At 40.7% G+C, this 144179-nt stretch overlaps 1 non-coding gene across 1 annotated transcript; it reads right to left on the bottom strand.

The window, feature by feature from the left end:
• Positions 1-105020: 105020 nt before the first annotated feature.
• On the bottom strand, positions 105021-105093 carry TRNAA-AGC (transfer RNA alanine (anticodon AGC)). Its single transcript has one exon. It is a non-coding gene; the product is annotated as a tRNA-Ala (tRNA).
• Positions 105094-144179: the final 39086 nt, after the last annotated feature.

The raw sequence follows: 144179 nt of genomic DNA, 5'->3' as shown, positions 1-144179 counted from the left end.
GGGTTGAGCGGGGTTTTTTGAGGCATCGTGGGGTGGTGTGGATGGAGCGGGGTTTTTCGAGGCGGGGTGCGGGGGGGAATGCCCCGCGTCGTGGGGGGGTGAGGTGACGTGGGTGGGTTGAGCGGGGTTTTTTGAGGCGTGGTGGGGTGGTGTGGGTGGAGTGGGGTTTTTTGAGGTGGGGTGCCGGGGGGGGTGAGGTGGGGTGGGGGGGTGTGCCGTGTCGTGGGGGGGGTGAGGTGAGGTGGGGTGGGTTGAGCGGGGTTTTTTGAGGCGTGGTGGGGTGGTGTGGATGGAGCGGGGTTTTTTGAGGTGGGGTGCGGGGGGGATGCGCCGTGTCGTAGGGGGTGAGGTGTGGTGGGGGGGTGTGCCGTGTCGTGAGAGGGAGGGGAGGTGAGGTGGGGTTTGTTGAGCGGGGTTTTTCGAGGTGTGGTGGGGTGGTGTGGATGGAGTGGGGTTTTCGAGGTGGGGTGCGGGGGGGGGGTGCGCCTTGTCATGGGGGGGGTGTGCCGTGTCGTGGGGGGGGTGAGGTGAGGTGGGGTGGGTTGAGCGGGGTTTTTCGAGGTGTGGTGGGGTGCTGTGGATGGAGCGGGGTTTTTCGAGGTGGGGTGCGGGGGGGATGCGCCGTGTCGTGGGGGGGTGAGACGGGGTGGGGGGGAGTGTGCCGTGTCATGGGGGGGTGAGGTGAGGTGGGGTGGGGTGGGTTGAGCGGGGTTTTTTGAGGCGTGGTGGGGTAGTGTGGATGGAGCGGGGTTTTTTGAGGTGGGGTGTGGGGGGGATGCGCCGTGTCGTGGGGGTGAGGTGGGGTGGGGGGAGGGGGTGTGCCATGTCGTGGGGGGGGTGAGGTGAGGTGGGGTGGGTTAAGCGGGGTTTTTTGAGGCATGGTGGGGTGGTGTGGATGGAGCGGGGTTTTTCGAGGTGGGGTGCGGGGGGGGGGGGGTGTGCTGTGTCGGGGGGCGGGGGTGAGGTGGGGTGGTGGGAGGGTGTACCGTGTTGGGAGGGAGGTGAGGTGAGATGGGGTGGGTTGAGCGGGGTTTTTTGAGGTGTGGTGGGGTGGTCTGGATGGAGCGGGGTTTTTCGAGGTGGGGTGTGGGGGGGATGCATCGTGTCATGGGGATGTGAGGTGGGGTGGGGAGGGGTGTGCCATGTCATGGGGGAGGGGGTGAGGTGAGGTGGGGTGGGTTGAGCGGGGTTTTTTGAGGTGTGGTGGGGTGGTGTGGATGGAGCGGGGTTTTTCGAGGTGGGATGTGGGGGGGATGCGCCGTGTCGTGGGGGGGTGAGGTGGGGTGGAGGGGGGGTGTGCCATGTCATGGGGGAGGGGGTGAGGTGAGGTGGGGTGGGTTGAGCGGGGTTTTTTGAGGTGTGGTGGGTTGGTGTGGATGGATCGAGGTTTTTCGAGGTGGGGTGCGGGGGGATGCACCGTGTCGGGGGGGTGAGGTGGGGTGGGGGGTGTGCCGTGTCGTGGGGGCGGGGGGTGAGGTGAGGTGGGGTGGGTTGAGCGGGGTTTTTTGAGGTGAGGTGGGGGTTTGGATGGAGCAGGGGTTTGAGGTGGGGTAGGGGGGATGTGCCACGTCGTGGGGGGTGAGGTGGGGTGGGGGGGACTGTGTCGTGTCGGGGCGGGGGGTGTGCCGTGTCGTGGGGGGGTGAGGTTGGGTGGAGCGGGGTTTTCTTAGGAGGGGGGAAGGTGCATCATGTCGTGGGGGAGGGGGGTGAGGTGGGGTGGGGGGGGTGGGGTTTTCTTAGTGGGGGGAAGGTGCGCCATGTTGTGGGGTGGCGAGGTGAGGTGAGGTGGGGTGGGGTGGGGTGGGGTGGGGTGGGGTGAGGTGAGGTGGGGAGGGGGGGGGATTTAGGGTGGAGTGGGGGTTTTTTTTTTGGGGGGGTGAGGTGGGGTGGGTTGAGCGGGGTTTTTTGAGGTGAGGTGAGTTGGGGTGAGGTGGGGTGGGGTGGGGGGGTTTTTGAGAGGTGGGGGGGGGGGGGGGAAGGGGGGTTTTGCGCCATGTCGTTGGGGGGGGGGTGCGGGGGGTTGGGTGGGAGCAGGGTTTTCTTAGGGAGGGAAGGTGCGCCGTGTTGTGGGGGGGTGAGGTGAGGTGAGGTGGGGTGGGGTGGGGTGGGGTGAGGTGAGATGGGGAGGGGGGGGGTTTAGGGTGGAGTGGGTTTTTTTTTTGGGGTGAGGTGGGCTGGGTTGAGCGGGGTTTTTTGAGGTGAGGTGAGGTGGGGTGGGGTGGGGGGGTTTGTGCCATGTCGTTGGGGGGGGAGGGGGGGGATTGTGCCATGTCGTGGGGGGAGGGGGGGTGTGGGGGGTTGGGTGGGAGCGGGGTTTTCTTAGGGAGGGAAGGTGTGCCGTGTTGTGGGGGGGTGAGGTGAGGTGAGGTGAGGTGGGGTGGGGTGGGGTGGGGTAGGGTGGGGTTTGGCGGTGTGAGGTGAGGTGAGGTGAGGTAGGGGTGGGTGGGTGGAGTGGAGTGGGGTGGGGTGGGGGGGGGGGTTTTATGGGGTTTCCATGTCTTGGGGGGGGAGGGTGGAGTGGGTTTTTTTTTTTTTTGGGAGGACGGACTTGGGTAGAGTGGGGGGGTTTATTTTGGGGGGGTGGGGGGTTGGGTGGAGCGGGGTTTTCTTAGGGGGGAAGGTGCCCCATGTCGTGGGGAGGTGAGGCGAGGTGGGTGGGGTGGGGTGAGGTGAGGTGGGGAAGGGTTAGGGGTTTTTTGAGAGGTGGGGGGGATGAGGGTGTGCCGTATCGTGTGGGGGTGAGGTGGGTTGAGCGGGGTTTTTTGAGGTGAGTGGGGTGGGATGGATGGAGCGAGGTTTTTTGAGGGGGTTGCCATGTCGTGGGGGGGAGAGAGGACTTGGTTGGAGCGGGGTTTTTTTTGGGGGAGGGGGCGGAGACTTCGGTGGAGTGGTTTTTTTTTTTTTTTTTGGGGTTGGTTGGTGCCATGTCATGTCATGGTGGGAGGGGGTTGGGTGCCATGACATAACATGACCCCCCTTCCAAACAGAGCATGGTACGACACGATGGGACCCTCCCCCCCATGACACGACACGACATGACGCGCCGCGCCCCCCTCCCCCTCCCCGACATAACATGAAATCCCCCCCTCCCATGACACGACACGACATGACGCGCCGCGCCCCCCTCCCCCTCCCCAACATAACATGACATCCCCGCCCCCATGACACGACGTGATGCGACGTGCCCCCCTCCCCCTCCCCAACATAACATGACATCCCCCCCCCTCCCCCAATGACACGACACGACGTGACGCACCTCCCTCCCTCTCCACACATAATTTCCCTGATATCGAGTCTCGCATTAAATCAATTATGTAATCTGACATGAGAAGACGCCTCAATGTTCCTAGCCAACAAGAAGCAAAGACGAGTCGTAAATAATATTACGATGGCTTGACCATATAATTTTTCTGGCATTATATTTGATTTGGCATTTCCAATTCCATATAATGTGTCAAAGATCACATTGATTTCATAACCGCAAGAAAAATCACAAAAGCCTTAATTGGTAGACGAAGAATGCGCAAGAACAAGCATGATATTGAATAAGTTAAGTATCAAAGAGTATGACATGACTTTATAAACTAGATAAGTCATGAGGTAACTTGGCTAGCCAAAAATCACTAGAGGAAGTTTTTTAGAAGAAAAAAAATATGTTTTTGAAAAAATAGGTCAAAATTCATAACTTTTTTATGCCTAGAGGGAGAGAAAGCATAAAATAATCATCCCCATACCACCATCCAACAAGTAGACAATCAAAATGCATTTTTTATAAAGCTCAATTGGCTCTTGACAAGTAGCCAAAAGAATCATTAGCTACATGCTCCCCCTCATGCCTATAAATACACTCCCTCTCCTTAACAAAGAAAGTAAGAAGGAAGACCTCCTGATGATGGAAAATTTTCTCTACTTCTCTTATCCATTGAAGCTTTGAGCTTGAAAGAGGAAAATACCCCTCCTTCTACCTCATTTTCATTTTCTCTACCCCCTGTTACGCTTTGGTCCCATGTAGCCATATCACCAAGCAAAATTTATCTAAATAACAACCAACTCTCCCTGAACTACCACATCAATTTTGCTGAACATCCATGGCTCCACGAGGTTGCAGAAATTCAAAAAATCCATTTGAAGCAAGAGAAGCAAGGAGCACTGCTAATGGAGAAAACAATAGAGTAGGAATTGGCAAAACCCCTATTATAGCAAACCTAAGAGAGGTAACATCTCATCGGTTTGGAAAAAATTAATGGTTTATAAGCTTATCACTATATTTGGCTTTAAATGATTATAAATGCATTCCAAAGATAATGCATATGAACTGTCTCTTAGGAAAATAACCTAAGTAATATAATAATTAGCTATTCAATGAAAAGACTCCTTCACTTGGAAAACGATTATATGCCTAGCATTAAGAAAATATCATAATTATGGTTTATTTCGTGATATTTATTGTTATTTTATTAATGATGCATGTGATTATAATAACAAAAAGGTAGACATTATTAGGGAAGGGAATATTTTATAATTTTTTTCCTAAAAGTGTTTATCTCTATTTCATTTTGCCAATGATAAATAGATATATAAAAATTTTATAATAATTTATCCAAAATTATTTAGATAATATCATGAAATAATCAATGCATTAAATCAACAAAAAATTATATAAAAAATATATACTAGATATGCATAAATTAGGTGCATAATACTACAATTTGATATCTAAAAGATGAAATAAAATTTACACTTTTTATTTTTTCATTGCCTGGAATAAGTTTTCAGAAAAACAATTAGCATTGCACTTAGGACATAGCTAAAAGAAAATTGATCTTTCTAGATAACGTTGAAAGTTCAGTAAATGGCTAGACATTATTGATTAAACCATGGAATATGAGTAGAATAAAATAATAATTATCTTCTTATTAAAAACACAAGCAATGTTAATATTAATGATAATATTAGCAAGAGCATCAATATCATGAGTTGACCCACATATAAATCAGCAAGAAAACCTAACCTAAAATATCGAGAATGTTGAAGCAAAAACAACTATGAACTATTCAACAACCCTGAAACTATCAGTATTAAGAAATTAAATAAATATCAAAAGTTTGTAGGACTTTTTAAACATTAATAAGAATTTATTGATACAAATCCTAAAGTCTAAATAGACTTGCAAAAGCATTTGAAATCTTGCTAAGTGTCAAGTTAGAGCAGGGCATCGCAAGAATTGCCTGCCATAGGTATAAATACCCATATTATGTTTTAGGATGGGAATACCAAAATTTTCATAAGGATAAAATAGACTTCATATTCACAAAATAAATTGTCAATCCTGAAAAAGAGTTACAAGTAGGAAGCAAATCCCTAAGAATAAGGCGGGACCTTAAAAGAGAAACCCTAGATTTGGGTGGGACTACTTTCTATGCTAAAAACACTTGTGTAACATGCCCACCTATTAGTTGTCCAAGCACATTTTAGCAGTCCATCAAGAAATGAATCTAAGCATCGCTGCCCCGGCACTCCCACGGAATGTTACGGGGTTTGTCACCTAGGGTTTCTCATGTCTCCTAGGATCGACCTGAAAACTAGATTCCTGGTGGTCAAGGTCTCTTGACAGCATTTTAGCATCAGGTTCTTGACATTCTACTTTACGCAAAGATACCCAAGTCGAAGCTGACCCATACCGCACTTGGTTCAAAGAGAATGGGAAATGGGAGGGATGCGCTGCTCAACCTCTTTGCCCGTAGGGCATAGTCCCATTCCGGTCCCCTAAAATGGTAAGAAATCAGGGTTCTAACCTAACAAGACCTAAAGGTCAAACGTCGGTAAATCCTTGTGAGAAGCCTCCCAGTTCTCTGGGACTACCCTACCATAGGACGGACCCATCAAGGGTTCCACCCACCCGCTTCCCTCAATAGACATTCTTTAGTTATCTAATTAGGTCATATCACATTTATGTGTGACATTTAAAAATCAACTTCCTTAATTAAGCCTTTTAAGAAACAGGGTTCATTCACGTAATTCACGACACATACACGAATACAGAGCAAGCAATCCTTTTGACAAACAAGTTCCTTAACTTATTTTCTAGTTAATCTTCGACTCCTGCCAATACTGGAGAAATTATGTATCCCTTCTGTCCAACAAAAGTACCCTATCCAAATCACATGGCGCCATAATTTCCCATCCTTTATCTAGAATAGGATCTTTCAATGCCATAGATCTTGGGCTCACGGTAGTCTTCAACTCCAATCCGGCCTCAGCAAGGGGTGTCCAAAGCTCCACGTGACCCCAAGTGACCTAGGACTGAGACCACAACTTCTGTGGTTGGACTTTTCACCACTCGACCTTCGGCCAATGAATTGAGCAGTGCCTTCTTGGGTTGAAGCGCGATGTGACCTTGGAGATGATCCACCTGCAAAAAATATCCTTCCTTTATTAATCCAATTAGGAATCAAGCACAATCAAGGCAATCAGCTTGAAAGCATCTACCAAGAAAACATTCCTTTATTTCCCATGGAAACTTGTCATCACTGACCCCCCTGCCATTCATTTATCATCAAATGTAAGCACTTGGAATAATCATCCAAGTCACATCCCAACAATCAGTTTAATGCAAAAGCATTTAGGATGTTATTTGATCAATGAACAAAAACAATGGTATCATTTTCCAAACATTGCACGCATAGTCGCGATAACCTTTCCATTGCGTATTTTCTCTCCCCCTTGGAATCAAATACCAATTTTGTGTAGAATTTACTTAACACTCCCTTCTTTCGGCTAAGGCATATGTTACGGTTTCAAATACTATCAAGACATAAGTTCTATTAATCACTTACATTGATCGATAACCCATCCTTCTTCCCAACAAGTACAAAAGCATTGGTCTTTCCCTTGACTCGGGCTTTCCTAACCCCTTGAGCTCTCTACTTGCCTTTGAGGCACAAAGTTGTTGTTTGTATCTAGCCCAATCCCCAAATTTGGATTGATAAACATAGTGGTTATCAGACGGATCCCAAGGCATCTTAGTCTTTAATCCTTATGATCATCATTTGTACTAGCTAAGCACAACATCAAGATTCCTAATCTATCAACATGAGCTATTAATGAGAGCTTGGGCAAAGGTCTAGAGCTTTGGAAATGATTCTCTTCTAGATTAAGTTGCTTGCCATGCAATCCATCAGGCATGCAAGTTGCAACATATACCTTCGAAGTGAAGAAAAACGCACCTACAATTGCGAGGATGGGAAGTTGACAATGCTTGAAGCCTTCTATGCTATTTATGAATTAATCGCATAGCATCTAAATACAATTTACTTCTCTAGATACTCGCATTTGGGAAATTCAATCCTTCAAATACTTGCAATGTAGTTTATCCTTTTTAATGTCCTATTCTCGTGTGGCATAATACCGGAATCAAAGAAAGCATTCATCCATTTGAAAATATGTTACTTACAACTAGTACCACAGTTGGATAAGCGGTGATGCACATGTCGAGGCTTTTGTTGTGGGATTGCCATCCGCGTGTGACATTTTCCACTTGGGGGCCATTCTTGATCTTCATCTCCCCTGGATGCGAATCGCACAGGACTTCCACATCTTTTCCTTGATTAGCAGGGGCCAATTGGGGAGATAATTGAGCTTGCGAGTGGAGGATAATGTTGCAAGATAGGGTATAAATTCGTGGCCAATGGGGGAAGAAAGGATGTGTGTTACACCCTCTAAGGAGGGTAAAAGAATGAGATCCTTTAGAGAGTCTCTCTCTCCCTCTTCTTCTTCTTCTTCTTCTTCTTCTCTCTCTCTCCCTCTCTCTCTCTCTCCTCTTCTTCTTCTTCTTCTCTCTCTCTCTCTCTCTCTCTCTCTCTCTCTCTCTCAGCCCATTACGTGGTCTCCTTGTGATGGGGAAGAGAGGAAGAAGGGGTCCCCCCAATTGCAGATCGGGGCAGGGGGTATTTATAGTGGAAAGAGGGGGTAATTATTGGGGGGAGTTGTGTGGGGAGGAGGTGGAGTGGTACCACCACCCATCCCTTTTGCATGGTGGACTGGTCAAGAGGGGGGGTAGTAGGCCAGTGGCCTCCCTCCTCCCTCCTCCATCATCATCATCATCATCACCTACTTCTCCCACCTCGTCGTCATCACCGTGTTCTCCCTCTTTGACATCTCGCTATCTCCCTGTTGATGCCACTTCCTCTTCCTATCGACAATGACATGGGGTGGTGATTAAAAAAAACCGATTATTCTTTAAGGTTGGGGGGGTTCTATAGGCCGTGGTGGAACGTTACAACTTGCTACTGTTTCTTTTTTATTTGTGTATGCATTGATGGTTGCACAAGAAATATTGATTGTTCTTACAATAGTTAGATCTGATTTTAAATATATAATCAAGATAATAAGATGAAAGATTGTGCTATGTCTCCCCCACGGCTAGATGCGGAACCCTACTCCAAGGGGAATTGTTTTGTACTGTCACGAGGAGCTTTGGACAGGCCCTGATGGCGAGAGGTCACTCGGTGAGGAATCCGTTAGGCATCAGGAGGAGGCAGAAGTGCTAGGTGGGCTCTGGTTGTATATCTCTTGATTACTCCTAGGAACTTCATGACCCTCACACGAATCAAAATGGGATCTTGGAGTCCCCAATACTAGTGAAGGGATGAAAATCTTGGAGGGTTTCTTTTCTTCTGTGCAAAAAGAAGGGATTTTTTGGTGAATGAAGGTTTATCTTCTGCATAGGCAGAAGGAGAAAATCATTGCAAATAACTTTGAAAAATATGTTTTGCCAAAAGACTGTTTTCTCTATCTTTGTGTTGTGCCCTAAAAATTACGCGAAGGAACTTATGATAGCAGGTTAATTAACGAAGCTACTTTCATATGTCATAACTTAATGTGATAGGTAATTAGAAAACTAAATAAAACCATTTGTGGGAAGTGAGTGGGTGAGATCCGTAACGGATCCTTCCTACGGATGGGTGGTCCTGGTAACCTGGAAGCTTTTCTCAAGAGATTAAACAAAACGTTAATTAGGAAAAATTAGGTAGAGTTGAGTGTTGACTTACCTAGGGTTAGGTCTTAAAACCTTGATTAGTAAGTAATTATCTTAGGGAAAAGGTACGGCAACTATGCCATAACTCTATTAAGGTTCCCTGAATCCTAACCAATTATTGGAAAAAAGAGTTGTACTTCATGAACCAAGGGTAACTATGATTGCTCTAGTCCAATAAGAAGCCCTTGTGGGACACCTCTAATAGAGCTAGTTGATGCATCGAGACCTCATTTGTCAAATTAGGACCCTGACCTTGAAGGTTGATCCTCATGGGGACGGTCGGTACCTTCCATTACGGGGCCTCTAGGAAACCTAGACGATAGATAGACCCCATGCATTCTCGCAAGTGCCGGGTGAAGCCATCTAGGATAGTTCCCTAATGAACTAGTAAAACATGTTGCCATGGAATTTTGGCATATTTTTTCAAAAATGTTATGAATTTTGTCCTTTTTTTTCAAAAACAATGTTATGAAATTTGGCCTATTTTTTCAAAAAGTTTTTTTTCTTCAAAACGACTTCATCTAGTAGTTTTTGGCCAAGTTACCTCATGACTTATCTAGTTTATAAAGTCATGTCATACTCTTTGATACTTAACTTACTGAATATCATGCTCGTTCTTGCCCGTTCTTTGTCTACTGATTAAGGCTTTTGCGATTTGTCTTGTAGTTATGAAATCAATGCGATCTTTGATGCATTAAATGGAATCGAGAATGCCAAATCAAATACAATGTCAAAAAATTTATATGATCAAGCCATCGTAATATTATTTATGAGGCGTCTTTGCTTTTTGTTGGCTAGGAACATTGAGGCGTCTTCTCGTATCAGATTGGAGAATTGATTTAATGTGAGACTTGATATCAAGAAAATTACGTGTGATCACTTATGTGATAGCGCCACGAGTAATTTTTAAATTTCCTCAAACTTGAATTCATTTCTTGATATGAAGCGCTATGGCAAGAATATTACATCCTCTCCTCCTTAGAGGAATCAAAATGTCCTCATCTATAAAAAAATTGGGGAAACTCTTTTTCTAGAGCTGTCTCTTTTATCCAGGTGGCATCCTCCTCAAGATCATCTTTCCATTGGATAAGATACTCTCTAATGGTTCTATTTCTTAGAGGTTTCTCTTTTACATCTAGAATCTTATTAGGCGGTTGAAGTTCAAGGGCTCCTTGACTAGGCATTACAATTTGCTGGTCATCAAGAATATGATCTTGATTTGCCACATAAGCTTTCAAAAGACTAATGTAAAATACATTGTGAACTTTCACATGATTAGGAAGTTGTAGTTTGTAGGCATTAGCTCCTAAGAATTTGAGAACCTTGTATGATCAACAATACCTTCGACTCACTTTTTGAACTTTCCTAATGACAGAGAACTCTTCTTTGGGCATACACAAATAAAAACCATGTCTCCCTCTTGGAAGATATGCTCTTGCCATCCTAGATCAACATAAGCTTTTTGGCGGTCTTTGGCAGCTTGGATGTCTTGTGTCTAATAGTTTTGACCTAATCATCCATGTATTCTAGAATTTTCTTAGAAGCCTCAACCTTTAGGGTTGGGTTAGATAAATTCAGTGGCATCAAACAATCTTGCCCATATAATACTTGAAATGGAGTCATTTGAATACTCTAGTGATATGACGCATTGTAGGAAAATTCTACTAAGGGTAAATATTGTATCCACCTTATCAGTTCTTTGGAACACTAAGCTCTCAATATATCTTCAATGACCTAATTAACCCACTTTGTTTGATCATCAGTTTGGGGATGGTAAGTTGTGCTAAAGCAAAGTTGGGTTCCAATTATTTCAAATAGGCTTCTCCAGAAATGTGACGTAAATAGAGTCGTGATCAATAAACGATCCGTTTAGGCAATCCATGAAGCCTAAAAATTTCTTTCACAAATAGTCGTGCAATATCTGAAGCTTTGTAGTTGGTCTTGACTAGAATAAGATGAGTGACCTTTATCAACATATCCAGAATCACCATGATTGAATTATACTATCCTTGAATGGAAGGTAAGCCAACTACAAAATCCATACTGATGAACTCCCATTTCATCCATGGAATTTCAAGTGGTTGGAGCTTGCCTGGCATTTTGACACGCTCTACTTTCACCTCCTTGCAATCAGTAACATATCTGAGTACATCATGCTTTAGTCTTTCCCAGTAGTAACTTTTCCTAATTGCATTAAGAGTTTTTGCATAGCCATGGTGTCTTGAGAACAAGGAGTCATGGGCTTCCCATAATATCTTCTTTTTCAGCACTTGACTAAGAGAAAAATAGAGCCTTGTCCTGAAATAGACAAGTCCATAATCCACAATGAAATTTTGGTATTTGAATCTGAGCTTAGGATCAGTGTCCTTAACTAGGATTTCTCTAAGCATTGGTTGATACTTAAGATCCTTGTCTACCTCTTCTTTGGCTAGCTCAATGGCTGGATTGCTAGGCATCGATATCATGGTAGCTAAAATCCCTCCTTTAGATGGCTCTTCCATGAGAAGTGCATTCAAAAAAGATTTACGACTCTCTTTTCTAGGTCTGAACTTGATTTCAAAATCAAATTCTTGCAAGACTTCAATCCACTGATGTTGCCTCATGTTGAGGTCTGGTTGAGTATAGATCCATTTGAGACTTTTGTGGTCAGTGAGACCAAAGTAAACTTGCTTCCAAGTAGATAGTGTTGCCACAATTTAAGAGTATGGATCACAGCTAACAGCTCAAGATCATGGGTGGCGTGACTCCTCTCATGGATTTTTAGCTTCCTTGAGGAATAGGTTATCAGATGACCTTGCTGCATAAGCACAAAACCTAGTGCAAAGAGAACTTGCATTTGTTACGACCTCAAACTCTGACTTGGGTCAGGTAGCCTTAAAATGGGTGTTGTTACCAAACTTTTCTTGAGCTTCTCAAAACTAGCTTGCTCAATGGACGTCCACACAATACCAGTTTGCTTTTTCAGCAAATCAGTGAGAGGTGCAGCTATTAGGGAATAACTTAACTATCGTTCGTGGTTGCCACTCTTGAACATCTCTAATTTTGGCTAGGTCTATAGAGATTCCTTTAGCAGATACTATGAATCCGAGATAATCCATCTATATTTTGGAAAAGGCACACTTCTTTTTCTTTGCATAGAGCTTGTGTGTCCTCATTGTGTCCTGCACAATACGCAATATTTAAAGCAACATGCATACTTAGTAGTTTTTGGTGAAGGGCTATGCTTGATAGAAGGGGACTCATTATGATGATACTTTTGCATATACTTCACATATGACTAGAATGTACACTAGTTAGACATGACAATTTCTTTCATTAATGGTAACTCTTAACCTGTGAAGCTTATTGCCTTGCACTTTACAGATATCATGTACTATTACTTGATAATTCTCTCATTTTTCTATTTATGAAACAAATATATAACATTGTTATGTAGCAAACAAAAGGGAATTCTTGAAGAGACCTTTTTAATGCATGTAAGTCCACAGCAACTTCTATAAAGCATTGTTTACATCTTGCTATTTATGGCCGAGTTCATCCAAGTTATGAATCCCTTATCAAGTTTCCACAAATTTTTGGAGGTCATTGCTACATCTATTACATTGGGCTAGATGTGCAATTTTGGGGAGGTCATTGCTACATTAATTACATTGGGCTAGATGTGCAATTTATAGTATCACATGTGAGAAAGTTGCACATAAACCAAATGTAAAGGATTGGCTAGCTATAAAGCATAAGAAATGTGATAGAAATAGGATTATGCTCTGTTGTTCTAGCCATGTGATGCACATCCATAAGTACATGACATCATGATTCTAACTTGGCTTTTTGTTATAACACTAGAGTGTCCCTTCTCAAGTTTTATATGACAGCTTTCCTTAATCCTATGTACTATAAATGAGTATGATTACATTGAGATTGAATGCAAGAGGTCATTTTGTACTTACATAAATTTAACTCAAAGAGGAGTTAGACAAACCAAGGATACTTAATCCCCTTTTTGAAGTCAATGTACAATTTATTATCAAATTTCTAGAGAATGTTTCAAACAATGTGGAGGAGTGAATGACATCAATTCTAAAGATATACCAAACCTTTTTTTTGTTTGGAGTAATGAATGACAACGATATTGAAGATATACTAGATGTTTTTTATTTTTTCCCTTGTAGTAAATAGGTTTAGGACATCTCAACCAACCTAAGGATCAAGAGATGGGGCTTGGGTCACACTAGGAATTCCTAAAATGTAAGGGTCCCAACTCCTAGATTGATCAACTTAGATCATAGTATGCATATTGCATTTGTATTGCTCCTTTAGGAGTTAGGCTAGCTAGTTAGCTAGAGCTCTTAGTAGTATTTGGCTTATAGGGGGGCCAACCTCCATCCTTGGCACTTTGGTTTAAAAGTATAGTTAGCTAGTGCACTTTAGTCTCTTACAACTTGTGTCATGGCATGGATTTTGGTCTTTTAGTTGTGACTAGCTCTAATGAGAACCTTATTTTTCACTTTGACTATGTTTCTTGATTAGTTGAGGTTTTAACGGTCGATGCCACAATTAATGGAAAAGTCCTCTACTCAACCAAATTATTTGTTGTTATGAGGGGTATGATTAAATTTGTATTTTCTTGTTGTAGGGTTTTACATGTTTTAGAGCATTGCATTATTGCATAGTATGACTAGTACCTCATGCAATTAGATAAGATTTTTTATTGCTTTGTTAGAGTCGTATTAGTATTGGATGCCATGTTTCTTTTGTGTAGCCTCTTTGTTAAAAAAAAAGGCTATAGTATTTACCACTAGGTGATAATAAGTTGGATGGAAATATCAAGATAGGACCCTTTTGAAATTGCCTCTAGAAGGACCACATAGTCATTCCTAATTATCCATATGCGAAGATCCAAATGCAATAGGGAGGCTCAAGGCAGCTGGAATTAGTGGAAGCATTAATGGATTTTGAGCAATATTTGAAACCATATCAATAGTTTATACAATCTTAGAGATCACTAGCAAGATGATTGATCTAGAGATCACTGGCAAGATGATTGATCTACTATGGCCATTCCAAGTTAATTGGGTATTGAATTTTTGACAATATGATAGAATGTGGTAAAATGAGAGAAACAACATCAATCATCACTCTTTTGCTGTTATGTACAACACAATTAAGCTGCTATGGACAACATGAAGTTTCTTTAGTCTTCCATCATTAATAGGTATGTGAAATAAAGTTCTAGATCCCTTATTTCCTTTAGAAAAATGCCCCAAATTAACCTCATGGTAGATTGGGGATTTGTTCAGGCCAACCAGAGGATAGTATCCAACATGGAGATAGACAATGATGCATACATTGAATGCATGTTTATCAATTGTATGATGTTTTTGTGGTTATTCACTAGGGGAAGGGGAAGTTGAGATATTATTCTGAATGTGTTTGCAAGATCATTCTCAACAAGAAATTCTTGATAAGTCCAACTAAACCATTATTGACTACTTGTCAATCACAACCATAGTTACTGATTGCTATGTCTGGATCTATAGTATCACAGTAGTGAAAAGTTGATGCAAGCTATAATCTACCTCAAAAACAGCATGCTTGGATTAATAGTGAGGAAGACGGCATTGAGTAGACATTATGAACCTTATAGTTGCAATAGGTCATTTCAACCTTAAGAGAGTACAACTTATCATTCCAAGGATTTAAGGCCTACATGTTGCTTGAAAATAAGAGGAATAAATACTTGGGGCAAAAGATTAGTATGTGATTGTAGCCCACCTTGATCTCAAACTAAAAAACCTATCTCCACAAGACAACGGTGCTACATTTTGCATCTACATTATATGTAGTTCCTTCCAAGCATCGCTACCCTTCTCTCACCTACATTTTTGGTGTACCAAACATGTTGGCGCTACCTTCTCACACTTTTCCTATTGCTAGGTTTTCCATCTTTTGGATGTGTTGGTAATGCATTTTTCCTACTTAGGACTTATTGGTATTGCAGTTTCCTTGTTTGGGACTTGCTCATGCTGCAATTTCTATATGGGCACTACTATTACTGCGTTGTCCCTATTTGGGCACTAGTAGTGCTATGTTTTATAGGTTTTGCAGTGCTAAATCTTGCATTTTTAGTGGTATTTGACCTACATACGAAGGGGAACATTTCCTTTGGCCACCATGAAGTTTTTCGATTTTTGATGGATTCCATTCCATCTTCAAGTGTCATGTGTTTGTGACACTTTTCAACATCCAAGAACTTTCTCACATTGAGAGGCATCTGCATATGCAGGGTATGCTACCATGGCAAGTCATCAAGTTTTTTTGGCTTCATGAAGTAGACATGGACCATGGTGGACCTTTCTACATTATGGATGTCCAATTGGTTTTTCTAATAGCTTAGACATTTGGCCTCCCAGTAAAACCACAAACTAGGATTAGGAGCACTCATTTATTTGGCCTCCTAGTAAAACCACAAACTAGGATTAGGAGCACTCATTTATTTGGCATTAACAACCTACCAAAAGGTGGAGAAGCTAACAACAACTCTAATGTGGCAATGCCTCCCTCATCTCTACTCTTATAGCATGTGCTCAAAAAGAGTAATTGAAATTTGACTTTCTATAACATCCATTTGGACTATTGTAGCAACATTGGCATGTTAATACTATTAATGGAGGACCGGATTGTATGTTTGATAGCTAGCAACCATGTAACAAAAGCTAACATGGGTTGCTATCTTGATTTTAAGTTTCTTTATAGCTTGCCTATATTATTTGGAGTAGGTTCAATAAATGGGAAATAGGTCAAGCAAGCATAGAGCTTGTAATGGATGCTAAAGGATGGACAATGTCTATGAGCTTGTTATTGCAATTATATTGAGTGATGATAAGCCTAGTTTTGGAGGCTACCATCTAGCGGCGGCCCCTAGAAAGACCAAGAAATTTTTTAGGTCACTAGTAGGTAACCTAGACAAGTGAGCTAACATGCCACCTTCCTTGGGTAAACCTCTACCTTTGCATATGTGTGGATGTAGCTACTAGCATTTTGTTAACTTCTCTTGCTATCACTTCTGATGATACTTGTTTTTCTCTACTCTTGCAAGTGTAAAGCTTATCTTAAGGAGCAAGAAGCTCATAGAATTCAAGTAGCTACAATTTAGCTAAAGGCCCATAAGAAGCTAAGGGTGATGTGCTATCAAACTTTTTCTTCAAGGCATTAGCGGTTAAAGCATTTAACACAACCAAAGAAATTCGGCAACTATTCACAAGCATTTGGCTAAGATAATTGGTATGTGACCTAATCTAGTAGTCTACATGATTTTTCAACATATATAGAGCTCTAGAAAGCCCTTCAGGAATTTGTGGGTGAGATTGAACATGATTTTTCAAACATTGCTTCAGGGTTTGTAGGTGGAGAGATCAATGCTCGCCTCATTAAGCTAATTGTAAGTCGGCAAAAAGGTTGGAGCTATCACATTGGTGCCTCCTTACAATGTTAATAGTGCCATACAAACTCATGGATTAAAATTGTTGCTCTAAGGATCAAGTACCTCCTCCTAAAGTCCTATGAATGGGCACAAAATCAAAGATAGCACTAACCTTGGTTATGACAGTAGATTGGGCCCTAGAAAATAGTTAGCTAATCACTTTTGTCAATGTAGATCCCCTTCTTACCTTATGTATGAATGGTTTTTACAAATTGAAATCATTGAAGGCTTAAATAATGATGCTTTTATCTCTAATGAGGATAGTCTAATTTTATATAAATGCTTATAAAATTTTTAAAAATGTGTTCTAATCATAAGGCCAAAGCATGGTAGTACAAAAATATAACATGCATAAATTTCTCTTAAACCTTAGGTGCAAACATGTTGGACTTCATTATACAATATGACCATCCTTAGTGTATGGAACAAACAAGTAAAAGCCTTAAATAGGCAATGGTCACTTGTGACTACATGTGAAAGATGAAGTGGTAAAAAGAATAAAAGATGAAGAGAAAGAATAAATTTATTTTGGTTAAAGATTGATTGTGATTACAAAGTGGGAGAAGAGGCTATCTGAGTTGAGCCCGTAGGGATCCATCAGCATGAAGGATTTGGTTACAACTATTGCTATAAGGGTTGCATGCCATGTGGGCAAAAACAAATATTTCCACCATGTAATCTACAATGGGATGTTGTAATGCACTTGAAGAAGTGAGGAATTGATTATTGTTGCAAGGTGAACTAGATTCAGAAGTAGGTGTCATATACTAAGGGTGTAACACACATGAACAGTTGAGGAATCAACTGTTGCAAGGTGAATCAAGGGATCTTATGTCTAGGCCAAGGTACATAAGATTCTCTCTCAAGCACCTTAGTAGTGGCTTTATTGTCCATTGCTTGGGTATCCATGGTCATATTTGAGTGTCATTGTTGTATGTACTATAATGAGTCATTAACATATATTGTACCAAATCACCCATGATCTGAGAGAGACTTATGACCAACTTATATTTATTGTGGTTACACTATTTGTCCTAGCTTTTTGTATTGTCCAACCTACATTTATGAGGTGCATTATTTCTAGCTAACTTGTTCATACTTGGAGCCTATGTTTAGGTAGTCTCTCTCTCCTCCTAATTATTCAATCATCATTAGAATACTTTATAACTTCAAGTTCATTAGCATTATTTCTAGCTAACTAGTTCATACTTGGAGCCTATGTTTAGGTAGTCTCTCTCTCCTCCTGATTATTCAATCATCATTAGCATACTTTATAACTTCAAGTATTGTTGAGAGAGGGAGTTAGTGCCCACAACTAGTGACTCAATTTTAGTTTTGTATTATGTCTTGTCTTGGTATAGGGATTCCATTTCTTGAGCATCTATCTTTTGATTTATTTTGTAATGTTCTTTATTTGTAGTGTTTCTCTTCTTTCTTGTGTTTGTGCAATTTATTACAACATATTCTCATGCTTCCATTACTGCACCCTATTCTCACACAAGGCCCTTGAGGAAACAAGAGTAGTGTTGTTCAAGTAGTAATAGAAGTTAATAGTGTAGAAAAGTGTAACTCAATAGCAAGAACAATTCTTGTTGTAGTAGCCATGCTAGTAAAAATTGCAGCAAGAAGTACTAAGAGTGTCAATTACATATATAAAGGAGTATCAATATGTCTACAAGTTTGAGCAAGTGATATCAAGAGATTTAGCAACAACAACAAGTTTGTTGATAAGAGAAATAGTAGGCATACTAACTACATTGGGAAAGGCAAAGCAACTCTTTTTTATTTTCTCTTATGTTCTCTTTAAATCTCTATTGGCTTTTGGATTTCTCAAAGTACATATATTGATTGAAGGCTTTCTTTATCTCTTTCTTCAAGTTGAAAGAGGTAATAATCATGTCAGCCTATCAGTAAACAATAATGGTAAATGCTCTCACCATTCACGTGTTCAATGAGGATCAAGTCATCTATATGCTAGACTAAAATGATTATTTTATTAACATTGAAATGTGAATTTATTTGGTATCTATTTGTATGTTGGAAAACTCAATAAGATATTGAAACCCATAGCATTTTTTATCAAAGAAACAAAAAGTCTAATCTATGTATATGGTAGTTTTTGAATTGTTGTACTGAGATCCTTATAGATAGGGAATCCTTCATAGAATTTCTACAATTTTTTAAGCAGCAAATGATAATGCATTTTGGCTTGCTAATGATGTTTTAGAAGAGGTTATATATGCATTTTTTGACCTTTTATATCAGATTTCATAATAGTCTTATATGTAGCCAAAACCTTTTTGAAACATCTTTAATCTTTGAAATTGTAAGAGCATGCCACTTCTAGAATTGGAATATGATATTTTCAAACTTGAATTTGATGTGTTTTTTCATATTCTAGAGCACCTCAATGGCTAGGCTTAAATCCAACTTTGGGGCTACTACAATTTATATAATAAGCTATACTAGAGTTAGAGCTTTATATAAAAATTACAAGAGAAATGCCTTCAAGCTAGAAGGCTTTCTACTCATGATAGCAAATGTAGATGACTATGTAGACTTGTTGATCTAAAGTGCCACCAATCCTTAAGCTTGGTAGAATGGTTAGACTTGTCCATCAGCATAGGAGTACGTTATCCTTGACTCTATTGTTAGGTCAAGGGATAGTTGAATTGGTAAAAAATCTAACATGGCTACCATTAGGCTACTTCTATGAATCTATTAGTAGGAAGATCCTTGGTTTTCTCTTATGGTGTTGGTTTAGAGTCTTCTAGAGGCAAAATGATTCTCCCATGTTCTACACTTTCAAATTTGGGCCCAAAAAATATTCTCCCATAAGATTGTAGGATGGAACTATGGATTTTGCAAAATTGCCCAAGTATATGTACTTAAAACTCATGACTTGGTCCTTAATTTTTACCCTGATTGGATGAAAAGCTTCAAACATTCAAGCATTTTCCTTTATATGTAATAAATCTTAATAGAAATGCTCTACAATAGAAAATATAGATCAATATGACACTATATTTGATGAATATATTACCTATGGACCTTTGTTAGCAACAAGGTTGAGCTTTGATAATTTTGTATTTTGTGATTTACCTTGCTTTATTCATATTGTTTTCTTTCCATTAATATGATTGAACTTTCATTCTATGCTTTCTCTATCTTGATTATTGAGAAAATTCTATTGTTATTAGTCTAAAAATAACACTTATTAAGTTTTATATCTTTATGAGTTTCAGTGGAAATATTTGCTAAGCTGATTATAAGATTTCTTTTATTTGGAGAAAAAATCACGTCACTTTCTAAAGTCTAAGCTAGGACTATAGCCACATATTCTATAACATAAATTGTATATAGGTCCTTAAAGGGATCCTTGGTGACCTTCCTGCATGAGTACACCTATTGAAGTCTTCAAGATAGGGCCGTAAGATATCTTTATGATATCTTTCGGTCCTATCATTGCCTCTCTTAAAGGAAAAAAGTTTTTAAGAGGACCGAAAGATATCTTGCATTATCCTATTGAAGGTTCAAGAGCATTGGTTAATCCTTAATCATAATTGTCATAATGGTCATATATTGTGTTAAAAGTAGTCTTTGGATGTCTTGTTCCTTAATCCTTATCTATTAGTAACCTAATTGGTGATCAATTTTGGAGAAGACCTTTGCTCCCTAAATTTGGTCAAGTAGCTCATCTATCCTTGGAATTGGATAGTTATTCTTGATTCTCACATAGTTCAACCCATGGTAGTCAATGCAAAGGCAGAGGGTTCTGTCCTTCTTCTTTTGAAATAAAACTAGGGCTCCCATGGTTAGTCACTCCACTTGATGTATCCCTGATCCAAGAGTTTCTTGAGTTGCTATTTTAAGTCAATGGCTTCTAGGATAGATATTTCGTGTGGTTACTTTGCAAGTGGAGTGGCTCCTAATGCTAGCTTAATCTCATGATCAACTTCCCTTCCTGGTAGAAGACCAGTCATCTCTTCTAGGCTTTAGCTAGGATTTCTCTTTCTCGACTTCCTTATCCTGCTCAATCTTATTAAGTTTTATTAAATAGACAGCATCCCTTTTCTTGATCCCTTCACAATCCAAGATGCTTTTGCCAATTGGATTTTAGGTATTCTTACTTCTCCTTGAGTAGTTAGTTGTTCTCCTTTTCGATCCTTGAATGTGATTTGGCCCCTCTATAATGGATATAAGCATCATTAGGGATTAATTAGTCCATTCCTAGCAAGCACTCATACGCTTCCAAGTTCATAACTATGAACCCCATGTTGGAGACCCAAGAGGTTGAATTCCACTTTGCAAGTTTGTTGAGTAGAAAGAACAAGAGTGGATGTTGAAAGGTAGAGCCTAAGTGGAAGCACACAAGCAGAAGAAAGAGCAAATAAAGAGCTATGGAAGATGGAGCAAGAGAGCAATAAAGATAGACACTGTATGTGGGAACTCCAATAATCACAATGTGTGACTGACCTTCCCTCATTCAAATGTCACTGAAAGAATAAAGAATGAAGTGATAGTGATAGGTGCTCGCCACCTACAATGTACAAGTGTGCAAGTACTATCACTGTAATGACTACACGAGCGGTTGGGCACATACACCTTACCCCCAATGACCTCCCATGTAAAGGAAAATGTGCCCCTATTAAGAAGAGAACAAAAAACAATTGAAAAAGGCAATTGTACATAAAGTATAATAGGATTAGGAAAGATGTTATCTCATCCAACGCCCATCAGGTTCTTAAGGAAGGAAAAATACTCTCTTGAGAGACGGAAAAATACTCTATTGAGAGACTTCTAGTGAGTAGATCTACAAGTTTTTGGTCGATTGAGATCTGAGAAGCTCAATGGACTTGTTCTCAATGACCTCTAGGATAAAGTGGTAACATATCTCAATGTGCATTGTCTTCATATGAAAGGCCAAATTCTTTCCAACGGGTTTCCAACTGAATAACACTCATAGAATCCGAATGCAATGTAGGGACCACATCAGTAATACCAAGGTCTGCTACCAGGAGGCCTAGCTAGAGATCCTCCTTGCAAGCCTCAGTAACTATGGCATAATCTGCCTTTATTGAATAGGGCCGTGCATTTCTTTACCTGGATATCGAAGGAACATCACCTCTAGCAAAGGTAAAGACATAGCCAGAGGTGGACTTCCTACTATCTACATAACTTGCATAATTGAAGTTAGTGTACCCTACAACTCCTATATCATGTCCATCATAACATATACACATATATGTACTACTCTTAAGCTACCTCCTAATACTTCTCACGGCATCCCAATGAGGCCTACTAGGTATATAGCTATAGAGTGTACCACAACTCCCACTACAAATGCTATGATAGGGTGACTGGGCTATCATGGCATACATCAACCCACTACCCTAAATGACACCTATAAGAAATCATCTATATAACATGCATTCAAAGGGTATTAATAAATACCCTTTTTTTACATGCTATAAGATCATAAAATAACCCCTTTTACTTTACTCAACTTATGGTATTCTTTAAAATTATAATTAAAAAACCATTTTGAAAATATAATCCTATAAATTTTACTAAGTAAAATATCCTTTTATTTGAACTCATGTGGTATCTTACATGTTCTATAAGCTAGACTCCCCGAGCCTACTAGAGATGCATAAGGGATCTTGGCCATTTTAGCCTTCTACTCATCAAATTGCATACAATCATCCCTGACTAACCTTCAAATGAGAAGGTAAAGAACCAATACACTTAACATCATGTGTATGAAATAGCTCAAGGACCTTCTAGATATACTCCTTCTACAACAAGTAAAGGAGCCCCTTAGAGCAATCATGCATGATGTGCATCCTAAGAATATGCAAGGCCTCTATCCCACGTCCTTCATCTCAAAGCTCTTCTTGAGTTGACCTTTCAAGGAATGCATCTCATCATGAGCACTCCCAACAATTACCATATCATTCACATAGAGTATCAAAATCATAAGGATGACATCAATACCAAAAATATCCAATGCCAAGTCATTACCCAATCTAGCAGATCCTGTCATGTTATGATAGAAGTGGAACCACTCTTGATGAGGGGTGACATGAAATGAAGCCCCTGAATCAGGCAACCAATAATGAGCAAGGGTAGATAAGGCATTAGTCAACTGTGAAACATCAAGAGAAGAAGCTGCGAGAATGTAGTCATCATCAGAATCAATATGTACGATATTAATCTCTTTAATCTTGACATTGGACTTGCTAGGGACAATGCACTGATTATCATTCTTTTCCTGCACTTTATCCTTTCTCTTTTTCTTGTGCTTGTTATCATGCATTTTATGGCACTATGGGCCAATATGACCCTAGCCACAATAGTGACAAGTCAATGCAGACTTACATCCATGGGACTTACTACAAGATTGTCCACATTATTGGGAACGAGACTAAATCTCTCCCATTGTGGTCATTACTACTCCTACCATTATGACCTTTGACTCTCAAAGTATGAGAGGTATGAGAAGCATCTATATTCTTTTCTATTCAAATGAGCACCCTCTACATCTTACAATTTCAATTCATTAGAAGGCATATTTACATATATATCAATACAAAATGTGTCCCATGACTCAGGTAATTTAACCAGCAAGGACAAGGGAGAAAGATTGTCCTTGAATTCAATTCCTTGTGAAGACAACTGGTTGAAAATTCCTAATATGCTAGCTATCTCCTTAGGTATGCCTCTTCATCAGTAGACACTATTGGCATCATCAACAAGATGAAGCCAATGTTCATCAATAAATTTTTAGTGATGTGAGCTTTCATCTTAACTAGATGGGGATGTAAATATGGGTTTTTGCCCTATATCTATCACAATACATTGTGAGATAGAGGGGGGGGATCAAGCGTAACTAGTTTTTCCTTCAATCAACTCTGAGAGGTGAGGATTGAGGGACATTACGCCACTGGTGCCAAGTACGTTTCTATTTTTCTATGCACACACATGGGAGAGGCCTCTGCCACCATCACCACATGACATATCACTCTGCTCTATGCATTGCACTGCAAGGTTTCATGGCCTGCCTTCTCGCACTTATGCCAGATGGATTAGGACACACTGATGCACCATCAACTGTATACGATAGCATATTCTATATGCACCTTTCCCCTTGTCGATTTATTGACCGGGTGTGAGATATGGATTCTCTTCCTTCCTCTCTAAGTGATGTGAGCTGCAAGACGAGAGACCAATCCATCATTCTTACATGAGTGCCTTTTGAGCTAAGTGCTATATTCTTTGATATCGACAACTTTATGGGTCTTCATCAACAATGCTACCTCCTTGGGTGCTATTTCATGGTCCTTGCCATGTTAGATGCATGCTATGATGAGCTGTGGTACCTCCTACACAGATGACTCCAACACCTAGCATACTGAGACGATGGTCTACCTTGACCATCTGAATAGGCCAAGTGTTTCTAACTCTACCTCTTGCATATACCTTCCTCTCCTGTGACACAAGGCATGGAACAAGATACCAATCTATCATTCTTACATGAGTGCTTGTTGAGCTAAGTCATGATATCGACAACTTAATGGGTCGTCATCACCAACGCTACCTCCTTGGGTGTTGTTGCATGGTCCTTGCCATGTTGGATGCTTATTGTGGTGAGCTGTGGTACCTCCTACATAGATGACTCCGACACTTAGCATGTTAACGATGGTCCACCTTGACCATTTGAACAGGCCAAGTGTTCCTAACTCTACCTCTTGCATATATATATATATATATATATATATATATATATATATGTCATGTCTTAAGTATAGAAATGCAAGGGTTTGGTTCATGGTCAAGTGCTAGGCCCCCAGTGATTAGACAAATTGGTTCGATAAGGTTTTAAGTGTGGGGACGCATCCCTATGTGTTTCGTATGCATACACTCATGAACATGCTCCTATATGATCTTTAAACTATGTAATGTATTCTTTATGCCTTGTTGGGATCCCTTCCCCACCCAACTATCCCATTCCACTCTGTAGGTGGGGTCTTTCCTTGCCCATTTTGCCCTTTCCCTTGTTTTGCTATGTTTCCATATGAATGCATCCCACATTCACCGCAATTGAAATCTAACCTTCCAATCCTATTTGTCCCTTTGTACCTGATGCTTTTCCCTTTTACGACCCTCTATTCTAAGCAAAGGTTCCTTAGTATATTAATTTTGGAAGAATTTTCTATGAATTGGATATGTTTCCATGTGAACATGCCTTTTTCATATCCAAACTCCAATTTGACCTTATTGCTTTGATCCTCCCCTTCTCTTGCACATTTTTCCTTTTTACTACATGCCATTTTGATGTACAGATTGGTTGTTATTCATTTTTGCATGTTTGCAGGTATTTTCTTACGTGTTATTTCCTATTTTTCCATGTGAATATACTTTTTTCTCGTTAGAATGGTGTGCTGCTTGGATAGCCTTGAGCCACCATCACACCATGCATTTTTTATTTTTCCTTTCGTTTGTTCCAGCATATGGATTTTGTGTTATTAATTCCTAATTGTGTTTTCATATGCATTTTTAGAGTTTTCTCCATGTGAACATGTTGTCTTGTCATTAGAACTGCATTCTGACCTGATAGCCCTATCAAACATCTCTCCTCACATTTTCGTTTTTGTTTCACTCTCTTTTGCATGTCGGATCTTTTTGAATTAATTTCTATTCCGTTTTTCGTGTGTGTTTTTGCCATATTTCTATGTGACCACCTTTGTTTCTCATCAAACTTATGTTTTGATTTGATAGCCATGTGCATCTTGTCAAATGGGACATTTTCCTTTTTACTACACTCTATTTTGATAACTTTATTTTTTGTTAAATTTTTAAATCACATTTGTTGGTGTATTTTTACCATTTTTCCATGTAAACGCACGTTTCTCATGCTTGACATATTGTTTCTATTGTCCATCCTATTCCTTTTTGTAACGTGTCCACTTGTTCTCTCGCCTCGCAGGTTACGTCTTAGCAACCCATCGGGAAGAGAGTCCAGAAAGCGCCGCCCAGCACTCCCAAGGAATGACACGGGGTTTGCGATCTAGGTCTTCCCGAGTCTGCCACGAACGAAAGCATTCCGGCCGTTCCCACTTAGGACCGACCTGAATTAGGGTTTTCCTAGTGGTCAAATTCCTAGAACAGCAGCTAGCGTCAAACCCTAGGCGAACTACTTTACGCATAAACGGCAAGGTCAAAGTGGATTCATGCTGCAATTGGTTCAAGGAGAATGGAAAACGAGAGGGATGTGAGCTTGACCTCTCTGCCCATAAGGCATAGTCCCATTCTGTTCCCCTAAAACAACACAAATCGGACTCTAGCTTCCTAGATTCTAAGTCATCGTTACCTTGCTGTCAACTTCTTTCGAGAAAAGTTCCTAGCCAACCGGGACCACCCATCCGTAGGACGGACCCATGACCACATCCATCGCACTTTCCTTAGGGTTGCTTTAGTTGTCTAATTATCTACCACATTTAGTTTGATACGCAAAAACAACTTCCTTAATTAGCCAATTATTCACCGATTCCTTCACGTAATCTTAGCACTGACATAGAAAAACAATGTTAAGCAAGTTCCTTTTCAACAATTCATCGTATTTATCTTTGGAATACATCATATAATCCAGCCCGTAGCCTAATCCATAATCCACCCGAAGGAAATCCATAATCCACCCGAAGGCAATCCAACAATCCTCAGGGATTACTGATCTAAGTTTCCGCCCGTAGACTAGTATGCGGGCCTAGAGATCCAATCTCGAGTCATGTCGGCCTCTTGTGTAGAACCCGGAGGCAAGGGATTTACAGCCAGAGCCCCCCTTAGCACCCAAGCGTCCTTCTACTCCAAGTAGCACCCATGGAGAGACCTCTTGCGGCGGGCTCAGTCCATGTACCCAGCGTGGCTAACAACCCCCTTGGGTAGGGTTAGGCAGACAATCGGGGATAACTGACGCTGCCTCTCCCTCTAGGCCTTCAACCTGAAGCATTAATTATTTTTTCATCTTTAGTTCTTTGAGCAAAGTAATACAAACAATGCTCCTAAACTATACAAACACATTCAATCCAGTGGTCGTTTGTTTGGCCAACTGCTAAGGTATATTCCTTATCTCCGAATGCATCCAGCATTCGATCCGGTATCAATTGCGACTTGGAAAGATCCCAAGGGTTTCATTTCTTGTTTACCCTTTTATCCTTGGGCTAGGTTCATACCCTGTTAACCCAAATTAACCAACACCTTAGGTTCCTTAAATTCAGACAGTAAATCCTAGCAACTTTGTCGCTCTAACTTGATTTGTCAATTTCTTGCTAGGAAATTCATAGTTACCCTGACTTGGTAAACCGGTCCAAAGAAGGGTGATCTAGCAGGATGTCTACTCATCCTCTCACAAATTAGACTTGCACTAGAACCTGCCAACCTTGTTCCAAGGAGTGGCAAATCTATCTTGTGATTTAAACACAAAGCCATGCGACGTTGCAACTTGTTGCACAAGTGTCGCACCTAACTTGTGGGATCATTTCTCCCATCAAACTGCGTTTCTTGGTCAAGAAATACACTTGATCAAGATGTAGGGTTTGGGATGTCCTCTTGACTCAACCCAACGCTAATCTTACTAGGCCGATAAAGTTTGGCCCTAGGGTTTCTAAACTCAATCGGAAGTCTAGTATTAGGTCATTTGATCCTTAGGGTAAAACCCTAGATTGTTATTGTATGGGCGACTAACTAACCCTAACATTCTGCGAATGTGGGTAGGACCTTTGGATTTGAAAGTCTTGACTTGGCATCCCAAGTGAGATACTAGGCATAATTTTTAGCATACTAAACTCTACCTAGCGCATTGAGGTAATCACCGTTTGAGTTACACCATTGCAAAGCGAATTACCTATTCGAACTAATTGTCTTGACAAGAAGGGATCTTTCCTTAAGATGCTAATACTTTTTCCCTAAAAAGATGTAAATAATCCCAAAATGCAACATTCCATGTGAGTATGCGAATCATAGACTTTACCTTCTTTGCTACTATAAGGCTTGCAATAACCATTTCTTTTCCTTGCCTAAATCATAGTGATTGACGATTTAGACTAACTCGTATAGAAACCTACGTTGAGAACTATTCCTATAAACCCTTTGTCCAATGCATTGAATTCATGATTTAACATGAAATGCATCTTTTCTAAAACATATTCGATAGAAGAAGTTCATGAATATCACGAGACCATTAATGATTTTTAATTTGTCCTTCGATACTTAACGAACCTAGGATGCAATTAACATCGCATGCAATATGCATGGTACATAAATCCCTTCCATGTAATGCAATTACTTGGACAACATTTTTATGGGCGTCGATGATTATTTCCTACGAATCACATCTAGGGAATCATTACCTAAATGCATTAAGTGCTTGTTCTTTCTTGCGAGGAAGACAAGGATGCATTTAAACAATTTCATCTTTTTAATCTATGCAATATGCATTTAGGATTGCAGCTTTGGAAATGCAAGCAAAGTGCAACATGTAACTAAAACTCGTAAGACGAATGAATAATTGCATTCATAACTTCCTCATGAAATTTAAACGTGCCTAATGCATTCCTTTTATGCGGAATTAAACTTCTAAGAACCTGGGCATAAGGACTCGTAGGGATGTCCACGCGTGTGCTCGGGATAGAAACTCCCGTGTGAGTGCCTTTCGCCATTTTCTTGGGAGCCATTGACGAGTTGAATTCTGGTTCAACAACTCCTCTTTGACTCTTTCGTGTATCGAATCCCTTTTTGCCCTGGATCTTCTATTCTGCGCGGGACACGGCCCTTACAGAATGTGATTTTAGGCTAACCCACAATGGTGAGGTGAATAAGGCTTATAGAAGCCTTGTTTTAGAAGCTTCTAAAGAAGCTTCTTTACTTTTGAGGTATAGGGATGACGCGAGAGGAGGAAACGATTGGGAAGGGGGAAAGATGACGATGAATATGATGATTATGAAGGCGATGATGATGGCGATGGAGTGAGCGACAGTAGTGCAGCTGTAGGTGGACTGCGTGGCAGAATGGTGATGGCCTGGGCAGCACGGCACGGCAGCAGTAGTAGTCGTCCTCCCTTCTCTCTCCTCATGCCTCCCTCCCATGCTCCAAGGGGGAGTTTATATAGGCTAAGGGGGGGAAGAGATAGCCACCCCCGTGGCATACTTTGCGTGCCTTCTCTCTCCCCCATGCTCTCCACCTCACAAGGAGTTCTCACACTCCCTCTCACACTCCTCTCCCCTTCCATGCATCGGATGAGGGGGGAGGGGTTTATTATTAAAAATATTTGCACTAAAGTTATCCATTAACCCCTTTTTCCCGTGAAGGGGGTTCCCGTGCGGCTTGCGGGTTTTAGCCTCTGCCTTATTTGCACAACACGGTTGGGGTTTATTAATGCGCACGTGGGATAAGCATTTAACTACCAACTTTTTACGATGTGGGAGATTACTTTGGGGTGCCTTATTGGGAGGTGTGCAGGGTTTAAGGTCAACTTAATATTTCGAGCGGAAATATTACATTCTCTCCCCCTTAGAGGAATCTCGAGATATCCTCATCTCGAGAAGAACTGGGGTTATTGTTGGTTGAGAGTACTTTCATCCATCTAAGTGGCATCCTCTTTGGGATAATCTTTCCACTGGATGAGGTATTCTCTCAAGGTTCTGGATCTCAAATGCCTCTCCCTAACATCTAAGATCCTGTCAGGCCATAGCTCAAGGACTCCTTGGCTAGGCATTATAACTTGTTGATCATCAAGCACGTGATTAGGGTTAGGTACATACTTCTTCAGTAGACTGATATGGAATACATTATGAACCTTTAGGTTCTTAGGGAGTTGAAGTCTGTAAGCATTAGGCCCTAGGCACTTGAGGATCTTGTAGGGTCCACAATACCTTCGACTTAGCTTTTTGCATTCACCCAAGGATAAGGAACTCTTCTTTGGGCGTATGCGAATGAAGACCATGTCTACTTTAGCGAAGGATCTATCTTGACGTTTTAGGTCTGCATAAGCCTTTTGTCTATCCTTGGCGGCTTGGATGTCTTGTCTTATTGACTTGATTTGGTCATACATATCTTCCAGCATCTGCTTTGAAGCTTCATTGGATCCAAAAAGTTTAAAGGACTTCGACAATCGCGCCCGTACAATGCTTGAAAAGGGGTCATCTGAATGCTTTGTTGGTAAGAAGCATTGTAGGCAAACTCAACCAACGGCAAATATTGGATCCACTTTTTGGGTTCACGGCAGTAGTGTGCCCTTAGCATATCCTCAATGACTTGGTTGACTCGCTTCGTTTGACCATCGGTTTGGGGATGGTAAGCTGTACTGAAACAGAGTTGAGTCTCAATGGCTTCGAAGATAGCCCTCTAGAAATGTGATATGAAGAGAGAGTCATGATCACTAATGATTCTGTTGGGTAACCCATGTAGTTTGAATATCTCCTTGATAAATAACCTTGCAATGTCTGAGGCTTTATAGTTTGTCTTAATAGGGATAAGATGTGCAACCTTGGTTAGCATATCAACTACAACCATAATGGAGTTGTAACGTCCTTGAACCTTTCGGCCTTAATGCGTTGACAAGACAAACACTCAGTGACATATTTGAGAATGTCACCTTTAAGCCTCTCCTAATAATAGCTCTTTCTGACTGCATTGAGGGTGTTGGCATAGCCAGGATGTCCTGAAAAAGAGGAGTCATGAGCTTCCCAAAGTTTCTTCTGCTTGAGAGACTAGCTTGCTGGTATACAAAATCTCGTTATATAGTAGACAAGTCCACCATTGATAGTTCTAGATACTTTACCTGTAGCTTCGGATCTTGATCCTTGATGGGGATCTCCCTTAGCAACTTCTGATAGGTTTTGGATCATGGCATGCCTCTTCTCTAGCTAGCTCAAGAATTGGGTTGTTTGGCATGGATACCTTTGTGGCTAGAGATCTGGCCATTGAAGGATCTTACAAAATTAGAGAATTTAGAAAAGCCTTGCGACGACTGAGTGCATCGGCAACTACATTCTCCTTTCCAGGCCAGCGTTTGATTTCAAAATCATATTCTTCCAGCACTTCAATCCATCGATGTTGCCTCATGTTGAGCTCATTTTGGGTAAAGATCCATTTGAGACTTTTATGATCCATCACTAGGGGAAACTTGTTACCCAACAAGTAGTGTCTCCAAAGCTCCAGATTGTGAGTAGCATAATTTCTCTCATGGCTCTTCAGTTTCCTCAAAGAGTATGCTACAGGATGACCTTCTTGCATAAGCACACATCCTAAGGCAAGTGCGCTAGCATCAGTTATTACTTCAAACTCTTTACTAAGGTCTGGAAGTTTCAAGATGGGTGCTGATACCAAGCTTTGCTTTAGTTTGTCAAAGCTAGATTGTTCAGCAGTTGACCATACAATTGATGTTTGCTTCTTTAGTAGATCAGTCAATGGCGCTGCAATTAAAGCATAGTATTTGATAAAGATCCTATACCATCCTATCAATCCAAGAAAATTGCATATTTCTTTGACAGCGTGTGTTGGTGTTGGCCACTCCAGAACGTCTCTAACCTTGGCTGGGTCTACTAAGATTCCTTCCACTGATACAATGAATCCCAGATATTCAATCTGTCGCTTGAAGAATGCACACTTCTTATTTTGGGCGTAAAGCTTGTGTGCCCTCATTGTTTCAAGAACAATGAGAAGTTGGGGTTCATGATCTTCTTCTTGTTTGGAGTAGACTAAGGTATCATAAAATAAGACGAGTACGAAGTCATTAAGATATGGGCTAAAGATATCCTGCATTAGCTTGTTGAAGGTAGCAGGTGCATTTGTTAGCCCGAATGACATGACTAGGAACTCAAAGTGTCCATATCTTGTGCTGAATGCTGTCTTTGGGATATCTTCTTCCTTGATCCTTATCTGATAATATCCAGACCTGAGATCAATCTTGGAGAAGATCTTCGCACCTTAAAGACGGTCAAGAAGTTTATCTATCCTTGGAATGGGATATTTGTTCTTAATGGTTGATTGATTCAACCCTCTGTAGTCAATACATAGCCAAAGCGTTCCATCCTTCTTCTTTTGGAACAACACTAGAGCTTCCCATGGTGAACTGCTAAGATGGATGTAGCCTTGGTCTAACAGTTGCTTGAGTTGCTCCTTCAGCTCAATCGCTTCTAGGATGGACATTCTATATGGTCTCTTTGCAATTGGCGCAGCTCCTAGCACTAGCTTGATTTCATGATCAACTTCCCTTTGAGGCAGAAGTTTTGTCAGGTCTTCAGGAAATACGTCTGCGTACTCCTTTAGACATGAAGGTTCTTCACTAGACTCCTGATTCTGATCTAGCTTATTTAGCTTAATCAAATAGACAGGTAGCCCCTTTCTAACTCCCTTTATTATCCGAGATGCTTTGGCCAATTGAATTTTAGGCTTCCCAGTCTCTCTTTGAGTTGTGACCAATTCCCCTTCAAAATTTCGAAAGGAAACTTGGCCCTTTCCACAGTGAATGTGGGCATCATTAGATTTAAGCCAAGCCATTCCAAGCAAACACTCATGGATACCTAGATTCATAACCTTGAATCTGACCGAAGTTAACTTTCCTCCCAATAGGAATTCCACCTTAGCAGTTTGCCTGGTATAAGTGACTTCACGACCATTTGCTAATTCCACAAGCAAGGTGGGTGCATCTTTTATGGCTATTCCTAATCTTTTTGCACAAACTGGTGAAATAAAGGAATGTGTACTGCCACAATCAATCAAGGTTCTGAAGCCTTTACCTTGATAATCCGATGGGGTTTGAATCATCGAGAATTGGCGATTCGGGCCTTTCTTGTAAAGAGCGGCATGGACTGTTGCCCTCTCAAAGTCTGCTTCCATGGTCAGGTCTTCTTCATCGCACACCTCCCTACTCACAACATTGGCGGTTCTTCCTCTAGCCCTGGCGGTGGCTCCTTGGCCACGGACGGTTCCTTGGGATGGCCCTTATCGTTGTCCTTCATTAAGCTTGGGACATTGCCTTTTGAAATGACCAGGCTCGTTGCAATGGAAACAACGGAGATTGCAGCCATTACCTTGGGTAGGAATGAAATTATTGACATTGTTGGTTCTAGCTTTCTTCCTTTATCCCTGATTTTGGCCTTGTACTCTCTTTGCCTGGGACCTATACACTCCTTTGTTCTGATTCTTGTAAGACCAAGTCTTGTTATTTCTTGGCCTTGTCTGCACCTCCTGTATTATGGGTACAGCTCGAATGAGTGCATCCTGAAGATCTGTTGGTCGCATTGACTCGAGGTGAGTGTTTATAGGTGGGTTTAATCTAGCACAAAACCTCAACACCTGTTGTGTCATATCCATTTGTGGCGCATACTTCAAAAGAGAGACGAACTTTGAATAGTAGGCATCAAGAGATAGACCAAGCTGTTTCAGCTCATAGAACTTGTTCATCTTCTGCATGTGATAGGCAGGTGGTAGATATCTTCCTCCATAGCTCTTTTAAGCTTTTCCCAAGTAATTAACCCTTCCGAGATCCCTTGGTCTCTGCACCATTGCTTCCACCAAAGTCTTGCTTCACCGGTAAGTTTCAACTTGGTGACCATTGCTTGGTTGGCGGGTGCAGTACCTGCTGCTTCAAAGTAATCCTCCATGGATTCAATTCAGATCTCGACATCAGTTTGGACGGGTCCTTCCCTTGTCGTCAAATTCTGGTGGCTTGATTTGCTTGAGAAGAAACTTCTTCTCCTGAATCACGGCCATACTTGGCGTAGGGGTCGGACTAGGAATCTGCACTTGAGGTTGTGCCAGGGCATTGATATTCTTAACGTTAAGACTTGCTAAACGTTTTCTCACATCACATTACATACCCAGTTCAACTTTCAGCCAAGTGACCTAATCACTTAACTTCTTTATCAATACCCACAATCAAGACAATCATTGATAATTAAAAAAAGTCTATTTCATTCATATGGACGTAGCCCTTTCGAGTATAATTATTTTTGGGAAGATGGAACAAGCTGATACATTAATTCGGGGAAAATAAGATTGTGTTACATTGAGCTACGGGAAGTGAGTAATAGTATGGATTGGGGTCATGGATTTTCAAGAATCAATAGGTTATTGGAAGATTAGGGTATCCTTTCCTTTGATACTCGTTCTTCTCATAACATCCCAACACCTTGATTCTGTCGACAGGGATTATTCGAGTCACTTCCTCACACACATACATGTTCTGCTTGACCCTTTGACTGCCGACATGTAGGGTTGCATTTGTGTGAGCTTCAACAAAGATGAACAGCTTCACGATCTTTAAGTCTTCCAACCACTTGATTCTCTTTAAGTTGGTTCGAAGGTACACAAATCGGTGGGCAGCTATGTAATAGATTCCTGAATCACCCATCCATCCCCATTCCACATACATCGGTGAAGGATTGTAGATGCGGTCTAGGATATTCATCATATTGATCCTCCATCGATAATCCGAAGCACGCATCGCAGTCATAAACATAACTTGGAACACCAAGAGTTTATTCCATGCTTCGTGACTCTGCAAGTTAGCATTGATAAATAAGTAAGGAAATGTTCTTAATAGCAACATTTGCTCTTCTTCTCCTCATTAAGTTTTCTTGTAAATATTAGTTCCTCGTTGGTTTGCTCTGATACCAACTCTAATGTGCCCACCTGTTCTCTCGTAGGATACGTCTTAGTAGCCCATCGGGAAGAGAGTCCAGAAAGTGCCGCCCGGCACTCCCATGGAATGTCATGGGGTTTGCGATCTAGGTCTTCCCAAGTCTGCCACAAAGCGGAAGCATTCTGGTCGTTCCCACTTAGGACCGACCTGAATCAGGGTTTTCCTGGTGGTCAAATTCCTAGAACGGTAGCTAGTGTCGAACCCTAGACAAACTACTTTACGCAGAAACGTCAGGGTCGAAGCGGATTCATGCTGCACTTGGTTCAAGGAGAATAGGAAATGAGAGGGATGTGAGCTCGACCTCTTTGCCCATAAGGCATAGTCCCATTCCGTTCCCCTAAAACAGCACAAATCGGACTCTAGCTTCCTAGATTCTAAGTCATCGTTACCTTGCTGTCAACTTCTTTCGAGAAAATTTCTCGGCCAACCAGGACCACCCATCCGTAGGACGGACCCATGGCCACATCCACCACACTTTCCTCAGGGTTTCCTTAGTTGTCTAATTATCTACCACATTTAGTTTGACACACAAAAATAGCTTCCTTAATTAGCCTATTATTAACCGATTCCTTCACATAATCTTAGCATTGACATAGAAAAACAATGTCAAGCAAGTCCCTTTTCAACAATTGATCATGTTTATCTTTGGAATACATCATATAATCCAACCCGTGGCCTAATCCATAATCCACCCGAAGGCAATCCAAAAATCCTCAGGGATTACTAATCCAAGTTTTTGCCCGTAGACTAGTATGCGGGCCTCGAGATCCAATCCCGAGTCACGTCGGCCTCTTGTGCAGGACCGGAAGGCAAGGGATTTACGGCCAGAGCCCCCCCTGGCACCCAAGCGTCCTCGTGCTCCAAGTAGCACCCACGGAGAGCTCTCACAAGGTTGGCAGGTTCTAGTGCAAGTCTAATTTGCGAGAGGATGAGTAGACATCCTGCTACATCACCCTTCTTTGGACTGGTTTACCAAGTTAGGGTAACTATGAATTGCCTAGCAAGAAATTGACAAATCAAGTTAGAGCGACAAAGTCGCCAAGATTTACTGTCTTAATTTGAGGAACCTAAGGTGTTGGTTAATTTGGGTTAACAGGGTATGACCCTAACCCAAGGATAAAAGGGTAAACAAGAAACGGGATCTTGCCAATTTGCAATTGATCCCGGATCGAATGCTGGATGCATTCGGAGATAAGGATTATACCTTAGCAGTTGGCCAAACAAACGACCACTGGATTGATTGTGTTTATACAGTTTAGGAGCACTGCTTGTATTGCTTTGCTCAAAGAACTAAAGATGAAAAAATAATTAATGCTTCAAGTTGAAGGCCTAGAGGGAGAGGCAACATCAGTTACCCCCGACTGTCTACCTGACCCTATCCAAGGGGGTTGTTAGCCGCACCGGGTACATTGGTCAAGAAATACACTTGATCAAGATGTAGGGTTTGGGATGTCCTCTTGACTCAACCCAACCCTAATCTTACTAGGCCAATAACGTTTGGCCCTAGGGTTTCTAAACTCAATCGAAAGTCTAGTATTAGGTCATTCAATCCTTAGGGTAAAACCCTAGATCGTTATTATATGGGCAACTAACTAACCCTAACATTCTGTGAATGTGGGTAGGACCTTTGGGTTTGAAAGTCTTGACTTGGCATCCCAAGTGCGATACTAGGCATAATTTTTAGCGTACTAAACTCTACCTAGCGCATTGAGGTAATCATCGTTTGAGTTACACCAATGCAAAGCGAATTACCTATTCGAACTAATTGTCTTGACAAGAAGGGATATTTCCTTAAGATGCTAATACTTTTTCCCTAAAAAGATGTAAACAATCCCAAAATGCGACATTCCATGTGAGTATGCGAATCATAGACTTTACCTTCTTTGCTACTATAAGGCTTGCAATAACCATTTCTTTTCCTTGCCTAAATCATAGTGATTGATGATTTAGACTAACTCGTATAGAAACCTACGTTGAGAACTATTCCTATAAACCCTTTGTCCAATGCATTGAATTCATGATTTAACATGAAATGCATCTTTTCTAAAACATCTTTGATAGACAAAGTTCATGAATATCACAAGACCATTAATGATTTTAATTTGTCCTTCGATACTTAACGAACCTAGGATGCAATTAACATCGCATGCAATATGCATGGTACATAAATCCCTTCCATGTAATGCAATTACTTGGACAACATTTTTATGGACATCGACGATTATTTCCTATGAATCACATCTAGGAATCATTGCCTAAATGCATTAAGTGCTTGTTCTTTCTTGTGAGGAGGACAAGGATGCATTTAAACAATTTCATCTTTTTAATCTATGCAATATGCGTTTAGGATTGCAGCTTTGGAAATGCAAGCAAAGTGCAACATGCAACTAAAACTCATAAGACGAATGAATAATTGCATTCATAACTTCCTCATGAAATTTAAACGTGCCTAATGCATTCTTTTTACGTGGAATTAAACCTCTAAGAACCTGGGCATGAGGACTCGTAGGGTTGTCCACGCGTGTGCTTGAGGTAGAAACTCACGCGTGAGCACCTCTTGCCATTTTCTTGGGAGCCATTGATGAGTCGAATTCTGGTTCAGCAACTCCTCTTTGACTCTTTCGCATATCAAATCCCTTTCTGCCCTGGATCTTCTATTCTGTGTGGGACACGGCCCTTATAGAATGTGATTTTAGGCTAACCCGCAATGGTGAGGTGAACAAGGCTTATAGAAGCCTTGTTTTAGAAGCTTTTGAACAAGCTTCTTTACTTCTGAGGTACAGGGATGACGTGAGAGGAGGAAATGATTGGGAAGGGGGAAAGATGACGATGAAGATGATGAGTATGAAGGCGATGATGATGGCGATGGAGTGGGCAACAGCAGCGCGGTTGTAGGCAGACTGCGTGGCGGAATGGCGATGGCCTGGGCAGCACATTATGGCAGCAGCAGCAGTCTTCCTCCCTTCTCTCTCCTCGTGCCTCCCTCCCACGCTCCAGGGGGGAGTTTATATAGGCTAAGGGGGGGAAGAGATAGCCACTCCCATGGCATACTTTGCATGCCTTCTCTCTCCCCCATGCTCTCCACCTCACAAGGAGTTCTCACGCTCCCTCTCACACTCCTCTCCCCTGCCATGCATCGGCTGAGGGGGGAGGGGTTTATTATTAAATGAATTTGCACTAAAGTTATCCATTAACCCCTTTTTCTCGTGAAGGGTGTTCCCTGCAGCTTGCGGGTTTTAGCCTTGGCCTTATTTGCACAACACGGTTCGGGTTTATTAACGCCTGCACGGGATAAGCATTTAACTGCCAAATTTTTACAATGTGGGAGATTACTCTAGGGTGCCTTATTGCGCGGGGTGTGCGGGGTTTAAGGTCAACTTAATATTTCGAGCGAAAATATTACACTTTTATCATCTTGCCCTTTTTTAATTTTTGTTGCACCTCAATCCGATGCATGGATATTTTCAAATTACTTTTTGCATGAATTTTTTGTCTCACTAGCTATCCGCTTGGTTTTTGCCTCAACATGTGTCTCGTCTGTTTCGACAACTTGCGGCTGACCCACCGTACTCCTCCCCTTCCATTCATTCCCAACACTGCAAAATTTTTTACCCCACCCCATGCTTGTGTGTGGGATGGGTGGTTTCAAATTCTTCATTTATTTATTTAAAAAAACAACAACTACCCTCCCCCCCATTCATGTCCCCTCTCCCCTCTCCCCTCTCTCTTCTTCTTCTTCTTCTTCTTCTTCTCTCTCCTCCCTCAATAAGAAGAGATGCATAACATTGAGATGGACCTAGGCTAGGGAGATTCCACTCAAGAAGAGTGCTTGCATTTTGGAAGCATCCAACAACTTCCCAATTGTGATGCAAGCCTCTCGGGTGCCTCTTATAAAGTTAGACTTCCCTTTTTGAAAGCAATTTTCTTAGAAGGATAAGTGATCTAATAGTTGAAGATAAGCTCTTGTTGACAAAAGTAAATGTTAGATAGAATGATTAATAGTACGATTTACTTGAATAACAACTTAGTTCTAAATTACGTGATAAAACGTGTAGAGGACTATAAACCCTTGAAGGAACTTAGAAAGCCCTAGAATGGCAAATGCATATAGAGGCTACCTAGATCTAAATATGCATGAAAACTTATGGATGAACAATCTCTATGTATTGAAAGGTTTTATGTTGAATTCTTAAATAATTGTACTTCTTAAAGGGAATATGTTATGAGTTGTATTTTTCCTTGAGGAACCATAGAAAATGAAAATTTTTTGGCTCTATTTGAATGATGTTAAGAATCTATAAAGAGCACTCCCTTTGTGGTGTCACCACATTTGAGTCCTTCCAACTTTGGGATATTACCACCAGCGTTGTCATCTTGTTGTATTTGCCTCTTTTATTGTTCAAACCCAATGCTTGTTCCACTAATTTAGGCATGAGTTCAATTATCTTTTCATGGTATTCCTACTTATCTCCATTTTTTCTATGGATTTGCATTCAAAAACCCTTTCTTTTTGCTTGATAACCATAGATCATGGCTTCACAAGGTGTGAAGCCAATAGGGTGGGGCATATGCTTTGATGAGGGTAGCTAACCCACAATTGGCTATCATTTCTCATAATGCTTGATGATGGTGTTATTGCTTTGGAAAAAGAATAATTTCCTAGGAAAAGATAGATTGGGTGCCTTGTTTGTACATTTTGAAAAAGAGATATAGTGCCCTCATGGGCGGAACTCTGGTTATGTGTTACACCTCCCTCAAGGCTAATCATGGGAGCCCTTCACCAATGGGCTAGTTTATCTGCATTGGATGCTAGGACAAGCCCCTAGATGTGAGACATCTCTATGTAGGGATGACATTAGACTAGGAGGAAACAAGGGTGCTAAGGGGCTCTGGCCATAAATTCCTTGGATCTACCTAGGATTGGCATTAACCGGTACAAGCCTAGGATGGTCTTCTTGGAAGGCACGGATACTAGTTAAGGGTGGATTGATGGGTCATGTGCCATGAGGGTTAGACACAACTATCGAGGTTCTTTGAACATGAATCATGGTTAAGGGATAGAATTCTTATCTAGGGTTGCACCTTGGAGAAGGTGCAAGATAAATACATTGTTTAGTAACTACTTTCAAAATATTATTTTACATTGTCTTTGCATTTATGACAATAAATTAGGTGAAGGAACCATTGTTCAATGGTTAATTAAGGAAGCTGACTTGGATTTCCAATACAAATGTGTTAGGTTAATTAAATAACTAAAACAAACCATCCAAGAAAGTGGGAGGGCGAAAACCCCCATGGGTCTCATGAATGGGTGGTCTCAGTAAGCCAAGAGTTGTTCTTCAAGGCATTAGAATTAAGATAATTGAGGAAAGAGTTGAACAAAGACCTTCCCTAATAATTTTAGATCTCAACTTTGTGTGGTTTTAGGGATTCAGAGTGAAACTATGACTTATGGGAAAAGGGGTTGATGTTCTATACTCCAATGTGGTGCCCTTCTTGACTCCAAGCAATGGGAGTATTCAAACATATCGGTGGCTAGCACCTTCTTGTGACACAAACAAAGGGAGCACCCCCTAGCATATCACTCTGACCCCACTACAACTCTCCTACACCCTAGGGATTAGCCCTAGGATGCACTGTTTCAACATAAAGCACATACGCCACGTGGTCCTCTCTTTTGATAAAAGGGATAATATAATCCTTACCACATCACCAAATGCAATGATAACACTAGACCTACAGCTTAGAGAATCTCACACTCAACGTGGGCCAATCGTTTGAAATCAAGTGCCATGCATCCAAGAGCTAATTCTCTTGATACCAAGTATGAAAATGTGAATGCAAGGTGAATGACACATGTGCTCAATGAAGTAAACTCATAATCAACTAGTGTGGATGCACACAAACAACCCTTTCATGATTTCACTTTAGCGCTGTTAAGGCAGCATCGGAACAACCCATGATGTTGTCCTTTTCAATACTTAAATGGGTAGATTAGATCACAACTCACTCCCATAATCTGCTTCCACTATTCTATTGTTCACATCAAAGTAACGACATAACTTGACCTCTTTGTGTAGGCGACGATTTATGGGGAGAGGGTCTATGAAGAAATAGAAGGTGGCTATGATCAAGTTATGTCATTACTTTGATGCTTCATAGACCCTCTCCCCATAAATTGTCACCTACATGAAGAGGTCACCATTTTTCTCCATGTGCACAGCTGAAAACAGCTCCCCCCCTTCCAAATTGAAAAATTTTGGGCTCTTGAGCCCCCAAAGGGCATGATCCTTTAATTTCTAAGGCTCTTTTACATATACTGGATCCTTTGTCGGCGGTCTTTGGCTACTCTTGCATCTGATGTCTAATTTCAACTCCGAAATTTTTTTCCTAATCGTCTTGGAGTCTCACACTGCCTAAAACTCATTCCACTTCATTCTAGCACCTGGAAAGATTATGAAAAATTTGAGACTACTGCAAAGTTCGTCTTCAAAAGTGATTTGAAATTCTATCTTCCACGATAGCTTTAAATTGTCAACCGTCGCTTCTAACATGCTTCTAGTTCTACCTCAAATTGACAAATTTTGGTACATTTTTTGCATTTCTCACGTCGTAAAATCTACTTTCATTGTCGACCACCATAGGATAGAGCAACTCAGCTCATCGAATCCATGAACTGATCTACACATTAGAAACCATAAAGAGCATCAAGCTACTACAAAGAAAATACACAACAAAACACAAACATAGCTCTCACCCTACCCCCTAACAAATCAAGACATGAAGATCCACAAGGGATAGGCCAAGCATAGTTTGACAAAGATCAAGAGCTAGTACCTAACCAACTGCTCCAACACAAACTAGCTAAAAAGAACTATCAAAGGAGGCATCCTAAGTGGTGGTCTGACATATCTACCTAACCTAGGATAACTTGACCAAAAACTCCTACTAGACAAGGGCTTCTCTAGCCTAGTCTTTCATTTTTAGATACTTCATTTGTCACCTTTTTTTACTTTAGGAATTGATACTCATGCATGTAAAAAGGAGAGAATTGAGAGTATTGTGACTCAAGGAGAATAGGGCATCGGTCTTAGGTCATGTCTTGGTATCCAAGAACCTGACAAGCTCTCACAAGGTGACACTAAATCATTTTCTTATGCTTGCTTTTATTTTCTCTCCGACCATCCTTATTTATTTTTTGGCTAAATATCACCCTAAAGAAGTCAAGGCATCAGGACTCATCCCCAGGAACCTACCAACCCTTCGCAAGGCAATGATCATCTACTCTTAGTATTTTCCTTTCTTTTCTTTTATTTTTCCAAGGGTTAGAGTTCCTTTTTACACACCTTTGTATTTATATAGGGTTTTTCAAATATATTCATTGTTTCTTCTCTTTATTTTATTTGGCAGGCTTCTCTATCTGTCTCACAACTAACAAAAGCTCCTAGAAACAATTGTGTAGCCAGCTAGCAAGATAGGGCCACTAAGGACCACTCTTAAAACAGATCTTAGAGTACCCAACAATGCCAACACTGGAGGTGGACAACTACTCAGACCTACCTAGGATGTACTAAACCAAACCCTAGGACTTCATGCCTTGAATGTTGGTCCCCAAAAGAGGAAAATTCCCCCCCCCCCTCCCACACACACACACACATAGCACAAAGGGAAAGAACTCATAAAGGAAGGACATCACTTGGACTTGACCATAAGAAGCTTTGGTGCATCAAGAGACTTGCTCCAGGTACTCCATCAAATCTGTTTAGTACAACACTAAGACAAGAAACCATTAACTACACTCACACCAAACAAATACATGGACCTCTTGACCTTATGAAATCAACCAGTGCACTGCAAAATAATCGACCCTCTTGGCCTAATGAAATAAAGCATTTTACTATGAAAGAAATAGTCCTCTTAGTAGTCATGGGCTAATAAGATCAAGCAATTCTAATAACCCCTTAGGACCACAATTGAGAAAGATATCCTTGACAAAGGCATAATTTTCCAACAAATCCTCAAAGTGGTTCCATTGACAAGGAACCAGTTGACAAGTCACTATCTCAAAAATCTAAAATATATCCAAGGCTATATGATGATACATCTGCAAGATGGGATCTCTTACACTATAAGTCCCATTCAATTGATTGATCACTAGTTGTGAGTTATCTTTCACCAATAAATGGCAAATACCACCACGTCGGGCTATATTCAACCCCATGATTAAGGCATCATATTCTACCATGTTATTAGTAAAAGTAAATAAACTCCCATTTTCATAATGACTCTATGTCGGGGGTCTTTAATAACCATACCAACACTCATATGCTTAGCGGGCTCTCAGAAAGCTCTGTCAAAATATAAAGTATAGACCCATGCTTCATTGATAGCCCATGCCATACCAATCAGTCTAATCGTACTTATGATAGTCAAAATTGAGTTGAGAGAGAGGATGTATAGCACATACATGTAATATTTCCCCTCTTCCCCCCTCGAATGTATTTCCCGCCCCCCTTTAATTAACGAAAAAAATTTAAGAAAAAAAAGAATAAACGCCCCCACGCCACCAGCTAGCGGATGGAGGGGGGGCCGCCACGTGAGGACGAGTAGGCATGGGGGAGCTCCAAGTGGTAGACGCAAGGGGGTTTTTGTGTGATGACATGCGTGGGTGTGGGGGAGCTCCAGCTAGCGGACGGAGAGGGCGAGCTGCTGTGGACGACGACACATCACTAGTCCCTCTCTCCCCATCAACCACAGTTGAGTGGTGGCAGCCCAACGATTGCCTAGAAAGAGATAGGGGCAGATAGGGGGGACCTCCATACCATGCTATCCTCTCCCCCCCCCCCCCCCCCAATACACTATAGGGGATTGGGGGATCGTGACTCTTCCATGCTATATGACTAGAGAGAGAAAGGGAGAGAGTAAGAGGAGAGAGAGAGAGAGAGAGAGAGAATGAGAGAGTAAGAGAAGAGAGAGAGAGAGGGAGTGAGGGAAAGAGAGAGTAAGAGAAAAGATAGAGAGAAAGGGAAAATTTTCCCCTTTGAAGATTTCCAGGCTTACCCTTCCTTTTTCCCCCCCTCTAAGAGAAACCCCATAGTCAATTTCCTTGCACAAGGAATTAACTCTCTTGAAGCCTGGGTGCGTAGTTGCGAAGAAAAAGCCGAAATTATACGATGCCTCCCAAGTGAAGTAAGGTCCAATCGAGCATGAATCTTGCTTCAGCTAATGGAGCTGCAGGTCAAGGAACCACGTCACTTGGTAACTAGGTGTGCCCCATAAATCCTACTTTGATGGGAACTCTTAAAAATGTAGATCGACTTCATTGGGAAGGGAGAAGTATTCTGGTAAAAATCTATGTTAACTAACCACCAATTAGGTTGCATTATTCAATCATGATGGAAATTGTGTTTTATTGCACTCTAGCACGTTTAGAACGAACAACTTGTGCAAATGATTTTGCATTTGCACACACTGAAATCAAGGACTTTATTGTTTGTGCTCATAGTGCATTAGATTTATGCTCTAGCATTGGAATGTTTGAGGGGTAAAAGAAACTAAAAAATGGGTTATCGTGACGATTAAGCATATTCATCATTAAGCGGAAATCATACTTTTGCATCGTGAAATTTGTGAAAGTGGAAAGGTAGGAGTAAAGGCTTGAATCAAGTACATGAGGATCGTGAGTTGCTACGGTAACAGTTAAGTATATTTAGGTCATTGCAATACTAAGCCGGGTATTAGGCTCCTATAACCCTTTAGAGGGAAGTAGCTCGCATTTTCATTAGGCATGATAACTTCATGACCCCCACTCAAAAGAAAAATACAAGTCTCTATTTATGTTTTGCATATGTGCATAGAAATGAATTCCCAAGAGCAAAAGCCCCACATTGCATCATTGTCTTAGGAAAGACACGCATCTAGATTGCGTGGCATCATGGAAAGTTTCAGTTGCATTGCTAGGGATTCATCATAAAGATAGTTGTAAGACGTGCATATGAAATGCTAAAATTGCTCAAGGTTGTTCAATAAAATGAACCCTATATATGTAAGGATAGGGCTTTACTTGACTTATTTAGGGTTTAAAAGTAAGCGAGCCAAACTACTAGGAGGACTTGAGACAAGTAAAACACTCAGTGGTCTCTATCCTACATCTGGCCTCAATAAAGCTAAAACAACCTTGATGATATCACCCTTAACCATGACACAACTTGATGCTAATACAAGAAAATTCGGGTGCCGTTTTTCCAAGACTAGAACCCTGGACTAAAGGCTAGCAAGCTAGGATAGCTACCATTCGAGAACTATCGGATAATTGCATAATTTCTCGCTCCTATCACATAGGAGCAGGGTCAGAAAGAAGGTATTCCCTATCCCCTAGAGGATATTGGAAAATTCTGCCAAGTCAAGAAGGACAAATGCTAAGCGTCAAAGATTAGAACCCCACCTTAGCAGATGTCCAGAGCACTCACCTGCACCATTGTTTGTGCTTGTAAGCTTAGGAACACCTATTGTAAGAGATTGTATAACCCCAAACTCATAAAAGAAATGGGATTAATGAATAAGGTTAAACTTTTGGAGGGCACGCCAAACCACCCTCAGATGGCCACCAACCCTAGCCAAGGGGGTTTTGAATAGCCATGATGGGAACATGGACCAAACCCGCCATGAGAGGCCTCTCCATGGGTTGGTTTAAACATGGGAGGGCGCTTGAATGCCAAGGGGGGCTCTTGCTATAAATTCGCTACTTTTGGGTCCTACTCAAATGATCTGCTGCGTGACATGAGATAGATTCTCGAGGGCCCCTATTGCTAGTGCAAGGACGGATTCTTGGAGGAAATAAGGTGCATCCTCATGGATTGCGGATATTGTCCCTTTTGAGCAAGACTTGTATCTCAGCTAAAAATGCTAATATTAAGTTTACTTCCAAGGGACCTATCTGAAATTGTTTTCGTATCAGTGCCATAAGATTGTCTGAACGAACCCTATTCCCCAAAAGGCTTAATTAAGGAAGCTGCTTTTAAATGTTGCACATAAATGTGATAGGGCTAATTAGATAACTAAAGTACACCTATTGAGGGAAGCGGGTGGGTAGAACCCACAACGGGTCTATCCTATGGATGGGTGATCCCAGAGAACTAAGAGGCTTCTCACAAGATTTTACCATCGTTCGCAGCGCGGGTTAGTACCCGATTCATACCATTTTAGGGGACCGGAATGGAATTATACCCTACGGGCAGAGAGGTGGAACGACGTGTCCCTCTCATTTCTCAATCTCCTCGAACCAAGTGGGGTATGGATCTGCTTCGGATTGGGTAACTATGTGTAAGGTAGAATGTCTAGGACCCGATGCAAGAATGTTGTCAAGAGACCTTGATCACTAGGGACTCAAGTTTTAGGTCGATCTTAGTGGGTTCAGCCGCGAGCGTTCCGTTGCGAGAGGTGGACTTGAGAAACCCTAGGCGACAAACCCTATGACATTCCATGGGAATGCCGGGTGGCAATTCTTAGATTCACTTCTTGATGGACTGCCAAAACGTGCTTGGATAGCCAATAGGCGAGCACGTCATAGTACAATCCTTCCTTCCTCACTAAACTCAATAGGGATGCTGATGAGAATCCTATGACAATGGTTACAGTAGACCTTAACATCCCACATAAAAGATCCATCTTGCCACTTAGTAATATGATAATCCTTACTCCACTAGACCACCCAACCTTGGTGGTAACATTGCTCTAAATATGGGCGTTCAAGATAAGGAATGATTCTAGCCATCTGATTGTCTTGGCACCTACTACAAGTTTAAGATGGATCTTGGAAGAGACCTACAAAGGTACCAAGTCTAATGTCTATCCCTATATATAATAGAGATTCAACTTATTAAAGTTTACTTTATTTTTAAACTCTACCCCCTACAAATATACTAAAAGGGTTGTAGAGCCATTCTTTCCTGTACAAACAATCTCATAAGGGCTATCCCATTTGGGTTCTAACTTGCCAAGAAATAACTCGTGAGTGTATCATAATACAACACCAACTGACCCTTCACAAATTTATATCTTTTAGCATGAAGGTCACAAAGCGCTTTCATCATCTTCTTCCCTACCTCTTGATGTAACAAAGCATGCAATCGAATCTCATCAAGATATGCTAGGGAAGTCAACCTTTCCTATAATGCTTCCTCTTCACCCAAAGAATGGTTCAATACAAACCTCACAATGAGTAACTCAATTTCCAAGGGTAAGACACACTCCTCCCCATATACGAACTTAAATGGGGTGTGGCATATTGCTCTCTTGAACATCATATTCTAAGCCCAAACAACCACATGAAGTTTCTTGTCCTAGTCTCGCTTACCATCAAATATAGTCTTGGATAGAATCCCCAGTAGCTGCTTGTTGGTACTCTCTACTTGTCCATTCTCTTGGCAATTATATGGGGTTGTTTTATTATGTTTTATTTTCAAATCTTTGGTCAAGGCTTCTATGACCTCATTCAAAAAGTGTGTCCCATGGTCGGACATCAATTCCTTAGGCGGACAAAAACATCAAACAATTTGTTTCATAATGAAACTAGTTGTTTTCTTGGCATTGTTCTTCATCATAACTCAAGCTTTAAACCATTTTGTAAATTAGTATATCACCACAATGATATTATGCTTTCATATAGTAAATGAAGGATGCACATGTCCATCAATGCCCCACTTCTCAAAGGGCAAAGTCACAAGAATAAGATTAAGTGGTCACTTACGATTTTCCCTAGCATCGTGTCTCTGGCAAATATCACAATGCTTAACATATGAAAAAGCATCTTGGAAAACTGTTGGCCACCAATAGCCAATACATAAAGCTTTCTTGGTGATGAGCCATCCAACAAAATGACCTACACATGCTAAATCATGACATTCCTCTAGAATAAGGGTACTGCATCAGGCACCACACAACAATAATGAATCTCATCCACAAATTTCCTATGTAAAACACATGCTATTATTGAAAAGTTATATGCTTGTGACTTAATTTTTCTCTTCTCATATTTAAAAAGAGTTTTCGTCAGGTTTCTTGTTGATAAATGATGTGTGATAGGCGCATACCATGATGGGATAGAGGCTTCATCTCTTTTTAGGGTTGGTGGCAATACCAATTATACTCAAAATAGGACCCAATAGCAAACCATAAGGCACCCTGAATATACCCTTCTGAGGATTCAATGCTTTACAATACTCAAAATATCGCTCAAAACCTATGCGCATAACAATCAATTATCTATGACGGATCATGGTAGCTACCCCCAAATCATCTATGAAAACCTTCAACTCTTCAAGGGAAATATCTGCAAATGTCTTGTTAGCCGGCTTTGCCAAGACTCATGATCTATGGCCATCTGATTATAACCTGTGAAATAGTCCATGAAAGAGTATATCTCTTCCCTACCAATTGATCTAAAATCTGATCGATAAAGGGCAAAGAATAATAGTTCTTCATCGTCTACTTGTTTAGTTCATTAAAATCAACACATTGGTAGATTTTCTTTCTAATTACTATTAGTGAGCACCATTTTGTATGTTCAATGGGGAAGATCGAACTAGCCTTCCTTAAATGCCTCAATTTCTCAAAAAAAGACTCTCTCAGCTCAAAAGACATATGTCTAACCTTCTGCCTCACTACCTTACTACCTTCTTTCAATGGGATTGTATGCATGGCAACATAAGGGGTAATCCCTTTTAGTTTGTCATAACTCCATGCAAATATATCCCTAAACTCCAGTCAAAGTGCCACATAATCTACACACCCATCCGCAAATAACATAGTGCTCAGTTTAATAGGGTGAGGATCATTGGGAGTCCCGAGATCTAGCTCTACCACATCTACATCATGAATCATGTCCTTTGCCTCTATTGGTGTTAACCTCAACACAAGAAAAAGTGAAAAAAGTGAAAAATTACAAGTTGAGAGCTAAAAGAGGTGGCCCAAAAGGAAATCAGACCTGGAAGAGCCAAAAGCACAGGCATGGTCACAAGAAGTCCAAGGCGTAGCCATTGGAGCCCAAAAAGTGCTTAAAAAGAGAAGGCCCACCTTTGAATGTAAAGGCACAGCCAAAATCCTTGTAAAAGAGCACCAAGCTCCCTCTTGTGCAAATTATAAGGGTAGACAAGCAGTAGAAAGGAAGTTAGGAAGCTAGGAGGACAATATAAAAGAGGGCCTAGGCCATGGCATGACCGACCATGTAAAAAATTGGATGACTACCCAAAAGGGATATAAGGGTTTTGTATATAAACTCAAAAAGTGAATGAGAAGCTCATTCTTTGGTGTGTGGCAAAAGCTCTTCTTCTTCTTCTTCTTCTTCTTCTTACCTTCTTGCTTGTGCTTGAGTGTGGAAGTGTGAGTGAGTGTGTGAGGGTAAGGGACCGGGGTGGAGAAGCTCTGCTCCTCTCCTCTCCTCTCCTCTCCTCTCTTCTCTCGTGTGGCTATGGAGGATGGAGCTTGAAGGAGAGGGATTGAGGTTGCTTGAGCTTGCATCATGAATCGTGGAGCTATCGTTGTGCATACGAGGGAGGAAGGTACTCAATCAGGCATCGAGGTAAGCTCACTACACTCCTAGAGAGGGATAGCATGTCGGCTATATGAGAGGTAGCCATTAGTGCTTATCTTGAACACTTGAAAGAATAAGTGATTCATGGGCCTTGACGATTGATTGTGAGCTCCCAACATTTTGGTTCCATTGCCAAGACCAACAAATTTAATCCTTGAGTGCTTGCACGCTTCGAATCAAGCATTGAAGTAGGGTTTCACTCTCGAATCGGTGCTTGATATAGGTACGAGATTTAGGCACTTTGATCTTCGAAACAAGTAAGTGTTTGGATTTTTTTAATGAGTAGACAAGTAGATTACTTCAACCCAAGGATTACTTTGTGATTTTTGGTTGCATTTAGGTAGATTAGGACCAAGAACTTGCAAGGAAACAATAGGGTTTTGCTGCTATGAAACAGGTAAAACAAGGAGAAAAAAAGGAAAAAATTTTGAGTTTTGGGGTTTAATGCATGCAAGACATGGAGTTGGAAGGTTAAAGATGACTACACATGACCCAAAAATCCCATAGATCATTTTTGCATTTCACTGTGAGAGAGTGCTTGTGAGAGAGAGAGAGAGAGAGAGAGAGAGAGAGAGAGAGAGAGAGAGAGAGAGAGAGAGAGAGAGAGAGAGAGAGAGAGAGAGAGAGAGAGAGAGAGAGAGAGAGAGAGAGAGAGAGAGAGAGAGAGAGAGAGAGAGAGAGAGAGAGAGAGAGAGAGAGAGAGAGAGAGAGAGAGATGCATGTACAAATGAATCGAGTGTGTTGATTTTAAGTTTATCTTCCAATTCAGGTACCTCCAGGCCCTCCTTGTGCTCTATTTGCTTGTTTTAGAAGGTTACAGGTTATGCAATAAACCCTAGGGACCCTTAGGATTGATTGCGCCAGCATCTGCGCTTGCACCTGCCGCAATTGGACCACCCTGTCAATGTCTGACTCCTAGAGGTGAAATAATCGGACAGTCCAATTGGTTAGTTAGACCAAGCCCAACCGGTAGACCACCGTCCCACCAGACCTCCTTTCGATCTGACCATCCAATCAAATTGTTAGAACAACTTTTTGTCCAAGTGGACACCCCATTTGGACCACCTTTTAGTCCAATTGGGCAACCCCCAATCGGACCAAACTTAGGAATCATACTACCTTGGTCTGATCAAACTGCCATCCAATCACGGACGCACCCAATCGAACTCGGACCGTCCGACCCCCAGAGTCATTGGACTACCCAAAATTGGATCGTCCGATTCTAAGAATCAGACCAATAGGGCAGAACATAAAAACAATGACAAATCACCCAATCTTTGATCCAATCGCGAACACACCCAATCGAACTCGGACCGTCTGACTCCCAGAGTCGTTGGACTACCCAAAATTGGATCGTCTGATTCTAGGAATCAAACCAATAGGGTCGAACATAAAAACAATGACAAATCACCCAATCTCTGACCAGAACCAGCTAGTTAGACCCCAAAACCCACCCTAGGCAAACAACCCAACTTAATGAAGCCAAGAACACTAGAAATTGTGACCTACAGCCTAGCGTCAACCTCTAGTAGCCTAGTTGAGAGTCCAATCCCGCTTAGAGCCAAAACTAACTCATAGACCCCAATTCCACCATGTTTTACTAGAGAAGAGCAGTAAAGACCCTAGACAATTCTTAGGAATATCCAAAGAATGCACTTAGAGCCACATTAGGCTGTGAACAAAAAGGGGAATAGCATGAGCTACATTTTCCATTCTGCATTTAGACCCCACGTTGATTTTATCTCTGGGAGAGTACTAAAAAGCCGAAAGCTGATTTCTCATAGTGTACGAAAAAGAGCACCACACACACTAAGTAAACTTAAATTGAGGAGTATTTGTAAATAACAAAGAACTCACTCAAACTTAAGAAACTGAACAAACCCATCGGTTGGAGAAGACCCTAAAACTTAGATCGGTAATCGAGAACCCCAAGTGGTAGGACTAAGAGGAAGACACGACATAGGAGCTAGACAAATCAAAGGTCTAACATCATTGCAAGTGTGAATCTACCCAATTTAATCAACCTCATCACCGACACCCTTGTGCAACAAGAGACCGTATATATGGCAGAGACCAACACGAACCGCAGGCACAACAAAGAGCTCAATCTAGGGGATTTCCAAATGAAATCCAACAAATAATGAGCAAGTATGACTTGCAAACCTGGATGGACCACCACGATAGGTCATCCAAGAATATCATATCGGACATCAAAGAGGAGAGGAAACTAGTGCGAGAAGCTTTGCAAGTCATAGTGGCATACAATCAGGAACAATAAGCTAGAAGCTTACAACAGAATGTAGAAATGTGAGAGATCCAAAGAGTGTTAGCCTTAGCAACCAGAAATTGAACATGACCATAGAGGGTGAGAGGGCGCTAGAAGGATACCTTAGTGAGGTCCTCATGGAGTGACTATTAGATAACACATCCGCAGAGCAAAGCGCAATAGCACTAGCAACCTCATTGCTTGCAGGGCTAGGAGTCAGCCAGGGCTCCAAGAGACAATCAAAAATCCATGTTGTTGCTAAGCAGCTAGACAGATATGAGCCAAATGACAATCCATATAGCTTCTTAGAGCAATTCAAGCAGGTTTGCAAGGCCAATGGCCTCACTGATATCATTCAGTGCTCACAAGCTTTCGATTCGTGCCTAGGTGAGTGGTGGCTTTTTGCATCTGGAAGGTGCTTAAAATTTGCCAAAAAATCCAAATTTCAAGGGAAAAATAAACTCCGTCGAAGGCAGCATAGGCAATTAGGTCGATTTTAAGCAACAAGCAACCAGGGTTCCAAAATTGCTTTAAAGACCCATCGAGTGATGGTTGGGAAATTTTCATAATTTCTCAAGATGTCAGATGAGACTTCTAGAAACGCCCGGCAGTGGGGACTTTGAGACGAGTGTGCAGAAATCTTCGGTTTGCAAAATGGGTGTCGGACGCGAGAGAGGCCAGGAAATTAGTGTGAAGACCACTTTTATAGATGCAAAAAGGGTGTGACCCTTGGGGGCTCCCCTTAGGGCCCCCCAAATTTTTTTTTTGGGGGGGGGGGGGGGGGGGGGACTTTTTTTTTATGCATGATGTGGACAAAGACGTCCTCATGATGCACGAAGGGAAAATGAGGGAGAGGGAGAGGGAGACTCAACATGGCACCTCAATATACATGATATATCTAATCTTCCCATCATTCTCCTCCATCTCCTCACTTTTGATCGCCACCTTTGGCCCATGAAATGGCTGCCCCAATCAGAAGATCAAAAACCATTCTTTCTCTCTTCTCCCTTTCTCTCCTACAAGAGGCAATTCATGTGGAAGAAGCTTGATTGGTGAATGCTTATCCGGCGGCGTACCAGATTGCTTCTAAATTGAGTGGGGCTATAGATGGAAGATTGGAGAAGGGCTGATCACCAATGTTGGATTGTTTTGATGTCCCAAATCAAATTTTAAAAACCCACAACAAAAAAAACCGATAACTCTCTTTTATGAAGGAAAATGGCTCTTTTTTTGAGATTTGATTAGTCAAATGGTGTTCATATTGGTTAAAAATTGGTAGACATGTTGTTTGTTGCTTGTTTGAGGCTTCTGTGAAAAAAAATCAAAAATCATAATGCCATAATATTGAAAATAATTCTTGAAAGACCAAGAAATACGCATTTTATAAAGGAGAACGAGATTTTGCTTGTTTTGGGTGAGATAAAAAGATGCATATGGGATGAAATGTGGGGAATGAGTAATTCTCGGTTGTAATATTTAGAAAAATTAGTAAATACTCTATTTTCTTGATAAATAAATAGGAAAAATAGCAAAAAATGGAAAAATAGGTTTTTTGTGACAAAGAAATAAGAAAAAATATGATTAATGCATGTGCATGTTTGGCAAGGTTGAGGCATGAGGTATAGCCTCAGCTCACCCTTGTTTGTATGTTTTAGTGTATTTTTATTGCTTTATACATCGAAAATGACAAAAAACAAAAACCCTACACTTATGCAACGATGCAACACATAAACGATAGGGGGGAAAAGAGTTGTGGAAGCATTTAATTGCTGAGAATGAAGTAAAGGTTGATATTTTGGTTGTGCACATCATATAGGGCAATTAATCGTTTAAGTTTTAAAGGGCTAGTAGTACGAGGTAACTCGGTGCTAATCTCTAGCAATGCAGCAACAAGTAGATTGAAAATCATTGAAGGGCTGATTTTACACTCCACTTTACTGATTTGGTTTAAAATAAAATGTTTGTGCACAATAGGCATTCACTTTTGCATTTTTCATGCCACATGGCATAAAATCCTGGATGCATAGCACCTGTATGCCAAATATTGACCAATGTTGAGAGTGTGAGGAATTCCTTTGCTATAGGTTAGACGAGTGGTTTCTTGGGATAAGTTCAGTGAGGAAATATCAACTTCTAGATCATTCGATAAATCAAAGAGTGGACTATGTATCGTGTGTCTTATATGTTAAGGCATCGCATCTTGGGGCCAAACCCCTTGATGTAGGAGAGCTATAGTGAGGCCACGGTGTTTCAATCGAAGGGTTGCCTCTTGTGTATGTGATACAAGGTATTAGACTTTAGTGTAGTGTGAGACTTAGACACTCCTGGCCATGAGGCCGTGCAGGGTGCCTTGTGTGTCTTAGAGGTCCGACTAGTACTAGAGAGCCATTGTCGGGCCCATTTTAGATCCTAACACTAGTCGATAAGGGTATAGGACCTAGTACATAAGCTTAGACGGAGTAGAGCAGAAAAATTTCAACCACTTCAAGGATCTCTTTATCAAGAGATTCTCTAAGGTAGGGCACTTAGACAACCTCATAGTCCGTCGACTAATGAACTTCAATCAAATGGACAAAGAGGACATAAGGGACTACGTTACCCACGTACAGAGTCTCTTTAAGAGAATCCCATCTAATGAATGACCCAATGAACAAGCAGTCTCCATGGTGTTCATCAATGGGATCTTCAATGAAGAGCTTTACAATGCCTTAGCGAGTATCTCTAGCTTATAGAGATACATCCTAGCTAGGGTTTTCAATGAAGCCATAAGGGTGGATGAACAGCTCAAGGGGAGGAGCTTCGGGAGCTTAACTCAAGATAGTGCTAGTTCTAAATGCTCGAAGGGAGCTGCGACATCTAGTGACCAAGTAGCCCCTAGCACCCAAGACAAGGGGAAGAGTGTAGACCAAAGCCAAGAGCTGATTGAGATGAAGATGGAGATAGTAAGGCTACAAGAAATGGTGAGGAGACCAATGCATCCACACATCCAATGTGTGCATTGTGGTGGCAACCACCTCCAACTGAGTCACTGAAGGACCCTAGGTCCTGACCATGCACCAATTGTAGTAGATTTGGTCACGATGCCATGCATTGCAGACTACCGAGACAATTCCCATACTCGCAACCCTACAACTAGCCTTACCTAGGGAATAGGCCTTCGAATTTCTTAAGGAGGGGAGCCCCATTGGCTCTCCCTAATGACACTAAGCCAAGCCATTCTTAGGATGGAGATAAATCCCATAGGCATACCCTGGCCACCTAGACCTTTCATAACCCATCCATCGAGCGACACTCCAATCCACTATGTGGAGGAGCCGAATGAGGATGAGCCCTATGTGAACCCTTATGTCTCATATGACAAAGAGGGCAATACAATCCTCATGGATTATGGAACAATACCATTGATGGAACTAGGTAGAGGTAGAGGCAAAGGCTTAGAGGAGCAGACCCAAGAACCGATTTCTTATTGGATTTGCAGTCACTTAGGGCATATCTCCTCACCCTACCCCAAACGGGAGCAATCTAATCGAGAAAAGGCCGATCTTAGGCACCCAAAATGTGGAATTGCTTACTTGTTTGCCATATGCCTTAGACAGAAGCCACCCTATAGTCCGGTGAATGAACCATCAATACCATTGGGGTTGTTTGGAGTTGAGACATTTGATGAAGAGGACATAGCTATCCTGTTACATGTCATGACTTGTGCACAGATGAAGCAAGCTGGTATATCACTACCCAGACCCACCAATCTACACGTAGCCTCCTTGATAGGGAAAAAGAAATGTAAGCAAAGGAAGAAGAGAATGGAGGACAAGGCCATGCTTAAAACAGAGAGTGCTATGACACTACCCACAGGAAAGAAAGTCACCGATGCAAAGGCAGTGACATCCACTCCAAAGACAATAGAGAAGGGGAGTACCCCAACCCAAAACGCCAACTTGAAGCCATAGAGAAGGTCAAGGAGTGGATGAAAGAGGCCCAAGAATACTTGAAAGATGATGAGCCCATCCTAGAGGATGAAATCGATGAGTTCTCTAACGTGAGCACACTTGTTTCACCTACAAGGGTAAAATCGAGAGAGGTATCAACACCACAAGCAGTATTGTAGAGATAGAGCTTAGACACTATGGGCCAACAAACTAGCCATGGCCAATGGCCAAGGAGTGCTGAATTAGGATAGAGACATGCAGCTAATGACCTCCTCACTACATTAGTGACAACCCCTATGACTTTGCCTTTGGGAGATCTGCTTAGGCAGCACCCAACATTGTGGCAAGGGTTGAAGTAGTGGATTGAAGAACCAATGGAGCAAGGGGCAGCTGACCTACATGATCATGATGTGGTTACTCAGATACCTAGTCTAACGCTGCACTTAGTGCCCAAGTTGTTACACATGAATGCTTTTTGGGAGGGCATAGAGATGCATGCAATCGTACTGGAGCCCCAAGAGGAATACCAAGGAAAAGGGAATTCTACTGCAATCTTGTAACATCAACAAGCTTTTATTTCATTATTTTGATGATCAAAACAAAGAAAACAGGAATTCTTCACACAACATCATAGTAGATATCTCCCATGTATTTGATAGAATCAACCATAATCTTCAACATCTTCATAGAATCCTTCAATAGAACAAAGAATATAAAATAATACACCATCTTTGAATGCAAATCAATCACATAATATTCATCTTCAATGTCTTCATAGTTTTCTCTCTCAATCTCTTATATACAATTACACTGTTTTGATAGAATTGGCTATCTCTGACTCTCTCTCTCTCTCTATCAATAGTACATCATCTCCTCACTACATTACCCTCATAATAACAAAGTGTCTCTTCATACCTCACTACTATCACTGTCACTCAATCTTCTCTTCAGTCTTCAGCAGCTACTTCTTCCATTTGTTTTAGCTCTTTTGAACTTAGATTCATCCTTTCCAAAAGTTAAAAAACTTTCCCAAAGTCACACATACATTCTACATAACACTTATAGAAGATCTACAGAACAATACAGTACAGTACCAGAGCAGATATAGAACAGTTACAAAGCAGAGACAGAGGCTCTACAGAAGGTTTACAGAGGGTTACAGAAGGTCATAAGTGAATATCAAATCCTCATAACTCATACTAAAACCATTCCAAACTATCAAAAACTATTCAATAAACTTCCAAAACATTTCAATCTTCATTAATCATCAATCCATGCTTCATACAGAAGAAAATCAAAACAAAACAAAAGCTATATAGAAGGTATACATAACCAATCAGAACCTATCAGAACATCACAGAGCTTCATATCTCTACAAAAATCATCATGAACTTCTAAAACATAATCAATATCATCCAAAATACTCTTAAACACTTCCATTATCAACCATACATCACTCTAAATCCATCAAAAATCAATCATTCAGACCTCAAAAAAACAACAAAAATCAATCAAAAATTCAGTCTTTTTCCACTCTCAACATATCCCCACACTTAGAAAGGAAGAGTCCTCGCGACCTAAGGAAAAGAAGAATATAAGTTCACTAAAGAGCTCAATTTTATCTTCTGTAGGATCTTCAACAATCTCTCCAAACCACAACCCCAACTTATTACCTGTATTTCTAAAAAAACTACTAAATGAAAACTTCGTTATTCATTAACTCATCTGATAAACAATTAAAAGCCATAACAAATTTGTAGAGGATATAAGAGGTTTTTCTTCAGCTTTCCACCATAGGCATTCCATCCACCATCAATAGTTTGAAAAGAGCTCTCGAACAAATTATTCAACCAGCATGAACTCATCACATACAATTATTACAACATGCACACAAAACACTAACACAACCATCTGAATGACACCTCCAAAAAGAGATATATATCATTAAGAATCATCCAAAATACATTGCAAAGGCATCAATGAAGGTGATCCCTTTTGAAGGCTTGGTGGTTTCAAAAATGATCCATGGAGAAGGACTCATCCACAAATGTCTTTGGAGGATTTTGAAAGAATTGCAGGCAACACATCCTTTCTAGCAAAACAAGATATCTGCTAGGTAGACATAGGACATGAAAATAGAGGACATCCAACTGTTGGGAATCAATGTTCACATTGATATTTATACAAAGCTTTGGAATGGCCTTTTGATCATTATGGGAATGCCTGTGCATTTATGCTGGATACCAAGCAAAATAACCTGTCAATCTCACTAAAGGATCTAGAGATTGTGAATATTGGTGAGAAAAATGGAGGTAATTCTAGTATGGTTGACTAGCAGTAGTCCAGTCCCATGGAATTAAAGGCTAGTTAATTTGTGGTCTCGTGGGAGAATTAGTCGAGCTCCATCCTCTTCTTCTCAGAATCTGCTGATCAAATCCTTCGTATTCACTAACCAACTGAGGGGGTTGAGAAATAGAAGTGGTAGGAGATGGAAGTGGAATAAGTAAAAGAGGATGAACAGATGGGTAGGCAAAATCATAAAAGGAGGAATAGGCTAAAGACAGAGTGGCTGAAAATTTAAGTGAATCAGTTAGGAAATGTGTCAATTGATAAACAGGAAAAGTAGAAGGTATATGGATAGATGGAGAAGGGCATGGCGGAGAAGGGGAAAAACTTGATCTTCGATGAAATAACAATAGCTAAATATAGGAATTTGAGAAAAACCCTGAGGTTGAAAAAGAAGAGGTAAGATAGCTGCTGAGTTGGTTTGATAAAGGGAAAGATAAGTATCATAGCGATGGGCCATTTTTTGGTAGTACAATAGGCTAGGAACAGAGGGACCTAAAACAGATCGTCTCTAATAGGCATCAAAAAAGGATGAATCAAATGGATGGTTCTTGGAAAGATAAGCTAGGAGATCCACCCTCAATTGATTAGTACTTTGCACATAGGTAGAAGCTGTAGTTTGACATTGATTCAAGACCACAGAATCAATCATTGAATGCCATGAATTGTCAGGGCAAGTAGCCACTTTTGAAGAATAACACTGGAACATTTCATCTATTCTCAACTCCAAATAGTTGACATACAAAACAACTTGCAAAACCACATCCCCCACATACCAGGCCAAATCTACATAATCTGAAATCAACAGATCATCTCGTAGATACATGTAAGACAACAACATGGTATCCGTTGTCACAGAATCTTCAAAACCATACGGACCACTTCTGTCAACAAATCAAATGACCAAGCCCCACTCCAACCATCCTTTGGAAGAGAAAGATCCATCGTTGAAAGCTTCATATAGAAGGCCAACTTCTACAACTGATAGTGGACAAAGAAAGAATGGTCTGAAGGAACATACTCCCAAAAATGCTCAAATTTAGACCATAACAAATCCATCCTAGACAAAGAAAGAATGGTTCGGATGAACATACTCCTGAAAATGCTCAAATGTAGACCATAACAAATCTGTCCTGGATTGCAATATTTCCACTTTATCTTGAAACAATGGACACAATGTGGCCTGACTCTGGAGAATTGCCAAGTCCTGCTTAGAGATAGAAGGAATCATAGGAACATTGGGGCTTGGAGGAATGGACCGTGACTGTGCCAGTTGGTCTTGCGACTGCTTAATCTGGGAAGCTTGTGATTCCAATGTATTATGAGCAGTCTGTAAAGCTGACAATTTTGCATCTAAGAGAGTCTGAAACTCTTGAGCTTCTTTGGATATTCTCTCTTTCTCCTCTGAGACTCTAGTGACCTCTGACTGAGCTTTTGCTATAACTGAATCTTCAAAGAAGATATTTCTTCTCTCTGGGTCTCAATCATTTGGGTCTATTGCTCCATCTGCTTAAACAAATCAGCAAGAGTATCTTTAGCAGAGGCTAACTCTGTGGTTGCCTTATGCAACTCGTCTTTGGACTGCATCAGTTCTTCATAGAAAGAAGCATACAGTTGTTGAACACAAGCTGTCACTGAAAGTTCAATTGAACTCTGGATGTCATTACAAAGGAATGGAATAGCATCTCCTGATACTAAACTATTCAGTGAAGGGACTGATATTTCCAAAGAGCCCTCTCTATGTGCCTTGAATAAATTATTTCATGTAAGGTAGACAGGGAGGTCATTGCCAGATGTAGCACGAACTGTGACTGAAGGAATGACTGAGGGAGTTTTATCTGCCACACGCTTCAAGCGCTTCTGTTGAATAAACAACGGAGGAGGGGAATCAAGATCCTCTATGTCAATAGGTTTTGACTCCTCTGAAGGTGGAGGGGGAGGAACTGGATCAGATGGAGGAGGTGGTAGCACACCCTTCTTAAGGCCCGAGCATGTCAAGAAAGCATATAAGTAGGAACCATAAGTGACATTTGTGACATTCCCTCTGGTCACTTTAACAAAATGTTAGTTCATCTTCGTAAGCATGTAAGTACTCCAATCAATGGCCACCCCTTTTAACACCATCCTCGAAGCTGTGAAGAGTTCTTTGGACAAATAATGAGATGGTGTTTTGGTAGGCATAAACCTGTCTTGAAGGAACTGGCAGACTAACTTCCAAAGAGGACTAGTGATCATGGAAAAAGATACTCCTGAAGTGTTTATCACTTTCTTGACATCCAGAATCTCTTTGGTCTACTTCTGTAACAGCTTGATAATCTCATCATTGGAGAATAATTGACTGGTTGTAACAAAGGGTTCTCCTTTGTAGGGAAGAGAAAAAGCCTTCCCTAACCCTCGGGGTGTCAATACCATGGAAGCACCATGAACCAAGCCCGACTTCTTACTGCATGATGCAAGAAACTCATCACACAGGGATGGATCATCTGGAACCATTGGGAATGAAACAGCCACGAAAGTCGCAAGTCCTACTTTCGCTATAGGCTCAAAAACCAGTAGGGAAAAATAATCCCTACTGATCAATGAGACATACTAGATAGGAGGAGGAGCGTGAGGCGCCATTCAGATGGAAAACACACACCACAACACAGACAATCACAAAGAATGCCTGCAAAACAACCAAAATAGCTATTAAAAAGAAATCAATCAAAAGAAGGACTCACACAAACGTAACTAACCAATTTACCACCCCAAACAACCCACATCCTAGAAAAAATTTGGCATGACCTCTACACATATACGACCAAAAACTTCATGCAATGCAACAAACAGGCACCCAAAACCCCGTATCAGGCAAGAAAGAAAAAAAAACTTCAAACCCCACCTGTAATCATAGCACATAAGCAAACTATAATACCATAAAAATCTAATCAGGACCTAACTATAACTTTGACCAACAATTTTAGCTCTAAGAGGACTTTACGTGCCCATCTCACGAAGCGTGTTTATTAAAAAGGGGAAAAAAAGTGCAGTGAGGGAAAATGGTTTGAATGAAGGGTTCATTTTAAGAAATTATTAACAATGGTGACATTTTATTAAGTTATAAACCTTAATAAGAAAACGGCGGTTCCTTCTTAAAATTTTAATTACAAATTTTTAGGGTGAAGCAATGCTTTAACGAAACCCAGACTGTGATTTCCAGACTAGGATCTCTAAATGCAAATTCATTAATTAAAAATTAATGGTGATATGGAGCACTTTTTTGCCAGTGCGTGCTTTTTTGTGATAGCTAGTTCATTCTTATTAAAAATTAAGGTGCCTCTGAAGCACACGTAGCACGTGCAAAGTGAATGATTGTTGATTTTTAATTATTAGAAACCATGTGTTAAGCGCGAGTGCGCATGAAAAAGTGGGTGAATATAGTTCATTTTAGCAATTAATTGTGGTTAAGGAATAATAAAAATGAATAAATCTCAAAAATAAATACCTGGTAGGGGTGTGTATGCAATAGACTGAAGGCGCATTGAGTAGTCCCTAAATGCAAGAAATCCAATCAAAAAAACAAACCCCACTCACTAGAAAAAATAAAGCACCTTAGTGTTTTTGTGTTATTTTGATTTTTATTTTTAATTTATTTTAATTTTTTTTTAATTTGTATTTTAGGTGTGTTTGTATTTTATATGTTATGTGTGTGTTTTTTTCTCTTTTTTTTTTTTTTAATGATTAAAACGAGATATAGGACACATGAATATGTTGTGAAGTGTAAGGGTGGAATTTCAGCAATCCAACAAGTATCAACAATGTGTTGTAATTTATCCATGATTTTTCAGATGATTTTTGGAATTTAAAATGAAGGGGTGGGAAAGGGGGCTTGGGAAGGGGTAACGGGGGTTAGTGGGGTAAGGGCTAGGGGGACTGTGGTTAGGGGAGGTAGGGTTAGAACCACTGTGGTTAGGCTAGGGTAACTGAGGGGTAGAAGAACCATGGTTAGGGGGAGGTAAAGTTAGTAGGGGGGTAGGTAAATCTGGAGGGGATGGCTAAAAATAGGGGGGGTCAAAAAGTAGTGGGGGGGCTAATGTGGTGGGGGTGGGGTAAAATTGGAAGGGGGGTAGGGGGGTAAAATTGGAGGGGGCGGGGCAAAATTGGAGGGGGGTAGTTTGGTGGGGGGGCTAAAATTGGAGGGGGGGTAATTTTAGTGGGGGGATCAAAGGAGGGGTGGCCGAGCAGGTAGGGTGGGGTGCCCGAGGAGACGGACGGGCGGGGTGCCCATAAGGAGGACAGGCGACCGTGCAGGGGGTGGGGAGGCGGTTGGAGGACGGGCGGGTGGCAGGGGAGTGGGGAGGCAGGGTGGAGAGAGAGGATGGTGAAGGGAGGCGGGGTGGCAAGGGAGGAGGGAAGGAAGGAGAAGGTGGGTGGGGCGCGGGGGCGGCGAAGGAGCAGGAGGATGGGAAGGACAAGGTGGGCGGGTAGGAAGGGAAGGAGGGAGGAGTAGGAGGATGGGAAGGAGAAGGCGGGCGGATCATGGCGATGACAGCAGTAGCAACAGGAGGGATAAGGGGCGTACACGTGGGCATAGGAGGGATGGGGGGCGCTTGCAAGAAAGGACGATAGCTCTGACGGCAAATCAGATAAATTTTTTTTCTTTCTTTTCTTTTTTGTTTTAAAAATAAAAATAAAAATTAGTGAAAATAGTATTAATTTCATTTGTGGTGTTTCGTTTATTATTATTATTATTATTATTAAATTATAAAGGTTTGTTTTTTGTTTTTGTCTTTGTTTTTTTTGTTAAAAATTTAATTGGTGAAATTGTGTTGGTTATGGTTGTGGTGTTTTTTAAAAAAATAATTTTAATGTGGGTTGTTTTGTTTTTATGTGTATCTGTTTGCTTAGGTTTTTTCTAAATGGTTTTTTTTTTTGTTTTTTTGTGTTTTTATTATGTGTGTAATTTTATTTATTTTTTATTTTTTTTAAAAGATAAATTTGGTATGGATATGAAAAAGGAGCACACCCCCGTCCCACGCGCACGCGCGAGGCGGGAATAAAAAATTTTGCATCAGTGGGATCAGACGGGGCAAGGGCGGCGACGCGTGAGCCACAGACGCCACGGGGGCATCCCAAGGCACGTAAAACCAAAAACAAGCGCGTTCACGTGCGACACGAGAAACGCGGCTACATGGCAAAAATGAAGAAAATTAATAAAACCCAAACCATTCGTCGGATCGAAAAAGCGTAAAAATGAAAATTATGCCAAGAGACGAGGGAAAATGATGGAAAAATGCAACACCGGGTCCGGGGGAAAATCAGGGTGTTCACATGGAAAAAACGCAAGAAACAATCCCGAAAACACATACGTGTATTAATATCGGAAAATCCACACGTCGGAACGAAGTGCGGAAAAAAGGAAAAATGTGCAGAATAATGTGTTCAACAACCCTATCATGGAAAACCACAGTTTCGATTGATATAGGATGCGTTCACATGAGAAAACCCCCAAAAATAGACCCAAAAATGGACTCGAAAATTAATACGGGAAAAACCGTGCACCCGAATAGAAGACAATAAAAAGGAAAAATGTTTGAAAGAAAAGGATTCATAGGGTTGGTGCATCAAAACTCAGTTTGGGGGAAATTGGGAGGGGTTCATATGGGCAAAAAAAAAAAAACACACCCAAAAACACTCGAAAAAATTAATAACTAAAAATCTGGTAGTCGAAAGAGGCGGAGGAAAAAAAACTGGCGAAAATATTGTCAGGACACGAGTGTCAAGTTAAACTGGAGTTCCGGTGAAAATAGGGCAAGTTCACATGGAAAATTGTAAAAAATAGGCACGAAAAAGGCCCGAAAACCCGCAAAAATTAATAACGGATAAACCGTGCATCGGAATGACACAAAGTAAGAAGAAAAAATGACAGGGGGAATGGGTAAGGCAGGTTTGGTGCATCATATCATTGTTTCGAAGCAATAAAGACGCGTTCACATGGGAAACTGTCCAATATACGGGAATTGCTTCAAAAATTAATAACTTTAGAACCGTCTGTCGGAACAAGGGTTGGTGAAAAGGAAAAATGGGCAGTCCAAAGGGACAAATAGGATTGTAAGGTTGGATGTGATTCTCAGTGAACGTAGAGTGCATTTACATGGAAAAATCGCAAAACAAAGAATAAAGGCAAACGGACAAGGAACAACCCTGAGGACAGGGTGAAATGGAACAGAGGAGGGAGGAAGGGACCCCAGCATGGTAAAATGACATCATGGCATAGATGCATGATCATAGCAAGGTATATGCATGGAGGTATGCAACATAGACGTGCAGGGATGCGTCCCCACACTTAAAACCTTAGCAGGAAGGGTAAACCAAACATCAAGGACCTAGTACCACACATCAGACCAACCACAAACGTCCCCACACTTAAGACATGACTGTCACTGAGAAACATAAGGTGTAGGGTTAGAAAAACTTGGCCCATATTGTCGAGGAGGAATGTCGACTATCAAGGTTGCGTCTTGTATCATTGTTGGCTGCAGGAGGTACCAAGGTGTCTTCACAACACACGTCCATCGTGGCAGGGAGCACGCGGCAGCACCCAGGGAGGTAGCTGGTTGAAGGAATCGCAAGAAATTCGTCAATAACAAGGGATATTGCGCTCAACTCACGATCACTCAAATGGAATGAAAGAGCAGTCACTCGCCCCATTACTAACATCACTCGAGGTAACAATGATGAAAACCCAGAGCTCACACCCGGTTTAAAAATCGATAAGGGAATGGTGCAGAGAGAGTATGCTAGGGTGCACAATTGATGGTGCATCAGTGCGTCCAACCCGTCTTGTATAGGTGCAAGGAGGAAGGCCAAAGAGCCTTGCAGTACAGTGTACAGAATAGAGTGATGTGTCTTGTAATGATGACAGAGACCCATCCTATGGGTGTAGAGGGAAACAGGAACGTACTTGACTCCAATGGTCATAACGTCCCTCAATCCTCACCTCTCGATAATTGATTGAAGAAACAGCAATCACACTCAACCCACCCTCTGTCTCACACTCTATTAAAAGATATAGAGGGCAGCCCATTCTTGAGACCCATTGATGTAATTCTCATCGTCACTTGTGCAGAGGTTGTATGCCTTGTGTGCAATTGATGGTGCAACTGTGCATCCCATCTTGTGCCGGCATACAATGCAAGAAGGAAGGCCATGGAGCCTTATGGTGCAGTGCACAGGAACAAATCATGCGTTGTGTATTGAGAGGCCCATCCCATGCGTGCAACACTCTGTTCATACATCTCACCTCTCATTTAATTTGAAGGAAAAGACTGGTCACTCACCCCACCCTCTGTCTCTGATAGATACAAAGGGCAGCCCATACTCACGTCTCCATCCTATTAGGATGAAAGCTCGCATCACTCAAGGGGTTGGTGATGAAGATCATGTCGATTGTTATTGTCATCAGGATCTTGAAGACAAGGCGTACCCAGGGAGGTAGCCAACAAGTCTCTTACTTCAATGATTTGTAAGAAAATTCATCTGTTAAGAAGGGCAGACGGACTGATATTGTAGAGACAGTGCACCAAGGGAGGTGGCTTCAAATTACTTGCTGAAAAGGTTAGTTGCTGATGAGTTAGCTATCCTGAACTACAAGGTGTTACCACCTTTTCCACACTCAATTTCCCACCCAAGGGTGTTTCCACCTTTTCTTGGAATGAGGCCTGTTATAATAGGGAATTTCTTTCTTTTCTCCAATAACAGTTTGTTTGTTTTCTTCTTCTTCTTTTTTGTTTTTATTTTTTTTTTCTTTTTTTCTGTTTTTCTTTTTTTTTTCTTTTCGTTAAGAAAGAAAATGGTAGAAATACCATGTGTCAGGACCAACCTCGCCACCGTTGTTGGATCAGAAGAGAAGATAACAAAGTCGAGTTGAGATGTATTTGTGAGGGGCTAGTAGAACGAGACCGCCTCATGAGGAGAATCATAAGAGCTATCAGAAGCACGACGAGAAGAGCAATGCGACGCCCAAAAGGGAAAGGGTAGGTCGACTGTGATTGTCATGATCCCCAGGGAGGGAAATACTTTTTCAGACGATAGCCATTGATCAAGAAAGGATCATCAGAGGCATCAACGATCTGTACTTGAACAGAGCCGTTAGGATTGATAGCAAGTACCTTGTATGGGCCCATCCACTATTGTTGAAGCTTGCCAGGAAACTTACCAAATCTCAAATCATAGGCCAGGACAAGATCACCTTCTTTGAACTCCTTGTGATTGATGAAACTGTCATGATAGGCCTTGCGTCGCATTTGAGTGGTTTCCATGCACTGTAGGGCCATCCGTCGTATCTCATCCAAGAATTCCAAGTGCAGGAGACGGCGTTGCAGTAACTCATCATCTCCCAAGCATTCTTTAACTGCTACTCGCAAAGAGGGAAATTCCAATTCAATAGGGAAGATGGCTTCTGTACCATACACTAGCTGGAAAGGGGTCTGTCCTGTAGCTGCCTTATGGGAGGTTCTGTATGCCCAGAGGGCCTTTGTAAGTCAATCGTCCCAATCGCGATGATGTGTGGCAATCGTTCTTGTCAGAATTGAGCAAAGGATGCGATTGGTGACTTCAACTTGGCCCTTAGCTCTGGGGTAATAGGGAGTGGACTTGCGATGGCGGATCTTATACAATTTCGTCAGCTCCTCCATGATTTCGTTAAGGAAATGAGTACCTCTGTCACTTACCAGCTCAAGGGGACTGCCAAAACGGGTGATAATATTCTCGTACATGAACAGGGCTACATTGTTACCATCATCCCATTTCAGAGCTTTAGCTTCACACCACTTTATGACATAATCCATACATACTAAGATGTATATGTTCTGCTTCCGTCTGGTAGATGGATCAATGGGACCCACAAAATCAATCCCCCACTTCTTGAACGACTTTAGGGGAAGAATGGGTTGCAGTGGCATGGCACTTGTTTTGGTGGGTTTTCCCATTTGTTGACAAGCATCACATCTCTTACAGTAATCATATGCATCCTTGTGGAGGATTCACCACCAGTATCCTACTAACAGAGACTTCCTGGCTGTTGCTTCTCCTACGAAGTGTCCACCACATGGTTCATCACGGCATGCTTTCGATACTGTGCCGATTCCATCTCCTGCAACACATCTTCGCAATACTTCATCTTTGCCTCTCTTGTACAGTGCACCGCCTCTAGCAAAGTGTAGGGGGCTGATTCTAACAGAAGCTTCTTCTTCTCACGGCTTGAGATGCTGGGAGGATACTGTTGAGTTGCCAGGAGGTTGGCTATGTCTGCATACCAGGGAGTAACTATTTCAACTAGAAACAAGGAAGCATTAGGAAGATCTGGATCATCTTGTTCCTCTTCTTCTGTTTGAGGAATTCGTGATAGATGATCAGCTAGGACATGGGAACGGCCAGACTTAGTGACCACTTCAAAATCGAACTCTTGGAATAGGAGCAACCATCTCATCAATCGTCCTTTAACATATGCTTTGTTCATCAGGAAGAAGAGGGCTTCATGATCCACATAGAACTTGAAATGTATTGACAATAAATTGTGTCGAAACTTCTCCAGTGCAAAAACCATTGCCAAGCACTCAAGCTCTGTCACTGTGTAGTTCCATTCCCTATCAGTGACCTTTCGGCTTGTATAATATATTGGTTGATCTAATTTAGAAGGGCCCTTTTGACATAGGGCAGCACCTAGCCCTTCAACTGATGCATCTGTGTGCACATGAAACTCCTTCATCCAATCAGGAGGCTGTAAGATAGGTGCTTGGATAAGGCACTATTTTAGGGTATTAAAGGCTTCTTCACAGTCATCAATCCAAAGGAAATCCGCATCTTTCCTAAGGAGCTTGTGCAAAGGGGCCGCCTTGGTTGCAAAATGTGCAATAAATCTTCTGTAGTATCCTACATGGCCAAGAAATCCTCTCAATTGCTTGAGGTTTGTTGCTGCTGTTAAGGCGGCAATCTTTTCAATCTTCACCGTGTTTGTTGCAATCCTTTGTGCACAGACAATATGGCCCAAAAGAACTCCCGAGGAGATGCCAAAGACACATTTGTCGAGGTTGAGAGAAATCCCATACTCTCGGCATCTATCAAAACATTACTCTAGGTGTCCTGAGTGCTCATGGATCAAACTATAGACACAAAAGTCATCAAGATACACCTCAATGAAATCATGCAAATGATTCTGGAAAGCAACCATCATTACTCATTGGAAGGTGGCAGGAGCATTACAGAGCCCAAATGGCATCACTCTATAGGCATAGGTCCCCCATTCTGTGGTGAAGGTTGTTTTGGATTGGTCCTCTTCTGCGATTTGGACTTGGTTATATCTGTTGAATCCATCCAAGAGGGAATACAGCTCATGGCGTGCCCACTGTGTCCAACAGTTGGTCTGTAAAAGGGATAGGAAAATTATCCTTCTTTGTCTTCGAGTTGAGCTTCCGAAATTCGATACATATTCGAATTTTTCTGTTCTTCTTGGGTACTACCACAATGGGCGAAACCCATTCACTGTTAGCCACAGGATAAATGAACTCGGCTTCAAGAAGTTTCAATAATTCAGCCTTCACCAGAGTAGAGTAATTAGGATTTATACGCCTTTGTCTTTGCCTTACATGTTTGGCATCAGGCTCTAGGTCAATGTGATGCTGGTATACTGTGGGATCAATCCCCTTTAGATCTTTATATGACCAAGAAAACACATCTAAGTTCTCCTTTAATAAGTCTCGTAGGACCACTAGTTCTTCTTCTGAAAGATTGAGACCCACTTTCAGGTGACATTCGGTACCGTCAATATCCAAGAACGTTAGTTGCCTTTCACCTTCCATTTCGCAGATAAATGTCCCATGGATGGCTTCCGGATAAAGGTCTGACTCTTTCAAGAGAGTAGTATCCTCGTCTGATGTTCCACTAGAACCAGTGTCCTCCTTCTGAATAGATGACTCGTTTGTTTGTTGAGGTTGCTGAAAGGGTATCAGAGCTTTGTTTGCTTCTGTGTGAGGGGTAATTTCTTCTAGACTTAGGTATTCATCTTCAGAGGATGCGTCTAGGAATGCAACATAGCACGGACCTTCTAGAGGCTATGACTTTGAGGGCTTTGGCTTCTGTTGACAAGGAGCATCGTCATCATCTTTTCTCCAGAATGAATGGTCAGGGCGACAGGAGCCATTGGTGACCTTAATTTTTATGATTTTAATCCATTGCTTATATAGATTCTGCATACTTTGTGGTCCATTAGCCAACCCAAATGGAACCATAGTCATTCCATCCAACACCCTGAAATCTTCGGCCTCTGAGGTCTCTGTGGGGATGTCAGCAAGATCATCCTCTATCAGAGGAAATTCTTCATCTACACTTTCATAACCTGCTTCGTTCTCTTCCTCATCATTTTCATCCTCTTCCTCTGGAGGCTCTGTCTCTGCTTCTATAGAGGCTCTGTAGGAGAAGAACAAATCTTGTGCCTCTACATCTGCTTTTGCTTCTACTTCTGTCTCTGTTTCTGCTCTGTCTCTATTTTGCATCTACTCTGTCTCTGTATCTTACTGCTCTGTATCTGTTCTGTCTCTGTTCTGTCTCTGCGGCGACTGTCATGTAACAGGGAGAAGTGTACATCCATGCTTCTATTTCACTGTCAGAGGTGATTTCAGAAGTCAATTCAAGTTGAGGCAGGAGGTATTCTCCCATGGACAAGGACTTTGCTTCCCTTGGCAGTTGGCTTACAGTGCCCACTGTTAGAGACTGCGCCTCTGTTTTCTTGGGAAAGATCTGTTTAACAGCCTCTTTGTCTCCTGATGTACCATTTGGTACCTTGTTGGAGGAGTTAGTTATGACTTCGATGGATGTGGATCCATTACCTTTTTGCGATCCATATAGCTTCAACACCACTTTGTTGGGTCCTCTGCTTAGGGTTAGGGTTCCTTTGAACTGGTCTGTCCTAGCTCTTGCTTCAAAAATCCAAGGTCTTCCCAACAATAGAGGATATGAGGTCCCATAAGAATTTGGTTTGACCACCAAATATGTCAGTCAATAATCTTTTCCTGCAAGGGCTATTTTTACATATGGGAGGATCTCCAACGGTTTAATTCTGCTTTGATATGCCAATCTGATAAGCCACTGTGTAGGTTGAATTCCTTGCAAACCTAAGTCCTTCATTGTCACATCCGTCATTATGTTTACTAATGAGCCTCCATCAATCAATGCATCTGAGATGAAGCATCCTTCTATCCATACACTAATCTCTGGGGTTCCAAGATCTAGGAAGGCGTTGGCCACATCTACTTCCTTTACAAGCGTCGCGGTCTTATTGGTCTTGGTCGCTGTTGAAGGAGCAATCCTTAGTCCACATTTTCTTGTCAAGATGCTTTTGAATTTCTTTCGGCAGCTAGGAGACAGCATCAGCAACTGTCGGAATGTTAAGTTAGGTTTAAAAGTGTCTAAGTCTTTGACCAAGTCATAATCTTTGATAGGATCCACAAGCTTCTCCAACTGGCTCGGGAATGGGGCTACACCCATTTTCATATTTTCTTTTTCTTCTAGTAATTGCAGCATCAGCACTTCCTCTATTTCTAGAAGTGCGTATGTATCATCTATCTCCTAGACCTTTGGTCCTGTCTCTGGGACTGTCTCTATGACTCTCTATAGCACTACAATGCTCTGTACTGCATTGTTATGTCCTGTACTGCTATGTCCCTCTGTTGGCAGGTTGAACTTCATAGTCTTGGCAGGAGAATCATTCTCTTCTTGGACAACTAGTTCCTTCTTCTTGGTGCGCGTGACAGCGGCAACTTCCAACTCTACCAAATTGGAGGCAGGTTCTTGTACCTTCTGTTGGCTATCAGTGGCATTGGCCTTTACAGGGGCTGGGCTTGCATAGTCCTTTGCACTGTGGCCTTCTTCTTTGCATTGGCTGCATAAGGGCTTGTAATCCTCAGATCGTCTAGGGTTTGGATAATTTGGGGAGATATGACCCTTTTCTCCACACCTATAACATTCCACCTCTGATCTCTGACCATCGCCAGACTGTCGTCCCCAGACTGTCGTCCTCTATAGCTTTGAGAGGGAAACCTCCTTAGACCAAAATTAGGACCAAATTCTCTAGGCTTTGGTCCAATATCCTATATTGTCATTTTGGATTCCAGCAAGTTGAATCGTGCATTTTCATCCCTCTGTCTTCGTTCATGCATCTCTTTCAGAGAGCAAATATCCTCTGTATGGTTCTTCCGCAAACAGTAGGAACAAAAGGCTCCAGGAATGGTTGGTTTTCAGGTACATTCAGTGGCTAAATATCCCGCTTGATGACACTTTCCGCATCATGTATTAGAGTGCATCACATCTCTCCCAACTCCCGTAGGGGTGGATATATTGGCGGTATTCACCTTCAGCGTCTGTAGCTACTCTGTAATCACATCCATAAGCTCTTTCTTGATGCTTGCAACTGAGTTGAATAAGTAGTCCTTTAGATTTTCACCTCCTGAAGTACTTGTAGTAGGGTTTTGGGAAGCTTCTGTAATTATTGCATACACTGGTTGGGTTGATTCAGAAGGTCCTCTGTTCTGATTCTGATTCAGAGCTCCTGTTTTGGGGTTGTTGATTCCACTTGGTAGGGTTCCACTGTTGTTGAGTCACCATTGGAGGAACTGTTTGAGGCCACTGTTGTTGTGGTTGAACCATCATTTGAGGCACTGTCGTCTGTGGTGACCATAGTGGATTAGGTTCATTATACTATGGCATTGTTTGCATCTGGGGATAGGGGTAGGGAGCTGTCCCTAGGACTGCATTTGGTGGGTATACCATTCTTGGCATGGGAGGAGGTAAGACTCCTCTTCCTGGAGTCATTGACAGCCTTGCTTCAACTTCATCATACAATCTTGCACCTTCCACTGCAGCTTGTAGATTGACTAGTCTTCTCAATTCCACAAACTTGCGAACTTCTGGTTGTAGGCCTCTAAGAAACGATCCTTTCTGGATACCTTCGTCCAAATGATGGTTAGTCCATCTCTTCAGGATGGATTCCATTTGCGAGACATAAGCTTCTACTCTTTCTCTAGAGGACTGACTTAGGTTCATAAACTCTCTCGCATCCGCTCTTCAAACCCTTCACACCTGAATTTAGTAAGGAAGGCCAACTTTAGGTCATCCCATGTACCAAAAGTTCCTGCTGCTTGTCTCTCATACCACTAAAAGGCTGCGCCCTTGAAAGTGGCGGGGAATATTGTTAACCAATGCTCAGGGGTTCTCGCATTGTTAGCCACACATGCTACCATGAATTTTGCTACATGAAGATCAGGGTCTTCATTGTACTCTCCCTTAAAAACTGGCAATGGGACTACATTTGCTGGCATGTCATCAATATTTCTAGGATGAATCTGACTAGGAAGGGGAGCTTGAGTCGCCATGGGGACTTCTATAAAGAGTGTTTTTAGGGGATCAAAGGAGGCTTCTATTGTGAGCTCGTTCTCAGCTTTGATTTTTTCCTTCTCCCTTCTCATGTACCTCTGGACCGTTCTAATACTTGCCTCTTGATTGCGTCATTCATCTGGGGGTTGGCTCCAACCAGTTGGTCTATACTCAACAAGATAGTATCAGAGAGGGCTTCAATCTCTAGGGGATTCTCTGGCCAACATCTCTGAATTCGGCTTTCAAACCACTACAGAGGGGGAGATATTCCGTTCTGAAAGTATCAAAACTCATTCTTCTTAGGATCGTTGTTGTGCCATTATAATAATGCCAGCTTTTGAGGGTTTCAACAGTGTATGTTGTGAAAAACACTCTGTCTACCAACTTCCAGTGGGTTGCTAATTGGACAAATAGAAGATTGTCAGTGCGCCAAACATCCCATGTATCTTGCTGTTGAGCATCCACGAAAAAATTCCAACTCTTTTCCTTCTTGTTTTCGTGAACCTCCACGGACCAGGACTCCTGAAGCTTCTTCACAATCTCCCACTTGATGATGTCTGGAAACTTCTCAATGAATGCCAAAACTTCCATGGATGGTCATCCTCTCTATTTCTGCTCTTCAGTTTGTTTCCCAAACAATTTGCTACCAAGATGCAAGTTTCTGTTGCTTCAACAGGGAGAGGAAACAATCCACCACATAGAGCATGCATCATGATGGTGATATGTTTCTGCCATTGTGGGATGAACTTCTTGTGGAAAGTGGCTTTGATAATGAGAATCTCCAACTCTTCAGTGGAAGAAGAAACTTTACAAGCATCCATTGAATTCTTCTCTTCTTGGCAATGCCATTTCCTTCATTTTCAGCCTCTTCTGATGCTTGTTGATGGCAAGTTTCCCCAGCTGCGCACCAAAAACATGGAGCCCCAAGAGGAACACCAAGGAAAAGGGAATTCTACTGCAAGAAAATCTATCTTGTAACATCAACAAGCTTTTATTTCATTCTTTTGATGATGAAAATAAAGAAAACAACAATTCTTCACGCAGTATCATAGTAGATATCTCCCACGAATTTGATAGAATCAACCATAATCTTCAACATCTTCATAGAATCCTTCAATAGAACAAAGACTATAAAATAATACACCATCTTTGAATGGAAATCAATCACATAGTATTCATCTTCAATGTCTTCATAGTTTTCTCTCTCAATCTCTCATACATAGTTACACTGTTTTGATAGAATTGGCTATCTCTGACTCTCTCTCCCTCTCTATATCAATAGTACATCATCTCCTCACTACAATACCCTCATAATGACTCTTAATAATCCTTCTTAGGTCTTGGATATACCTCCCAAGAGGTATGTCTAAAGTGAAGAGGCACCAGAGCCACTACAGTGTCTCTTTATAGCTCACTACTGTCACTGTCACTCAGTCTTCCGCAGCTGCTTCTTCCATTTTTTTTAGCTCTTTTGAACTTAGATTCATCCTTTCCAAAAGTTAGAAAACTTTCCCAAAGTCACACACATTCTACAGAACACTTATTACAGGAGATCTACAAAATAGAACAATACAATGCCAGAGCAGATACAGAGCAGTTAAAGAGTTGAGACAGAGGCTCTACAGAAGGTTTACAGAGGGTTACAGAAGGTCATCAGAGAACATCAAATCCTCATAACTCATACTAAAACCATTCCAAACTATCAAAAACTATTCAATAAACTTCCAAAAGATTTCAATCTTCATCAATCATCAATCAATGCTTCATACAGAAGAAGATCAGAACAAAATAGAAGCTATACAGAAGGTATATAGAACCAATCAAAACCTCAATAGAACTTATCAAAACATCACAGAGCTTCATATCTCCACTAAAAATCATCATGAACTTCCAAAACATAATCAATATCATCCAAAACACTCTCAAACACTTCCATTATCAACCATACATCACTCTAAATCCATAAAAAATCAATCATTCGGACCTCAAAAACAACAAAAATCAGTCAAAACTTCAGTCTTTTTCCACTCTCAACACGTACCGGTCCTAGTATTAGGAGATGCCACACGAAAATGGATGGTGGACACAGGGATAGGAGTTAGTGTGCTTAGCCATGTAGTACTCCAATCTTGGGGTAACCCACCTATCGAGAATGCTAGGTTTAACGTTACACTAGCCAATGGAATGAAGGTTAGGCCATTCGAAGTGTTGAAGAACTGGCCATTGAAGATCACATGTGTCTAGTTTTTTGTGAACTTCATTGTTATGAAGGGAGTGGACTATGGCATCTTGCTAGGCTGATCCTAGATGAGGAATTAGTGAATCATAGAGGACTAGGGAAATGGTTCAATCTTCTTAGGTAATCGAATGGAAGCAGTGAGAGTGGAGATGGTGGACACTTGGAAAACCACTTCAATTGCCTTGGACGCCATCTCTACCATGCTAAAGGGCAATGCACAAGCAAGGAACTCTTACGGGCCACTCACCAAGTATATCGCTTGTCCTGAGGATGAGTGATATTGGATGCATGTGCAAGCAATGATCGATGTGCCATTCTCGAATAATGAGGAGTACAAGCAAGCCACTAAGGCAATTGGTAAACCTAGTGACACACCCTTAGTATCAATTTGCATGATGGTTAGAAGCTCACAGAGATGACCCACCCCTATTATATTCCACGTAACAAACAACAAGCAAGAACTCCTTGAGATCTTAGAACATCTAATGAATAAGTTAACCAACAACCCTACCGCTAACTTGAAACCTCTCAAGGATCTCATGAACAAACCTAAGTGGAAGTGGACCAAGGTGCATGATCTCAACTTGATGTACCATTGGGCCCTAGTCATCGATGAGAAAGAAATGGAGCGTTGAGACTTAGGAGATGATAAGAAGTTAGATGAGAACAGTTCAAACGATGATTATGAAGAGACTGTTGTTCTGAATGAAGAAAGTAAAGAGGGGGACATTAAAGAGGAGAATGGCAAGGTAGATCTTAGAACCCCAGATGGAGAGGGCATAGGTTTCTTCAATGGGACCCACATTAGGAAGTATTACCCTCCCACGCATCCATTACATGAGCCTTCCTTGCCAAATCCCCCTATGAAAGTGCGAGTCGCCACATTAACAGAAATTGAGGAAGAAGATGAGGAGGCAATGGCACCCATGTATCTGCGCTACCCAATAACAGACACATACCTTCGACACATTGATTGACGAGGAAGTTGATTTCAATATCTTAACTCATGATCATTGGACACAAATTGGCCGCCCAAAACTACAACCCACCAACATCAAACTCAACCCATTTGGGGTTTGATCATATGCACTTTTAGGAAAGTGCAAAGTTGCAATCTCTATCAAGTCTGAAAGTACACCAATGATCTTTTATGTATTGCCGAATGTGAAGGATGCACATACGAAATCATTGTTAGGATGTACATTTAAGAAGCATGCACATTTAAGAATGTGAAGGATGTACATTTAAGAAGCATATTCATCTAGCCATCGACAATGTACATATAATCACGACTTTCAAGCAAGAGTAGCGCAACTCCATCAAAGTTTGCCAAGCCATCGGTAAAGAAACCCACCATAAAGCCTAAGGAGGGGGATCATGATGACTTGTCACAACCCGCCAAACCTCAATGCCAGGAAACCATAGAAATCTAAGCTAAGGCCCATGAACCATTGCTCAAATGGGTGCCTAAGCACAAAGGCCCACCTGTTAGAAGCAGGCACACATGACCTTGCAATGCTAGAAACTCACACCCAAGAGCTAAGAGGATCCAAAATAGATGACACAGATGAAGAAGAACGATCAAGCTATGATGGGTTTCCAAAACCTTGTTGCAAGCACAGGGCTATTACAAGGGCAATGCATGGATATGGGTGCCTAAAGCCAAAACTATCAAGGGCACTACTCAAGTGCCACCCTCAAACCCATCTATGCAAGATCAAACAATAGTTAAGAAAGCAAGGCCTAAGAAACCCTCATACCCAAGCCTACAGAGCCCAGAGCTACTAATCCCATAGAGCCTAAGATCACTAAGCCGTCGACACTACAATAAGTCCATAAACCAAAACTGCAGCTGACTCCCATTGACTCGACCATCCCCAAGGAACCTAGTGATCCAGCTACTTCTCAATCTAAGTGTAGCACATCCTCTAAGCCGCAAGCCCAACCCATGGTCCCTAAGGATGCCATTACTCCTAAGAACCCACCTGAGGATCGACCACTAGAAGCTCCCTTGTCTAGCTCAAATTGAACCTACCTGCCAGCAAGTCTTAAGCCATCCTACAAACGATGATCGATCCTCACATTGGCTAAATACCTAACTAAAGACACAGGAGATGACCTAGTATTGAGAGTGGAAAAAGACTGAATTTTTGACTGATTTTTGTTGTTTTTGATGTCTGAATGATTGATTTTTGATGGATTTAGAGTGATGTATGGTTTTTAATGGAAGTCTTTGAGAGTTTTTTTTATGATATTGATTATGTTTTGGAAGCTCATGATGGTTTTTAGTGGAGATATGAAGCTTTGTGATGATCTGATAGGTTCTGTTGAGGTTTTGATTGGTTCTGATACCTTCTGTATAGCCTCTGTTTTGTTCTGATTTTCTTTTGTATGAAGCATGGATTGATGATTGATGAAGGTTGAAATATTTTGAAAGCTTATTGAATAGTTTTTTATAGTTTGAAATGGATTTATTATGAGTTATAAGGATCTATTATTCTCTAATGACCTTCTATAGACCTTCTGTAGAGCCTCTGTCTCTACTCTGTCTCTGTTTTGTATTTGCTATGTTCCTGTTCTGTTCTATTCTAGAGATCTTTTGTAAGTGTTCTATAGAATATATGTGTGACTTTGGAAAAATTTCTTAACTTTTGGAAATGATGAATCTAAGTTCAAAAGAGCTAAAACAAATGGAAGAAGCAGTTGCTGAAGACTGAAGAGAAGATTGGAGTGACAGTGATAGTAGTGAGCTATGAAGAGACATTGTAGTGGCTCTAGTGCCTCTTCGCATCAGACATACCTCTTGGGAGGTGTATCCACGACCTAAGAAGGATTATTGAGAGTCATTATTGAGTATTGTAGTGAGGAGATGATGTCCTATTGAGAGAGAGAGAGAGAGAGAGAGAGAGAGAGAGAGAGAGAGAGAGAGCCAGAGATAGCCAATTTCTATTAAAACAGTGTATCTGTGTATGAGAGATTGAGAGAGAAAACTATGAAGACATTGCAAATAAATACTATGTGATTGATTTCCATTCAAAAATGGTGTATTCTTTTATGTTCTTTGTTCTATTGATAGATTCTATGAAGATGTTGAAGATTATGGTTGATTCTATCCAATCCGTGGGAGATATCTACTATGATCGTGAAGATTTGCTGTTTTCTTTGTTTTGGTCATCAAAAGAATGAAATAAAAGCTTTTTGATGTTACAAGATAGATTTTCTTGCAGTAGAATCCCATTTTCCTTGGTGTTTCTCTTGGGGCTCCATGTTTTTGGTGCATAGCCGAGGAAACTTGCCATCAACAAGCATCAAAAGAGGCTAAAAATGATGGAAATGGCATTGCCAAGAAAAGAATTCAATGGATGTTTGCAAAGTTCCTTCTTCCACTAAAGAGTTGGATATTCTCATTATCAAAGCCACTTTCCACAAGAAGTTCATCCCACAATGGTAGAAACATATTGCCATCATGATGCAAGCTCTATGCGGTGGACTATTTCCTCTTCTCGTTGAGGCAACAGAAACTTGCATCTTGGTGGCAAACTGTTTGGGAACAAACTGAAGGACAGAAGCAGAGAGAATGACTATCCATGGAAGATTTGGTATTCATTGAGAAGTTTCCTGACATCATCAAGTGGGAGATTGTGAAGAAGCTTCAGGAGTCGTGGTATGTGGAGGTTCACGAAAACAAGAAGGAAAAGAGTTGGAATTTGTTCGTGGATGCTCAACAGCAAGATATGTGGGACGCTTGGTGCACTGACAATCTTCTGTTTGTCCAATTAGCAACCCACTAGAAGTTGGTAGATAGAGTGTTTTTCACAACATACAATGTTGAAACCCTCAAAAGCTGGTATTATTATGATGGCACAACAACGATCCTAAGAAGAATATTTTTGATACTTTCAGAATGGAATATCTCCCCCTCTGTAGTGGTTTGAAAGCCGAATTCAGAGATGTTGAAAAGAAGGAAGTAGAAGAGATGTTGGCCAGAGAATCCCCTAGAGACTGACGCCCTCTCTAATATTATCTTGTTGAGTACAGACCAACTGGTTGGAGCCAACCCCCTGATGAATGACGCAATCAAGAGGCAAGCATTAGAACGAGTCCAGAGGTACATGAGAAGAGAGAAGGAAAAAATCAAAGCTGAGAATGAGCTTGTAGCAGAAGCCTCCTTTGACGCCATAAAAGCACTCTTTACAGAAGTCCCCATGGCGACTCAAGGTCCCCTTCCTAGTCAAATTCGTCTTGGAAATATTGATTGATAGGCCAGCAAGTGTAGTCCCATTGCCAATTTTTAAGGGAGATTACAATGAAGACCCTGATCTTCATGTAGCAGAATTCATGGTAGCATGTGTGGCTAACAATGCCAGAACCCTTGAGCATTGGTTAGAAATATTTCCTACCACTTTCAAGGGTGCGGCATTTCAGTGGTATGAGAGACAAGCAGCGGGAACTTTTGGCACATGGGATGACCTAAAGTTGGCCTTCCTCACTAAATTCAGGTGTGAAGGTTTTGAAGAGCAGATGCGAGAGGAGTTCATGAACCTAAGTCAATCCTCTGGAGGAAGAGTAGAAGCTTATGTCTCGCGAATGGAATGCATCCTAAAGAGATGGACCAACCATCATTTGGATGAAGGTATCTAGAAAGGATTGTTTCTTAGAGGCCTACAACTAGAAGTTTGCAAGTTCGTGGAATTGTTGAAGCAAGGCTATCAATGACTCTAGGAAGAGGAGTCTTACCTCCTACCATGCCAGGAATGGTATACCCACCAAATGCAGTCCCAGGGATAGTTCCCTATCCCTATCCCCAGATGCAAACAATGCCGCAATATAATGCACCTAATCCATTGTGGTCACCACAGACGGCAGTGCCTCAATTGATGGTTCAACCACAACAACAGTGGCCTCAAACAGTTCCTCCAATGGCGACTCAACAATAGTGGAACCCTACCAACTGGAATCAACAACCCCAAGTCTCAACAAAAGCTCTGAATCAGAATCAGAACAGAGGACCTTCTAGATCAACCCAACTAGTGTATGCAGTAATTATAGAAGCTTCCCAAAACCCTACTACAAGTACTTCAGGAGGTGAAAATCTGAAGGACTACTTATTCAACTCAGTCGCAAGTATCAAGAAAGAGCTTATGGATGTGATTACAGAGTAGCTACAAACGCTGAAGGTGAATACCGCCAATATATCCACCCCTACGGGAGCTGGGAGAGATGTGATCCGCTCTAATATATGATGCGAAAAGTGTCATCAAGTGGGACATTTAGCCACTGAATGTACCCGAAAACGAACCATTCCCGGAGCCTTCTGTTCCTACTGTTTATGGAAAAACCATACAAAGGATATTTACTCTCTGAAAGAGATGCACGAACGAAGACAGAAGGATGAAAATGCAAGATTCAACTTGCTAGAATCCAAAATGACAACACAAGATATTGGATCAAAGCCCAGGAATTTGGTCCTAATTTTGGTCCAAGGAGGTTTCGCTCTCAAAGTTACAAAGGATGATAGTTTGGTGGTGGTCAGAGATGAGAGATGGAATGTTATAGGTGTGTAGAAAAGGGTCATATCTCCCCGAATTGTCCAAACCCTAGACGATCTATGGATTACAAGCTCTTATGTAGCCAATGCAAAGGAGAAGGCCACGCTGCATAAGGACTGTCTAAGTCCATCCCCTATCAAGGCCAATGGCACTGATAGCCAACATAAGGTACAAGAGCATGCCTCCAATTTGGTAGAGTTGGAAGTTTTCGCTATTACGTGCGCTAAGAAAAAGGGACCAATTGTCCAAGAAGAGAACAACTCTCCTACCAAGACTGTGAAGTTCAACCTGCCAACAGAGGGACAGAGCAGTACAGAGCACTGCAGTGCCACATAGAGTCATAGAGACAGCCCCAGAAACAGAACTAGAGGTCCAGGAGATAGATGAGACAGAAGCACTTCCAAAAACAGAGGAAGTGCCGATGCTGCAATTGCTAGAAGAAAAAGAAAAGATGAAAATGGGTATAGCCCCATTCCCCAGCAGGCTGGAGAAGCCTGTGGATCCTATCAAAGAATATGACTTGATAAAAGACCTAAACACTTTTAAACCTAACTTAACATTCCAGCAGTTGGTGATGCTATCTCCCAGTTGTCGAAAGAAATTCAAAAGCATCTTGACTCGAAGACGGGGATTAAGGATTGTTCCTTCAATAGCGACCAAGACCAATAAGACCTCGGAGCCTATAAAGGAAGTAGATGTGGCTAACGTCTTCCTAGATCTTGGAACCCCAAAGGTTAGTGTATGGATAGAATGATGCTTTATTTCAGATGCATTGATTGATAGAGGCTCATCAATAAACATAATGACAGATGTGACAATGAAGGACTTAGGATTGCAAGGAATTCAACCTACATAGTGGCTTATCAAATTGGCAGACCAAAGCAGAATTAAACCGTTGGGCATCCTCCCATACGTAAAAACAACCCTTGTAGGAAGAGACTATTGGCTGACATATCTGGTGGTTAAACCAAATTCTTATGGGACCTTATACCCTCTGTTGTTGGGAAGAGCTTTGCTTTTTGAAGTGAGAGCCAAGACGGACTGGTTCAAAGGAACCCTAACCCTAGGCAGAGGACCCAACAAAGTGGTGTTGAAGTTGTATGGATCGCAAAAAGGCAATGGATCCACATCCATCAAAGTCATAACTGACTCCTCCAATGAGGTAACAGATGGTACATCAAGAGATGAAGAGGCTGTTAAACATATCTTTCCCAAGAAAACAGAGGCACAGTCCCTAATAGTGGGCACTGTAAGCCAAATACCAAGGGAAGCAAAGTTCTTGTCCATGGGAGAATACCTCCTGCCTCAACTAGAATTGACTTTTGAAATCACCTTTGACAGTGAAATAGAAGCATGGATGTACTATTCTCCCTGTTACATGTCAGTCGCAGAGATAGTAACAGAGACAGTAACAGAGACAGAGCCAGAGAAAAAAGCACAAGCAGAAGTAGACGCAGAGGCAGAAGATCTGTTCTTCTCCTACAGAGCCTCTATAGAAGCAGAGACAGAGCCTCCAGAGAAAAAGGATAAAAATGATGAGGAAGAAAATGAAGCAGGTTATGAAAGTGCATATGAAGAATTACCTCTGATAGTGGATGATCTTGTTGATGTCCCTACAGAGACCTCAGAGGCCGAAGATCTCAAGGTGTTGGATGGAATGACCATGGTTCCATTTGGGTTGACTAATGGACCACAAAGTATGCATAATCTTCATAAGCAATGGATTAAAGGCATAAAAATTAAGTTCACTAGTGGCTCCTGTCGCCCTAACTGTTCAATCCAGAGAAAAGATGATGATGATGCCCCTTGTCAACAGAAGCTAGAGCTATCAGAGCCACGGCTTCTAGAAGGTCTGTGCTATGTGACATTCCTAGACACATCCTCTGAAGATGAATCCCTAAGTCTGGAAGAAATCACCACTCACACAGAAGCAAAGAAAGCTCTGATACCCGTCCATCAATCTCAATAAACAAATGAGTCACATGTTTGGAAGCAGGACACTAGTTCTAGTGGAACATCAGACGAGGACACTACTCCCTTGAAAGAGTTAGACCTCTATCTAGAAGCAATCTGTGGGACATTTATCCGCGAAGTGGAAGGTGAAAGACAAGTGACATTCTTGGATATTGATGGTACTGAACGCCACCTAAAAGTGGGCCTCAATCTTCCAAAAGAAAAACTAGTAGTCTTGTGAGACTTATTAAAGGAGAACTTAGATGTGTTTGCTTGGTCATATAAAGACCTAAAGGGGATTAATCCCACAGTATGCCAACATCACATTGACCTAGAGCCTGATGCCAAACCTGTAAGGCAAAGACAAAGGCATATGAATCCTAATTATTCTCCTCTGGTGAAGGCTGAATTATTGAAACTTCTTGAAGCCGAGTTCATTTATCCCATGGCTAAAAGTGAATGGGTTTTGCCCATTGTGATAGTACCCAAGAAGAATGGGAAACTTCGAATATGTGTAGACTTTTGAATATGTCCACATGCCAGATGGAACTACCAGACGGAAGCAGAACAGATACATCTTAGTATGTACGGATTATGTCACAAAGTGGTGTAAAGCTAAAGCCCTGAAGCGGGATGATGGTAACATCGTAGCTCTGTTCATGTACGAAAATATTATCACCCGTTTTGGTAGTCCTCTTGAGCTAGTAAGTGACAGAGGTACTCATTTCCTTAACAAAATCATGGAGGAGTTGACAGAGCTGTATAAGATCCGCCATCGCAAGTCCACTCCTTATTACCCCAGAGCCAACGGCCAAGTTGAAGTCACCAATCGCATCCTTTGCTCGATCTTAACAAGAACGATTGCCGCACATCGTCGCGACTGGGATGATCGACTTACATAGGCCCTCTAGGCATACAGAACCTCCCATAAGGCAGCTACAGGATAGACCCCCTTTCCAACTAGTGTATGGTACAGAAGCCATCTTCCCTGTTGAACTGGAATTGCCCTCTTTGCGAGTGGCAGTTAAAGAACACTTGGGAGATGATGAGTCACTGCAATGCCGCCTCCTACACTTGGCATGCTTGGATGAGATACGACGGATGGCCCTACAATGCATGGAAACCACTTAAGCATGATGCAAGGCCTATCATGACAGTTTCATCAAGCACAAGGAGTTCAAAGAAGGTGATCTTGTCCTGGCCTATGATTCAAGATTTGGCAAGTTTCCTGGCAAGCTTCAACAACGGTGGATGGGCCCATACAAGGTACTTGTTGTTAATCCTAAGGTACAAACCGTTGATGCCTCTGATGATCCTTTCCTGATCAATGGCTATCATTTGAAGAAGTAATTTCCTCCCTAGGGATCTTGACAATCACAATCGACCTACCCTCCCCCTTTTGGGCATTGCACTGTCCTTCTCGTTATGCTTCTGATAGCCCTTATGATTCTCCTCATGAGGCAGTCTCGTTCTGCAAGCCCCTCACAGATACATCTCAACCCGACCTTGTTCTCTTCTCATCTGATCCAACAACGGTGGCGAGGTTGGTCTTGACACATGGTATTTCTACCATTCTCTTTCTTCACAAAAAAAAGAAAAAAAAAACAAAAATGTTATGGGAGAAAATGAAGAAATTCCCTGTCATAACAAGTCTTGTTCCAAGAAAAGGTGGAAACACCCTTGGGCGGGAAGTTGACTGTGGAAAAGGTGGTAATGCCCCACAGTTCAAGATAGCTGACTCACCAGCCGCAACTTTTCAACAAGTAATTTTAAGCCACCTCCCTTGGCGTGCTATCTCTGCAATATCAATCCGTCTGTCCTTCCTAACATAGGATCTTTCTTACAAATCATTGAAGTATGAGATTTGTAGGCTGCCTCTCTGGGTACGCCTCGTCTTCAATATCCTGATGGCAACAGCCGACATGATCTTCATCACCAACCCCTTGAGTGATGCGAGCTTTCATCCTAATAGGATGGGGACGTGAGTGGGTTGCCCTCTATATCTATTAGAGAGTGAGACAGAGGGTGGGCTGAGTGACTAGTCTTTCTCTTCAAATCAAATGAGAGGTGAGATGTGTGAACGGAGTGTTGCACGCACGGGATGGGTCTCTCAATGCAAAACACATGATTTGTTCCTGTGCACTACACCATAAGGCTCCCTAGCCTTCCTTCTTGTATTGTATGCTGGCACAGGGCGGGATGCACTGTTGCACCATCAAATGCGCACAATGTATACACCCTCTACACAAGTGACAGTGAGGATTATATTAATGGGTTTCAGGAACGGGTTGCCCTCCTGTATCTATTAACAGAGCGTGAGACAGAGGGTGGGCTGAGTGTGACTAGTGTTTCTTCAATCAATTATCGAGAGGTAAGGATTGAGGGATGTTACGACCATTGGAGTCAGGTACGTTTCTATTTCCCTATGCACCCACGGGATGGGTCTCTGCCATCATCATAGGACACATCACTTTGTTCTGTACACTGTATTGCAAGGCTCCTTGGCCTTCCTGCTTGTACCTATGCCAGACAGGTTGGATGCACTCCCGCACCATTAACTGTACACCCTGGCATACTCTCTTTGCACCATTCCCTTGTCGATTCCTAAACCGGGTGCAAGCTTTGGGTTTCATCAATATTACCTCGAGTGATGTTAGTAATGGGGCGAGTGCTTGCTCTTTCATTCCGTTTGAGTGATTGTGAGTTGAGTGTAATATCCCTCGTCATCGAAGAATTTCCTGCGATTCCTTCAACCAGCTACCTCCTTGGATGCTGCCACATGGTCCTTGCCACGAAGGACGTGTGCTATGAAGACATCTTGGTACCTCCTGCAGTCGACAACGATACAAGACGCAACCTCGATAGTCGACATTACTCCTCGGCAATATGGGCCAAGTTTTTCTAACCCTACACCTTCTGTTTCTCAGTGACGGTCATGTCTTAAGTGTGGGGACATTCGTGTCGGGTCTGATGTGTGGTACTAGGTCATTGATGTTCGGTTTACCCTTCCTGTTAAGGTTTTAAGTGTGGGGACGCGTCCCTGCGCGTCTATGTTACATACCCCCATGCATATACCCTGTTATGATCATGCATCTATGCCATGACTTCATTTTATGCTCTAATGGGGTCCCTTCCCCACTCATCCGTTATATTTCACCCTATCCCCGGACCTGTTCCTTGACCGTTTGCCTTTATTCTTTGTTTTGCAATTTTTCCATGTGAACACACCCTACATTCACTGCGACTCAAATCCAACCTTATAGCCCTATTTGTCCCTTCAAACTGCCCATTTTTCCTTTTTACCAACCCCTGTTCTGACCGATGGTTCTTGAGTTATTAATTTTTGAAGCGATTCCCATAAATTGGATGATTTTCCATGTGAGCACGCCTTTATTGCTTCGGAACTGTGATTCAACATGCTCGTCCTGACAACCCCCTTTCCCTTGATATTTTTGGTTTTTACTCTGTGTCCTTCCGATGCACGATTGGTCCACTATTAATTTTTGCGGGTTTTGAGGACCTTTTCATGCGTAATTTCCACATTTTTTCCATGTGCACCTACCCTGTTTACATCGAACGTCCCGTTTAATTTGACAGTCGTGTCTCGCCAGCCTTTCCTCCACTTTTTCCTTTTTCCTCCCCCTCTTCTGACTGCCGGATTTTTAGTTATTAATTTTTCCATGTGTTTTCGGATGTATTTTTTGTTTTTTGCATGTGAACCCCTCCTCACTCCACCAGCAGTGAGTTTTGCCGTGACCTTCCTATGCATTCCCTTCCTCCAGACATTTTTCCTTTTTACTGTCCTCTATTCCGATGCACGGATCATTCCATATTAATTTCCAAATCCCTTTTCGAGTTCGCTTTTTGAGTTTTTCCCATGTGAACGTGTCCTTTCTTGGTCAAAACTGTGTGTTGACATGATAGGTTTGTCGAGCACATTATTTGGCACCTTTTTCCTTCTTTTCGCCCTGCGTTTCAACGAGCATATTTTTCCATATTGTATGTATTTTTAGAGTCATTTTTCGTGTTTTTTCCATGTGAACACCCTGATTTTGCCCCATAACCAGTGTTGCATTTTTCTATCATCTCCTAGCCTCTCGGTACATTTTTCCTTTTTACAGTTTTTCGATCCAACGTGCGGTTTGGGTTTTATTAATTTTTCTTCCTTTTTGCAGTGTGGTCGCGTTTCTCGTGTTGCGTGTGAACACGCATGTTTTTTGTTTTAAGCGCCTCGGGATGCCCCCGTGGCCTCTGTGGCTTGCGTGTCGCTGTCCCCGCCCCGTCTGATCCCGTCGATGCAACTTTTTTTACTCCCGCCCTGTGCATGTGCGCGGGATGGGGGTGCGCGCATTTTTAACAACCATAACTTTTTTTTTAAAACAAAAAACAAACACACCAACCAAGAGAAAAAAAAACAAAAAACCAAAAAAAAATCCTAATAAAATATTTTTTAAAAACAACCAAACAAAAATAAAACAAAAAGAAAAAAGGGGAAAAAAAAACCCTAATCATTAAAAAAAACTTAAAAAAAAAGAACAAAAAGAAAAACGACAAACAAAAAAGAAAAAAAAACAAAAAAACACACGTACATGTTTGTTCATTCCTCGCGCCTCCTCCCCCACGATTTCCCACCATGATCCTCTCCTTCCCTCCCTCCTCCACGGCCCTTCCTCCCTCCCTCCTCCACAGCCCTACCTCCCTCCCTCCTCCCCGGCGCCTTTCCCCTCCTCCTCCTCCTCCTCTCCGCCTCCCCCCCTCCCTCTCCCTCCTCCTTCCTCCCGTCGAACTCTATCGACGCCGCTGCCTCCTTCTCTCCCCAGCGCCTTCACCGCCGCGTCCTCTCCTCCCCTGCGATGCCGTCACCCTCAAAATCTTCCTCCTCCCCTCCTCTTCCCACCATGCAGCCACAGGCCGTCGCCTACGTCCTTCCTCCCCTCCTCCCCTTGCCGCCACGCCCGCTGAACGCCTACCTCCTTCCTCCCCTTCTTGCCTCGCTGCCACGCCCGTCGAACACCTCCTCCTCTCCTCCTCCTCCCCCCCACTCCGCTGCCGGCCGTCGTCTCCCTCCCTTCTATCCCTGGTTAGCTCCCTCCCTTAATTAACCTTATTAACTTCACCTACCTTAATTAACCTTATTAACTAACTTACTTAATCAACCTCACTAACTTAATTTACCTAATCAACCTAATTTGCCTAATTCACTTAATTTACTTAATCACCTTAATTAACTGAACTACTCTAAGTTACCCTCACCTAACCTAACTTAGCTCACTTACTTCACTAACCTCTACTAACCCTCGTTTTCCCCCGTGTTAGCCCCCGTTCCTGCCCCTTTCCCACTCTACCCCCACCCTCCACACGCAGCGTGCCTGCGCGTACAGATGTGGCCAACGGGTGTTCACCCGCGAGAACGCGCGTTTGGTCTTCTCGATGCGGTGGTGCATGCCGTCCCCGAGTACACACAGATGTTCACACGCAGTCGAGTATCTCTTTTAATTTTCCACAAACCCACTAAAAATGCCTTTTCAAAACCTAAAAACACTTAAATAATTTTAAAACTTTTAATTTAAAAAAATCATTACTAAATTGGGTAATTTTTTGGTTGATCTTGCTGATTATAATATAACAAATTAATTGTTTAAAAAATTACTAATATTCAAAATCTTTTTAAAATTCACTAAAAATTGAGAAAAAATCATTAAAAATCCCTAAAAATCAGAATTAAATTCAAAAAAATCACAAAACCTTCCTCCATATATTTGACTACTTTTGGAATATTTAAAATAAAAAATATACCAAAAAGAAAAATATAAAAAATAAATAAAATAAAATAAGAAATCGAAACACACCTAAATTACAATAAAAAATATAATAATAACAATTTCACCCAAACACTAATCAACATCACCTAAACCAAATGTTTATTTTTTCCAGTCAGTGGTTTTTTTTTCCTTGCATTTGGGACTACCTAGTGCACCCTCAGTCTCTTGCATACACACCCCTACCAGGTATCTATTTTTTGTGCTTTATTTATTTTGATCATCCCTTAACCACAATTAATTGTTAAAATGAACTTTATTCACCCAATTTTTTCACGCATGCTCACGCTAAACACGCATTTATCTAATAACTTAAAATTAACCAGCTATTCACTTTGCATGCGCTACGTGTGCTTTAGAGGCACTTTAATTTTTAAATTAAAATGAACTAGTCGTCACAAAAATGCACGCGCTGAAGAAAAAGAGCGCTTCAGACACATTAAATTTTTAATTAATGAATATGTATTTAGAGACCTGAGTCTGGGGATCGAAGTCCGGGTTTCGTTTTAAGCACCGCTTCATCCTAATAATTTGTAATTAAAATTTTAAGAATGAACTACCATTTTCTTATTAAGTTTTATAACCTAATAAAATTTCAACCATTGTTAATAATTTATTAAAATGAACCCTTCATTAAAATCGTTCCCCTCACTGCACTTTTTCTCCTTTTTAATAAATACGCTTCGTGGGATGGGCACGTACAGTCCTTTAAGTTGATATTGTTTATCAAAGTTCTGGTTATGTCCTGATTAGGTTTTTAAGATATAATGGTTTGTTTATGTGATACAATTATGGGTGCAGTCTTTAGTTTTCTTCTTTTTTTTCCTGATACGGGGTCTTGGGTGACTGCTTATTGCATAGCATAAAGCTTTCGATCGCATAAGTGTAGGGGTCATGCCGAATTTTTTCTAGGATGTGTGTTGTTTGGGATGGTCAATTGGTTGTGTGTACTTCTTTTGATCGATTTCTTTTTTACCGCTATTTTGTTGTTTTGTAGGCATTCTCTGTGATTGTCTATGTTTGTGGTGTGTGTGTTTTCCATCTGAATGGCGCCTCAAGCTCCTCCTCCTGTTCAGTATGTCCCATTGATTAGGGATTATTCTTCCCTACTGACTTTTGAGCCTATAGCAAAAGCAAGCCTTACAACTTTTGTGGTTGCTTCACTCCCTTTGATTCCAGACGATCCAACCCTATGTGATGAGTTTCTTGCGTCATACAGTAAGAAATCGAGCTTGGTTCGTGGTACTTCCATGGTGTTGACATCTAGAGGGTTAGGGAAGGCTTTGTCTCTTCCCTACAAAGGAGAACCCTTTGTTGCAACCAAATAGTTATTCTCAAATGACGAGATTCTCAAACTGTTACACAAGTAGACCAAAGAGGTCCTTGATGTCAAGAAGGTGATTAACACTTCAGGAGTGTCTTGTTCAATGATCATTGATCCTCTCTAGAAGATAGTCTGCCAATTTTTCCAAGACAGGTTTATGCCTGCCAAGACACCATCTCACTATTTGTCCAAGAAGCTCTTCACAGCTTCCAGGATGGTGTTAAAAGGGGTTGCCATTGATTGGAGTACTTACCTGCTTACGAAGATGGACCAACATTTTGTCAAAGTGACTAGAGGGAATGTTACAAATGTCACTTATGGTTCATATTTATATGCTTTTTTGACATCTTTCGGCCTTAAGGAGGGTGTGCTACCTCCTCCTCCATCTGATCCAGTACCTCCCCCTCCACCTTTAGAGGATTTAGAACCTATTGACATAGAGAATCTTGATTCCCCTCCTCTATTGGTCATCGAGCGGAAGCGCTTGAAGCGTGTGGTAGAGAAAACTCCCCCAGTCATTCCCTCATTAATAGTTCCTCCTACCTCTGGAAGATACCTCCCTGCCTATCTCACATACAACAATTTATTCAGGGCACATCGAGAGGATCCTTTGGGAATATCAGTTCCTTCGCTGAACAGTTAAGTGTCAGGGGATGCCATTCCTTTCCTTTGTAACGACATCCAGAGTTCTATTGAACTCTCAGTGATGACAACTTGTGTTCAATGGCTATATGCTTCTTTCTATGAAGAATTAATGCAATCCAAAGACCGGTTGCATAAGGCAACCACAGAGTTAGCCTCTGCGAAAGACACTCTTGTTGATCTATTTAAGTAGATGGAGAAGCAGACACAAATGATTGAGACCCAGAGAGAAGAAATATATTCTTTGAAAATTCAGTTAGTAGAAGCTCGGTCAAAGGTCACTAGAGTTTCGAAGGAGAAAGAGAAAATGTCCAAAGAAGCTCAAGAGTTTAAGACTCTTTTAGATACGAAACTGTCAGCTTTGCAGACTACTCATAATACAGTGGAATCCCAATCTTCCCAGATTAAGCAGTTGCAGGACCAACTAGTGCAGTCACGGTCCATTCCTCCAAGCCCTAGTGTTCCTATGATTCCTTCTATATCTCAGCAAGACTTGGCAGTTCTCCAGAGACAAGCCACATTATACATTATGTCCATTGTTTCAAGATAAAGTGGAAAGATTGCAGTCCAGGATGGATTTATTATGGTCTACATTTGAGCACTTTCAGGAGTATGTTCCTCCTGACGATTCCTTTTTTGTCCACTATCAGTTGAAGTTGGCCTTCTATATGAAGCTTTCAAAGATGGATCTCCCTCTTCCAGAGGATGGTTGGAGTGGGGCTTGGTCTTTTGATTTGCTAACAGAAGTTGTCCGTATGGTCTTTGAAGATTCTGTGACAACGGATACCATGTTGTTGTCTTATATGTATCTATGAGGTGATCTGTTAATTTCAGATGAAGTAGATCTAGCTTGGTATGTGGGGGATGTGGTCTTACAAGCTGTTTTATATGTTAACTATTTGGAGTTGAGGATAGATGACATGTTCCAGTGCTATTCTTCTAAAGTGGCTACTTGCCCTGACACTTCATGGCATTCAATGATTGATTCTGTAGTCCTAAACCAACACCAGAATACAGCTTCTACTTATGTGCAGAGCACTAACCAATTGAGGGTGGATCTCCTAGCTTATCTTTCCAAGAACCATCCTTTTGATTCATCCTTCTTTGATGCCTACCATCGACGATCTGTTTTAGGTCCCTCTGTTCCTAGCTTATTGTACTACCAACAAATGGCCCATCGCTATGATGCTTATTTTTCCCTTTATAAATCCAACTCAACAGTTATCTTACCTCTCCTTTTCCAACCTCAGGGTTTTCCTCAAATTCCAATCTTTACCTATTGTTCTTTCATTGAAGATCGAGTCTTTTTCCCTTCTCCGCCATGCCCTTCTCCATCTATCCATATACCTTCTACTTTTCCTGCTTGACACCTTTCCTAACTAATTAGCTTAAATTTTCAGCCACTCCTTCTTTAGCTTATTCCTCATTTTATGATTTTGCCTACCCACCCCTAAATCCTCTTTTACTTATTTCACTTCCATCTCCTGCCACTTCTGTTTCTCAACCCCCTCACTTGGTTAGTGGGTACAAAGGATTTGATCAACAGATTCCGAGAACAAAAGGATGGAGCTCAACTAATTCTCTCATGGGACCACAAATTAACTGGCCATTAATTCCAGGGGACTAGACAACTGCTAGTCAAGCATACCAGAATTACCTCCATTTTTCTCACCAATATTCACAATCTCTAGATCCTTCAGTGAGATTGACAGCTCATTTTACTTGGTACTTAGCATATATGCATAGGCATTCCCATAACGATCAAAAGGCCATTCCAAAGCTTTGTATGAATGTCAATGTGAACATTGATTCCCAACAGTTGGATGTCCTATATTTTCATGCCCTATGTCTACCTAGCAGATAACTTGTTTTGCTAGAAAGGATGTGCTGCCTTCAGTTCTTTCAAAATCCTCCCAAGACATCTGTGGATGAGTCCTTCTCCATGGATCACTTTCGTAATCACCAAGCCTTCAAGAGGGATCACCTTCATTGATGCCTTTGCAATGTATTTTGGATGATTCTTAATTATATATATCTCTCTTTTTGGAGGTGTCATTCAGATGGTTGTTTTGTGTTTAGTGTTTGTGTTGTGGGTTAATTTGTATGTGATGAGTTCATGCTAGTTGAATAATTTGTTCGAGAGCTCTCTTTCCAACTATTGATGGTGATGGTGGATGGCAAGCCTACAATAGAAAGCTGAAGAATCTCTTATATCCTTTACAAATTTGTTATGACTTTATATTGTTTATTAGATGTGTTAATGAATAACGAAGTTTTCCTTTAGTAGTATTTTTTTCTAGAGATACAGGTAATAAGTTGGGGTCGTGGTGGAGTGGTTATTGAAGACATTGAGGAAGATTAAATTGAGCTCTTTACTGAACTTATATTCTTCTTTTCCTTAGGTCGCGATGACGCTTCCTTTCTAAGTATGGGGATATGTTGAGAGTGGAAAAAGACTGAATTTTTTACTGATTTTTGTTGTTTTTTATGTCTGAATGATTGATTTTTGATGGATTTAGAGTGATGTATAGTTTTTAATGAAAGTGTTTGAGAGTGTTTTGGATGATATTGATTATGTTTTGGAAGGTCATGATGATTTTTAATGGAGATATGAAGCTGTGTGATGATCTGATAGGTTCTGTTGAGGTTCTAATTGTTTCTAATACCTTCTATATAGCCTCTGTTTTGTTCCGATTTTCTTCTGTATGAAGCATGGATTGATGATTGATGAAGGTTGAAATATTTTGAAATCTTATTGAATAATTTTTTATAGTTTGAAATGGATTTAGTATGAGTTATAAGGATCTATTGTTCTCTGATGACCTTCTATAGACCTTCTGTAGAGCCTCTGTCTCTGCTCTGTCTCTGTTTTGTATCTGCTATGTTCCTGTTCTGTTCTATTCTAGAGATCTTTTGTAAGTTTTCTGTAGAATGTATGTGTGACTTTGGGAAAGTTTCCTAACTTTTGGAAAGGATGAATCTAAGTTCAAAAGAGCTAAAACAAATGGAAGAAGCAGATGCTGAAGACTGAAGAGAAGACTGGAGTGACAGTGATAGTAGTGAGCTATGAAGAGACATTGTAGTGGCTCTGGTGCCTCTTCGCATTAGACATACCTCTTGGGAGGTGTATCCACGACCTAAGAAGGATTATTGAGAGTCACTATTGAGTATTGCAGTGAGAAGATAACTACTATTGAGAGAGAGAGAGAGAGAGAGAGAGCTAGAGATAGCCAATTTCTATCAAAATAGTGTATCTGTGTATGAGAGATTGAGAGAGAAAACTATGAAGACATTGAAGATGAATACTATGTGATTTATTTCCATTCAAAAATGGTGTATTCTTTTATGTTCTTTTTTCTATTGATGGATTCTATGAAGATGTTGAAGATTATGGTTGATTCTATCCAATCCGTGGGAGATCTCTACTATGATGTTGCATGAAGATTTGCTGTTTTCTTTGTTTTGGTCATCAAAAGAATGAAATAAAAGCTTTTTGATGTTACAAGATAGATTTTCTTGCAGTAGAATCCCATTTTCCTTGGTGTTCCTCTTGGGGCTCCACCTAGTCACATGCATCAAGTGCTTAGATCCACTTTCACCCTACTTGCTAAGAGCTATGAGCGCTTAGACCTAGGTCTACTTGATGCATCCTTAGAGTCAGATGTCCGCTCCTTTCCATGCACTTGGGAGGAATAAAAATTCATCATGGTAAAAACCCCCATGGTCATGGAGGAATCGATCGCCAATGCCAAGATATCTCGAGACCAAGCCCTTAAACAATGGTTGATCACCTCCTATAGCAAGAGCAAAGTCACTGCCATGAGCTAAGAGTTAGATGAACTTCACAAGCTAACCAATAATGACTCATCCTTCTTATCCAAGTCGTATACTCTCTGACTCTGGTGGGAACAAGAGGGCTACCAAATCATGACCAATGCTGAGTAGCAACGCACCATTAAGACCTCTGAGTATGATCCCACTTACATAGCTCTTACCTCTTTTAGGGTATTGGCCATCACTCGCAATTGATCAATGGAAGATCATGTCATGAGACACCCTTACCTAGATCGATTCCTTATTGAAGAAGAGCTACACATTACTAGGAGGATCGACTCTAGTGATCTTATCATTGATGTCCTCACCTATATCACATGCTTAGGCATCAAACCTCATGATATGGATCACCATGCTCAGTTGGAATATAATCCACAATTATATGCCTAGCTTTTACAAGGCAATGTCCCACCCACGCTCGCTTAAATGACCTTAACACTTCGCTCTCCAATCCTAGGAAGGATTCAAATCATTGCCATGGGAGAGAGGAGGTAAGGTGGAAAGGAAACGAGCATTAAAAGAAAGCTAGAAAAGAAGAAAACAAACATGCCTTAAATGTCAATCAATGTTTATATGACAAGACTCAGAATGTGGAAAAATTATAATGGATATTTTTGAATCGTGTGGATTGCTTAAAGTAGATATTTTACTCTATACTTAAGCATTTCACATTCTTAAGAGCTTTCATGTATGTTTATCTATCTCCTTGTGGAAGTTGACTCAAGAAAACTAATGTTGAGCTATGATATATGACAAGAACCTAAAATAGCAGGGCAAGATAAAGGTGGCAAGCTCCCATTCACAGAGGAAGAGCAAGCAAAGTACGGCTTAGCAGTAGAAATGAGGGGTCTCAGCCAATTCACATTCATGTATACCCTAAACCTCTATAGAAGACACCATCATGGAGGAGCCAGTCGTAAAACAATGCGTGGACCAGTGTAGTCTACAAAAGCAAGTGCACAAAATTTTTTTAGGAGATTTGATGCCGAAAGAAACTGTGGCATGGTGACATTAAAAAGAGGAGAAAAAGTCCGCCAAGTAGATGTGGATTTGAGCCTTGTGATGGTGGAGAAGGCCCTGAGTTTGGCCAACAACAAGATTGAGAAATGCCCAAGGAGGGATGTGTATAACATGCTAGGGGTGAGCAAGGTTGTCGTGCACACAATTGATGGGATAAGCTTGCAGATCTCCCAAACCTTGAAACTAAAATGCAGGCAAAGATGTTTCATGCCCTCTTGTCTAGTCAAAGATACAAGGCCCTTATAAACAGAATTGGGGCACCATTACTCAAAAGCATTGCAACAAGATTCCTAGATGAAGTGGACTAGAACACCTTTGTGCGCAAGACCATCAAAAACTTAGTAAAAGCCTTGGCCACATGCACAAAAGCAACAAGTGAGGAGTCCCCAACCTCCGTAGCAAGCTCAGCTAGGAAAAAGTCATCTTCCAAGGCATCCACCATCAGGTTCAGTGGAGTACTGGTGGCCATCATCCAAGAGGCCCTGAAGGATGCAAAAGGAGGTGAAGAGGAAGTAGGGGAAACCCCTGATCAATTGCCACGCCCTGAGCATGAGCAATCTACTTAGAGGACTATAAGTGAATGGAAAGAGCAAGAGACATGGTCTAGCCAAAGAGAGCCCAAGGTACTAAAGAAGAAAACCCCATTGAAGCCACAAAAGGAAACAAAAGAAAGAATGACCAAGGAGGAATGGGCAGAGTTGAAGAGGGCCCAAAGATAGTCCAAGAGGGGCAAAGAGGAGAGAAGGGAGAAGGAAGCAGTTGAGCTGAAGAGAGTGTAAGAGGAGTTGAGAAGGGTTGAAGAAGAGAGAAAAAGAAAAGCAGAGGAATAGGCGAAAGAGTTGAGGAGAGAAAAATGAAGACATGTTCGAGGCCATGCATAGGTCAGTGGAGGAGACTTTTGGCATAGAAGAGCTAGCCACCATGAGCCCCTAGAGGGAAGGAGAACCAAGCAACAACGTTAGGGCCTCAGAGGTTGAAGCAGTACAATAGTATCAAGAAAGGGCAAGGCCCCTAATAGAAATAATGCTCTAAGTTTGCATTGAATGTTATAGGCATGCTACAAGATTCTTTGATACCTCCTCCATAATAAGTTGGACATGGAGATTAATTTCAAAACTCTATTTTAGTAATGGTAAAGGAAAGAATAATTCCAAACACTAATTGGATTTTTTTACTTTTTCCTTGGTCTTCTTTATCTATTTTGAGAATTTGATATTTAGCTACTATTTTTTTCAGGTTACTACTTTTAAAAACATTTAAAATCAATTTGGTATTAGTCTTTGTAGTCTATCTTTAGCATTTTTAGAACATATCTTCTATTTTGACAATTACAATATTTAATAACCATTATTTTTTGTCAGTTTTGAAATTGATTAATACTTTTCTCCTCTTAGATGATGTCACTCCCTTTGCACTCTTGAATGAAGGTTATGCAATAGTGTGCACCATAGACATGGAATGCCAGGAATTTTGTAAGGGTAGGTGGAGTAGTGTGCTTACTGTGAATGTATAGGGTACATATCAATTGTCAATATGTGTGGGCAAGGACATGGATGTTATTAATCTTGAGTATTTCCATAATAGATTTCGAAGTTAGTGAAATGTATTGATGACGATGCTATTGTGAAGAGGGGTACTATTTTCTATGTTGGTGCTTTGATTCATGATGCATGTGAGTTTAAGTGGTGGAAACAAGTAATACCAAAGTGTAGAAAGAAGAAGAACTTATTGAAAGTAAAGAGAAAGAGCTATGTATCTCCATGAGCTTTAATAATTGAAAATTTAAACCCTTTTACACACAAAAAAACTCAAATGTCAAATTGTTCGTGTAGATAAAAATGCATACAAGTGGGTTACTATTTTATGTTGGGCCAAGTAACACTAACTAAAACATACTCATAAAGTAAGTTACTTGGCCATGAATAGAAATATAAAGTAATTAATGCTTCTAATGGTCGAGTAATCTAAACCACCACATGACTCCTACAATTTAGTTGAGAAGTTACTTTAAATGGGATCTGGCTAAAGTGATCATGGGGAGACCCTTATGTTTAACCAAAAAAGTAAAATTTTTCCTTTAAAATATATTACCTCTTTTTTAGCTCAAAATATACATAGATGAGATAAAATATAAGATAAAGGAGTGTGAGACACAAGAATGGATACAATCTCACCCATTGTGTGACTAACTAGTTCCAAATAGAATAACAAATGTGCTAGTAGCTCAAGTAACCATCCAATGTTCCTCGAACTCCCTCATACATAGCTCAAAGGAACTGTCTAGTCTCTTGAGCTATCTTCAAGTGATCAAGAGGCCTAAATCCAATACTAGTGAATGGTATTGGTCATGGTAGGAAATTTTAGTTTTGGTAACATTGCACCCTTTAGGCTAAGACACTAATGTGAAAAATGGATAAACATGGACTTGGTTCAGAGAAGGTGTCAACTATTTCCATGGTCTTAAGGACTAGTATAATACAACCTCTTTCTCATTAAACAAGTTTTTCCAAGTTTCTAATGATCTAACAAAATTGCTAGTCCATTACTTCTTAATGGAAAGATACCCAACTACCATAGAACATACACATCAGGGAACACCCACCCACTTTCATACACACACTCAAGAAATCATTTAGTTTTTTAATGATATCATGCTACCATGCTATGTGAACATATACAAGAAGCTTTCTTAATTAGCTCACTACACAAGGTTTGTTGAATGTCCTTTAGGGATGTACAAAAAACACATTGCAAATAATCTTTTCAAATAGTTCTTTTGAAACACCTTGTATCACTTGCCTCATCCTCCAAAGATACTGAATCATAAAATATTATTATTCAAAACTAGTATCTAAAATTGGGTTCTTCCAATTTCCTCAAATATTGGGCTCATTGATATTCTTCTCCATCATAATATGACCAACGTGAGAATGCTTAAAGCCAAGTGGTTCCCTAGCTACCATAGAAATGAACCTTCCTTTGTGATGGCCTTTTCATCACTCAAGCATGACACATGATAATGTATACATGCTCCTTTTTTTTAATGATTGAGTCTCTCTAGCTATGCATATATACACAAGAAGCTCTCTCTCTCTCTCTCTCTCTCTCTCTCTCTCTCTCTCTCTCTCTCTCTCTCTCTCTCTCTCTCTCTCTCTCTCTCTCTCTCTCTCTCTCTCTCTCTCTCTCTCTCTCTCTCTCTCTCTCTCTCTCTCTCTCTCTCTCTCTCTCTCTCTCTCTCTCTCCCCCCATGTGGGGATGGAGGCAAATTAGTTCACCTTCTTTTTTTTCCCCTTCTTATCTTCTTCTTATTCTTCTAAAATACAAGTGATAGGACCTCGTCAATTGGGATGATGTATGTTGGTGGGGTAGACAAATTATGCTTTCTTATCAGATGTTGAGCTTTCTATCTCAACACTCCCTTCTCAAGATCAACCCAATCTTGTGTACTTTGTGAAGATTTTCATCATCTTCTCATGGCTACCAAATATACAAAGCCAATCTCACCTATAAGGACTTTCTCTTGGCTGCTTATGTTGTCAAAAGGATGTGACAACCTCATTGGGCACATCATATCCCAATTCATGAAGTAGCTTACAAACTAAAACCACCTTGCATGCGACCATCATTGACCTCCTTGAGTTTTGCCTCTTTGCTAACAAAGAAATTTTTATTTACTTCTCCCTACTCCAACTAATGGCACCACTTCCAAAGTTGAAAACATAGCCACTAGTAGATCTCTTATCATATGAACATACTAAATCTTCCTATGTATGTCCAAATAGTTTGACTTTAGCTTTTTCTTATCACTGCACTCTCCTTGCAACATCTAAGTGTGGCTTTCATCACACGCCATCACCAAAATTAACATTATAACATCATTACACATATTTGGTCTCATGAGAGTCATACAATCAAACTTCCAGTAGTTTTTCCTTTACATCGTTGGATCCTTTAGCATGTCTCTCACACTAGGTATAAAATTTACATTCTTCTCAATTGATGTGGCTATTGGCATATATCCTATCATCTCATACTTCGCCAACATGTCTAGGACACATTGTCTTTGCAGCCCAACGATATACCATGTGATGTTCTTATGAATCCAATGCCTAAGAAGTACCTTAGCTTTCCTAAGCCTTTTGTCTCTCAAACTCAACCTTAAGAATTTTCTTACTCTTTCAACTTTATACATTGAAAGATCATCCTTGCTAATTCCAACCCCCATATTTTCCAAGTGCTTGTTGGTGGTCCAATCTATCTATGCAAGAAGTGCTTACTTCAGTCCTCCATATAAAGCCCTTTTCATCTCACATATGCAATTTGGAAAATCTAGAGGTACTCAACCCTCCAATCTATCTATGCAAGAGGTGCTTACTTCAGTCCATATAAATCCCTTTTCATCTCACAATATGCAATTTGGAAAATCTAGAGGTATGCAACCCTCCAATTTTTCCATATAGACCTCCCCTTGCAACTCACCATTCAAGAATGCATTTTTATATCATTTTTCTATTATTCCAAAAATTCTAATGTATCCATAGCAATCACTACTATTAAGGTTACCATTTCATAACAAGGTAGAAAGTCTCCACATAGCCTATACCATATGCTTGAGCACAACCCTTGGCAAGTAGTCTTGCCTTGAAGCTTTAGCAATTATGATTTACCTTTGATAATCACTTAGATTCACTTAGCTTCTTACCTTTTGATTTTGGCATTAAATACCATGTACATGTACCATTTACCTCCCATGCATTCATTTCTTCATCCCTAGCTACAACCTGGTCAACTTTATCAATTGCCTCCTTAAAGCACATGGGCTCCTTGTCTTGTATCACTTTAAGCATGTATGCATAATTATGTGTAGCAAAGCTATCATGTCTCAACCTATCCACTAAATACTTTACATGACTTTGTTTGCATAATTGTGTATTATTGTTTGATGCATCTTTTATAATGTGTTGTCTCTACACACTTAGGGTTTATAGGCTAGACATTTCAAACTCTTTATCCAAGCTTTCTCTACTACTTGAATGTGACTTTCACTTACATCAATATGTGGCGTGGCACTTCTAGAACTGTCAAGTGACATATTTGGTGAACCATTTTTTGACCTCAATCTACATGACAGTGGCTTTACTTTTGTAGGACCATGAGAACATTCACTAGGCCCACTTAGTGTACATGACTTAGGATGCACTTGTTTTACAGCAACATACTCCCATATGATATATGGCCTTGAAGAGGACCTAGGGATTGATGATTTCCATTATAAGTATGTCATTTAATTATATAGCTTGTAAGCTATTTCAATATATAGGTTATGGTTGACAATATGTTATAATTTGTAGGCCATGCTCCAACTTTTTAGAATCACCCACCAAAGTGTCACCAAATGGATGAGGTCATTGCTTTATAGTTTCAACCATCACCACCAATAGCTCCGTGTCATTTGTACCCATGATTCTATAATAGTAGAAAAACGCTAGATATTCATGTTGATTCAACTTGCAACTCTAGCACAATATGTGCAATCCACAACTTGTTGCACATGGCTATCTAAAATGCTATATAAGATGGCATTCCTTGAAGCATGCACCTTGCGATTTCCACAAGAGTGTGATTCTAGTGTTCGAGAAAAAAAGTTGTGTTGAGGTATGTGAAGCATCATCAATTGATACTTGATCCATTTTCTCTTGCAAGGTCAACATATATTGATCAATCCACCCTCGAGAATCAACATTTGGTGATGATGATTCAAAAGATTCTAAGAGCAACGCTTTGGTAAATGACATTATTATTGAATTGATCTTGAATACTCATAATGTTACATGATTGTAATCATTCCCTTTAGAGAGTACCACTCTCATTGCCTTTGAGTTATATATGGTTTAACATGTTGGTGGTCTTTACAAATGTGAATCAAAATGCAAGGCCATTCTTGAGCACCTTTCAATTGAGTGTCTTATTATCACTTTGTTGAGGAAAATGCAAGATGAACTATGATTTTTTTCTCAAATTAAAAAAACAAAGGTATTTAATTTTAAGGCATTTAGGAAGAGCCTCAACTTTGGATTGATACTTCTAAGAAGTATAAACTTGTTCTACTAGATACAACTTAACACTAGCAATGAAGGTGCTATCAAGAAGCAATTGCATGTGTGTGGCAATGTGAGTATTTAACTTTGCTTGGATAACAATCTCATGTACTAGAATTTTATTATTGAGACCATTCAAATCATCATCACCAAGTTTTGATCCTCGAGGTCAAAATGATTGAGTTATCTTGGTTGTAGATTCATTACCTAGGGACACACTTCTCATTATGCTCACTATAGTGTGTATCCCTAGGCTACTTCTTTTTGAAATTTCCTCTCTAGAGAGGAAAGACATATGGACCGAATGTATGCATGGGCATTTAAAAAGTACACAATATCGAACATATATTTCATGGTAGGGATTTTTTTGAAACTTTAAAATAGGTGTTTTATGTGTTTATGAAACATTGGAGCATGAAACAAGTTTCCTAACCTTATGAAACAAGTGTCAAGTCCTTTCTCATGGTACTTGTTTGATGATCCACCCTAAATTGTCTAGAAAAATCCTCCTCATCCTTGCTTTTAAGGAAACCATAAAGACTAGCTTGAAGAATGCCATCCACCCCTACCACCCTGATGCAAATTACTTCTCATAGCAAGTTGGCATTAGAGTGGTAGTGGAGAATGGTACTCTTCAAGCTAGCCTTGACCCTTCATGGTTTCTTTAGAGGCAAGGATGGGGAGGATGTTCCTAGACAAGTCAAGGTGGGAGGTGTGCATAAAACAAGCACTTGATGCTACAATTGCCTTCTCAAACAAAATTTTTGAGCTTATGCTTGAGGATCGAGGTAGGGATCAAGCTAGGCATTGTGAGTTTTCTTCTCTTGGAGGAAATCTGAGACCCAAGGTTCAAGAGACTTTGTAATGCCAATGGAATACTCTTCTTGAAAGATCAAAGGTATGATTAACTTTATATGTGTTAATAATTAACAATTTGCATAATTTTGTATTATTTAGAGATTGTGATTTAGACTTAGGATTTTTGTTCCTCTTTTTGTTATATATGGTTTTTATTGGTTCATTTTTCACTTATCTATTTGTTGCCCAAGGTAACTTCAAATCTTTTAACTAAGTCCTTTCTTAAGGATTACACCATGTATATATAAAGTTCAAATATTTATGGGACTCTCTTCCATATGACCTTCATCCCATTATCTTTGATTTCTTGAGGCATACTTGGACTCTTGATCTTGATTCACATGTAATATATGTGGCTCCTACAATTTGGCTATCACAGCATATTGGATAGATGATCTAAACCATATTCAAATACCTGCAAATAGTGATGATGGATCAAAAATGCTTTATTTTATTGAGGCCTATCATTGGGTAGGTTTAAGCCAGAGGAGGGTCTCACCTTCAATAATAAATTACATTATTGATTCTTTGCCCCCTTCCTTGGATATTAAGATACAAGGATATATTGATGATTACCAAGTTCCTACAAAAACTCAATCCTTAGGAAGAGTACCAAGAGATCACTACTACATAAGATGACATTGTTCTCGAAGAAATAGAGTATTGGCCATAGCTTATATAGCAGTTGGAGGTATATAAGAACATTGTTAGTTCTAGGGTAATTTGATTCTTAATTCTAGTGTTGAAATATTTAGGTTTTAGGGTTTCTAGTATTCATTAAACTTGTGTGTCTTTAATTTTTGAGGATTGTGATCTTTTTCTTATTGCTAATACGTAAGGTATATCATTTGTGTAGGTAGAAGACAATGAAGAGAGAGACTTGCTAATACATAAGATATCTCATTTGTGTAGGCAGAAGATAATGAAGAGAGAGACTTGGAAGCAAGAACAAGTGAATCGAATGGATTTGGTAGGTTAGTGGTGGATGATCATACTATTTTAGGTTGTAAAACTTGTACTTTGCAATCTATTCCAAGACTTGCTAGCTTTGAGGTCTCCTATATTGTAAAACTTGTACTTTGCAATCTATTCCAAGACTTGCTAGCTTTGAGGTCTCCTATATTGTATGTAAGCCAAACTTTGGCTTCCAAAGCTTTATGTACACACCTATACATATTATGATGCAACAAATAGTCTTGCTTGGGAGTTATCGTTCTTGTTTTATATTCTTATTAAACATTTTGTTATGCCAAGCTATGTTATTGTGCACAGTTTTTAATAAATGTAGGTCTGATTCGTATTTTAAATGTGTAATGAATCCATAAAGAATGGGGGCAAAAAAGGGGGAGTGATGATTGCAGAACAACTACCAATTCCCTTTTTTTGTCTACAAACACCACGTATAATTTGACATTTTAAAGTGCATTTAGTAAGTCATGAAAATTGCAAACCAAACACATTTAAAAGGGTAATTAAACTTATGTGAAATTTGTAGTCATGATGGGTCTAAACATGTGTTTAAAATCATGCTTTGTCTTCCCAAAATACATGTGACTTTAGATGTGGGATTTTTGATGCATGCATAAGCTCAAGTATAGTTGACATGCCTAGAAGTAAATTTTTTATTCAAGAAATGCAAAAATGTGATACATGCATAAGCTCAAGTATAGTGGATGCGCCTAGAAGTAACTTTTCCATTCAAGAAATGCATCTATGTGGGTGTGTGCAAGCCTAATCCCTTGTAGTGTATATTTTTTGTATAATCGTTGGCTCAATTATTAAGAATGAAGAGTTCCATGCATTTATAGGAGTAATAAAAGATCCAAGCTCAAGAATGATTAGATGGACGGCACGAAGAGGAAAGATAAATGGTCCAAGGTGAGTCTTCTTCAAGCTCTAGAGTCCAAGGCAATGTCTACCACATGAGCATCATTGCTTGATTAATTCAAGCTTTGCTCAAAGCAAGAGGTAGGATGCTTGGATATGCTCTCCTCCCACTTCTCACCATCAAACTATCCAAATGTATAGTCCCCTAATTACTCCATGTCTGGTAGTATATTGGTTTCTGCTTAGCTTGAGTTTAGTCAAGTTTGAATTTCTTCCATGTAAAATGAAGAAGTAAATCTAGAAAAATAATGAGTGGTGATACATTAATGTGAACATTAGATTCAAATAAGTTGTTTGGATGATTGGCTTAATGGATTGGACAGATGCTATGTAAGGAATTTGCACTTGAGGTGAGTACTCATGCTTAAAATAAAGTTATCCATCGAAGCTAATGGCAAGCATGTGGAATTTGGGTGAGGGCTAAGGACTAATAGAGGTAATGAAAATCAAAAGCAACAACTATTTGGTTAGATTCTATATGAGCTAGCATACAACACATGTGCACCCATCCCCTTTCTAAAATTGAAGATTTTTCTTCTTATTACGCTCCCTTGGTCCAAGGAAGAGACAATGACAGCTTTCCACCTGGGTATAGTTAAAAGGAGGATGGAGATAGGGACAGTGAGATTTGGAACCACCCCTTTCAAATGGGATGACCATGAATTCAGAAAAGTGTCTAAGAAATCCCAAGACTTGGGATAGTGCTAGGCAAAAAAGGGCGGTTCCCTTAAGGGAGGGGAGGGCACACATATCCATGGAGAAGATATGGGGTGTCCAACAAATGTGGAGACTCAGTTATGTTGACCTTATGCCCAAGTAAGAGATAGCTCAATCAAGTGGATGATGGGGATAGGGACAGTGAGCATTGGATCCCCTCTCACATGGGATAACATGGATCTGGGAAAGAGTATCCAACAAATGTGCCAAACAAGGTAGAAGGGTGGTTCCCATGAGGGAGAGGAGGGCACACATATCAAAGGAGTGTATATAAGATGTTTGACACATGCCAATGTGGAGACTTGGATATGTCCAAGCAAGAGACAATGTTGGCATGGCTTGACATAATTTTTGAGGGGGATGTGTGTATGTTTTGCTTGGATGAAAGGTGCACTATTTAAATGGGAAAGCTTAAGGCAAATCTTTCAAACTTTAGATAACTATCACTACGCTGATGCACCATCTTCACATTACAATTTTTGAAATGCATCCTCTCTATTTAAAGAAGAATCGGTCCAAGCAAAGCTTGGGCATGCACAACCATTTTTGAAGTCGTACCCTCCTAATCGAAATTGTACCCCTAGTGATGAATCCAAGCATCCCTTAATACGATCTTTGACTTTGCAACTATATGTTGCTTGTACAAAATGCTCTAGTAGGGAGAAATTTGCACCATTTTAGAAGCTTATAAATTGTTAATGTGAGATTCTCTCTTCTCCATTCTTGGTTAGAGATTTATGAGCTAGCATACAAGACATGTGCATTCATCCCCTTACTAAAATTGAAAATTTTGCTCTTTGTTATAGTAAGAGAGTCCAAGCAAGAGACCATGATGGCCTTCCATTTGGGCTTAGCCAAAAGGATGATGGAAATAGGGATGGTGAGTGTTTGGAAGCCTTTCAAATGGGATGACCATGCATTCGGAAAAGTATCCAAGAAATCAGGATCTTGCTAGGCAAGGCAGAAGGGTATTTCTGTTGTGGGAGAGGAGGGCACATGTATTTGCGGATGTCCTACATACGTAGAAATGGAGACTTGGCTATGTCGAGACAATGGCGGCTATCCACCTGGGCTGAATCAAGTGGATGATGGAGATAGGGACGGTGAATGTTGAGTCCCCTTTCAGATGGGATGACCATGGATTCGGTGATCTCCTTCAACAATCTAACAACTGTTTTGTACGTGTAATTGCATTCCACGAGAGAATGCATGCATAAAAAAGTAGTGCAGCGGTTGGTCTTCGATGATTGACTGACCTATATCATGCAAGGGTATCATTTCAAGCTATTCATCACGTGCATCACACCAGCAAAAACTTGAAATGGAGATGCGGGGTATCGATCCCCGTACCTCTCGCATGCTAAGCGAGCGCTCTACCATCTGAGCTACATCCCCAGCATGACAGATTTAGCAGAAATCTTAAAATCACACTTCTATACCATCATTTATGACCTAATCTACTTTTGAGAAAAGTTGATTGACTTCCTAGCCTAAGCCTAAATTTTGAAGGAGAGAATAAAAGAGATACATGTTCAACGTTGCTCGGTCATCCTTCTCTTAGCTAGATGAGGCATACTTATCTTTGCATGAGCTTCTTTAGGAGTGATTGGACACCCTAATAACTTGGGAATTAAAGGACTAAACTTCAAGGTTGGGAGAGAATTCCTCTAATACCAGTTGGTGTTAATAGAGGCTCATGTGCTTTTACCCTCAACGTTCATACAATGTGCTTCAATAACTAGGCTACCCAATGCTACACATGGCCTACGTCTATTGACACATATATATTAGTGATTTTACTATGTTCCTTAATCCATGGACTTCATCTCAAGTGATTTCCTCCTTGTGTGGATATCTCTAGTAGGTATCTTTATGAAAGCACAACTATTTTGTATGTGTATTAGTGCCTCCTATAAAGCCCCATTATTATAGTCAAATAGTCCAAGCCAACATAAAAAGTAGTACCCTCTTCACAATAGTATCATCATCAATACACTTCACTAACTTTTGATAACATGGAAAACTACTATGGCAATCCTCAATATTAATAACATACATGTCCTTGCCCACACATTTTGACAATGAATATGTACCGTATACATTCACAACAAGCATAACTCCACCATCCACCCTTACAACTCAATTCCTAGCATTCCATCTCTATGATGCACACCATTGCATGCTACCTTCATTCAAGAGGCAAAGGGAACAATATTCATCTAGGAGGAGGAAAGTGTCAATCAATTTCAGAACCTACCAAAAATAGTGGTCATTAAATCTTGTAATTGTCAAAATAGAAGATATGGCCTAAAAATGCTAAAAATAAACTATGAAGACCAAAACAAAATCGATTTCAAAAGTTTCTAAAAGTAGTGACCTACAAAAAATAGTAGCTAAATATCAAATTCTCAAAATAGATAAAGAAGACCAAGGCAAAAGTTAAAAATACCCAATCAATGTTTGGAATTATTCTTTCCTTTAACATTGCTGCAATAGAGTTTTGAAATTAATCTCCATGTCCAACTAAATATGGTGGAGGTATCAAAGAATCTTATAGCATGCCGCTAATATTCAATACAAATTTGGAGCATTGATTCTATTAGTTAGTGTGGGTGAAATTTATTTCCCCATGATTAATTCATAAAGCCCATTTAATTTGTGTAAACCCATGTCAAGGATAGTAAAACACTCAAATAGCTATGTACTTTGAGTTTAGATCCAATGGGCAAGCCACAAAGGCTTACAACAATGATTTTAATGAGAGAGGCAAGAAAGAGAATAGTGACATGCACCTTGTTGAGAGAGATAAATCCATGTATTAGGTATGTATATGAACAAAATCAATATAGTAGAGGTAGGATGAGGTTTATCTAAAGGTGAGTGTGAGTGATGTGTGTGTGTGTGTATTGTACTTGCAACTTTGGATAATGTGAGCCATGGATTCTTATGTGTATTCTATCTCTCCCTCTCCTCAATTTTATTTCATGGTCTGATGATACTATGAGGTTATCGATGTGTCAATTGTTGTATGTGGAGCTCGCTACAAGGAGGTTCAACATTAGTAAGCTGCTATTATCTGAAGATGATTGAAGCTAGATTTAAAGCTAGATCTGAAGCTAGAAGTGGGAACTTGAAGAACATACTTGAAGCTTACAAGGAACTATTGGAATCTCAACTTTGGAGCACTCAAATGTGTGCCATTCAAATTAAATAGTAGTGCATACCTCTTAATATTCTCGTTTATCTTGTTTGGATTGAATAAAGGCTTTCCATTGCCTAAAGAAGAGTGGTTTGGCTTCATCCAATGTCAAATAGTCAATATTTTGATTGGTTAAGATGGAAAATCATTGATTTTGGTTCATGGAAGCAAGGGGGATGCTTAAGCAAGGGGTTGCTTGTGCCCAAAAGGAAATGGGTAGCTTCTATCAAAAGCAAGGGTCCTAATCTTGTATTTGAGAGGGGCAAGGAGAAGAGAAGATCGAAGATTATTGGTTTTTACTTGGTTGAGATATATCAAGCTCTAAATTCATTAAACTACTACAACAAGGGTTGTTTTAATGAATTATTTGCATCAAATCTATATTTTGACCATGTCTCATTAAAAAATGGTGTAATTAGAAGCTACCACCTCATTCATGTTTTTTTATTAAATGCCTCCTTTCTAGCCTTTGACTATTAAGGGTTAATAAAGTCTCTTTAAGGAAATCGTGTTCACATTTGGCACACTTCAACTAGTTCATGCTTGAGGTTCTTTCACTTTGGACAAGACTAATCTAGATAACTAGAAATTGTGTTTACACTCTTGAATATTTGAACTCCATACATCTTAGAGATAACCACTTTCACACTATAGACAAAGTACCAACTTGAATTGAACTACTTTGGAGAGATGTGTTCACACTAAAGATTGTCAAACTAGATAGAGTTGCACCACTATAGAGAAATTGTTTTCAAATTGTGTTGGAATTGTATTGTGTTAATTTTGAACTAGTTCATCAGGTCCTGTGTTCACATTGCAACAAGCACAATCAATTGTTTTGGAGGCTTAGAAAGGGCTATTTTCATGTGTGTTTTGGGGGTTCCAAAAATTATCATGTTTTGAAGAGTTATTGGACATTTTTTGGTAGCATAAATTGGTTGTTACAATGGTTTCTTTGTCATGTGTTTTAGGCACATATGTATGGTTGTTTTTATGTCTCTTTTAAGTACCATAAGGGACATGTATTGACAACTATTTGTGGATAGCTTATGTACTCCCTTGTGGCATGTTGTTAGATTGTTTTTGGCTACAAATTGACCTCAATTTTTCTATGAGAATTTGGATGTTTTTTTATGCATTCATATTGGCTATGTTGATAATGTTTTACACTGTATATAGTGACAGCTTGCTGTATGTATTGGTGGATCCTTTCTTATAAGGAAAATAGTCAAAATCATGGATATATTTGATTTAGATGTATCTAGTGATGATTTGGATGTGTTTGAGCTACATGAAGATGCATTTGTGGATAATGATAGGCATTACAATGACCCATATTGGATGGACAATAATGATGAGGTTGTGGTAGGTGAATGGGATAATGCACGCCAATTAACAAATGAAGAAATTTTGGAAGTGCATCTTTAGCCTCTCCGAGCACTAAATGCAAGAAGCTTGGAGATTGATTGGGATATCCTTGGAGACTATGAAATATAAATCATAAAGTATTTTAATGTTCAATGAAAATGCATGTGATAATAAAAGTGTTTCCAGTCTAAATGATGGTGTCATGTGCCTAGCTTCACATTTTTTTCATAGTGTTAGTCAAGTGCATGGAGATGGATGCAATTGAGTAGAGACATGCAAATATGAAGTGCCCAAACATTTCAAATGGAATTACTTTTTGGCTTGCATATTCAAGGCACTATCATCCACTATGTGTGATCATAATATAATTGCACATTCATTCTATAACATGTTTCAAGAGTTGAATTCACTCTTTGTGAAAATTGTAAAATATCTTAGGATTAGTTAGAAAGACATGTAGCCATGAGAGGTTTTGGGAATTCATTTCTATTCATTTGATGAGACTGGTCCTCATACCATAAGATGTATTTATGTATTAGAAAGGGACCGATCTAAAAAGCCCAAAAAGGGGAAAGGGCATCCACCTTATTGGGGAAAAACATAAATCTTGAACCCATGTATAAAAGCTAAAAAGTGAATGGAATTGTTCATTCAGATGTTTGCAACTTGAGAGTTTCCTTCTTCTCGTTCTTACTTCTATCCATCTTCTTATGAAAATTTAAGAGTGAGTGATAGTGAGTGTGTGAATGAGGGACTTGGCAGGGTGAAGCTCTTATCTTCAGAGCCTTTCTTCTCTTCTTCTTGTTTATGGTGAGAGGGTTAAGAGTAAGGTTGTGTGCAAGGAAATAAGTGTAAAAGAGCAAGTGATTGATCATGGAGAAGTTCTTCTCTATCTTCTTCTTCTCCTCCTCTTTTGTGGAGTGCTCAAGTAGTAGATCAAGAGTGAACAAGTGATGGGAATATATCAAGAGAGCATGGCTCAAATCATGAGACCCTCATTGGGCCTTTGACATAGTATGGTGGTAAGAAGGTGAGCCTTTTGCAAGCTTTCATTGTTTGCTTTCTTTCTTGCTTGGTAGAGTGAGAGGAGAGTAGATAGTGGTGAGAATAGAGTGTGAGCCAACCATGTGAGAGGCATTTGAGTCAGAGAACATAGAAGCCCTTGAAACAATAAGAGTTCTATCCAAGTCCTATATGCCATGTGTATAGCTTGACATTTTTCCCCCCTCTCCCAGTCAGTGTCAATCAGATGGAATTCACTATTATAGCTAGCGTGCATTAACATGTGCCAATGACATGGAATTCTTAGGGCATCAAGATGTTGACCTAAGAGGAGTAGTGGTAATTGGTGGTTGAAAGTGTTGGTGATGATGAAGCTATGTGAAGAGCTTATGCTCGCTAGTAAATCTCTTGTTTGATAGGCCCTTTTAGTTGGATAAAACTTTAAGAGCATGGGATTTTGGGTTATAGTAAAAGGATGAGTCGTTGTTGAGGAATAGGTGATGGCACAAGAGTCACCATAGTCTTTTGTGCCTACGATAGAAAACCTCTCATATGCTCTCTCCCTAGAGGTAGCCTTATTTTTTGTGCATAGGTCATACTTGATTGGTTTGGGAGCTTGAATTATCCTATAGTTAAGGATCTAAAATATGCATAGATTGTTATGCAAATATTTATGTGAGTGTAGGCATACTTAGATAAGTGCTAGGCTAGACAGGACGACTATATTAGTTCTCTGAGGTGACTTGGAGGATGAAGCAAGGTATTTTAGAAGTTGGATGAATTGTCATCATTGAGAAAGAAGGTGTTTAAAAAGGTTACAAGGAGACAACATTGGCTAGTGATGATTGTGGGGGTAGGGACTTTCATGATTGCCATTGTGAGGGTAATAGCATTGATCAATTTCCATCTCAAGTGCCCTTCCCACCTTGCTTTGGTGAGAAGTAGAGAGAGAGGTAGAGAAGGAAGATGCAAGTGACTCAAGGAGACAAGTCTAATCATAGGCAAGTTAAGCTCCCTAGGTATGGCCTGCCCTTAATTGTTTGTGAGAAAATATGGGGGAAAGAGGAAGAAGGGCTAGGAGGGTAGGGACAAAGCCAACTGACATAGGCCACCAGGAATGTCTAGCTTGAGGTCCCCTAGGTGCAATATAGTGATCATGTGCATATATCTATTTTTATTTCCTTTTTTTATATAATTGCATATACCTATGATATACAATGAGATGTCCATATTTATAAAGGAATTTTGAAAATATTAAATATTAGGAGGATAATCAAGAGTATGGTTTTTGCGGCATCATATTTTTATACATTAGGGTATGGATTGAATATTTGAAATGCAAGCTTCACTAGTGGAGCCAGTGATCTTGACAAAGAACCTTGAGTAGTGATGGTGATTGGAGTACTTAGAGAGGGATTTGCTCACCTCTTGCAGGAGGAGAGGTTCTTGAGGTGGATATTAAGGTACAATTTTTTGTGTAGAATTTAGGGTCTCAATGTTCATGGTTTTTTATGTACCTTGAGGGTAGCAAAGGCTCTTAAATGTCATCTTTAGTGTTTTTCCTATCTTAAGCCTCACATCCACTACCTTGTCACCTGTGTTGTCCTACATTCACTTGATAAAACCTAAGAATATATGCACTTGGCTCTAGCTCAAGTAATTTAAAAAAATTGTTTGTGCATTAATTTTTTTTCACCTTACTTATGTCACTATTATATGTGCCTTCGTTCATTGCTCATTGCGTAGCTCATTACCTCCCTTGCATAGAAACTTGTAATTGTAATGTGCCAATTGAAGAGCCTTTAGTGACACAATTTTAGCGGTTCATCTAGAGGTACCTCTAAGTGACACCATCTAGGATTCCTTGGAATGCCATGGAGTTTGTCACCTAGACTTTCTTAACTCCACCTTGTAGTGGAAGGTTCTGGCCGCTCCCATAAGAATAAACCTAAATCTAGTCTTTAAAAGAGCTAAGATCACCTAATAGTCTTCTAGTGTCAATCTTCTAGCATCATGCTTCGCATAAACACACTCAAACCAATGTGGATGCATTGGCTCAAAGAGAGTGAGAAATGGGGAGAGTGTAGCATGTCAACCCCTTTGCCCATAAGGCATAGTTTCACTCTACTTCCCTAGAATCACACAAAATCAGGATCTAGGATTATCTAGGAAGGTTTTCATTTAGATATTTTCTAGATTATCCTAATTCTAATAGCTTGAAGGAAAACTCTTAGCTCACCTAGGCCACCTATCCATGGGATGGACCCGTCAGGGGTTCTACCCTCCAATTTTCCTCGATGGTGTATTTTAGTTATTTAATTGACCTTACACATTTATGTTTAACATGCAAAAATGCCCTCCTTAATTAACCATTGAACACTAGTTCCTTCATGTAATTTATTATCATATACACAACGACAATGCCAAACTTGTATTGGTTTAGGGTTTGTGTATATGATAATAAATTACATCTTCAAATATTATAATGGGCTCTAGGCCTTCATCATTATCTCATTCTTGGGATGAATTGAATGCTAAACTTGTACAACTTTACTTCATTTTTTCTAGTTCCTCCTTTTTCTTGATCCAACCAGAGTGGTCAGCGTGGGTATGCCCTAGCTTATTGTTGTGATAGAAGCATTAGTGATTGGGGCATCTCTTTTGAATGTGCATTATCTCATCTTACTTGTGGTAGCTTTTTTCTTTGTCTTTTGAGTCATCATAGTCTTTGTTGGTGCTCCCTAAGAGGTAGCTATCTTCAAGAAGTTGATCTCCATTAGGCCCAATCAAAGCTTTGGCTCATATGAGAGTGTCTTACAAGTCAAATAGCCTTAGGGAATCTAGATGAGTATCCAATGGTTGATTCAATACATGGTAGAATTTGGCCACCCATTGGGTAGTATTCATGGATGGCACATATTTTTGAAGTGTCACAAATTAGGAATAATAGGCGTCCATGATTAATCCTATGTTGAGCAAGGAAAAGAACTCATTCATCTTGATAGAACGATCGGAAGGTGGCAAGTATCTCTATCTTATGGCCTTCTTGATATCTTTTCAATTTACAAGGGTTTTGGTGGTAACATTGTCTCGGCACCACTACTTCCACCATAAACATACCTCACCTATCAACTTAAGCTTGGCAATCATAGCCTTGTTAACTATGCTTGTTCCTACTACATCAAAATAATCTTCAAGGGTTTCGATCCAGACTTCAACATTAGTCTCAACATTGGATCCCTTTCTTGTGAAGTCATTTGGCTTGATTTGCTTTGAGAGGGATTTTTTTTCTTGGAGATCAACATTCATGGTTGTTGCAGAAGGTACATGTTGGCAACCAAGATCACAATCTTAGAACATCCATTTAGGGTGTCTTTAGTGCCATTTTCCTTGAATTTGTAAGACATATCATTAGGCAAACATATGTAAAGTTATCTAGCCCTCTAGTCATAACACTTTTCTTTGATAACACATATAATATGTCCCTTGGAGAGCCTTCATTGACACAATTTTGGTGGTTCATTACAAGAGGTGCTTGTAAGTAACGACATTGAGGATTCCTTGGAGTACCATGGAGTTTGTCACCTAGACTCACTTGACTCCACCTCATAGGGAAAGATTCTAGACATTCCTATAAGGATCAACTTAAATCCTATCCTTAAAAGAGCTTAGGTCACCTAACAATCTGAAAGCAGATTTTATGACCTAAGAAATGCCAAACATGTGTTGAATTTTGTCAATTTGAGGCAAAATTGGAAGCCAATACAAAAGATGGACTTTGCAGCGGTCTTGGATTTTTCATAATTTTTCTAGGTGTGCTGGAATGAAGTAAAACAAGTTCCAAGTAGTGTGGGACTCCGAGACAGTTAGGCAGAAATCTTTGGAGTTGAAATCGAACACTGAATGCAAGAGTAGCCAAAGATCGAGAAGACAAAGGATCAAGTATAGTGTAAAAGAGTCTTACAAATTAAAGGGTTATGTCCTTTTGGGGCTCAAGAGCCCCAACTTTTTCAATTTGGTTGGGGGGGGGGGGGGGGTGGTTTCAGCCATGCATGTGAAGAAAAATGGCGACCTCTTATAGGCGATGATTTGTAAGGACATGGCCTATGAAGCATCAAAGCAACCACCTTATCTTATCATAGCCACCTACAACTTGATTTTTTTGCTTGACATCACCGGTGACCCCAAAATGATGGCTTGAGAAAAAAGTTGAAAAACCAATCTTTCTCTCTCCTCCCTCTCTCTCCTCTTGAAGGCTATTCATGCGAGAATGAATTACAAGAGATCGAGATGAAGACCGATTGTCCGGCTTGAACTGGATTAATATGAGATTATGCCAATGCTGAGGAGTGATGGCTAGTGCAGTTTGGAGATCAATGGTAGGTTTGATGGCTGTTTGAAAATTCAATTCTTGAGACCTGAAAGCACATGCAACATGAGGTGTCAACATGTTACCATTAAAAGTATTCATCTTATATACTATAATAGTATTGCTATCTAAACTTTAAATATCTATTTTATTATCTTTAAACCAAAGTAATCAGGTTAATTTTTTATGTACTAATATCATATCGTACTACCTTATAAAATCTTAAGGTACAACTGAGTACCATATTTTATCATATCGTATGTATATCGTACGATATCATACCTTTCATACCTAACTATGGAACATCCATACCAAGGCACAAGAATATCTACCAAATAATAATTCTATTTTAACAACCAACTTTGAATCACCATAATTCACCCTCACACCATTGCATGATCCCTATTGTCAATAATAGTATGCCCATAAAAGCACAAGGAATGGTTCAAGAAGATAGCTTTTTCTCCTTTCTCAACTAGCCTTGGCAATACTATTGCATGATCCCATCTCCAACAAGAGTGCATCCATACAAGCACAAGGTATGGTTGAAGAAATATCACATCCTTATACCTCTTTCTATCCCAACTATTCTAGTGATACTCTTGGTAGGTCTATCATCTACATACAAAAGACTAACCCACACTATTAACTCATTTCTTCTTCTTCTTCTTCTTTGCTAACTTTTCTAGCTAGGGCACATAATTCTTTAATGCTTACCCTTAAACAACTTGGCAATGTAAATGCATTATCGTATTAATGCAATCATGATGAGTAGCATATCAAATAGCACCTAAAATAAATAATAAGGTGGTCTACCATCATTGAACTTTGGATATTAGATAGTCACTACAAGTTTACATAGAACCGTGTCTTGTATCTACATTGCTTTGGATGCAATGTTGGCTTCAATAGAGTGATGAGGGCCATTATATTGAGAGTCGATGGGAAAGGGGAGAATGGCCTAGAAAAGGGGGGGAGGGGGGAAGATGATGAGAAAATAGGGGCTCTAGTTGTGCATAGACATCGTAGTCTTTGTTGGGATACAAACTTCTCTCACTCTTCTTCTCTTCTATATATCTTCTCTCTCTCTCTCTCTCTCTCTCTCTCTCTCTCTCTCTCTCTCTCTCTCTCTCTCTCTCTCTCTCTCTCTCTCTCTCTCTCTCTCTCTCTCTCTCTCTCTCTCTCTCTCTCTCTCTCTCTCTCTCTCTCTCTCTCTCTCTCTCTCTCTCTCTCTCTCTCTCTCTCTCTCTCTCTCTCTCTCTCTCTCTCTCTCTCTCTCTCTCTCTCTCTCTCTCTCTCTCTCTCTCTCTCTCTCTCTCATCCAGTAGTGAATAGGGAAAAAAGAAAAGCTTGCACCGTGCAATCGGTACCCTCATCTTTCTTCTCCTCTCAAAAAATCCCTCTCTCTTCCCTTCTCTCTTCTCTTGTCACATTTTATGACAAATATATATAGCAGTTTGAGAACTATCTTGACGATGTAGCATGACTCATCTTGAACATGATGAAGTAACATTGAATACTACCATAGTGGTAGCAATATGGCAAGCAACGGCACATAGCATAGCACAAGGATGTGCATGTCAATACATGTTGAGAGCTAAAAATTAATGGAAAAGACAAGGAAAAAAGAGCACAAGAGCAAAAAACAAAGGAAGCATGTGAGTATTATTATAAAACATTAAAATGTTTTTAATTCAAAAAATGACAAAAATATCAATTCAAACGAATCATTAGCTACACATGTAAGAGCCAATCTCGGGATATATGAAAAGGAATATGGAGTTTGAACTAAAATTCTTAGGGAGTCAACATGTTAGAACGAGGCTTAACCCAATTGGGAGCCAAGGACCCAAAGATAAGAAACCATGCAAATAGGCCAACCCTTTGTATGAAAAAACTGGAGAAAAATCTCTCATTAGAAGTCACTTTAAGCCTATAGGTACCAGAGGAGCCCTGATCTACAAATGGAAGTAGCCCATTTGGCTATTTAGTGACATGAAGTTTAATACATATTCTTACATAGTGGACTAGAGGTCCCACCTTCCAAGAGAAGTAGATTTTCTAGTCCTAAACATACCCTTGGTAAAATTGTCATCAAAACCTATCGGTTTCAATACTCAACAGCAAGATATTGAACCTTAACCATTTGGCTAGAGGAACCCTAACCTACACAATGGACTAGTGATCCCAATTTCCAAGGAAAGTAGATCTCCTAGTCTCAAATGCATCCAACACTAAACATATATTGAAACTTGTTGATGCGGCTCATATTTTGACTCTGAACTCGAACCAATGAAGTATCCTTTCTCTATATCCTAAGAAAGTAAAGAATATAAGAGGTGAGTAAGTGTAGTGGACTCACCTACTTATCTTCCCACGTTGTAGTCCAAAGCTTGAAGGCTTATAGTTGGTCACATGATCCAAGTTTATGCATTCCACAAGCAACCACCTCAACTCCTTTGCATCCACCTTGAGCACATCCACCATTGAAAGAAGAAGAAGAAGAAGAAGAAGAAGAAGAAGAAGAAGAAGAAGAGCTTATACATGCATGGTCCCTTGCTCTCTCACAATCTCTCCCTCTCAAGGAACTCCAAACTCAACCTCTTACCTAATAAGCTATGGTAGCTAGAGAGGAAGAAGACAAGTTATTTACTAAACTCTAGTGAAATATTCTAGAATAAGCACTTGGAGAATTTAGATACAAAATACCATTAATCAAACCTAACTTCACATGTCACACGAGTTGAGATCTCCTTAGTAATTATAGGCCCTTAGTTTAACCATTTGGTTTAGGTCTTGTAAGGTTCCTCTTTTTGTATTTGGATTTCAGTCTCTAAGGATTGGCAAAACTTGTTGTAGTCCTTATATTTCCAATATTTGTTTATGACTTAGTTGATTTGTGAATTGAGTTTCAAGGTTTTCTCTGTGTCAGTATCTCCCTTGCATGATTCTACAATTCACAAACTCATGCATGCAACCTAAGAGTAACCCTTTCTATTCATGAACAAATAATCCTTTTTCACTTTTCTTCTATGCACAAGTTGTGCATGTGTCATTAGTTTGGTGATGAATCGTGCTTTCACTTTTCAAGTCTCATTGTGTTTTTTTGAGTGAAATAATAAATTTCTTTACAATTTTACTTAGCCAAGTGTTTGACCACAATTATCTTAACTCAATTAATTAGACACGATGAATTAGGGTTCGATTAGTTGGGCTAGGCCCCTCAAGTGGTCTCATTTCATAGTGATCAACTATGGTCTGAGTGTGGCTTAGTCACAGATTAAAGGTCAGCTTTAGTGCTCTCAGCTTGTGGTATGTTTAGCAGCTTTATGTTAGGCATTGATAGTCCACAAGTAGAGGGTTGGGGTCAATTGTCACATGTAGTCGTGGAAGGATTGGTTGCAATTATGGTCTATTTGGCTCAATCTAGGTATGCCAATCTATATGGGATGTGATTATTTTCACAAATGATCAGCGGTGCCTCAAATCAGCAGTAGCTACAAGTTCCTAGTTTGCAATCATGGGTTGAAGGGTTTTTCATAATGGGAAAACTAGGGTGCAATCAAGGCTATATCTACTACTATCGATTATGAATTCATGATTGATGTCGGTGGTGATGTGGAGCTTCAGCTATGACCGCTCCTAATGGTCCATTGATCATCATGGATATGGCATGGTGATGTGGGATGGACCACCCTAATTGTAGGTTGTGGATTCTAGCTACAAACAGCAGCAAGATATTGAGGGAGCAAGGTTTGATATCCAGACAATGACCACAAGGTAGGAGGACAAGCGTTTGTTGATGGTTAAGGGTTTGATGGTACATGCTAAAAATACCAGCAAGATGTAGGTGATTGGTGAGGATTACCCTTTATGGCCCATTCTATGATGCTCATGATTGCATGGGTAGGGGTGCACTTGAGCTAGGCTAGGTGTGTGGGTGATGGTACTATCATGGATAAAGTGGTGCTTGTGGACTCATGGTGTGTATGTTGATCATGCCCTTGATAAGGTGATCATTGTTGGCTTGTGCATATGAGGTTGTAGCTAAGTACTTGTGATTGGCAATCATGGGTGATGGCTCGGCAGTAAGCTAAGAACTCATAACTATCATGAGTTGAAAATACTCATAACCTAGTGATATGTTGTTCATGGCCTAAACTTGGGTCGTGGTCATAGCTAGCTTAAGTTGATATGCTCACAAGGAGCACCCACATGCAAGTAGGGAGTAACTCCTAGTTGCTTTTATTGATGGTTGTGTGTAGTATCCCTAGGTTTACTTAACCATGGAGAAGATTAAAGTGGAAAGTATTTGTTTGATATACTTGTGCTCTAAGCCTTTTGTGGGATAATCCAAGAGCTGGTCATGACCTGATCCCAATCTAGTCATGGACTAGTCCAGGTGTCGAGCTACCTCTCTATTAAGCAAGCATGGGTTACTATAACAACTTTATCTACTAAAAATACTCGGTCAAGCTCTCATGCACATCAATCATTAAGCCCAAGAGATCTCATAGTACCAATCTAAGGATTAGCAATACACTCAATGATCACAAATATTGGGCAGATATGATTTCTTACACATTTTTTATCAGACTAAGAGCACATAACTACTCTAATAAACACTAATCTACTTTTGATTTGGTCTCCTAACTAGTCGTGAGTACAAAGTGAGCAAGGTACGCAAGTGGGAGATTGATTCCTCACCCTTCCATCCCTTTCAAACATACAAGCCTCCTACTTTATTACATAGTAAACACATGAGTGACAATTTATTATTCTTCTTGGTTTCCTTAACACCCCCTAGCAAACGGGTCGATGTTTTCCTTCTCACTTGACTGCTTCTGCTTTTGAAGGCTCACCATGTGACCTTGTATTAATAGGCTCACCATTACCTTCCTCTAGCTTCTTTTTACTAGTCTTCTCACCATATGCTATAGCTTTAGTAAGATGTCCTCTATTTTGTTTAGTATGTCTTGCTTGCTCTTAGGGTTGAGGACCTTTCTGAGTCTCCATCGCCCTGCTAATCTCCTCCATTTTTGTTGGGTAGTCTTTCAAAAAGTTCTTGCTTTGCTTACAAAGATAGTAAGCATCTAGGAATGTGCCAAATCTAACCTATAAGACAATATCAAAGCCATTAGCATTCATGAGTTTCAAGTACTCTCAAGGTTTTGTCTATGATCCTAGAGTATGCATGCTTTGTGCTTTGGTTTAAGTGCTCCAAGCATAGAAGTTGGGGTTGGCACGTATAAAACTTTGCACAATGCACTCACCAACATTGGGACATCATTATACAACCATATTGAAAGCTCTTGGAACATGACCCATATGAGGCATTCATGCATAAGCACATTTTTTGGTGTGAGAGAGGGACTCCAAGATAGAGAGGACACAAGGTTCCCTTTGTTGGCCATTGCACATCTAAGAATCCAGTCATGTTCTACTTGTAAGCTAAGCAAGGCCATATAGAAGCCTTTGCCCACAAATCAGTACACTAGAGAAACACATATTTACTTTGGAAAGGAGCAGCAAACCACCTTTCAAAGTCTAGGTGATTAGGAGACTACCTAGAAAATAGAAGTATATGCCAGTAGTCTGAAAATCTGCATAACATTGTTTGATGCAATCCAAAGAGACTAAGGTTGACACTTGAAAGCACTTCTTGCTAGCTAATGCTATTTCAACCCTTTGATACTCATTTATAGGGGCGATGCTCCCTCCTAACCTCCTTCTCAACTCCCCCTTGACAAATCTCTAGCAACATCCTCATTGAAAAAGGCGTTGTCTAGCTCTGTTGAGGAGCCATCTTCTATCATCAAGAATTTTCCTGAAGCTTCAACAACATCATCTTGGGACTTTCTCTTTGTGGGTTGCATGCATGCAAAGGAAGGAGGGGCCACATGTGAAGTCTCCCACAATCTTCCTAATGAACTTTTATGAGTAAAAGCACTACCCTTTCTAGCCATGCAATGGTCCTTTTGCCCCACTACTTGCTATTATTGTATCCTTTGAGCCAATGTTTATCTTACTTGCTTGTTGTTAGAGGATTAGACCATGGAACTTAGTGAAAGGTATGTGTGTGGCAAACAAGAGTGTGCACAATGTCAAAAAGTCCCCTGTACAGGTGATGTGGAGCTCTAATTCCTTAATCCCTAAACTAAATTTGATTTTGGAGTGGTGGAATAGCTGACCAATTTCAGAGGGTGTAGATCCTTGTTGTTCTTGAGGCATATGGTGAACTTGAAGGAGACTCATGGTCCAAGGATGCAAGAGGTGTTTGGATATAGAAGGATAGGAAATGTTGCTTTTTTAGTACTTTACTAGCAAGGCGATTGCCCTTGGAGAGAGAGAGGGACGGAGGGATGGAGGGACAAAGGGACAAAGGGAGGGAGGGAGGGAGGGAGAGGCATGGGGGGTTGAAACTTTTTTATGAAGGGACTGCCAACAAACCCTTTTTGGAAACAAAATTCTCCAAAGCTTGTAGAGATAAACAGACAAAGAGGGGTTGTAGGCAACCCCCTTCTAGCATTGAAAATTTTCAAACCTCTCTCTCTCTCTCTCTCTCTCTCTCTCTCTCTCTCTCTCTCTCTCTCTCTCTCTCTCTCTCTCTCTCTCTCTCTCTCTCTCTCTCTCTCTCTCTCTCTCTCTCTCTCTCTCTCTCTCTCTCTCTCTCTCTCTCTCTCTCTCTCTCTCTCTCTCTCTCTCTCTCTCTCTCTCTCTCTCTCTCTCTCTCTCTCTCTCTCTCTCTCTCTCTCTCTCTCTCTCTCTCTCTCTCATGACAAACCAGAGTTGTAGCATTGGAATGTGTGCATAAGAGGAAGGAGAGAGCTCAAAGTACAAGAACAACATCTTGTTTACTAAGTTGCTTACAAGTACAACTTGGGTACATTCTCCCACTTTTGATAGTGACCCGTAGGCTGTTTATATAGCCTCTACCAAGCTAGGGTTAGGGTTTTCCTTGCCCCTAAGGCTATTCACACCCATCTGTCCTTATGCACCCTTGCTTATAGTGGGTTCCTATGCCTATCTTCTAACACAACCCCTCAATGACAGGGTGGCATTGGATTACAAGGCATGTAAGATGTCCCCCCCCTTTAAATAGCCAGGATGCCTTTATAAATCACGCTACAAGAGTGTTTTTAGGTAGATGGTTTAAAGACTCAAAAAAGTCAATCTTCAGATGAATTGGAGGCATAATTGGCCACCAATTCTTTGGATACATTAGGAGTGTTGGGGCATTTACTAGTGATATGCCCTGTCTTCTTGCATTTGTTACATTTCATTTTCTCGGGATACTTCTTCCAACTGTTGTTTACCAGATGTCCTTTTTTCTTATAGAAAGAACATCTAGTGAGAGTTGTATGTACCAATACTTAGTCATGGGAAGTTGAAGATGCCTAACTATTGTTTTGCTGCTTTTTTTGTGGTTCCTCTTTTCTTCATCCAAACAGGATTGGATGGTACTTGCCAATGTAGGATCTAGAATGTTGATAAGAGTGGTACTGAGGCAAGCTGTGCCATAAGTCCCTTCATGTGAGGGATGAATTTTTCCAAGTCTTCTCCTAATCAATATTCCGAGCTAAAGAATTCAATTTTAAGGAAGATTTTAGTATTTTTACCACTGGCTCCATAGAGCTTTTCAAGCTCATCCCATTTTTCTTTAGCAGTATTTAGTTTATCAACATGATGAATCAATGACTCATCTAAGTGTAACATAATGATTGCATGGGCATGTTGGTCATCCTCTATATCAACTAGATTTGCAGAGTTAACATCTCTAGTGCCTTGAATGAGAGGCCAATACCCTCTCTCCATCATTTTATACTTGATAAGTACCTGCCATGGGTTGAAATCTTTGCCATCAAATTTTTGAATTTGAGGACGGACATCAACATATGTTGTGGCCATTGGGAAGGTCTTACCACTTGTTAGAATAAGGGCAATGTCTAATCCCTTACAATTTTGCCACTAAATGTGAAAGCAATTCAAAGTTGTAATGAGGAGAAGGGCTAAAAATCGTACATATGTAATATTTCAAAATATGACTTTGGTGGTCCTTTCTTAGGGGCAATCTTCTTTTGAGGTTTAATGGTCTTTTTAGGCTTCAATGAGTTGACCTAGACTGGACTTCGGGCTCCTCTTTGTGGTATGGTTCTGTGGATGACCCTTGTGTAGGACAAGGACGGTTTCAATGCTTGTTGCTGATGATTCTGAGGAGAGTACAATGACACTCATCCCTCTAATTTCATTGACCAATATACTGAAGAAGAAATCACTCAAGATATGCAATACACTTCTAGTGTATGATGGTTTATGTGTTTATAATTGTACACATAGCCTTACAACTTGATGCAGGGTACTTAGTTGTTTTATTTTCCTAATGAAAAACATTTTGATTATATAAGTATTAGCAACAATGATGATTAAGCAATGTGTCTTAGTGCTTACAAGCACTCATCTGTAGCTCATGTTGCTAGAGATGATAAATGTCGATCTTGATGATGACCCTTCGAGTAGAGAAACCACTAAAATGAAGGTCCCAGGTTCATAACTCACTCTAAAAGAGTTAACTTGGTGATTAAAATCACTGTTGATGACCAAACATTGAAAATTTTTGAAAATGGATGAAGCTTGAAGCTCCTGGCTATGGCTGCCCTGACAGTTAGGGTTTGGCTCGTAGTAGCCAATAGAGGTCAAATTTTCCAGAGCCCTCTTAGGAGTAGTTAGCCCACTATGGGGGCTACAAAAGCCCTATGGTGGCCACCTTCAATGTGTCTCCCACAGCCTGCGCTTCAGTACGAATAGGCCGCCTTCTCAAAACTTCGGCGTTCTGACTCATAGCGTAATGTCATCCTTCTGCGTGGCTTATTTCAAGGTCTATGGTGTTGGGCTATTGCGCCCTAAGTTGCTGAAGAGTTCCTCAGAAAGGAACCATGAGCTGAAACCTCTTCCTTCATTCTCCCCGAGTCCTCCATCAGAGGTGGGTATAGTTTGGCTATGGAGGCAAGAGGTAAAAGGTAAAGATGATGGACAATCATGTGCACTTAGTGAGGCTGAGGGTATAGGAAGCTAAGGGGATTAGAGGAGGCTTTGATACCATGTGGCAAACCAGAGTCGTAGCATTCGAATGTGTGCACAAGAGGAAGGAGAGAGCTCAAAGTACAAGAACAACATCTTGTTTACTAAGTTGCTTACAATTACAACTTGGGTACACTCTCCCACTTTTGATAGTGACCCATAGGTTGTTTATATAGCCTCTGCCAAGCTACGGTTAGGGTTTCCCCTACCCCTAAGGCTATTCACACCCATCTGCCCTTCTGCACCCTTGCTTACAATGGGTTGCTATGCCTATCTTCTAACATCTCTCTCTCTCTCTCTCTCTCTCTCTCTCTCTCTCTCTCTCTCTCTCTCTCTCTCTCTCTCTCTCTCTCTCTCTCTCTCTCTCTCTCTCTCTCTCTCTCTCTCTCTCTCTCTCTCTCTCTCTCTCTCTCTCTCTCTCTCTCTCTCTCTCTCTCTCTCTCTCTCTCTCTCTCCCAAGAGAAAGGCAGATCTCTCTCACTCTCTCTCAAGAGAAAGGCAGAGATGATGATATAGGGCAAGCGTATGATCCTTTCTTTTCCTTCCAACTGAATGGTAATTCTCAAATAAATGTATATTATTTATCCATTAGTATTGATATGAGATAAATAGACCATGTTCTCCCTTGGTTTTCTCACTTCATTTTTTGTGAGAATACATGGATCTAGAGCATGGCTATGGTGGTTCAAAGACGGGAAGAAGACTCACGTAGACATAGACTTAGACACTGACTGTCACACAAGTGAATTAGGTTTCAAGATTGAGACTTGAACTCATAAACACAATCTATGTGTGGACAATGACACTCACACTTTACTGGAAAGAAAAGAGTACTATCATTGCATTAAGAAAAGGAAGTAAGTACAATTCTTTATAGGAAAGTAGTAAACTGCAGTAGGCACCACTGTGCATATGGGATAGGTAAGCCTGCATGTCCTTAGCCCTGAAGCTCCATACAAAGAGGCTGTCAGTAGGTGTGATTGTCTGAATCTCAACACCCCTCCTCAATCGCAACTATTAAGGCACAAAGTATGTAGAGGCTGTAATGAGAACCACCTGCAAAGTGTGGGCACACCACAAACATGGTAGACACCAGAGACTATCGTAGAAAAAGGCTAAGTGTGGGCACCAAAACATGGTGGACATCTAGAGGTTGTAATAGGGGCCTCACAAAGTGTATAGGGGCTATAATGCCAAGTTACATGGGGAGTTTACAAAGCTTATGGCAAGGCGCATTAGGGCTAGGAAATACAAGGCTTTTAAAACAATCTATCAAAGTAATGAGAGTAGAAGGACTGGTGAGGTTTGTCCTTCCGATCCTGGGAGTCTTCATCTTCATCTTCATCTTCTTTTTTTGCTCCATGGTTTTCTTCTTCTTTCACGGCTGCAAGATAGGCCTTTTGGGACCTCTTTCTGGCATGACAAAACTTCTCAGTGTGCCCGATCCTCTTGCAGAAGTCACATATCAACTGCTCTTTCTTGCCCTTGTACCTGTTGCCAACATACAACATTTGTTCATCTTTAGATGTGCTTGGTTCTCCCTTTGACTTTATCTTCTTTTCCTCCTCTAGCAAGGAAGCTTTAATGTCAACCAATTTAGGGTTTGGCATGTTGATTAAAGTGGTTGAAACATTATCATAATCAAGATGCAAACTTTTTAGTAGGACATCAATACAGATATCTTCATCCATCTTGAGATCAATCCCTGCAAGCTGAGTAAGGAGACTTTCCATGTAGTTTAAATGATTTGCAAGGGATATGTTAGATTTCATATCTAGCCTGAAAAATTCAATCAGTAATCCATACTTAGATGACTTTGATTGTGCACCAAACAAAGTATCTAATCTTTTCCAAGTATCATTAGAGGTTTCACAAGCATCCACACGATGGATGTAGCTGTCATCCAATTCCAGTTTGATAATGGCCTGTGCTTTTTCATCATTCTTGCCAAGTAGTTGCAAGGTCCGCATCCCGAGGTTTCTTCTCTTTGCCATTTGTGATGGCCCAGAGACCCTTCTTCATCAAGATGAGCTTGATGTGGGTTTGCCATGTGTGAAACCCAACTCCCTTGAACCGAGTTGCCGGTGAGTCTTTTCCCATGCTGGAGAGCTGGAGCAGTAGCAAATTAGTTCCAAGATTCTCAAATTTTACAAGTGAAAGAGCAGATTACAATGTGTCAAGAGACAGTAATGGTAGTGTGAAAACACACTATGTCTGACTTGATGTTGAGCTTGAATCTTCCTGTTTGAGTCTTTGATCCTTTGTCAGTCTTTCCAGGTCCTTCCCCTCCTTGATTTAATGCTAGGACAGTAGATCAAAGTGGCAGTGGATTGCTCCAAGTGGCAGGAGAGAGAAAATGATGAGATTTTTGAGCTTTGATGAAAATGGCTATGGCTGACAGTTTAGGGTTTTAGACAGGGGCCTGGTTTTTTTCTGATTGTAGGAGCTATACTTGATCATTTCCTGAGATTTTTTTATGGAAAGAAAACTTGACTCATGGGCTTTCATTGCCCCATAACCATTGTCAAGATCTGGTCGGCAGCAAGCGCGCAGGATGATGAAACAAAAACAGGCATAGTTAGGACAGATTTCGACGATTTTAACAATGTTGGGGGAAGAGGTGGCTAATGTCAGCGACTATGATGCTGGGCTGCTGCGCCTTAACCAGAGGAAGAGGTCTTTAGAAGGAATCATCAGCAGATATGCTTTGTATTGAGAGATCCAATGACTCCAAGAAGGTTATGTCCTGCAGGTCACAAATTTAGGCTATGGCAGTGACTGACAATTTGAGCAATGCTGAGCTATGGAGTGTTGAGATATCGAGCTCCACTCGTGATACGCTAGGGTGACCGTTGTGTATTTATGTCACCGACTTGTCAGTTGCAGACGCGGTTGGTACACCGCCCATGAATAATAGCTAGATGGCAGCTATCCTTATCTATTCTAGTTCGTGGCTCAATTAGTATGCCACCTTAGTTAGTTGAGTTTGGTTTGAGACCCATATATAGGGTTCTTCTATTTCTTTGTATGAGAGTTCTTTTGGCTTACACAACTAAGAAGAGGAAAACTGTTTTCAGCCTCCACCCTTGTGTGTATTCCCCCATTGTGCAAGCAAGAAAGCTACAAGTGAGACTCCTTTCCTCTCTCCCACAATCTTGACATGGTATCAGAGCCTTGTTCGTGGTAAGGAGCTCAAGAAAGCAAGCCAAGCTTGCGGTGTTCTGGTAAGAGGAGCAGTGTTGCTTTCATTTTCTGTTTTGGGAGCAGATCTTTACAGGCAGCACAACCGGAAATTGCAAGAGTGCATTGTCTCAGGTTGAGATGCCCTACGCGGTAAAGCAAGAGGGCTGTATATGCTGCGGGAGAAGGCTTTAGCCATTGGCAACCCTGTTTTTTTTATTTGAGGCCATTTCAGGGCCTGTTTTGGAGGCGGAAGTTTTCTGCACGCACTCAGGAAAAAGCCTTGTTTCATGCTGTGCGACCACTGTTCTACAGGTCAGTGAAAAGTTACCACAGATATTGCATCGTATGCTTGTGTGCAGAGACATTGGGAGTTACAGAATCATCCTTGGTTCCTGTATATGCAAAATCGTCACTAGGAAGTGACTGTGTGGTCAAATACCACTTTCGCCAGTTTTGCATATTTGCCCTTGTGAGGCTGAAGTTGTGTTCTTTGCAGTGACAAAATTTTTTGTAGTGTTCTGTAATGGCATATGATTCTCTTTCATAGATTGTCACTAAAAATCTTGACAAGAACAACTTCCAAGCATGGAAGTTTAGAATGACGAATTTTCTTATGGGAAAAGGATATTGGGAATTTGTTGCAGGAAATGAAGAAGAACCAATTCTTCCTGATGTTCCCAATCAACAGCAAATGCAGGCATTTAAAGCATGGCATGAGAGAGCTAGGAAAGTTATGTACTGGCTATCTATCAGCATTTCAGACTCTATGATTGTGCATATTCAAGATGCAAGTACGCCAAAGGAGGCATGGGATACTTTGTCAAAAATGTATAGCACAAATACGCAAGCCAAGAAAATGCAGCTCAAGCAAGAGTTGCACAATGTGCAAAGAGAAAATATAAGCATCAACGACTACCACATGAAGGTGAAGAAGATTGCAGATGCACTTGCTTCCATTGGGTCGCCAGTGGAAGATGATGATTTAGTTTCTGTGACCTTGAATGGTCTAGGAAAGGATTATGCACAGTTTCGAACATCCATTTCCGTCCGTGAAAGATTTCCTGATTTTGAGGAGTTGATGCTCTTCTAATTTCTGAGGAGCAGAGAAATGGTGGTGCATCTTCTTCAGGAGGAACTTCAAAGGAAGCTGTCTTCTACTCAAATGCTGGAAGAGGTAGAGACAGAGGTAGAGGAGGCCGATTTGGAGGCCGTGGTAGAAATTAGAATATGTAGCAAACTCAAGAAAACCAGTCCTATGGAGGAGGACGTGTTAACTCTAGAGGCAGGGGGAGCCAAAGAGGTCGTGGTGGATGGCAAAGAGGCCAAAATGCAAACAGCAATGGTGAATGCTACTACTGTGGTAAAATGGGTCATATGGCTAAAGACTGCTATAAAAAGCAGAATGACATCATGAATGGGAAATTGCAACAAGGGAATTATGCATCTTCTAGTAGACAGGGTGATGACAGAAATGAGCATTTGTTTATGGTGCAGCACATGAACAATTCTGTGACAAGTGTATAAGAAAGCAACAATGTATGGTATGTTGACTCAGGTGCATCAAACCACATGACAGGTCATGTAGAATGGATGGAGGATGCAAGGAAAATGGAAAAACCAGGATTTGTGGAGACTGGTGATGATACACATCCTATTGTGCAGATTGGAAAAATTCATTTGTCTATGCAGGATGGGAAAAAGAAATACCTGTCAAATGTATTTCATGTCTCGAATATCACCAAGAATCTGGTTTCTGTTGGTCAAATGGTTGAGCAGGGCTTGCATGTCAGATTTAATCCTCATGGATGCTTTGTTGAGGATATGAAAAATAAAGGTCGCTTGATAGCAAAAGGAAAGAAGAAGGGCAGAATGTTTACGTTGGATGCAGACATGCCTGAATTGAGTGCAGCAATGTTTGCACATGGGACCGATGTAGTTACAGATATTGATATCTGCCATAAACGCATTGGTCATGTTAATCTACAGCGACTTAAATCAATGCAGGCCCAAAATATTGTTGCAGGATTGCCTAAATTCAAGGTTGCAGAAATGCATAAGGTATGTGAAGCCTGTCAATTTGGAAAACAGGCAAGGAAACCATTTCCTAGACATGTTCAAGAGAGTAAGAAGCCATTGGAATTAATCCACTCTGATGTGTAGACTACTAAAGCTGCATCTCTTGGAGGCTGTCATTATTTCGTCACTTTTATTGATGACTATAACAGAAAAGTTTGGGTGTATTTTATGAAAAAGAAAAGTGAAGTTTTTGGGCATTTCAAAACTCTTATAGCTATGGTTGAAAAAGAAACAGGTCTGCAGATAAAATGCCTAAGGTCAGATGGAGGGGGAGAGTACCTCTCAAATGAGTTTGCAAGGTTCCTGCAGGAGCATGGCATAAAGCAACAATATTCATGCAGTCATACCCCACAACAAAATGGAATTGCAGAAAGGAAAAACAGGCATATTGGAGAGGTATCTCGTGCCATGCTCAATGAAAAAGACCTGCCAGACTTTATTGGGCTGAAGCAGTTGCTACAGCAGTCTACATAATGAACAGGACTCCCACTGCAACAATACATGGGATGACTCCAAAGGAGAGGTATACTGGTAGGAAACCAGATATTTCTCATTTGAAAATTTTTGGTTGCATTGCTTATGTGCATGTGCCAGATGAGTTGAGATCCAAGTTGGATCCAAAAGCTGAGAAGTGCATCTTTATTGGTTACTCTCTGCAAAAAGGGTATAGATGCTATAACCCTTCTACTCGTAAGTTTACAGTGAGCAAAGATGTTGTTTTTTATGAGATGAGTAGCTGGTATAAACCAGTAAATGTGATTGATGATGTAGATGTACAAAATGGTAATGTTGCACAGAATTCACAGCAGCAGTCACAAAATATTAGTGGACCTGGAGCATCCTCTAGCAATGGTTCACATTCTTCGCCATGGACAAGCAGATTGAGATCAGGAGAATCTTCTCAAAGCAATGCAGATAGTGATATGCAGGTATCACGAAAAGGAAAAGAGAAGGTTGATCAGCCCATGTTTGATGTGAATGCAGGTCACTCTTATGTGGATGGTGAATCCAGTGGCTCAGAACAGAGCATTGATGATGAGTTGGGTATTCCTTCTATTGTTACACCTGGAGTAAGGAAGACCAGGGATGTTTTGAGAGCACCTGGGAGTGAACCTATTTTGCGCAGGTCTACGAGAGCTAGGTATCCTGTGGATAGGCTGAAATATGATGGATTTACAGCCATTCACTACGCATATATGGTCAAAATGATACAGGAACCAGAACCCACTTCTTTTGACCAAGCCATGGGAAAAGAAAAATGGGAGAAAGCCATGGATGAAGAAATGGATGCCTTGGAAGCAAATGCTACATGGGAATTGATACCTTTGCCTAAAGGTAAGAATGCAATTGGCTGTAAGTGGGTTTATAAGGTGAAGCACAATGCAGATGGTTCTGTGAACAGATACAAGGCAAGATTAGTAGTCAAGGGGTATGCACAAACACATGGCATTGACTATGAAGAAACATTCAGTCCGATTGCAAGGATGGCAACCGTAAGAGCAGTCATTGCTATGGCTGCATCAAAGGGATGGTCTTTACATCAGATGGATGTAAAGAATGTCAAGATTGTGGGAGAGAAGGAAGGAGTCTCACTTGTAGCTTTCTTGCTTGCACAATGGGGGAATACACACAAGGGTGGAGGCTGAAAATAGTTTTCCTCTTCTTAGTTGTGTAAGCCAAAAGAACTCTCATACAAAGAAATAGAAGAACCCTATATATGGGTCTCAAACCAAACTCAACTAACTAAGGTGGCATACTAACTGAGCCACGAACTAGAGTAGATAAGGATAGCTATCATGTAGCTATTATTCATGGGCGGTGTACCAACCGCATCTGCAACAACTGACAAGTCGGTGACATAAATACACAACGGTCACCCTGGCGTATCACGAGTGGAGCTCGATATCTCAACACTCCCCCTCGAGCTCAATCCCAATTCCTACACACCAAGCAGGTCTCTGAACTTGCGCAGCTTCTCTGCGCCCAATGCCTTCATGAATATGTCAGCTACTTGATCTTCTGTGCTGACATAAACTAGATCAATAAGACCTAGTAAAACCCTCTCCCGCACATAGTGATAATGCACCTCAATGTGCTTTGTTCTAGCATGATAGACTGGGTTATTTGCCAAGTGTATACTACTCATGATGTCACAATAAATGACAACTGGCCCATCTGTAGACTGATGCATATCATAAAGTAGTTTATGCAACCAAGCTACCTCACATGCAGCCATTGCTGCACCCCTGTACTCAGCCTCTGTGCTCGACAAGGCAACTGTAGGCTATTTCTTGCTACTCCAAGTGACTGCAGCACTCCCAAAAGAGAACACATATCCACAGGTAGATCGTCTATCAGAAATACTACCAGCCCAATCAGCATCAGTGTATCCATGCAACTGTATCTGAACCCCAGTCTCATAAAATAGTCCATACTGCAATGTGGACTTCACATACCTGAGACGCATCCAAATGCGGTTTCCTTGGAGCCTGCATAAACTGACTTACCAATCCAACAGCATAGCTCAAATCTGGCCTGGTAATAGTCATATAAATCAAACTTCCTACTATGCGTCTGTACATAGTAGGGTCTTCCAGAAGCTCACCTGCATCTGCGCTCAGCTTCACATTCTGCTCCAAAGGAACTGAAATAGGCTTACAGCCTGTCATCCCATATTTGGACAGCATGTCCAATCCATACTGCCTCTGCAAGAGCTGTATCCCACTTGGTGATCTAATCACCTCAATGCCCAAGAAATAACGCAACTCTCCCAAATCCTTCATCTCAAACTTCTGCTTCAATAGCATTTTTACATAAAGGATATCTTCATCACTGTCACCTGTCATAATCAAATCATCAACATAAATGACAAGTAGCATAATACCTTTCTCTGTTTTTCTCACATAAAGTGAGAAATCTGCCTTGGAAATCTGAAAGCCAATAGTGACAAGATACTGTCATATCTTGTCAGACCATGCTCTAGGTGCTTGCTTCAAGCCATACAAGGCTTTCTTCAACCTGCAAACAAACTCAGGATGAACAGCATGCACATAACCTGGTGGCTGCTCCATATAGACCTCTTCTTGCAAATCACCATGCAAGAAGGCATTCTTTACATCCATCTGATGTGAAGACCATCCCTTTGATGCAGCCATAGCAATGACTGCTCTTACGGTTGCCATCCTTGCAACCGGACTGAATGTTTCTTCATAGTCAATGCCATATGTTTATGCATACCCCTTGACTACTAATCTTGCCTTGTATCTATTCACAAAACCATCTGCATTATGCTTCACCTTATAAACCCACTTACAGCCAATTGCATTCTTACCTTTAGGCAAAGGTACCAATTCCCATGTAGCATTTGCTTCCAAGGCATCCATTTCTTCATCCATGACTTTCTCCCATTTTTCTTTTCCCATGGCTTGCTCAAAAGAAGTGGGTTCTGGTTCCTGTATCACTTTGACCATATATGCATAGTGAATGGCTGTAAATCCATCATATTTCAGCCTATCCACAGGATACCTAGCTCTCGTAGACCTGCGCAAAGTAGGTTCACTCCCAGGTGCTCTCAAAACATCCCTGGTCTTCCTTACTCCAAGTGTAACAATAGAAGGAATTCCCAACTCATCATCAATGCTCTGTTCTGAGCCACTAGATTCACCATCCACATAAGAGTGACCTGCATTCACATCAAACATGGGCTGATCAACCTTCTCTTTTTCTTTTCGTGATACCTGCATACCACTATCTGCATTGGTTTGAGAAGATTCTCCTGATCTCAATCTGCTTGTCCATGGCGAAGAATGTGAACCACTGCTAGAGGACGCTCCATGTCCACCAATATTTTGTGACTGCTGCTGTGAATTCTGTGCAACATTACCATTTTGTGCATCTATATCATCAATCACATTTACTGGTTTATACCAGCTACTCATCTCATCAAAAACAACATCTCTGCTCACTGTAAACTTACGAGTAGAAGGGTTATAGCATCTATACCCTTTTTGCAGAGAGTAACCAATAAAGATGCACTTCTCAGCTTTTGGATCCAACTTGGATCTCAACTCATCTGGCACATGTACATAAGCAATGCAACCAAAAATTTTCAAATGAGAAATATCTGGTTTCCTACCAGTATACCTCTCCTCTAGAGTCATCCCATGTATTGCTGCAGTGGGAGTCCTGTTCATTATGTAGACTGCTGTAGCAACTGCTTCAGCCCAATAAAGTCTGGCAGGTCTTTTTCATTGAGCATGGCACGAGATACCTCTCCAATATGCCTGTTTTTCCTTTCTGCAATTCCATTTTGTTGTGGGGTATGACTACATGAATATTGTTGCTTTATGCCATGCTCCTGCAGGAACCTTGCAAACTCATTTGAGAGGTACTCTCCCCCTCCATCTGACCTTAGGCATTTTATTTGCAAGCCTGTTTCTTTTTCAACCATAGCTTTAAGAGTTTTGAAATGCCCAAAAACTTCACTTTTCTTTTTCATAAAATACACCCAAACTTTTATGTTATAGTCATCAATAAAAGTGACAAAATAATGACAGCCTCCAAGAGATGCAGCTTTAGTAGTCCACACATCAGAGTGGATTAATTCCAATGGCTTCTCACTCTCTTGAACATGTCTAGGAAATGGTTTCCTTGCCTGTTTTCCAAACTGACAGGCTTCACATACCTTATGCATTTCTACAACCTTGAATTTGGGCAATCCTGCAACAATATTTTGGGCCTGCATTGATTTAAGTCACTGTAGATTAACATGACCAATGTGTTTATGCCAGATATCAATATCTGCAACTACACCAGTCCCATGTGCAAACATTGCTGCACTCAATTCAGACATGTCTGCATCCAATGTAAACATTCTGCCCTTCTTCTTTCCTTTTGCTATCAAGCGACCTTTATTTTTCATATCCTCAACAAAGCATCCATGAGGATTAAATCTGACCTGCAAGCCCTACTCAACCATTTGACCAACAGAAACCAGATTCTTGGTGATATTCGGGACATGAAATACATCAGACATGTATTTCTTTTTCCCATCATGCATAGACAAATGAATTTCTCCAATCTGCACAATAGGATATGCAGTACCATCGCCAGTCTCCACAAATCCTGATTTTTCCATTTTCCTTGCATCCTCCATCCATTTTGCATCACCTGTCATGTGGTTTGACGCACCTGAGTCGACATACCATACATCGTTGCTTTCTTCTGTACTTGTCACAGAATTATTCATGTGTTGCACCATAAACAAATGCTCATTTCTGTCATCACCCTGTCTACTAGAAGATGCATAATTCCCTTGTTGCAGTTTTCCATTCATGATGTCATTCTGCTTTTTATAGCAGTCTTTAGCCATATGACCCATTTTACCACAGTAGTAGCATTCAACATTACTATTTGCATTTTGGCCTCTTTGCCATCCACCACGACCTCTTTGGCTCCCCCTGCCTCTAGAGTTACCACATCCTCCTCCATAGGACTGGTTTTCTTGAGTTTGCTGCATATTCTGATTTCTACCACGGCCTCCAAATCGGCCTCCTCTACCTCTGTCTCTACCTCTTCCAGTATTTGAGTAGAAGACAGCTTCTTTTGAAGTTCCTCCTGAAGAAGATGCACCACCATTTCTCTGCTCCTCAGAAATTAGAAGAGCAATCAACTCCTCAAAATCAGGAAATCTTTCACGGACGGAAATGGATGTTCGAAACTGTGCATAATCCTTTCCTAGACCATTCAAGGTCACAGAAACTAAATCATCATCTTCCACAGGCGATCCAATGGAAGAAAGTGCATCTACAATCTTCTTCACCTTCATGTGGTAGTCGTTGATGCTCATGTTTTCTCTTTGCACATTGTGCAACTCTTGCTTGAGCTGCATTTTCCTGGCTTGCATATTTGTGCTATACATTTTTGACAAAGTATCCCATGCCTCCTTTGGCGTACTTGCATCTTGAATATGCACAATCATAGAGTCTGAAATGCTGATAGACAGCCAGTACATAACTTTCCTGGCTCTCTCATGCCATGCTTTAAATGCCTGCATTTGCTGTTGATTGGGAACATCAGGAAGAATTGGTTCTTCTTCATTTCCTGCAACAAATTCCCAATATCCTTTTCCCATAAGGAAATTCGTCATTCTAAACTTCTATGCTTGAAAGTTGTTCTTGTCAAGCTTTTCAGTGACAATCTGTGAGAGAGAATCAGACACCATTACAGAACACTGCAAAAAATTGTCACTGCAAAGAACACAGCTTCAGCCTCACAAAGGCAAATCTGCAAAACTGACGAAAGTGGTATTTGACCACACAGTCACTTCCTAGTGACGATTTTGCATCAACAGGCAACAGGGATGATTCTGTAACTCCCAATGTCTCTGCGCACAAGCATACGATGCAATTTCTACAGTAACTTTTCACCGACCTGTAGAACAGTGGCTGCACAGCATAAAACTGGGCATTTTCCTGAGTGCATGCAAAAAACTTCCGCCTCCAAAACAGGCCCCGAAATGGCCTCAAATCAAAAAAACAAGGTCGCCAGGGGCTAAAGCCTTCACCGCAGCATATACTGCCCTCTTGCTTCACCGCGAAAGGCGTCTCAACCTGAGACAATGCACTCTTGAAATTTCCGGCTGTGCTACCTGGAGAGATCTGCTCCCAAAACAGAAAATGAAAGCAACACTGCTCCTCTTACCAGAACACCGCGAGCTTGGCTTGCTTTCTTGAGCTCCTTACCACGAACAAGGCTCTGATACCATGTTAAGATTGTGGGAGAGAAGGAAGAAGTCTCACTTGTAGCTTTCTTGCTTGCACAATGGGGGAATACACACAAGGGTGGAGGCTGAAAATAGTTTTCCTCTTCTTAGTTGTGTAAGCCAAAAGAACTCTCATACAAAGAAATATAAGAACCCTATATATGGGTCTCAAACCAAACTCAACTAACTAAGGTGGCATACTAACTGAGCCACGAACTAGAGTAGATAAGGATAGCTATCATGTAGCTATTATTCATGGGCAGTGTACCAACCGCGTCTGCAACAACTGACAAGTTGGTGACATAAATACACAACGGTCACCCTGGCGTATCACGAGTGGAGCTCAATATCTCAACAAAGAATGCCTTCTTGCATGGTGATTTGCAAGAAGAGGTCTATATGGAGCAGCCACCAGGTTATGTGCATGCTATTCATCCTGAGTTTGTTTGCAGGTTGAAGAAAGCATTGTATGGCTTGAAGCAAGCACCTAGAGCATGGTCTGACAAGATAGGACAATATCTTGTCACTATTGGCTTTCAGATTTCCAAGGCAGATTTCTCACTTTATGTGAGAAAAACAGAGAAAGGTATTATGCTACTTGTCATTTATGTTGATGATTTGATTATGACAGGTGACAGTGATGAAGATATTCTTCATGTGAAAATGCTATTGAAGCAAAAGTTTGAGATGAAGGATTTGGAAGAGCTGCGTTATTTCTTGGGCATTGAGGTGATCAGATCACCAAGTGGGATACAGCTCTTGCAGAGGCAGTATGGATTGGACATGCTGTCCAAATATGGGATGACAGGCTATAAGCCTATTTGAGTTCCTTTGGAGCAGAATGTGAAGCTGAGCGCAGATGCAGGTGAGCTTCTGGAAGGCCCTACTATGTACAGACGCATAGTAGAAAGCTTGATTTATATGACTATTACCAGGCCAGATTTGAGCTATGCTGTTGGATTGGTAAGTCAGTTTATGCAGGCTCCAAGGAAACCGCATTTGGATGCGGCTCAGGTATGTGAAGTCCACATTGCAGTATGGACTATTTTATGAGACTGGGGTTCAGATACAGTTGCATGGATACACTGATGCTGATTGGGCTGGTAGCATTTCTGATAGACGATCTACCAGTCGATATGTGTTCTCTTTTGGGAGTGCTGCAGTCACTTGGAGCAGCAAGAAACAGCCTACAGTTGCCTTGTCGAGCACAGAGGCTGAGTACAGGGGCACAGCAATGGCTGCATGTGAGGTAGCTTGGTTGCATAAGCTACTTTATGATATGCATTAACCTACAGATGGGCCAGTTGTCATTTATTGTGACAACATGAGTAGTATACACTTGGCAAATAACCCAGTCTATCATGCTAGAACAAAGCACATTGAGGTGCATTATCACTATGTGCGGGAGAGGGTTTTACTAGGTCTTATTGATCTAGTTTATGTCAGCACAGAGGATCAGGTAGCTGACATATTCACGAAGGCATTGGGCGCAGAGAAGCTGCGCAAGTTCAGAGACCTGCTTGGTGTGCAGGAATTGGGATTGAGCTCGAGGGGGAGTGTTGAGATATCGAGCTCCACTCGTGATATGCCAGGGTGACCGTTGTGTATTTATGTCACCGACTTGTCAGTTGTTGCAGACGCGGTTGGTACACCGCCCATGAATAATAGCTAGATGACAGCTATCATTATCTACTCTAGTTCGTGGCTCAGTTAGTATGCCACCTTAGTTAGTTGAGTTTGGTTTGAGAACCATATATAAGGTTCTTCTATTTCTTTGTATGAGAGTTCTTTTGGCTTACATAACTAAGAAGAGGAAAAATGTTTTCAGCCTCCACCCTTGTGTGTATTCCCCCATTGTGCAAGCAAGAAAGCTACAAGTGAGACTCCTTTCTTCTCTCCCACAATCTTGACATGGAGTGGCCAATGTCAAGCTCTTAAGTGATACAGAGAAGCCTTGGAGTTAAGGAACAAATGTCCAGAAGAGATCAGGTTCATATATGACCTGTGGAGAGAGATCTAGGAGCTTCAAGTTGACAAGGTGCTGTTGGCTATGGCTACCATGGAAGCTCAAGTGAAGGTAGAGTTGAGAAATGGAACCATGAGCTAGACTTGAGCTGACTTGAGGTTAAGATGAGCTGAGAGAGAGTAGAGGAGAGCTAACCCATGCTCAATTGAGCTCTGATACCATGTGAGAATACATGGATCTAGAGCATGGCTATGGTGGTTCAAAGATGGGAAAAAGACTCATGTAGACATAGACTTAGACACTAATTGTCACACAAGTGAATTAGGTTTCAAGACTGAGACTTGAACTCATAAACACAATCTTGTGTGTGGACAATGACACTCACACTTTACTGGAAAGAAAAGAGTACTATCATTGCATTAAGAAAAGGAAGTAAGTGCAATGCTTTATAGGAAAGTAGTAAACTGCAGTAGGCACCACTGTGCATATGGGATAGGTAAGCCTGCATGTCCTTAGCCCTGAAGCTCCATACAAAGAGGCTGTCAGTAGGTGTGATTGTCTGAATCTCAACACCCCTCCTCAATCCCAACCAGAAAGGCACAAAGTATGTAGAGGCTGTAATGAGAACCACCTGCAAAGTGTGGGCACACCACAAACATGGTAGACACTAGAGGCTATCGTAGAAAAAGGCTAAGTGTGGGCACCAAAACATGGTGGACATCTAGAGGTTGTAACAGGGGCCTCACAAAGTGCATAGGGACTGTAATGCCAAGTTACATGGGGAGTTTACAAAGCTTATGGCAAGACGCATTAGGGCTAGGAAATACAAGGCTTTTAAAACAGTCTATCAAAGTAATGAGAGTAGAAGGACTGGTGAGGTTTGTCCTTCCGATCCTGGGAGTCTTCATCTTTATCTTCATCTTCTTTTTTTGCTCCATGGTCTTCTTCTTCTTTCACAGCTGCAAGATAGGCCTTTTGGGACCTCTTTCTGGCATGACAAAACTTCTCAGTGTGCCCGATCCTCTTGCAGAAGTCACATATCAACTGCTCTTTCTTGCCCTTGTACCTGTTGCCAACATACAACATTTGTTCATCTTTAGATGTGCTTGGTTCTCCCTTTGACTTTATCTTCTTTTCCTCCTCTAGCAAGGAAGCTTTAATGTCAACCAATTTAGGGTTTGGCATGTTGATTAAAGTGGTTGAAACATTATCATAATCAGGATGCAAACTTTTTAGTAGGACATCAATACAGATATCTTCATCCATCTTGAGATCAATCCCTGCAAGCTGAGTAAGGAGACTTTCCATGTAGTTTAAATGATTTGCAAGGGATATGTTAGATTTCATATCTAGCCTGAAAAATTCAATCAGTAATCCATACTTAGATGACTTTGATTGTGCACCAAACAAAGTATCTAATCTTTTCCAAGTATCATTAGAGGTTTCACAAGCATCCACACGATGGATGTAGCTGTCATCCAATTCCAGTTTGATAATGGCCTGTGCTTTTTCATCATTCTTGCCAAGTAGTTGCAAGGTCCGCATCCCGAGGTTTCTTCTCTTTGCCATTTGTGATGGCCCAAAGACCCTTCTTCATCAAGATGAGCTTGATGTGGGTTTGCCATGTGTGAAACCCAACTCCCTTGAACCGAGTTGCCGGTGAGTCTTTTCCCATGCTGGAGAGCTGGAGTAGTAGCAAATTAGTTCCAAGATTCTCAAATTTTGCAAGTGAAAGAGCAGATTACAATGTGTCAAGAGACACAAGTAATGGTAGTGTGAAAACACACTATGTCTGACTTGATGTTGAGCTTGAATCTTCCTGTTCGAGTCTTTGATCCTTTGTTAGTCTTTCCAGGTCCTTTCCCTCCTTGATTTAATGCTAGGGCAGTAGATCAAAGTGGCAGTGGGTTGCTCCAAGTGGCAGGAGAGAGAAAATGATGAGATTTTTGAGCTTTGATGAAAATGGCTATGGTTGACAGTTTAGGGTTTTAGATAGGGGCCTGGTTTTTTTCTGATTGTAGGAGCTATACTTGATCATTTCCTAAGATTTTTTTATGGAAAGAAAACTTGACTCATGGGCTTTCATTGCCCCATAACCATTGTCAAGATCTGGTCGAGCAGCAGGCGCGCAGGACGATGAAACGAAAACAGGTGTAGTTAGGACAGATTTCGACGATTTTAACAATGTTGGGGGCAGAGGTGGCTAATGTCAAGAGCTATGATGCTGAGCTGCTGCGTCTTAACCAGAGGAAGAGGTCTTTAGAAGGAATCATCAGCAGATATGCTTTGTATTGAGAGATCCAAGGACTCCAAGAAGGTTATGTCCTGCAGGTCACAAATTTAGGCTATGGCAATGACTGACAATTTGAGCAATACTCAGCTATGGAGTGGCCAATGTCAAGCTCTTAAGTGATACAGAGAAGCCTTGGATTCAAGGAACAAATGTCTAGAATAGATCAAGTTCAGATATGACCTGTGGAGAGAGATCTAGGAGCTTCAAGTTGACAGGGTGCTGTTGGCTATGGCTACCATGGAAGCTCAAGTGAAGGTAGAGTTGAGAAATGGAACCATGAGCTAGACTTGAGCTGACCTGAGGTTAAGATGAGCTAAGAGAGAGTAGAGGAGAGCTAACCCATGCTCAGTTGAGCTCTGATACCATGTGAGAATACATGGATCTAGAGCATGGCTATGGTGGTTCAAAGACAGGAAAAAGACTCATGTAAACATAGACTTAGACACTGACTGTCACACAAGTGAATTAGGTTTCAAGATTGAGACTTGAACTCATAAACACAATCTTGTGTGTGGACAATGACACTGATACTTTACTGGAAAGAAAAGAGTACTATCATTGCATTAAGAAAAGGAAGTAAGTGCAATGCTTTATAGGAAAGTAGTAAACTGCAGTAGGCACCACCGTGCATATGGGATAGGTAAGCCTGCATGTCCTTAGCCCTGAAGCTCCATACAAAGAGGCTGTTAGTAGGTGTGATTGTCTAAATCTCAACATTTTTCTCCCATTTCAAGTTGTCAATCACCTTTTAAAATTTCCAACCTTGCATATTTGTTAGTTTATTAGCACAATCACCATTTAATCTTTTAGTTATGAACTTAGTTAGTAGTAGTCATGCCAATGCTTATGCAATGGTTCCGCATATCTCATGATCCACAAAGAATATTTGTTGAAGAACATCCCACTCACCCAAATTCTTATGCAATGGTTCCTCATACCTCATGATTCACAAATAATATTTGTTGAAGAACATCCCACTCACCCAAATAAGGTCTTAAAAAGTACACTATCCTTCTTCATTACATTTTCTTTTCAAGCATCTACACAATACATCTAGACATATGGAATGTGCTAGTTTTAAAATCCTTTTAGTTTGTCTAAAATGCCATCAATATCACCAACATCACCTTTCATCTTGAATAAATCTTGATCAAATTCATTTTATGTGTGGAATTGTGTTCATTTTCCCTAAAACATGCTCATGGTCATCATTGCTACAATTTCATTTCTCAGGCTACCTACTCATCTTCAAGGGAAATTTGATGTGGTCTAGAGTTCCTTACATAATTTGGGTCTTAAAAGTGACTTTTGAGGATGCCATGCACCCAAGTTCAATGGATCTAGTTTTAAGGCATGCACTCTTTTTCTAAGTCACTTGACTTAAAATTGAGCAATATGGTAAAGGAGGACAATGGACAACATAGTTAAAGGGCTCTTAATATCTTTCCAAGTTGTAACCTCATTTCTTGATAAAATGTCTTATGTATGCACACATAGATGCAATCTTGCATTACCATCTATAAGGCTATATTAAGCATAGAAATAGCAAGTGATCTGATTATGCCCACTTAGAAGTCAACAAACTTGAAGCTATGCAAACATTCAACATAAGACTTTTCATCCTAAATTATTTTCAAATGACTGAGTTTTATAATGTCAAATAATATCCTTCTAATTGGATTATCCATATTATTGGGATGGGTGACAAAATATTGGGATTTTTGCTCAATTGTGGGACTTGATGAAACTCTTATTGGATCAAGGGTTTTAGTCATGTTGTCTATGCTATGTCTTACCTTGCACAAACACTCTTTCTCTATCCAACCAAGCACTCATCAATTTGCAAAGAAGACAAATTGATGACTAGATTCAAGTTTTATAGAGCTCACTTACTTACCTATAGCATTCGCTCAATGGGCTTGCAAGTGACTCCACGATCTCTATGTTGCCTTCCAATCTGCTACTCCATTGGTGCAAATTGATCCATGTAAATGAACCATGGATTGAGAACATTTTCCAACTCTTCTTGTACAAGACATATGTATTTGGGATTCATTAGAGAGGGTCTCTATTTAGTAGCTTGACCTTTAGGTCTGTCAGAATCATGTGGTGAATATTGTGGTGGTACTCCTTTTAGATCAATATATTTCCATGCAAACACATATTGTAATCCCCTAATGAGTCAAATGAGTTTGCCCTTGTCTTCTTCCAAAAGGTCATCAGCAATGTGCACAAGTTTGAGTGAATCTCACTCCTTGGTGAGGTTCATTTCCATAATATTTGTGGGTCCCTCAATTGAATCACTAGATTTTCCTTTTCATTTGCTTCCAAGGAAAATGACAACACATTTCCCATTCTTGATGAATCAATTGAATATCTTTGGGAGTTCTTGAGGTTTTCATTGGTTATCCTCATCAAAATCTTAGTTTCTATGAGTTTCCATTGGTTATCATCATCAAAGTCTTGATTTTTCTAGGTTTCCTTCAATCTCCTTCGCAATATGTGCATTGAAAAACTTCTCTTAGATCACTTTGATGGATTTGACTATGGAAATTTGGATCATTATCTATGCTATCATTAGACATTAAACTCATTACATCTAACTTCTGAAGGGAATCTTTGTCACTATCTTCAATTCCTTCTGTTGTAAGAATGTTGAGAGTAGAAATGAGGTTTGAGAGTTGAAACCCTATTCATTGATGATCAAGGACCTCTAAACACTCTGGTCATTCTACTTCTGACTTCATTCTTACCACTATGGTATCTACAAGTAGTTCTTTCAACTTTCTAAGCTTGGGATCCACTACAATTTGCCCTATGGTCTTGCAATCAAATTCATAAACTCTAGATTCATTGTCCCATTCATATCCTTGTGATTTTGACAAGCCAATCCTTCAATGCTCATAGTGGTCAAAAATTATAGTTATCATCCATTATAAGCTTTAAATGCACACTCTAAATGGCTGGATTTTCCCATGCCTCTAGCACTGATTGGTTGACTATACTGACTCATGCACTATCTATAATATCTCTTCTTGAAAAGTCACCTAGAGACTCCATAAGAAGGATGGTGTGGTGCTCCATTCCTTCCTAGAACATATTAACTTTGTGCACTCTTGAAGAAGGGGTGAATACTTTTGATACTTGTGTTGTTCCTTTGTATTGAATGAAGTGCTAGTTCATGTGGTCTTGTCCTTCCCTCTATCCATTGTTTGAATAACTTCCAAAGGTTGGGATTACTTTGTAGCAATAACCCTAGTGGTATTGTCATATTAGTGGAGACTAGTGCAATGTCATGGCTAGATTCTACCTCATTGCATTGGGATCAATGGTTCATATGGCTACCATCTTGCCTATCATTTGTCAAGCTCTAGCTTATTCTAGGTTTGGTTGGATTTGAAGCTGGTTTCTTTGCATCATGCTCATGTCTTGTGTAAGACAATGGTGCTATGTTAGATAATCCTACATTTCTCATGTCAAAAGCAATGTTTGTTACTTGCTCAATTGCATGAGCTTCTTATACCCATTTCTTAACTCTATTGATTATTTCTAGTTGCCAATCTACTTTGGGACATTCTTTTTCTTTTGAGGTGCAACTTTCTCAATTTGAGGAGCCATTGTGACACTTTCTACATTGGATGTAGACTAATTGGTTGATGCAATTAATTATAATTCCTTTGCTTTGCAATGTTAGTTGAGTTGCAACTTTCTTCTTCTTCTTCTTATACTCTTCTTTTTTATAATGAATTCATTAGTAGTGGAAGATCCTAGGATATTGGTGCCAACCTTTTTGTTTTGGCCTCTATTGAAGGCATTTACGAGCATTGATAGAGTGTTCTTGTTGTATATCACCTATAATCTAAAGAGATTGAGAGGCACCAATGGGACTATGGCCTTGCTCATGCTGGCCTACCACTTGGGATAGTCAAGTTGCATATGGGTCATGCTGCATTCAGGGCATTGTTGATCCACTTGATGGTGAATGGTGGTTCAATTTTCTATGGGCATCTTGAGGACACGTATCCAAGTTACAATGTTGATAAGGTACTCTCCAATCTTATCAAACCATGCTCTAGGTGCTTGTTTCAGTCTCCATAGAGTGCCATCTTTAACATGCACACATATGTAGGATGCTCTAAATCCTCATACATTGTTGGTTGCTCCATATACAAATCACCATGCAAGAAGACATTCTTCACATCCATTTGCTGTAAACTCCAAACTTTAACTTACTACCAAAGCAATCACATGATTACATTTTCCATCCTAGCAAGTGGACTAAATGTATTTTCATAATATATGCCATATGTCTATGCATAGCCTTTTGTAACCAACCTAAACTTATACTTGCTAATAGAACCATATGAATTATGCTTTATTTATAGACTCGCTTATAACCAATAGCTTTCTTTCCTTAGGCAACGATACTAGATCCTAAGTCATGTTGGCCTCTAACGTAGCCATCTCCTCATCCATTGTTGCATCCCAATGAGCATGATCAATTGCCTCCTCAAATCAAGTGGGCTTAACATGTTCAACTACCTTTACCATATAAGTGTAATGTTGAGCTACAAAAGCCTCAAAACCAAATCTTTTAACGATATATCTCACCCTACTAGACCTACACACCACTAGATTGCTCAATGGAGCCTTTGCATTACCATGTGTTCTTTGTATACCTAGTGTCATGATTGAAGGAATACCAAGCTCATCATCCAAACTCTCTAAGCCACCAGAGTCTCTATTAGGAACTACATGACTAGTAGATGCATTATTACCATCAGACACTTTCTTCTTCACTTTGTCATTACCTTCAACACTAGCAGATGCACTTGAAGATATAAGGTTGCTCCCTAGTCTCCCATAGACCAAGGACTGACTATAGATCTACTACCAGATGATGTCTCTAGTCCACTAAGAGTCTATGATTCCTACTTTTCTACTTGTACATGACTATCATGATCATCAACATCATCAAATGCATCTCCACTAGATACATACCAACTCCTCATCTCATAAAAAATAACATCTCTGCTCACTCAAAACTCACCATTAACAAGGCTATAACAATAATACCCTTTTAGCTTAATAGAGTATCAAATGAAAATATATTTTTTAGCCATCGGGCACATAAACATATGCAATAAATCAAACACCTTTAATTGTGATACATTAGGTTTCTTT

This window comes from Lygodium microphyllum, chromosome 17 (assembly GCF_053477565.2).
Source record: "Lygodium microphyllum isolate KBCC chromosome 17, Lygodium_microphyllum_v1.1.10, whole genome shotgun sequence".
NCBI classification, from domain to species: domain Eukaryota; kingdom Viridiplantae; phylum Streptophyta; class Polypodiopsida; order Schizaeales; family Lygodiaceae; genus Lygodium; species Lygodium microphyllum.
This window is presented reverse-complemented; position numbering and strand designations above follow the sequence as displayed.